At 40.9% G+C, this 143,446-nt stretch overlaps 4 protein-coding genes across 17 annotated transcripts; all 4 read left to right on the top strand.

Annotated features, from left to right (window-relative positions):
• The first annotated feature begins 4,646 nt into the window (after positions 1-4,646).
• On the top strand, positions 4,647-31,747 carry YBX3 (Y-box binding protein 3). Of its 2 annotated transcripts, XM_047866846.1 has the most exons (10): positions 4,647-5,154; positions 9,099-9,162; positions 10,214-10,247; positions 12,735-12,824; positions 14,602-14,724; positions 19,635-19,838; positions 25,897-25,994; positions 27,826-27,997; positions 29,187-29,286; positions 31,185-31,747. In XM_047866846.1, exons 1-9 carry the CDS (start codon positions 4,890-4,892, stop codon positions 29,250-29,252), a joined length of 1,116 nt encoding a protein of 371 aa, XP_047722802.1. In that variant the 5' UTR covers positions 4,647-4,889; the 3' UTR covers positions 29,253-29,286; positions 31,185-31,747. The 2 variants fall into 2 exon arrangements, with proteins under 2 accessions (XP_047722802.1, XP_047722803.1); XM_047866847.1 differs by lacking the exon at positions 19,635-19,838 and having other exon boundaries at positions 4,653-5,154.
• Positions 31,748-47,260: 15,513 nt separating this feature from the next.
• On the top strand, positions 47,261-94,169 carry STYK1 (serine/threonine/tyrosine kinase 1). Of its 7 annotated transcripts, XM_047865551.1 has the most exons (13): positions 47,445-47,565; positions 70,684-70,810; positions 70,905-71,063; positions 75,814-75,870; positions 77,626-77,770; positions 78,448-78,582; positions 80,973-81,239; positions 82,029-82,210; positions 84,770-84,853; positions 87,211-87,419; positions 89,219-89,259; positions 89,875-89,971; positions 92,458-94,169. In XM_047865551.1, the coding sequence occupies exons 5-13, from the start codon at positions 77,725-77,727 to the stop codon at positions 92,660-92,662; spliced, it is 1,266 nt and encodes a 421-aa protein (XP_047721507.1). In that variant the 5' UTR covers positions 47,445-47,565; positions 70,684-70,810; positions 70,905-71,063; positions 75,814-75,870; positions 77,626-77,724; the 3' UTR covers positions 92,663-94,169. The 7 variants fall into 7 exon arrangements, with proteins under 7 accessions (XP_047721510.1, XP_047721505.1, XP_047721508.1 ...); XM_047865552.1 differs by lacking the exon at positions 75,814-75,870 and having other exon boundaries at positions 47,444-47,565; XM_047865550.1 differs by lacking the exons at positions 70,684-70,810; positions 70,905-71,063 and having other exon boundaries at positions 47,468-47,565.
• A 6,412-nt stretch (positions 94,170-100,581) lies between these two features.
• On the top strand, positions 100,582-109,786 carry LOC125169811 (protein mago nashi homolog 2). 6 transcript variants are annotated; one of them, XM_047865559.1, is made up of 5 exons: positions 100,582-100,788; positions 104,332-104,390; positions 105,585-105,695; positions 107,662-107,744; positions 109,435-109,786. In XM_047865559.1, exons 1-5 carry the CDS (start codon positions 100,695-100,697, stop codon positions 109,532-109,534), a joined length of 447 nt encoding a protein of 148 aa, XP_047721515.1. In that variant the 5' UTR covers positions 100,582-100,694; the 3' UTR covers positions 109,535-109,786. The 6 variants fall into 6 exon arrangements, with proteins under 6 accessions (XP_047721515.1, XP_047721514.1, XP_047721519.1 ...); XM_047865558.1 differs by having other exon boundaries at positions 100,611-100,788; positions 104,288-104,390; XM_047865563.1 differs by lacking the exon at positions 100,582-100,788 and adding an exon at positions 101,574-101,642.
• A 12,639-nt stretch (positions 109,787-122,425) lies between these two features.
• Positions 122,426-140,335, top strand: LOC125169810 (killer cell lectin-like receptor 2). 2 transcript variants are annotated; one of them, XM_047865556.1, is made up of 8 exons: positions 122,426-122,472; positions 128,003-128,104; positions 129,732-129,848; positions 131,418-131,507; positions 132,670-132,876; positions 134,777-134,919; positions 137,306-137,412; positions 140,068-140,335. In XM_047865556.1, the coding sequence occupies exons 2-8, from the start codon at positions 128,008-128,010 to the stop codon at positions 140,225-140,227; spliced, it is 921 nt and encodes a 306-aa protein (XP_047721512.1). In that variant the 5' UTR covers positions 122,426-122,472; positions 128,003-128,007; the 3' UTR covers positions 140,228-140,335. The 2 variants fall into 2 exon arrangements, with proteins under 2 accessions (XP_047721512.1, XP_047721513.1); XM_047865557.1 differs by lacking the exon at positions 122,426-122,472 and adding an exon at positions 128,541-128,577 and having other exon boundaries at positions 128,032-128,104.
• The last annotated feature ends 3,111 nt before the right edge of the window (positions 140,336-143,446 follow it).

Below are 143,446 nucleotides of genomic sequence, written 5' to 3'. Positions count from 1 at the left end.
GGAGACAGCAGACAGCCCCTTGCAGGGCTTGAACTCACAAATTGTGAGATCATGACCTGAGCCAAAGTTGGATGATTAACCAACTGAGCCACCTGGGCACCCCCACCCTGAGTACTTTAACTGAGGCAAGTCCAAATTGAGAAGTGCTTTGAGTTTAAAATACACACCATAGTTTGAAGACAGTAACAAAGGGGGGGAAAAAGAGTAAAATAGAGAATTAATAATGTTATGTTGGTTAAATGTTGAAATAAAAATACATATTTTGGATATATCAGGTTAAGTAAAATGTATTAACATCAATCTAATGTTTCTTTTTACTTGCTTTTTTTGTGTGTGTGTGGCGGCCAGAAAACTTAAAAAATATACATGCCTCATATTTGGGGCTCAAATTATATTTCAGTGGTACAGTGCTGGTCTAGCCCAACAGCTCCTTGAATACAGGGGCCCTTGTGGTCTTGATTTGCACCCTATCTCCTAATGGGAACAGTCAGTAAATGTATGAAGGTATTAGTGAATGCCAAAGGGAGTCAGGGTATCTCCTCCCCTGGAAGGAGAACACTGCTGGAGACCAAGAAGAATCTTTGCTCTCAGAGAGCCTGGGTGACTCAGTTGGTTAAATGGCCAACTTCAGCTCAGGTCATGATTTCACCGTTCGTGGGTTTGAGCCCCGCATCGGGCTCTGTGCTGACAGATCGGAGCCTGGAGCCTGCTTCGGATTCTGTGTCTCCCTCGCTCTCTGCCCCTCCTCTGCTCATGTTGTGTTTCTCTCTGTCTCTCAAAAAATGAATAAAAATTAAAAAAAAAGAAGAATCTTTGCTCTCTGATTCATCTACTTTTTTATTCCAAACTGACCATTTCCCCCCCTCATCAGGTTTAGATGAGCACTTCACTGTTTTTCTGGTGTCAGATGTGCTAATATATCAATGCTTACATACTTTAAAGCTCTAGTTCCTTGAATGGCTTAAACTCTCCTTAATCTCCTTTAGTCAATTGATCGTATTTTCCTCCCTAGGGTGATATGCGGGATAGTCTCTTGGCAACCCAGCATTATTCTGAGCCTTTTCAAAGGCAGGAACTACATTTCCCAGAATTTCCTTCTCTGAATGGTTCCAGGTTGGAATCTGTCAATGAGACTAGTTCAAGATTTAGTTCAAGACTGAGAAGGCAGAAGAGAAGGATGCCACTGTTTTCCAAAGTTAGTTACAGGAAGATGCATGGACAGATGGAAGTTCAAAGCTGCTTACACCTAAACTTGAACTCCAGCATCTATGTTGCTGATTAAGACAGGTAGTACAGGTGGACACACTTTGAAGCTAATAAAGTCAAGACTGAAGGGCTCCTTTCTTGCATGGGCCCATTCTAAGATACTGAGGGTGGCTTTAGCAAATTCGCGTTCATTATTTTTTTCTTAAAGAGAGCTGTCTAAATTGCGTAAGCTTTACTTCTCCCCAAACCTGGCTGTAGCCTTGAATGGTTGAGCACCTCCTAGAGATCTTGTGACTCCAGTGACTTTGCAAGAGTTCCCAAGAATCACTGGCTTTCAGGCTGGATTCTGAGATCTTCAATGGAGCCTCTCGGATTTTCCCTCTCACCCCCCCAACCCTTCAGCCCTTCCGAAAGTTGTGGAAGTTCTAAGGCCCTTCATACTAGGAACAGAGTGGCTTTTATTTTCATGATCGAGACAGTCATTGCTTAAAAATGATTGCTGTCAACAATTAGATCACAATTCAGTTTTTGTTTGTTCCACTTATTCTCAAATTTAAAAAAAATGACATTTTCTTACAAAGGAAATGATAGTGAAAGAAATTATTTAACATCACATGAAAGAAAACCTTAGTGTAAACTTCATTTTGGTCAACACTGGAAACTCATAATGTAGCACTTTGTCATAGTGTGTGCTTAGAAAATATGTGCTAAGTAAGTATGGGAATTAACAAGTGAGTGAAGGAATGAAAGATTATGTGCATCTGAACCAAGCTGGTCTCTAGTTATGACTATTTAAAATTTTTTTAAAAGTTTTATTTTATTTTTGAGAGAGGGAGAGAGAGAGAGAGAGAGAGAGAGAGAGAATTCAAAGCAGGCTCCAGCTCTGAGCTGTCAGCACAGAGCCCGATGTGGGGATCGAACCCATGAGCCGCGAGATTATGACCTGAGCTGAAGTCAGACACTTAACTGACTGAGCCACCCCGCACCCCTCTCTAGTTATGATTATTAAAACAACATAGATCTTGTTTGTTCTAAATCATTCTCTCTAGATTTATTTAGCACAATACCAAGAATTACCAGCTGCTCACTGCTTTCCTTGGATGAAAATGATGAGCAGTTTTGGGAGCCATGCCCGCACAGAATTCTAGGAAATCCCAGGATGCATCTGTAAGTACGTATCCAATCTTCAGAGGTTGGAGACCATACCTGTTCATTAGGAATTATTTTCCAGGGGTGAATATACATATACAGGTTTCCCCTGCTATCAGAATGTAGAGTGTTTCTATGAAAGCAAAATGGCATAAACTGAAGACACAATTATCCTTTATTTATACGGAAAACTTTTTGAGCATTCCTAGACCCCAAAAACAGCCTCTCTTTGGCTTTTATGATACCTTAGGACACATCTTGCTAACAGATGCACAAAATAAATCAAGACAAAACGCAGATGCTCACAGAAACAATTCAAAGCTATGGCAACCTAATACCGAGATGTTGAGTACAGTTTTCAGGGAAGGAGCTTAGTAGGACCACTCTCCCTGCTTGGGGTGCATTCTGCCTCTTCAATGACTTGTGCAAAACAAGCGCTGAATACTATCTTTGCTTTTCACCTTCTTTCACGGAAGCGAAATCCTCTTTGGATTTCTTCCTGTTAGTGAAAACAGGTACTAATGTACGTCTTTCGTAGAAGGCAAATGGCTTAACATGAACCTTTGCGAGTTGGGGATACTTGCATATATTTTAAGAAAGGGCTTTCGGATGAATTAGATTGGAGTTTGAAGAGCTCAAGCCCTCTCATCTTTTTTCTTGCAATCCATTTCTACATGGTAAATGGCAGTGATAATCATTTTGTGGGGTAAGGACGTCAATGGCCAGTCTTCGCCAGAATAAGTCCTCCTTGTGACTTAAAGACTAGAGTCTTTAAAGTTAAGAAATACTTTAGTCATGCTTAGTATGTGACCAGGATTTTTTCAAACACGCGCACTAACAATACCGAATGCTACATACTGAAGTCAAACTAAAATATGAATCTAACATTTAGATGTTTGTAATTTTTAAAATATAGCAGTACATGGAAAAGTAAAAAATTCCATATTCTGCTATTTTTCTAAGAATTCATTTTCTTTAATATGTATTTTTTTTATGAATGGAGTAAGAAAGAAACAAGGCAGGGTATTTTCACAATTATGGATAATGCACGTGTTGATAGGTTTGGGAAAATTTGGTCTTTTTGTTTGTTTTCATTTAGTAAACATTCCCTGTGTTCTAGCTCTATTCTAGGCACTGTGTTAGCCCTCGGGGATACAATGGCGGATCATACTCGCCAGCAACCCTCTTGATGTAGCCACAAAACAGACAATTCCAGGGGGGAACCATTGGTAAATGATTCAGGAGATTAGGAACTGAAGAAAATGAGCTTTTGTTGGACTAGACATGAGAGTTACATAGGATAATCTCAACTACTTCCCAGAGTGCCTTTGAGAAACTCCCTCAAAGGAGGAAATGCACTCTGCATACCTAGTCCAAGTAAACTCCCTCAAGAAAGAGCAGTACTAGAATGTAGACCTAGGTGTGCCTGCATCCTATAGGCCCAGAACACGAAATACTCCTAAATTCCAAATAGGCGCTGGGTCCAGGTCATTGTCCCTCTGGCCGTGTGTTTAGCCTGATTCTCTAAAAGCCAGGGGGACTCCTCAAACTGGGAATATCGTTTATTGGCTGATCTGTTTCTCTGTACCTCTCATCCCTGAGACTAAGAGGGCTCAGTTGCTTAAGCTTTCGCCAGCTGAGAGATGCAATTGTAACAGACGGTAGGATGTGAATTTATTCAGTCTTCCCCAAGTAGAGTATTAAACACATTTCAGCGGCTCGTTACTTATCGCCATGAAATTGGGGTACGCTCTGATATGGACACCGATTCTCTGACGTTTGCACCTCAGTTTCCTCACCTGGGGATTGCAGGTGCAATTATCCCTAAGCTATTCTCCAGGGGTAAACGGCCAAGCAGAGTTTTTTTTGTTTCAGTTCTGTATTGTCGTGTCGTAAATAGTTCCTGGTGCTTCATAAACGTCGGACAAATACACAGCAAGGGCTTAAAAGCAAGGGTTCGGGGGACGAGAAGCGCCGCGAAACTTGGAAGCCGCGTTTTCCTTCGCGCAGGGGTCAGTTTCAGGCGTCAAGATGCTGCGGGGGCGGGGCCCCGCTGCCCGGCTCCAACAAAGGGCCGGCGGCGCGTGTTCCTCGGAAAAGTCCAGGCTGCCGTGCAAGGCGCGGAGTTAGCCTGGCTTTCCTGGACTCCTCGACTCGGCCCCTGCGCTCCCGTCCCGGGCGGATTGGTGCCTCGGAAAGGGCATCGGGCGCCTTTAAATGCTAATGAGAGTCGTGCCCAACTCCGAGGCCAACTTTCCCCACCCTCTTCCCTCCCCGGCCGGTGCGCCGCCTAGAAAAACTTGTGCGGGGCCATTTTTGGGGCAGTAAGATCGAGCGAGGAGCCCAAGAGCGAGCGCGCAGCCCGAGAGCTCGAGCCGCCTCCGCCGCGAGACCCCACCTCGGCCGCCGCCGCCTGCGCCGCGAGAGCCGCCACCGGCCTCCCAGAGAGCGAGCCCCGGCCGCCGCGACCTCCAGCCGCGCCAACCGCCGACCAACCGCCACCGAGGTGCCCGAGTGAGAGCAGAGGAGGCGGCATGAGCGAGGCGGGCGAGGCCACCACCACCACCTCCACCAGCACCACCCTCCCGCAGGCTCCGGCGGAGGCGGCCGCCGCGGCCCCCCAGGACCCCGCGCCCAAGAGCCCGGTGGGCAGCGGCGCGCCCCAGGCCGCGGCCCCGGCGCCCGCCGCCCTCGTCGCCGGAAACCCCGGTGGGGACGCGGCCCCCGCAGCCACGGGCACCGCGGCCCCCGCCTCTTCAGCCCCCGCCGGCAGTGAAGACGCGGAGAAAAAAGTTCTCGGTGAGTCAGGCCCCGGAGGGTGGGGACCGCTCCGAGTGGGGCGGGCGGCCGGGCACGTGCGGGCAGCGCCCGCCGCGTTTCCCACCGGGGGCGCCGGAGTGACAGCAGGGGGTCCCCAGCGCCCGGGGCCGCAGCCCGCCCGCCCTGTGGGGCTCCCGGGTGCGCGCGCGCCGCCCTGCGCTCCTCCCAGCCCGGTGCGCGCCCCTCCCGGTCCCGGGCCGGCGAGCTGGGGTCTTGAGTTTTGTCACCTTAGGCGCAGGCACTGTGGCACCTTCCCGTAGTGGGGGGGGGCTACCTCGGTCCAAAGAGGAAAGGAGCGGCGGTCTGGGAGCGAGGAGGCAGGGCAGGGATGGCCGTGGATGGAGGGGAGGGACAGACACGTGGGACGGGCACCGTGGAGCCCTCGCTGGGGATCGGGGGTGAGGGGAGGATTTCCCCCGGGGGGGGGCGGGGGAAGTGGGGGCCGGAGGACGGGCAGGGCAAGGTGGAAAGGCTTCTTGCTGAGAAGGCTCAGGTGTCTGTCCCTGACGCCCTTCCCACATGGGCACGGGAAAGACGCCATGCTTCTGTCGGCCACATGCCGGCGAAGGGGTGTTGCAATCCTCTCCGGGAAACTTGGGTCTCGGTCCCACGTCCTCCGCCCTCCCCGTGCCCACTGCTGCGCTCACCAATCGCTCACGCGTATTCTCCTTCCCGGACTGTGGGAACGCGCTCGGTGCAGCAGCTGAAAAAACTTGGTCGATAGCGTGGGTATGACGTTTGTTCAGAACACCCTTATCTTGGGACTTGTAACTTAGCAGAGCAGGTGGGAAGAGGTCTCGTTCAGGTTTGTGCGGGCAGAGCCTTCGAATGGTTTTCTGTGGTCCTTGTTGGCTTCGTCGTCTTGCTTCACCGTTTTCAGCCCTTCTGGAACGCCCTGTGAGGCCTTAAGCGGGTTTATGAAGCAGGTGGGTGGTGAAGAAACCCTCCAAAGGGTGCGTGTCTATGTCAGTCGCTCTTTTAAATAGGAAGGTTAAGAGATGGTGTCGGATGCTTCAGAGACATTTCCAGTGTTTGGGGCGGGGCGGATTTGATCTGTCTGAGCCTTGCCTGCCCAATTTCGTGGGAAGAAAAGCGAATAATGTGAAGAGCGTGTAATACAACAGTTCCATGTTCCCTACCTTGAGAGGCCGGTTTCCTTGTTTTTTTTTTTTTCCGGGGCTTTTTCTCAGTTGCTGGGGAGCGGCATGCTAAAACTAACCTGTGTAGGTTAAGAGAGAAACTTGCCCTCCTCACACTGACAGCCTGGAACCTGCTTGGGATTCTTTCTCTCTCCCTCTCTCTCTGCCCCTCCCCTGCGCGCACGCGCGCGCGCGCTCTCAGAAAAAAAAAAATAATAGTAATTTAAAAAAAACAAACAAAAAAACCCCACAACTTGCTCTTATTTTGCTGGACTAAAGGGGTACTTCAGTCTAGTCAGTATTCTGATTATTGTTTCCAACAAATGTTTCTGGGAGCACTTCTGTGCAGAGTGAGACAGCCTCCCGCTTTCCAAAGCAGAGTTAAGATATACTCTTAACGGTAACTTATTTTGTGGACAGGAACTTTTGCAGGTTTTCCCTTGATCCTTGTACCCTTCTGGATCTTAACTGAACTGCTGGATTTTAAACTAAAGCAGGCATCTTGAAAGATGAAAGGAACAGAGAAATTAATTCTCTTAACCACCAACTGCTATTAAGCCTCTCTCCCGCATCCCAGGTGATGAGTCTGGAGGTCTTGTATCTTTCTGCTGTAACTCCCAACTCTTAAAATGAAGGATGGCCTTCTACATGACATTTCAACACTGGCTGTCCCTGCCCAGAGTGTCCTGCCATCTCCTTCCCTCTGCCAGGCAAACACAAGGGTGCCTAAAATGTGCCAGGCACAGTGCTGACTGAAATGGAATTCTGGTTTTGGAGTCTTCATTTGAGTTCCTACAAACAGTCCTTAGCCTCAGTGGATAGCCATAGGCCGGAGAAAGTGGTTTCCCCGGGTGAAAGAAAACTTTCCTTCTGATAAACATTATGGAAGCCATATGGTCTTCCTCTGTCCCCCCTTCCTCCTTGTGTATGTGACGTGAGGGTATGGTTTTAAAGCAAGAAGTGTGCATGAATGTGTTTGACCCTGTGAAATTGTTGGGAGTGTTGGTGGAATTAGGAAAATTTAAAAACCTGCACTGAGGAGTCAAAATAGCCTTCAGCCTCGTTTGAAGTTAGACTTGAAAAGCAGTTTTCATCTTTTTTTGCTGTTCTGTTAGTGTTGCCTTTCTAATCAAGATTATTCCTTTAAAAGAGTTCCTGTCTTTATAGTGTCCTAGGTCATTAATTTTGGGGCAAATGACAGGAGGCACAAAAACTCTATCACTTGAAATAACTTAAAAGTGTGACATAAAAGCCTATGGTTTATCAAAAATGGGCTCCTCTGTGTACATTTAGATCTAAAACATAATTTTTTTTTCTTTCTTCCTTGACCTTCTAATTTCTAATTAAATGGTTTAAAACCGAACATTCCAAAGGTTCAGTCTCTTCGTTGGAAAGATCTTCCTCACTTGGAATTAGAGCTGGAGATTGCTCAGTCAGTGATGGGCTCTGAATGACTTTGGAGGCATAGATAGAGCTGGGGTTTTTTTTTCTTTCCTTTTTTTTTTTTTTCTTTTTACAAAGAGAGTGAAAATACTTCCTTAAGCATATCAGTATAGCAAAACTCAGAACTGGCTCTGTCCACAACAAAACGAGTCCTAATTACTAGTTTAGTCTTAAATTTGAAAACTGAATCCTCATTGTTTATCCTTGGAAGTTATAAAGTTTGTATGTCATAGAGAAGCAGCCCTAGTAACAGTTAATGCTGTTGCTTTCATTCTCTTCTAAGCGTTTTTTTTTTTTTGTTAGGTACTGTATTGTCAGATTTCCTGTTTCATTGAGTCTTGATAATCGCTTTATGCATTTCCTGAATTTAGACATAGGCATTTCCTAGAGGTTCTGAATTTGACATTCACAAGTGATTCAAAGGAGTCTTCTCAAATCATACTCGACGGCTGACATAAATATGAATGTACACGTACAAGTTCTAGGACCATCCTGTTCATTTAGATACCTTCTCTTCAATTCTGTTGAAGTCTGGCATGGTACAGAAAGGGCCCTACTCAGCGATGGAAAGTAGAGACATTCAAGTTAAAGAGGGAGATTTTGTAGAAACAAAAACAAAACCCAAAACACCCAAAAAAAGGATGAGTTAGTTTGACTCTCCCCAGCTGCAGGGAGCAGGGTAAACAATGAAACAGAAGCCCAAATTCATCACTATGGTTTGGAAAGGCCTGTTACCTCCTGTCTTGGGGTGGTGAGTACAGAACGGGTTGAGACAGCATCAGTTCTATTATTACTCTTGACTCCTCTGATAGGCCCCCATCTGGCGGCTGGACAAGCTACTTTACGTCTTTGTAGATTAGCTAGTAACAGGGAGCTACTATTTCACTTACTAAAGTTTGCCTAATCTCAAAGTGCAAAAGTGATGTGTTAGGGTCATTGGTACTTGACCTTGTTCGTCTGTCTACATTCTCATTTCATTAGACCCTTCTTTGGCACCGGCAAAACTTTTCCATGTGAAAACTTTAATCGTAAAGAACGTTGCTTGTTTTTTCCGTGATGTCTTTCAATTTGAGTTATTGCAGAAATGTATAGACTTTCCGACCACTCCTTATGACCGTACTGAAACGTTTAACGAGGAAGAAAGCTGTAGGCTCCTGGAAAGCATTTTCCTATGGTGTCTTCCCTTGCTCCATTTTCTTTTCCTAATATATTTTAGAATTAAGCCTTTAATGGTTTCCTCGGGTATGTTTAGGCTTTATATAATGCTATCAAGACCTTAGCGATATGAGCTTTATCTCTTTGTAGGTCAGATACTAATTTATCTGCTTAATCTTATTTTAGCCACCAAAGTCCTTGGCACTGTTAAATGGTTCAACGTCAGAAATGGATATGGATTCATAAATCGGTACGTGCTTGTATCTCCGTACATGTTTTAAATGCATGCTTGCTTTGTGGCACCAGCAGTTTATAGATCCTTGACCAGAGTTTTCAAATGGCTTGTGTAAGTTTTTTGTTCATTTTGTTTTCAGTTGATGGCTGGAGTAAGTTTTAAGATTTGTAAGCACTGTGACCATTCTCCTTTCTAAGCTAGTGGTTATTAAATATTAATTAAAATACACTTCCAGAGTATGGATAAATGACATGTTTTTAAACATCCAGTCATTAAAAGAAAATTGAAGGTGAGGGAGATAAAAGAGACATGGGAAGGGCTTTAGGACGATTGAGACCCTATCTGTAATTTCACAGATGGAGAAATGGAGTCTTAGACTGGTTAAGCAACTTTCCCAGGGTCACACAACTAGTGAGTAATTGAGCTAGATCTGTAACCCAGGTCTGGCCCAAGACCTGCGTAGAAAGTATAGTGTTTTCTTTAAACGACGGTAGCTTCTAACCCTATAGGAAGGAGAACGCAGCTGTGGACTGTTGGCAGTCTGGTGATGTTTTTACGTGATACAGTCATTCGCTTTGCCCCCCCCCCCCCCCCCCTTTAAAGATTCCTTAATTTCTTCCTTATCTGATTTGGTGGGGGGTGGGGTGAGTTAGGGGCAGGGTGGTGGGGAGGGTGCTGTTTTAGGTTTCAGTGTAAGGAGAGCCTAGTTCACAGCTGTGCCCTGTCCTTTTACTGTCTTGCTTTGCTTTTTACTGGGAAGGAAATCTCGGGCTCTGATTACATTCCACGTGATTTAGGAGGCGATGAGAGGGAAGGGATGTTTCTGTAGATTCCGTACACTTGGATCTAAGCACTGTGGTAATATGGAGGAGTATGACGGGGATCTTGCAGGTTTGGAAGTTTTTTACCAGGGACCGATTCTGGGCTTCTGAGTTAAGTTGAGGAGAAACAAAGATGTATGTTGCCTTTTTTGAGGTCTTGGGATCTAAACTCATAAAACATCTGTTCTTTTAAGTTTTTCCCCATATCTAGTACTTTCATTTGTGAACTTTTTGTCTTCTAACAGAAATGACACCAAAGAAGATGTGTTTGTACATCAGGTAAGAGGGATAATAAATGCTACATTTGCTGTGTGAAGAGATGGGTGTCTGTGATCTGCTCGTGTCCCTTTTCCAAGATGAAGTCCTGTAAACCATCATTCCACTCTAAACGCTTTGCACGGTTTTATTCTGGCAAGAGAGCACACTTGCACATTTTAAGATCGGCAGATAAACTCTTCTGTCCCATCATTTTAGCCTTTTATTTTTGCAGTCGAGCGAAGTAATACTCAGACCAGTTGCTAATCTTTAAAGCCTTTGACTCCTTAGCAGAACTCTGTTCCCGTGTTACCATCTTATTTTCCTGATTTTGTGGTTCCCCTTCCGTGTTTGGCTGGAACTGATGGTGGCTTTTGCCTGGGTGGGTGTTGGTTTAAAGCTCTTCTCCCCGAGTGGCTCTGACTTGAAGTAAATAGCGCAGCAAAGCAGATGGCTAGGGTGTGTGTGGCCAGGACATGAGAAAACTCCCCAATGCCCAGGGTAATCCTCACTCCTGTAAAAATGAGGCATGGTTAGCACATGTCCGGGTCAAAAGGTCCACATCCCTTTGGATTCGGAGATGTAGGAGATGGGTAAAATATGGGAACCATGGGCTTCTTGGCTACTGACGTCTTTGTCTTTCTTTGCATTCCTGGCCTAGGATGCTCTTTATTTCATTATGCAGCCTGGACGTGTTTTACAATACAGGTTAAAAGAAGAGATGCCTGCCCTCGTTGTTCTTTTTGTATATTTATTTAATTTCCAGCCAATTGTCTCAAGTCTGTGGGGAGCTTAGTGTGTAACAGGAAAATACAGAGTCAGGTACTAAGACCAGTGCCTACCTGCAGGGCTCTGTGAAGCAGCATCTGGTTTTCTTTGGTTTTGTTTCCTTCTGTTTTGGGTTGTGGGCGGATTGGGGTGGGAGTGGTGACTGGGGAGAGTACTATCTAAGAGTAAGCTCTCTATTGTGGTTTCTGCTGTTTACGTTTCTGCTTGACAGGATGTATTTCAGTTGTGCCTAGATAATTTGAGATTTGTTGTTGTTGTTGTTGAGACCCAGTGACCTTTAAAGTTAAAACAGACTGAAAGAAAGTGTTGCTTCTCATACCTAGAGGTTAATAGGTAGACCTTTGGGGTTAAGCAGTCTGTTTGACAGCTACATTATAGGGACCTCACAAGTTTGTGTCCTGGTGGCCAGCATCATTAGCCTGCAAGTCTATGACCTGATTCCAGCCCCCATGAGGTTGCGTGGTGAGTCACCTCCATGTGTTGAGGCCTGCCCCGTTGAACAGGAAAAAGGGAAGGAGCCGGCAGGGAGGGGCTGTTTTTGGAATGGCTGAATGTGCTAACTGCGAGCCGATATCCTGCCCTGAGCCGCCTTTCTTCCTCCGTGGGTGAGGTCTCTGTGGCATTGGCTCCTTTTTTTTCCCTCCTCCCTCCCACTCAGAGTAAGGGAAGGGCTGGATTACACATGCCTAATCGCTTTATAAAATAAGGTTGACCTAGTTCCATAGAAACTCAGAGCCCCTTTAACTATTTAGAGATACCAGCTAAAGAAATGGAAATTCTTTGCAGGAATTATTCTCCCCGCCACTGAGCCACTGACCGAAAAGGGGAGGCCTTTTCATACGCAGATACTGAGGTGCAGGTGTTTCATGCAGCAGAACATCTCCATTAAACTTTTAATGTATTATCACAGAATGTGTAGGGATGAGTGAGATACGAATGGTGTGATGGGGAAAGTATTGGATAAATATCATATGGATACAGTGCAGGGATATGGATTCACCCTGCCTACCCCCCCCCCCCCCCCCGCAGGCTGTATCTTTATGTCTTCAGCAAAATCCCTTACCAGCTTCATTGTTTTCCTTCTCCATAAAATGGAGGAAAGGGGAGAAGAGGCCAGATTATGATTATCAGTAATGTTTCGTTCCTGAGGTAATTTTGTGTGTTCCATTGGGTGTATTTATCCCCCCTGGCATTTTAAAATTCCTTTTCTCTAGTCTTCGTCATCCCTCCTCTCCTTCGCTCCTTTTAAAATTCTTTTTGAGATTCTCTTGTCTGTAGATAGTTTCTCCACCTAAAAAGAAAAATAAATAAATAAAATAAAAAATATATGTGTGTTAAGCAGGACTTCATGAAGGCATCCCCCCTTTCCCCTCACCCATAGAGGTACAGTCTAAATCTTGGGTGCCTAATAGCTTGAGGGAACTAACATTTCCAATTTCACGATCAGGCTGGAACGGAGGTGGGTACTAACTGCATATCCTGTTGAATCCACCTACCAAGATGAATTTCAAAGGATACCACAAATTAAGAAAACGCGGAACATAGTTTTGCCGTGTTTTTGTTCTGTTTTGTTTTGTTTTGTTTTTTATTACTGTTTTGAAGATCCAGGTGAGTGGAAGAGTAATTTCAAAAAGTAATAATGTATGCAGTAAACTTGGCGAGATGAAATCTGTGGCCAATATTGACATACTCTTCATTTAGAATTTTCTGTTCTCTTGACAGACTGCCATCAAGAAGAACAACCCACGGAAGTACCTGCGCAGTGTAGGAGATGGAGAAACTGTAGAGTTTGATGTGGTTGAGGGGGAGAAGGTGAGACTATCGTGGCTGGGTATCAAAGTGTGCTAGCACACGGTTTTCTTGCATAGTGAGTGGTCTCTCAGCCCCTTATGAATTAACCTTATTTTGGATTTTTGACAGAAGTGACTTTTAAGGAGAAAATTTTTGATTACTGAATACCACTATAAATGTTCTTTTTTTTTTTATAAATTTTTTTTTTCAACATTTATTTATTTTTGGGACAGAGAGAGACAGAGCATGAACGGGGGAGGGGCAGAGAGAGAGGGAGACACAGAATCGGAAACAGGCTCCAGGCTCTGAGCCATCAGCCCAGAGCCTGACGCGGGGCTCGAACTCACGGGCCGCGAGATCGTGACCTGGCTGAAGTCGGACGCTTAACCGACTGCGCCACCCAGGCGTCCCAAATGTTCTTTGATTATAAAAGGAGGTTGTAATTTCTCACTTGATAAATGATGAAGAGCCCTATTTAGTTATAGAGGGAGAAGCTAATTTTTCAAAAGTTAAAGGACGTATTTTATTTCGGTACCAAATGTATATTCCAATGTAGATTAAAATTTTATAGTATTTTTTTAATCCCTGCACCCAACATGGGGCTCCAACTCATGACCCTGAAATCAAGAGTCAAATGCTCCACAGACTGAGCCGGCCAGGTGCCCCATAACACTTATAATATTACAAATAGATAAAAAGTTGCTTTGGGGAAAAAGATATCTTTTTTTAAGTTTATTTATATATTTTGAAAGAGCACGAGTGGGGCGGGGTGGGGGGTGGGGGGAGAGACGGAGGGAATATCCCAAGCAGGCTCCACGATGAAAGTGCAGAAAGAGATCATGACCTGAGCCAAAATCAAGAGTCGGATGCTTAACCGATTGAGCCACCCAGGATCCACATTTATTTAATACAGAAACTTAAATGATTTCTTTACTAATGTGATCCCTCAGCTGTGTTGCAAACCTGGAGTTTCAAATCATCCACCAGCAAATGCTGACCTGTGATGATCTCTGTTATCCCATCCAACTCTTAAAATTTTGTATTGTCAGGTTAATTTCACCTTCATATGTTTTCAGAACTTGAGGTTTTACAAATAGATGTTGAATGTGAAATATATTCTTTTGAATCTCTTTTGTCTGATTTTTTTTTTTTTTTATGTTTTTGAAGCATTATTTTATCTGTTTGTCCGTAAGAGAATAAGAACGCTGAGTGTGTTTGAAGGATACTAAGATGGTCTAAAGCGGCACTACATTTGTGGAAACGATGTCTTACTCAATCCAGGACTCTTCTGTTCTGCCGAGATGGGAGAAGTTTCCCTCTCAATAGCTCAGTGCTGGACAGAGCCACTCGAGCCCATGAAGAGCTGTTCTCTTAGTGCCTCTTAGAATAATCTAGGTTTCAGCGTTGTTCTAGGAAGATAACATCTCATTTTTTTCCCATGGAGAAATATTCTTCCTGGTCTAGCATTACTTCTTTCACAATCGCATTACATTTACCGGTGTGTGTTCTTTAAAGAGGCACATACCGTTTTTGAAGTTAGCATAACCAAACAAGAAGGGAGAGTTTAGGTTGTGTGAGCAAAGAAACTACGTTTATAATCAGGACACCAAGCACCTTGCTGATCTTATTAAGACTTGGGTGTGTATTTGAGATCATGGTAGGAATTGTGGGTACGTTCTGCCAGCTTTAACATTCTGACTGTCCCAGGCTGGTTTTTTATGGGAGGCAGGGGTGAAAGGGGTTAGTTGAGTTAGCTTCTTTTGATTTTGAGGCCGTCTGTGTTTGTCTTCTTCCTCAGGGTGCAGAAGCAGCCAATGTGACTGGACCGGATGGCGTTCCCGTGGAAGGGAGCCGTTACGCTGCTGATCGGCGCCGTTACCGACGTGGCTACTATGGCAGACGCCGTGGGCCTCCCCGTAATGTATGTTGTCTCAGTGCCCGAAAAGAGTTCTCACATGTAAAATGAAGTATACATACCTGCAGCAGATAAATGTATCTCCTCCCGGAGGCACAGAACGATTTGGTTTGGGAAGGGAAATTTGTAGTGCCCAGAATTCATCCACAGCCACAGGTCTCTTTGGAAACTTGCCATTCAGAAGTTTATCCGTTTGTACGTATTTGGCTGCAAGTAACAGACAACTATCTTTTAAGAGGGAGGGCTTAATTAAGATAGGCCGTGCCAGGGTCGTCAAAAGGGCTTTCTCTTTATTTGGCTCTTTTATCTGGCCAGAACCTGGTCATGTGGCATTCACTGGCAAAGGGGAACGGGATTTCCATGATTGGCCCAAAGCGGTTCATCTCTTGGCACCAGCACTGTTGACCTCTAAGAAAAGAAGTGTTTGGTTGGCAAGGAGAATGGGGGATAGCTCAGGAATAGGCAAAAAACCCAGCACTGACCGCAGAAGTATTAATTTACCTCGATTAAGTAGCTGGTTTATTCAGCGTAGCATTTTCCCATTATTTTAAAGTAAGGAAGCAGTAAGTGATACTCCAGATGTTTAGTTCTCTAGATTGGTAACAATCCAGGCGAAAGGGTTTACAACCGGGTCTGTCTGGAGCTTACTTAGAAGGCTCAGTTTGAAGCACGCTCAAGGCACCCAAAAAGAATCCCATTCATTTGTGGTCATGAGGAGCCTGTTAAATTTGAGTCATTTTTTGAGGTTTCTAGAATTAGTACTTGGGATTGGCACTTACAGAATAAGACTCGAGATGCTTTGTGAGCCCTAGACTATGACTTTGCATATCATCTGAGGAAACCTTTTGAAAAATGTCACCAGAAAAGAAAGTCTGCAAAATGAGAATGATTTATTATGCTTTGATAGATTTATATCTTTCCACTTTAATGCTTTCCTTCTTCATTCTGTCATCTTCACACCCTGCCTAAGTTGATTTTTTTTAATGTTTGTTTATTTACTTTTGAGAGAGAGAGAGTGTGCGCACACATGCAAATGAGTCGGGGAGGGGCAGAGAGAGAGGGAGACAGAAATCCCAAGCAGGCTCCATCCTGTCAGGGAAGAACCTGACCCCGGGGCTCGATCTCATGAATTGTGAGATCATGATGTGAGCTGAAATCAAGAGTGGGATGTTTAACCGACTGAGCCACCCAGGCGCCCCCCCCCCCCCCCCCCCGCCCTCCAGATTGTTGTTTGTTTTTTTTTTTAATTTTTTTTCAACGTTTATTTATTTTGGGGACAGAGAGAGACAGAGCATGAACGGGGGAGGGGCAGAGAGAGAGGGAGACACAGAATCGGAAACAGGCTCCAGGCTCCGAGCCATCAGCCCAGAGCCTGACGCGGGGCTCGAACTCACGGACCGCGAGATCGTGACCTGGCTGAAGTCGGACGCTTAACCGACTGCGCCACCCAGGCGCCCCCAGATTGATTTTTTATCAGCTACCTGATGACCTCTTATTTTTCTTTCTGTATTTTTCTTTTTTTTAATTTTTTTATTTTACTGCTATTTTATTTTTATTCTTTTTAAGTTTCTATTTTGATTTCCGTTAGTTAACATAGGTGTTACATTAACATGTTTCAGGTGTATCATCTAGTAATCCAGCAGATGCATACATCACCCTGTGCTCATTGTGACAAGTGCCCTCCTTCATCCCCATCACCTATTTCACCCATCTTCCCATCCCCTCATCTAGTTTTGTATTTTTCATACCTGTGTTTTGCTTATCTTACTGATTTTTTTTTAAAGTTTATTTATTTTTGAGAGAGCACACACATGCGTGGGGACGGGGCAGAGGGAGAGAAAATCTTAAGCAGGCTCCACACTCAGTGAAGAGTCCAACGTGAGGAGTCCAAGGTGGGGCTGGATCCCACAACCCTGGGATCATGACCTGAACGGAGTTGGACGCTTAACCGACGAGCCATCCAGGTGCCCCCCTTATCCTGTTTGATTGTTTTTTGTTTTTTTTTTTAACATTTATTTATTTTTGAGACAGAGAGAGAGAGCATGAACAGGGAGGGTCAGAGAAAGAGGGAGACACAGAATCCGAAACAGGCTCCAGGCTCCGAGCTGTCAGCACAGAGCCTGACGCGGGGCTCGAACCCACAGACTGCGAGCTCATGACCTGAGCCGAAGTCGGACGCTTAACCGACTGAGCCACCCAGGCGCCCCTCCTGTTTGATTGTTAATAAAAACCTGTGCCGGAGGTGGCGAGTAGGAATGAGCTACTGTAGCATTTATTATATAGCATGTTAACTTTTCCAAGTTCATCAGATTCACAGAACTCTGGTTGTGATGGCAGTCGACCCTTGAATAACACGTGTTTGAATTGTGTGGGTCCACTGAGAGCAGGTGTTTTTTGGTAAATACAGTACGTGAATATAAATGTATTTTCCTTATGATTTTCTGAATAACATTGTCTTTTCTGGGGCTTAATTTGCTGTAAGAATACAGTGTATCCTACATGTAACATACAAAATAGGTGTTAATTGACTGTATGTTGTCAGTAGGCTTCCAGGAAACAGCAGGCTTTTAGTTGTTAGGTTTTGGGGGAGTTCGAACACATGGGTTTTTGACACCATTGGTGCCCCTAACCTTCTCGTTGTTCAAGGGGCAACTGGATTTTGATTATTACGTGAATTCAGAAGTAAAAGCGGTAGAAAAACGTTAGCAGTTTTTCCTTAAAGACTTTCCTCCTCAGCTGGAAATTGCAAAGTCCTGCGTGTGAAAGATACCTAGAAAGAAAACTTTCAAAATTCTGAAAGTACGTGTAAATGAAGGTTTTTTTTTTTTTTTTTTTTTTTTTTTATTGGGATGTCCTGACATCCTGACAGCTTATTGACTATCTCTCAAGAGCATGTTTGGCAAGGGTGGTGCCATTATTCCTATTTGGAAAGATAATTAATGAAAGATTTGGCTGTATAAAACTCAAAAAGATATAGAATAGGCTAAAAAGAAGAATAATGCAGTCTCAGACTTACTATTTTGGTGTATGATTTCTATGCTAATGTTTCTTTTTTACTTTTTTATGCTAATATGTGTTACGTAGTTGTAGATTGTAGCTGGTACAGGTTTTATGAAGTATACAATGGCTGGATTTTTCTGAAATTACTGGAGGCGATAGCTGAAACTTGCACCTTTTGGGAATTTAGTTGCCCGTGTGGCTGATTCTGGAGTGTTCTAAATCTTAAATACCCTCACCCCCAAAAGAAATGGGTCATTATTTTATTAGTTTTTAATTTATTCATTTTTGAAAACTCTAATTACTTCCCTTGACTGCCTTTTGTATTCGCATATCTATATCCTTTAGTGTAAGATTTGAAATAAATTCTTTGAGAGATGTTTGGCTATTTATGTTTTTATATAAAATATTAGTATGTGATATATAGTAGCTTAAATATAGGAAAAAATGTGGGGTCGGTAGTTTCCTTTGTTAATAAGGCCTATATTTAGAAACTGCCTGTATCTATTACTACTATAAAAGTGCCATTAAAACTTTATTCCAAAGCCTATAAAGAAAATCATGCTGTAAGTCAGTGGTTCTCAAACTGACTGGTTTTTGGACCCATTTGTATATTTAATTATTATCGATGATCCCAGAGGTTTTATGTGTGTTTATATCTGTTAGCAATTAGAGCAGACATTTAAGAGATATTTAATTGATTGTAAATAAGCTCATTACACATAAATATAAATAACATTTTTAATGAAAACTAGGCTTTTATTTTTATTTATTTTTTGATATTTTTAACGTTTATTTCTGAGAGAAAGAGAGCAGGGGAGGGGCAGAGAGAGGGACAGAGGATCTGAAGCAGCACAGCCCAATGCAGGGCTCAAACCCACGGACCGTGAGATCGTGACCTGTGCTCAAGTCAGACACTTAACCGACGGAGCCACCTAGGCGCCCCTGAAAACTAGGTTTTTAAATTGATTGAGAAGAGTAGTGTTGCTTCATATTTTTCCAGATCTCTACTAGGTTTAATAGAAGCCAGCTGGGCTTTCGTATCTCCTTCTGCATTCAGTCAGCTGAGAGGCTCTGTGTCCCTGTGGCTGTTTGGAGCCTCCATATACCCATGAGAGAATAAGAGTGGAAAGGGCAAATAGTATCCTTGCACCATTATGAGAATTGTTTGAACTGGGTACCCGCCCCCCGCCTCTGAAAGGTTTTTGGAGACCCCAGCCACACTTCGAGAACGGCTCTAGGAAGGTGGGACTCTTAGGACAAAACTGTTAACACCACACAATGGTTTTTTTCTTGCTTTGCCCTGACTCTGCCTCATTGGATGGCAGATGTTGGGAGACACACATTAGCTGGAGCTATTAAACTGTTAACAACCTTGTACATGTTTTCTTTGGTTGTTCAACTGATGATTCACCAATTCTTTTTTTGAGAGAGAGAGAGTGAGAGCATGCGTGGGGGAGAGAGAGACCAGAGGGGGAGGGAGGAAGGGAGGGAGAACGTGAGGCAGGCTCCACGCTCAGCACAGAGACTTACGTGGGGCTCAATATCAGGACTCTGGGATCATGACCTGAGCCAAAGTCAGGAGCAGGGCGCTCAACTGAGCCACCCAGACACCCTCCCCAGCCCCACCGTTATTCACCAATTCTAATGAGATGACTCGTCAATTCATTATAGATTGATTGCTTTTGCTTTTCTGCTTCTTGATATTTTATCTGCCCAGATCTACTTTAATCTTAATGTAGTTTATCCCAGGTAATCATACGATAACCTGGGTTAAATGCATTTTGTCCGTATAATTGAGGGGATTATTCCCTTTGGGGGAGATTTCGTTTTTCTTTGGTGATATTCATCCTGAGCAGTGTTCTTTGGTTCTGTCCTTGCTGAAACTTCTTCTGAATCTCTGTTTCTTTGCTTGCTAGTACGCTGGGGAGGAGGAGGAGGAAGGGAGCGGCAGCAGTGAAGGATTTGACCCCCCTGCCACTGACGGGCAGTTCTCTGGGGCCCGGAGTCAGCTGCGCCGCCCCCAGTATCGCCCTCAGTACCGGAGGCGGTTCCCGCCTTACCACGTGGGACAGACCTTTGACCGTCGCTCACGGGTCTTTCCCCATCCCAACAGAATGCAGGTAAAATTGCACCTGGGACTTTTCTTCAGCCGTCCTCACCCCTCCGTCCTTCCTCTTCCTCCTCCTCCTCCTCCAACACCAGCCGCCGGAAATCAGACCTTGCTTGTGGCTTCCTGATGCTCCAAAAGCTGTGAGGCAAGGCCTTTAGTCTGCTCTTTCGGAGCAGCCATTCTAGTGACATTTTCAAAAGCATAACCACAGGAGCCATGCCCGTAATTGGGCACCCTGGGGAACACGGGACAGTTTAAAGTAGAGAGACAGGTGGTTATGCGTTTTAAGACTTTGAACTCTGAAGTCAGCAGACTTGGATTTGAATCTTGTCTCTGCCAACTTGAGCCTGTGAGCTTTTGCAAAAACGGAGTTAATTCTCATCCATTGAACGGGCATAATAACGTGCCTCTTCCATGGGGTCATGGTGATTAAATCAAAGGCGAAGATATTTAGCTCGGTGTCTTAGGATAGAGGAAATCTATAGAGGTTTTAATTTGCATGAGATGGTGTTAGTAAGAAAAGCTATGTAGATGGGGATTGTTGATGAGTTGTTATTCTCCTTTTTTGCTGAAAAATACTGACGGAGCTATTGTGAACCTGACCTATAATCGATAAACATTGTAACAACTCTGCAGTTCCCCAAGAAACTTGGGAAACTTGGCATAGGACATGATTTTTTGTTACCACTAGCTATAACTTTTTCCTCTTAGTGTCCTTGGTTTTTGGTTTCTGTTTTTCCACGAAGTGTTTTGACTGAACATTATGTTCAGGCTGTTCTTTGCTACCCATCTCTTGTCCCATCATGCATGACTATGTTCTTTCTACATTGCTTCTTGTTATTTCTCTTCTACTCTTTAACAGCTGTCCCTGACGAATGTGCTAAAAATAACGAGTAGACTTGCATATATGGAGAGACTGGGTACATGGGGCATAGTAGGTTTCTTTAGGGCAGCACTCCGGGCTTCTAGGAAATGAGAACAGGAAGAGTCAGGGAGATTGTAATACACATTTATTTTTAGGGCATTAGTAGTGCTTTCCTGAAATAATCTTTCTTAGTATTTTGCACATCCGCACGTATCTTTTTTTGAGAACACGATTCTTTTCTATGTGGTTTAAAATGAAGTATATTTTACCTTAGGAATTGAAGGTTCAGAGCAAAGGGATTCTTCAGTGCGATGTAGAAGATCGTTTGCAGAAGCTGGTTGAAAACTAGTTTTGAAAAACATGTGCTTATTCTGATAATCACATGGAGTTGTTTTAACTTGAGCTGACTATCTTACCCATTCCATATATGAAATAAAAGCTGTCCTTAGATTCCTTCAGTATTTTTAGAATCTTTCTAATACATCCCATGCTTGGATGTTCAGACACTAAAGAAGTCTGCTTAAGGCAATCAAGAGCATCAAATGAAAATCCCTAAAACTCTCTTCCATAATAGCTAGGCTAATGGTTTAAAAGTATAGTGAGATCTCTAGGATGTTAAATGTTGAGGTCAAATAGAAAAGTCTTTGGAAACATTTTTTACTGTATAAAAACCGAAACTGACACAACAGGGGGAAGAAAATGATAATACACAGACCAATAGAATTTCCCTTCTGTACAAAGGACATGATATAGCATGATACATCAGTGACCACACGACTTCTGGTTTTTCAAAGATAACACCTATCTAGCTTAATTTGAATTTAATTTCCGCTTGGAAATTAAGTCGAATCGGTTACTGAACTAATAGCAACATTTTGCCGTCTCTGAGAAAAGAACTGTATGATAGAGAAAAGGGAGCATGAGTTATTTGGCACGGACGAAGTGGCAGACGTTCTCGTTCAGTCTTCCCTGTAGCTTTATGAAATTGGCAGTGCTTTCCATATTTTTGTTGGCGTTGTCACAAATGAAGAGATTTGCCTATTCTGAAAAATGGGCGACTTGTACCTAAGGTCCTGCGGCAGAAAGTTGTAGGACTGGATTCAAACTCAGCCTCTGCTAATGCTCTTCCCGTTCCACAGTTCTAGTAAACTCTAGCCCTTCACACATGCTAATTGCTTTTCCTGTCTGCTTTTTGTGGATCAAGGTTCCTGAGGAAGCAGCAGCTTGGCCTGTTCGGAGAACTAAAGGGAGGCTCCTGTGGTGACAGTGTGGGCGAGGCCGAGGGGGGTAGGACATGAGATTAGGGCGATGTCTTAGAGCAGATAGAGCATGTCTGGTAGACTGATAAGGACTGCTGACCTACTCCAAATGTGATGAGAAGCCAGTGAAGGGATCTCAACAGGGAAGACACATATTTAGGAGCCCATCGGACTATTTATGGAAGCTAGACCACAGGAGGCAGCAGTGGACGTGGGAGAGACCGGCTGCTATAATCCCTTGTGCGGAGATGGTCCTGCCGTGGATGAGAGTACTAGCAGTGGGGCTGTGCTCAGTGGTCACCTTCTGGCAATATTTTAAACCTAGACGTGACGGCATCTGATGATGGAGTGAATGTGTGGTGTGAGGCGTAAAAGATACCCCTGTGGTTTTTGATTTAAGCAAATAAGGGAAAACAATAAAGATTGGGTTTAGGGGAAAGGTGAAAACCATCTGGAGATCTTCCCTCCCCCTCTGCCCCCCCTCCCCCCCCCCGCGGCCCCCGCCCCCCCCCCCCCCCCCCCCGCCATGTTAAATTTTACCTCCAAGTGGAGATGTGAAGTAAGTAGGCAGAAAAATAAAACGCAGCCAAGAGGGAATATGCGGCTCGGGTTAGGAAGGTGTAATTTTAGATAAGGTGGCTACAAAGTCTTTGGGCTCATGTTTGAGAAGAGACCTGCGTGAAGCGAGGGAGCGAGTCTTTTAGGTCCTGGGAGAAGCCACGAATGGCCGAGGGAAGGGCAGGGACAGAGGCCGAAGGGAGCCTGAGGAGGGGAGACGGGACCAGGTGCGAGTTTGAAAGGTCTGGCGCAGGATGGGATGAACTCCAAAGTGGGTGTAGGTGGAACACTGATCCTAGGACTGAGTCCTGGGCACACCACCTTCCTCCAAGATGAGGAAGATGAAGAGTCTGGGATGATGAGAAGGAGCAGATAGGGAGACCATATTTCCAGAAGGAGATGCCGTGTCAAATACTGAGGAGGAGAGGAGGGAGTTAGACTGCGAGTGGATTCCTGTTGTTGGTAACTTGGGAGTTAGTGGTCCGGTAAGGGCAAAAGTCTGATTAGCATGAGTTCAAGAGAGGGAGAAGAGGTCTCCTATTCTCCTTTGAGGAGGTTTCTGTGGTGGTTAGTTAGTGGTGGTGGTTTTCCTTTCGTCTGTCTGTAAAGGAACTCAAATGGGGCAGTAGCTGGGAGGAGGCTATGGGGTCAGAGCAGGGTTTTTGTTTTTGTTTGATTTTGAGATGCAGTGAGTTCTCTCCTGGCCTCCCAAACCCTCTCTTCACCAACAACTTTGTGAAAGCCGTTATAGGTGGACAGATCAAGTATGCTCTACATGCACACACATATACCCACGTTTATATATGTGGAACTCATGCTGTGTGTGTACATATATGTATCTGTATATGTGTGTTCCTTATTTCTGTCTCCAGAAATGGCCTGAAATCAGTGACTCCTTAATAACATTGAGCATACCTGTCCTCCAGTGTTTTGTTTCTAAATACCATTCTCCAATAAAAAGAAGCTCTCTTGGAGAAGTGGCTGATTTCAGAGCTGGGCCAGAGAAAGTACAATATGAGCCCGGAACATCTTGTTGTGCCAAAACGCAAGAAAGTACTCAAAGAATGTTGGAGACATGTCAGAGGGACAGGAGCCAGTTTGAAAGGGTTCCCATTGGCCAGTAATGATAGTAACAGATTATAACTCATTGAATAAAATAGAAAACCATGAGTCTATGCAGATATAAATACATAAATGGATATATTGAGAACTTGATGAGGAATGAAACATTTACACACTCTGAACGTACTGCTCCAAATCCTCACTGATTACAAAGAGGAGAAGAGTAAACGTACAGCAGAGTAGGCTTGCCAGAGACTACCTTAACTACTTCTGAACTTGAACGTTGTCAGTAACGGCACAAATTGAAACCATCTGCCGCCCAACGGGATGCGACGCGAAGGGTGCGGTGTGACTTTTATGGCTTCCCTGCCAGATACACAGGAGCTAAATCATGAGGAAACACCAAACAACCCCCAAACTGAAGGATAGCGTATAAAATAACTGGCCTCTAATTTTTAACAGCGTCAAGGTCACGAAAGCCAAGGAAATGTCGAAGAACTGTTTCAGGCAAAGAGCTAAATTCAAGGCATGGTTCTGAATGGGTCTTGGCCATCAGGGACATTACTGGGACAACTGGTGATACTTGAACCGGGCCTGAGGATTAGATCTTGTACTTCCAACTGTTTTGTAAGTTTGTGATTATATTGTAAGAACTGCAAAAGATGGGTGCCCTTTCAGCATGTTTATGCACCTGGATGGAAATGATGGAGTAGAGAAGGGGGGAAAAGAATACAGTGAAGGGGAGGAGGGATAGAGAGTTTACGTGTTCTAGGAGGTGAGAGAGGGGTTGGCTTTGGATATGAGCATAGACCGCTTACCCAGGGTTAGGAGAGAGAAGAAAATGACAGCAAACACGTAGGTGGGTAGATTTGAGAGTGAAAGAATGTGGAAATCCTTTGCCGATGGCTTTTCTTTTCCTGGTGTAACATGGAGAAGTAAAGGGTGTTAGTGTTGAGAAAAAAAGGTTAAGATGTGGCTGTGTTACAAAGAATTTTGGAGATGTCTGGTGGGTTTTCTTGTTTGTTTTTAGTTGTCTTTTCCTTTGGAAGTTCCACAGTAAATTTTGTACCCCCAGTTTGAAAGAGGTTTATCATCAAGGAAGTATGATTTTATTTTTTAAAAGATTATAATTGAATGCAAAGAGATGGAAGGAAGCAGTCAGAAGCGAAGGTGTTAAGAGGTGTGGGAAAACGTTTAAATGTAGAAACCATTAATGGTTGAAGGGATACCCTGTTCATAGAATTAGTGGATCTGAGTTTGAAAGGGGGAAGAGATTCTCATTGCTCAAATGTAGCATATCATTCTCTTTCTTTCTTTCTTTTTTTTATTTAAAAAAAAATTTTTTTTTTTAACGTTTATTTATTTTTGAGACAGAGAGAGACAGAGCATGAACGGGGGAGGGGCAGAGAGAGAGGGAGACACAGAATCCCAAGCAGGCTCCAGGCTCTGAGCTGTCATCGCAGAGCGAGACGCAGGGCTCGAACCCACGAACCATGAGATCATGACCGAGGTCGGACGCCCGGCCGACTGAGCCACCCAGGCGCCCCCCCCCCCCCCCCCTTTTCTTAATGTTGTATTTATTTTTGAGACAGAGAGACAGAGCATGAGCAGGGGAGGGGCAGAGAGAGAGAGAGCGAGACACAGAATCCGAAGCAGCTCCAGGCTCTGAGACGTCAGCACGGAGCCTGATGCGGGGCTCGAACCCACAAACCGCGAGATCATGACCTGAGCCGAAGTCAGACGCTTAACTGACTGAGCCACCCAGGGGCCCCTCATTCTCTTTTCTTTTATAATAATGGGTCCTTTTTTCTTTTTTTTCATGGTAAGAGATGAATGAAACATTTCAAAGTGTTTAAATTAGTATTATCAAATAAGACTAAGAGCTCTGTGACACACAAAAGACTGTTGTAGTAGAAGTAAGTTTTTCTTTCCTATCATTCACAAAGATCTAAATCATTGAACAGTTCACTGTTAAAGTTCAGGGTTCTCAGCTTTATTATGAAGCATTTTACTTTTTACTTAAAAAAAAAAAAATCTGATGGGGCACCTGGGTGGTTCAGTCGTCTAAGTGTCCGACTTCGGCTCAGGTCATGGTCTCGTGGTTCGTGGGTTCGAGCCCTCTGACAGCTCAGAGCCTGGAGCCTGCTTCGGATTCTGTGCCTCCCTCATCCTCTGCCCCTCCCCCACTCGCTCTCTGTCTCTCTCAAAAATAAGGAAACATTAAAAAGAATTAAAAAAAAAAAATCTAAATGCAACTGTGTGCTCTGTGTCTCTTCTGTCTGGTAGTATGACATTGACTTTCGGCTCTGACTGCCTTCTTGTAGGCTGGTGAAATTGGAGAGATGAAGGAGGGAGTCCCAGAGGGAACACAACTTCAGGGACCGGTTCATCGAAACCCAACTTACCGCCCAAGGTACCGGAGGTATGTGACATTGCTCCCTAACAGCCAGTTGAAGGACTTGAGAGAGACAGCATAATGGATGAGACTGTTGGGGGCCTGTTGTATGGATCTATTATTGGAAGATCCATTGGAAGAAGTGGCTGCTTTGACTGGAGGTCTAAGGATTAGAGGGACTCTGCAGTGTGTTTTCCAACAGCCATGGGACATGTCCCCCCTATTTAACAAAATATTTTGGTATCCTTGTGCAAAACCATTGGTTTTTTTGGGTTAGCTGTGATACGGTATAGATGAATATTAATTTTTTTGTTCTATTGAATGAAACAAACAGAAAATTAACTGATGGGTTGTTGTTCAGTGGCCATGCCAGAGAAAGGAGGAAGTGAGTGCCAGCCAGCGTGTGGGGTACTGAATAGTCCCATCACCAAGGCAGTCTGGGGGTTAAGTCAGGCTACAGATCAAATTGTGTGTACGTTCCCACTTCGAAGTTAGTAGCTGTGTCTCCTTTGGGAGGTTCCTGGACTCTTAAGACTTACTTACCAGGTCTATAAAAATGGACATTAAGGAATATTTTACAGTTTTTAAAAGTACTAGCGAATCTAAGCTAACGGTACCTAGTATATATATAGTAAGCCCTCAGTAAATATTAGATACTGTTACTACACCACCAATGGTATTCATATTAGTGAAGGAGTAGGTTTTTGTGCTTCATGCCTTGTGAAAACTGAATTGAGCTCGACTCCCTCAGAACCTTTTAAAGCTCTTTATATCATAAGCCTTCCTATTCCTTTTCCTGGTCCTTGGTGTAAGTGAAGAAAGTAGACCTTCACTCCTGATCGATATTTATACCACCTGGAGGTTTGGCAACATGGGTTTATTGAAAGGAGAATATATTATTTTGGGAAAGGATTTATGCCAGTCTGTGTCCTTTTCCTCACAGGATTCATTCCAGTTGTAGACATAATGACTCTTAACGATTAAATACTAAGAACTTCCAAAATACGAGGTTTCACAGAAGTGCCTTAACAAAAACAGAAAGGAGACAGTGGTTCCATCCCGGTCAATCCCTGGCTGTGTGATCTTGGGAAAGTTACATTTGACTTTTTTCGACCTGTAAAAAGCAGCATTTCTCTACGGTCCATCCAAATACTTAACCTCTCAACACCTCTTGATTTTTCTCACTAGAAATCCAATGTACAGAATTAGAATTGAAATTAAATGTTTAACCCAAAAACATACCAGCACCGACTCTGGCACGAAGTAATGTGAGAGTTCCTTCCGTGTTTAATCCCTCCAGGCTCCGCTAAACTCAGTTCATGGAGGGCAGGTACCGGGAGCCACTCTTCTTTTATAATTTTACAATCTGTGCCTGTCAGGTGCCTGGCAGGACCATGGTATGTGTCCAGAGTGTGTTTATTCACTACAAATAGGTATTCAGATGAAGAGGGAAAATGGTGGAAAAATAGGCTTTTTTTCCACAAAATCTCTGCTCCATTTGCTGCAGTAGCCTGTGTATAATTCTTTTTCTTTTGTTTGTTTAATGTTTATTTTTGAAAGAAAAAGTGTGAGCGGGGGAGGGGCAGAGAGAGAGGGAGACACAGAATCCGAAGCAGGCTCCAGGCTCTGAGCCGGCAGCACAGAACCTGATATGGGGCTCGAACCCACGAACCGTGAGATCATGACCTGAGCCAAAATAGGGAGGCTTAACCGACTGAGCCACCCAGGCGCCCCAAGCCTGTGTATTCTAGCAATAAATACCGATCACTTGACTTCTTAACCTTCAAAAGTAAAGATGATTCTTGCGGCCCCCTGTCCTGTTGCACTGTTCTCTTTTCTTTTGCATTCTCTGCTCTAGAGGCCCTCCTCGCCCCCGACCTGCCCCAGCTGTTGGAGAGGCTGAAGATAAAGAGAACCAACAAGCGGCCAATGGTTCAAACCAGCCATCTGTTCGCCGTGGATACCGGCGCCCATACAACTACAGGCGTCGCCCCCGTCCTCCTAATGCTCCTTCACAAGATGGCAAAGAGGTAAATCCAACCAGCTGGAAGGGGATGTTGCCACATCATCCTTAATCACATCAAACTTTATTTAGTATTCCATCCTAAGTGTGGTTTGATAACCTGCCAACTGGCAATCACAGAACATTTTATGTTATCATTATATTACATATGTATTTATATTTACAAATCATATAAATGTCTACTATTTATATATTAAGGTAATATGCATGTAGCATTTATAGGTATTCTATTATATAATCTGTATATGAAGGATAATATAATATTTTTAATATTTTAGTTAAGATCTATGCATCTATATATTATGGAGAAAGAATGCCCTGTACATAACATAAACAAACATTTGAGTTCAACTAGTTATCATTCTCTGAAAGGATTATGCATACTAATGGAGATTCAGAATTAAAATGTTGAAGGCTCTCCGAACGTAGGACAGCATTTACAGAGAGGAAGCTCTCTCTAAGCAAGTATTAAAAGCAATTGTGTATCAGAGACTTTGTTGCGGAGAGTGGTGGTGTTTAGTTGCCATTTATTGGCCGCTCTTCTCTGATACTAAATTTTGACTCCCACTTAAGAATAGTTACTTTTAGGGGCGCCTGGGTGGCGCAGTCGGTTAAGCGTCCGACTTCAGCCAGGTCGCGATCTCGCAGTCTGTGAGTTCGAGCCCCGCGTCGGGCTCTGGGCGGACGGCTCAGAGCCTGGAGCCTGTTTCCGATTCTGTGCCTCCCTCTCTCTCTGCCCCTCCCCCGTTCGTGGTCTGTCTCTCTCTGTCCCAAAAATAAATAAACGTTGAAAAAAAAAAATTAAAAAAAAAAAAAAAAAAGAATAGTTACTTTTAGAATTTTTTTTTTTTTCAACGTTTATTTATTTTTTGGGACAGAGAGAGACAGAGCATGAACGGGGGAGGGGCAGAGAGAGAGGGAGACACAGAATAGGGAACAGGTTCCAGGCTCCGAGCCGTCAGCCCAGAGCCCGACGCGGGGCTCGAACTCCCGGACCGCGAGATCGTGACCTGGCTGAAGTCGGAGGCTTAACTGACTGCGCCACCCAGGCGCCCCAAGAATAGTTACTTTTGCAGAGTGATTTATCTTCGTAAGCAGGAAGATCCCAACTTTTGAGACCTTTTAGTCTTGAACTTTCCATTGTCATCCGGGTCGATTAATTTCCGGACTGTGGTTTTGTTTCGTGTCTTACTTAGACCAAGGCAGGCGAAGCGCCATCTGAGAACCCCGCTCCAGCCACCGAGCAGAGCAGTGCCGAGTAACACCAGGCTCCCCAGGCACCTTCACCATCAGCAGGTAAGAGCTCGGGCAGCCCGGGCCTTGAGTTGATTTTTTTTTTTTTTTTTAATGTTTATTCATTTTTGAGAGAGAGAATCAGCATGAGCGAGAGAAGGGGAGAGAAAGAGGCAGACACAGAATCCAAAGCAGGCTCCAGGCTCTGAGCTGTCTGCACAGAGCCTGGCACGGGCCTCGAACTCACGAGCCATGAGATCATGACCTGAGCTTAATGACGCGAGTCGGACGCTTAACCCACTGAGTCACCCAGGCGCCCCTGATATTTTAAGTATTGTTGATTTCAGTCTGAGCCAGTTCTGTGGTTCATCTGGATCAGCCGTCATCTCCTTTAGGACTCCGGAGAAAGAGCAGTTTTAGTGGTTAAATATGGGATTTGACCTTACTTTGCTAGGTTTTGGGGGGCATAAGCATTTGACAGTTATTGATGGTCATTTTTTTTCTCTATAGACATAATTTTTAATATTACTACCTCTTAACTTTTGAAAGTTTTACTTTTGTGACACCTAGTGGCGAGTTTGAACAGGAGACTGATCTACAGAATAAACTATTTTTTTCCTTCCCTTCTCCCTTTGATAACTAACATAATTGATTTTGAGGCCGTGCAGTATAATGAGTGAGAGCCAAGAGGTTTATGTACTCAGTGTGGGAGCCACTACTCATTTGCTGGGTGATACTGAGCAGTTTGTTTATTCTCTGCCCCAGCAATGTCTGCTGCTGGTAAAACAGGGATACCAACTAGACTTACTCACCAAGTGTTGTTGCAAAGATTTAGTGAGATCACATGTGTAAGGTGCTTAATCAGGGCGTGGTGAAGCATAACCTCCCCGTAAAGGTTAGCTTGTCTTTATTGATGTTTCCTGTGTTTCTGTTTTCTTGGTAAAGATCTTGGAAACTTTCAGTATAGAGGTAGAAATAGAACTAGACTGACCCAATTGTAGAGCCACTCCTAAAGGAATTTATAAGCCATAGTTGTTTTCTTTCTGGGTTTTTCACCTACTAACTCCTGGGGCTTAAATTTTTGAATATTTTTTGGTGGTTGTCCTTTGCATTAAATAAAAAATACGCTTTTAGTTAAAAGAGGCTGTAAAACTCACAGCCTTCCATCAGGTAGACATTTGCTGTGCTGGGAATATTCAGTTTTATCTCTAGGTTGTGTGGACAGTATCATAGAAATAAGCTCCCTATTTAAATTTGCTTGCATTAACTGACTTAGAATTACGTATCAGTCATTTGGCTATAACCTTCTACTTAGTAATGTTATTTCTGGGTATTGCTTCTAAGGTAATAATCCAAAGTACAGGGCAACAAATATCTGTACTATTTATAACTTGTCTAACGTTGGGAAGTGGCTCAGTGTTGGGTTTGTTCACGTTAGGAGATATTGTGCAACCACCAAAATAATTATGAAGAATTATGGATGCCATAGTATCATTTATTTGAAAAGGCGTCCTGATGGTAATTTTCTTTTATATAATTTTAAAAGAAATGTTGGAGAGAGAGAGAGTGCACATGAGCAGGGGAGGGGTGGAGAGAGAGGGTGAGAGAGAGAGAATCCCAAGCAGGCTCTGCGCTGTTAGCCTGATTCGGGGCTCAGTCTCATGAACTGTGACATCATGACCTGAGCCGGAGTCAAGAGTCAGATGCCTAACCGATTGAGCCCCTCAGACACCCGCTTTCATATAATTCTATAAAATTTTTACTGTGTACTGAATGTTCAGGTTTACACAAATGTTGTATTAAATGTGTAGGGTTACAGATCTGTAGATGCGAGAATGGATTATGTGTAGACCTTCTGAAATACTGTCTCCTGAATTACACGAAAAGCATACTTTTTGCCTTTTTATTCTTAAACTCTTGGTCATTTTGTCACTCTGAGTTTGGTTTCATATTTTCTCCAGGTGACCTAAGGAAATTAATGACCATTAGAAAAAGAAAGCACAGAGCAGACCGTGACCTTACCAACACCAAAGAGACATGCAAGCAATAACGTGGAAGAGTCATGACCAAGATGTGGACATTAGAACGTTTACTATTCTTTATGAAACAGACAACTATGAAAGGAAAATGTCAGCCAAGTTTCCTAGCCAGCTGAGATCCGGGAATGCCTGCACACAAGACGAGAGAGCAACCTCCCCAGTTTCAGCAACCACTAGGTTTATATTTTTTTTCCTGGTTTTTACTGTTTTGGTAATATAAATTGAAAGAAGAAATATTAATACCACATGGGGAGAACCCCAACCAAAGAAATCTGAAATATATAGTAAATGCTTTTTTTCCCCCTTTTCTGTTCATTTTGGATGCTGGTGCTAAACTTCCAAGTGTCGTGATTTAAAAAGAAATTTTATGCCCTTATTTATTTCTAGGATGAGGGGAGGATAACATTTTTGCTTTCTTACGTGACTTGCTAAAAATGTGCAGTATGGAGTTCCTCAAAAATAAAATTTTTACCCTTGAAAGGAAATGATGTATAATTGGAGTACGTTTTCCTGTCTTGGCATATGTTTTGTCTTCCCCCTGTTATGCCCAGAATTCATGATCCCCAAAGACCACTAGGGAGCCGAATCCGTTGCAAAAGCAAAAGAGCCTTTATTCGAGCTAGCTCCAGCTTAATCCCCTACCTGCACCGACGCAGTGGTGAGATACCGGGGAGAGAGAGCCAGTTTCAAAAGGGCAAAGGTTTTATTGGGGCCTAGGGGCAGTTGGTGAGGTAACAGCTGTGGCCTCAGCCGATTGGCTGGGGAAGGGTTGGAGTCCTGTTATGCAGGTCGCCGGGTGTGTTTTGATCAGGAAGTTTGAACGGGTGAGCGGGAGGTTACTCAAGGGGAGGAGGCGTGGTCTAGGTGAAGGACACAGAACAAGATGGAGTCGGCCGGCGTAGGCCCGCCCTTTCACCCCCGACTTGACTCATGTAATAGTAAACTCCGCCAAATGGAAAGGTGCGTTAGTGCCATTTGGTAAATGTAGGCAAATGAGCTTGAGATCGTGAGATTCCTCCTTGAATGTACAGCCGGGAATGAACAAGTTCACGTTGGGGTTTGGCAGTAGGCGTGCTTTGTTTGGTACTCTGTCTCTTGAATAATCTTCATTGAGGTGACCTGATGGCATTTAGGTTAACAGTTTTCTTTATATAAATGAAGGAATGGGTAGTTCTAACCTTGAACTCCCAGCCCGAGGTTTTCAACACCCAGCTGCTGTGTTGTATGTTTGTAGGTCTTTCAGAAGAGAGGAAGAGGGGCTCTTTCCAACCGCATTACAGATTTCTTCCCGCAGGGGAATATGGTGCCTTCAAGTTGAGAAATGTTACACTATGTCAATCAGTGCTATGCAATTACTTCTTAGATACACTGCACAAATTACGGATCCTTTACATCAGGTACATTTGGAGCCCCAGGTTTGTGCCAAGCACTATTCTAAGGGCTGGGAGGGAACAAACCAACAAGAGATTCTAATCTCCACGAGCTTGCATTTTAGCGATACAGGGAATAAACCAATACGTAAACATGAAATAGAATGTCAGGTGGCAATAAATAGTGTAAAAGAAAAAAGACACCAGAAAGGGATAAGGATTGGCGTAATTGCCGGAGGCACCTTTATTTTAAACGGGGAGGTCTCTAAATAATGAGAGAATATGAAAATGGTTTCGTGAGGTAGGAGAGCAGTAACCATTTGAATATCTAGGGAGAAGAATCCAGGCAGAGAGCAGATGTAAAGACCGCAGGGAGGGAGCATACTTTGGCCTGTTTCAGAAATGGCGAGTAAGGGGAAGTGGATAGTTCAAGAACCTTGGATTGCCTTGCAAGTTTAAAAAAAAAAAAAAGTTGGTAATAGACACAAAATGACAATATTCAAAGGTATAAGAAAGTATTTTATGGAAAAACATTATCCAAGTTCTGATTCCCTCAAGGCAATCAGGTAGTATTGTTTTTTTTTTTGTTTTTTTTTTCAACGTTTATTTATTTTTGGGACAGAGAGAGACAGAGCATGAACGGGGGAGGGGCAGAGAGAGAGGGAGACACAGAATCGGAAACAGGCTCCAGGCTCTGAGCCATCAGCCCAGAGCCTGACGCGGGGCTCGAACTCATGGGCCGCGAGATCGTGACCTGGCTGAAGTCGGACGCTTAACCGACTGCGCCACCCAGGCGCCCCTGTTTTTTTTTTTTAAATCTCTTTCCGATTTGTGTGTGTGTGTGTGTGTGTGATTGGCAAACTGATGCAAATTCAGGGAAGGGGGGAGGGCATCGTTTTTACTCTAACAACAACCATTAGGTAATGTCTTTTTAAAACCCTATGGGTAAGTTTACTGCCCAGCTGGTGCTGTTTTATACCTTTCCCCTCTGCTCCTGCTCATTTTAAACAATTTTATGATGGAGTCTTTCAAACATTTTTTAAATGTCTTAAAAAACACTACGCACTCCCTGGGTTGCCTGGGTGGCCCGGTCGGTGGAGCGTCCAACTTCGGCTCAGGTCACGATGTCACAGCTCGTGAGTTTGAGTCCCATGTCCGGCTCTGTGCTGACAGCTCAGAGCCTGGAGCCTGCTTAGGATTCTGTGTCTCCCTCTCTCTCTGCCGCTCCTCCGCTCATGCTCTGTCTCTCTCTGTCTCAAAAGTAAATAAGCATTCAAAACCAAAAAACACTCTGTACTTCCTGGCACTGAGATTTTTTTGCCCATCTGGTATCTTTACTGTTATTCCTTTATCAGTATAGGTAGAGTCCTCTCATTTGTACTGGCTATTCAACGCTTCAGTTATATAGCTATCCATAGTTTTGTCAGCCCTCTTACTGGATATTGAAGCTTTTTTTAAAATTGCAGTTATACTTTATCTCATAGTTCTAACATCCTTACCTCTAAACACTGTCGGTTTCCGGGTTACATTTATCCTATCGCTGGAGGGAAAAACAATAACAACGAATGCCGAAGAGTTGGAAAGTCTTCAGTAGTGGACATAAGTACGACCCTAAAACGCTGGTTGAAGGTACAGAAGAAAGAATACGAATTGGATGGGCCTGAAGTAGGTTTGTTTTGTTTTGTTTTTTGGTTTTTGTTCCTTTTACAGCAAGGGATCGGGGACTTGAATTGCTTTATCAAGAGACAGAGGCTATCTGGGTGAGAACATAGCCAGAGATTAACTAGAAGGCTATCATCCGGTGGTCACACATTAGCTGTAATTGGTATAAGGCTCATGAGTTTTGCATGTTTGATAGAACAGCACCTGTTGAGACAATCCTACACCCGAAATACTTGCATGCTTTTCATTTGCCGAGAGTGATGCTATCACAAATAGCTCAATTGACACGTTGTAAGGGGCTCCTGCATTTATTGCAAGGGTGCAATTTTTGAAAGTACTTTTGCTCTTAGTGGAATGGAAAAATGTATTTATACAGACTAATCCTTTGAGATTTTTGAATAAAGTTCATAAATCTCTAATAATGCTAAATAAAAAAGTTCTTTAAATCTTGGAGCCAATGCAGGTTGAAACTTGGGAGCTTGTACTTGGTTTCAGTTGAAAAGGGGAGAAGACAAAATCTCTTGACTTCAGAGGAGTGATTTTGTGTATTACGGCATGAGTGTCTTTTTTGTTTAATAGGAAAAATCTAGAAAGGAAATTGGCTGATATAAATCTCTGTAAGTTAGGTAATCTCATCCAGCAAAGGTAAGACTTCATCAGTTTCATCATTCTCTTAGGGTGAAAGCAATTCATCTGACAAATGAGCTCCAGAACCACCCAAATTTTCACTATTAATAGGGCCAGTAAACTGTAACGGGACTGAAATCCACACTGGGAATGTGATACATGTTGCTTACTTTGTTGATCCCTCCCTACCCTTCTGTGGTTTGGTGGGCAGTATTCTATTGAAAGGATTGTAGAATGGAGGCATTGTGATAAAAGAGAGGAGAAATCACTGCTTTGTTATTACCATAGTATCTTTCCTTTCCTGCACCGATCTCACTGTTTAATTCATAGAAGATTTCACACTGGTGGGGTTCGAAATGACTCCTGTGCCTCCCGGGTGTACGGGACACCACTGGTGAAAGTCCCTTTCATCAGTTGAGGCAGAGCTTCTGGAGCAGTAAAAATACTGGGAAAGTATGTGTGTGTGTGTGTGTGTGTGTGTGTGTGTGGGTGTGTGTGAAGAAATTCTTAAACTATTAAGAAATTCTTAAAACTATTTTCCAGAATGGCTGTTGCTGAATTGTGTCCCTCCCAAATTTATGTTCTACCCCCCAGTAGGGTTCTAACCCCAGTAGGGTTAAGTTCTAACCCCCCAGTAGCTCAGAGTGTAACCATATTTGGAGATGTGGCCTTTAAAGAGGTGATTAAGTTAAAATGAGGCCGTCAGGGTAGGGTCCAAAAGAACTGGTGCTCTTACAAAAAAAAGAGACACATAGGGTTTGCGGGCACAGAGGGATGACCACGTGAAGAGGCAGCAAGAGGGCAGCGGTCTGCAAGCCAACAGAGGCCTCCAGAGAAACCAAATCTGCTGGCACCTTGACCTTGGACTTCTACCTCCAGGAATGTGAGAAAATAAATTTTGCTTGTATAAGCCACTCCATCTGTGATACTTTCGTGCGGCAGCCTTTGCAAACTGATACCATTTTAATTTGCAGCAGCAATGTGTGAGCATTTCTCTACATCCTTGTCAGCATCTGGTGTTGTCCCTTTAAAAATTTTAACACTTCTATAGTACGTGTGTGGTGATATTCATTTTGGTTTTAACTTACATTTCCCTAATAGCTAATGATGTTGAACGTATTTTCGTTTGCCTGTTTGTTGTGTATTTATGCGCTGGGAAATGTCTCTTCATGTCTTTTATAAAATTTTTTATTGCACTTTATTTTGTTTTTGCTTAAACTGTCTAATTTTTTTTTTCAACGTTTTATTTATTTTTTGGGGGACAGAGAGAGACAGAGCATGAACGGGGGAGGGGCAGAGAGAGAGGGAGACACAGAATCGGAAACAGGCTCCAGGCTCTGAGCCATCAGCCCAGAGCCTGACGCGGGGCTCGAACTCACGGACCGCGAGATCGTGACCTGGCTGAAGTCGGACGCTTAACCGACTGCGCCACCCAGGCGCCCCTAAACTGTCTAAATTTTGAGAGTTCTTTATGTAATCGAGATATGAATCCTTTGTCAAATATCTGATTTGTAAATGATTTTCTCTCAGTTTGTGGCTGGTCTTTTCACCCTCCTTAACACCACATTTTGCAGAGCAAAAGGTTTTAATTCTGATGAATTCCAATTTATTATTTTTTCTTTAGGGATTATGGTTTTAGTGTGGTACGTAAGAACTCTTCACCTAGCCTAAGCCTTGAAGATTTTTTTTTTCCGTTTTCCTCTCAAGATAATTTTTGTATGAGATGTAAGATTTAGGGTGAGTTTTGATTTTTTTGCCTATGGATTTCCAATCATCCCAGAAACATTTCTTGAAAAGACTATTTTTATTTAATTGCACTGCTTTTATAACTTTGCTAAAACCTAGTTGACCTTACTCATGTGAGTTTAGTTCTGGTGTCTTTCTTCTGTTCCACTGGTCTAGTTTGTCTTTCCCTCCACCAACCACACATTGCCTTGAGTGCTGTAAATCTTACAATCAGGTAGAGTTCCTCCCACTTTATTCTTTTTTTCAAAATTATTTTAGCCATTCTAGTTTTTTTGCCTCTCCATGTACATTTTGGAATAATCTTATCTATTTCCACAAAAAGTCTTGCTGGGATTTTGATAAGAAATGTATTAAACCCATAGATCAATTTGAAGAGAATTGACATTGAGTCTTCTAATCCATGAACATGGTATGTATCTGTTTCTTCAGAGCTTTGATTTTTCATCAGTATTTTGGTTTTTAGCATAAAAAAAGAACATTCTTAGTGAATGTTCTATGGGCTTCTAAAAATAATTTTGTTATTTTTGGGTGGAGCATTCTATAAATGCCAACTAGATCCTGTTGATGGATGGTGTTAAGTTTTTCTGTATTTTTTGCACTGAGGGAACATCTGTCTGGGACCTGTGGCTTCTGCTCCATGAACATGATACTGCTGAGTTTGCGGGGAGACAAATCTGGGGCCCTTTAGTAACTGAGTTTGTCAAAAGACTTACGAGCCAGGCTGTGTGAAGTAAGGGCATGATCTTAGTACCTCTCCCTCTTTGAAACCTCCATTATGGATTCATTAGACCTGACTTAAACCTATCTTAACTCCTTCAAATGTTCAAGAAACTGGGTGGGACAAAACACAAGATAAAAATTTTGTGAAAAAACGTTAAGAAATTATAGTATCATTAACTTAAAAACTTTAAAGTTTCTTGCATAAGTGAATATGTTAAGTACCAACATTCTCATTGTTTTGGACCCTCACAATAATCCTGGCTAGTAGTTTTGTGTTTTTTGTTTTTTAAGTAGGCTCCATGCCTAGTGTGGGACTTGAACTCACAACCCTGAGATCAAGAGTCACATGTGCTACTGACTGAGCCATCCAAGAGTCCCCTGGAAACTTCTGTGGCTATTTAGTAAGGGCGTTGTGGATCTAGGTCACACAAATTTATTTATAAGGCTCAAACTCACAGAAATGGAGGCTACAGAGAGAAAAGCCTGGAAGTGAGTAGATGTAGGTTCAAGTCCAAAGCTGTCACAATCTTTAACCTCAGGCTACTCATCCAACATCGTGGTCTCAAGGTGTTTGCCTGAAAAGGAGTCGTATGGATCAGAGGTTTTCAACCGGTGGTCAGAGTGAGGTCATTTAAGAATTACCCTCGGGGCGTCTGGGTGGCTCAGTCGGTTAAGCGTCCGACTTCAGCTCAGGTCACAATCTCGCGGTCCGTGAGCTCGAGCCCCGCATCGGGCTCTGGGCTGATGGCTCAGAGCCTAGACCCTGCTTCCGATTCTGTGTTTCCCTCTCTCTCTGCCCCTCCCCCATTCATGCTCTGTCTCTCTCTGTCTCAAAAATAAATAAACGTTAAAAAAAAAAAAGAAGAATTATCCTCAGCCCTCCCTCCACTCAAATATGCCATTGTTCTTTGCGTGTTACTCTGTCAAGGTCACACCTAGGGATGGCACGAAAGAGTTGTATTTGACTGGCTGAGATTTGTAATCTATAGCTGTACGTAATTGAAGAACGAAGGCTCGTGGAGACAACAGTCAATGTAGAGTGTTCCCGGTGTGTGGGAACATTGTGCAGTAAGTATAACTCCAATAAGGGAGAGGCTGAGCAAGGATTAGACACCTTGCCTTCTCTGCTCACTTAGTGTCTCTTTAGAATACTGTGTTTAGATTGTAATATGAGAGCCTTTCTGACAAGTATAGTTTGAGGTAACCCTGAAGTCATTCAAAGGAAAACATACTAGTAAAGGTTAAAAATCACTGAAGTCGTTTTCTTTTTTCTTTTTTTTTTTTAATTTTTAAAAAAGTTTATTTACTTATTTGAGAGCAAGCGAGTGAGCAGGGGAGGGGAAGCGAGGGAGGGAGAGAGAGAACCCCAAGCAGACTCTGAGCTGACAACCCCTGACACGGGGCTCCATCGATGCAGGCTCAATCTCACGAACCATGAGATCATGACTTCAGCCAAGATCAAGAGTCAGACGCTTAACCGACTGAGCCACCCAGACGCCCCAAATTCCCTTGACGGAGCTGAACTTTTCAGGCCTTTCCTTTTTTGCTTCTCTGTTTAGTCTTTTCCTCCTCTTTCTTCTTACTCACTTTAGGAGTAAATTACTGCTCGTGCTGTGTGCAATTGCTAGTCATTCCCATCATCCCAAACAAGCAGCGATCTATGGATATTGAGATAGTGATTTAATTATAGCAGTACCATCTTCCTTTACATATATGACCCCAGTTCAAAGGTTGTAGATAAAACCCAGGAAGATTTTTCCAGTGCTTCGACTCTGCACTTCCCTTCCCGATCTCACTCCTCACAGTGCCCGTTTGTGTACTTCTCATGTAGAGTGTGCAGGTGGGGGGTGGGGGTGGGGTGGGGGGAGAGGGGTTCCCTGCCACAACGCTCAGGAATAAGTTCCCTGAAGTTCATGAACAGAAGACTCAGTGGTACAGTTTTTCTCATGATATTTTGCTAGTGATTCCAAGCAGAGTTATTTACATTTTAGATATACCATTGAGAGCAGTCATCTCTCTGTGCTTTTAATCATTCATTCTAATTAAAAAATCAATTTGAGGGGCACCTGGGTGGCTCAGTCGGTGAAGCCTCCGACTTGGGCTCAGGTCATGATCTCATGGTTCTTGGGCTCGAGCCCCGCTTGGCCTCTTTGCTGACAGCTCAGAGCCTGGAGCCTGCTTCAGACTCTGTCTCCTTCTCTCTGCCCCTCCCCCACTCCCACTGTCTCTCAAAAATAAATAAACATTAAAAAAAAATTTTAAAATCAGTTTGAATCCATTTTTTATTTTATTGTTTTCAAATTCTTTTTTATTTGAGAGAGAGAGAGAGAGAGAGAGAGAGAGAGACAGACTGACTGTGAGCGGGGAAGGGGCAGAGAGACAGAGGGAAAGAGAATCCCAAGCATGGAGCCTGATGTGGAGCTTAATCCCATGAACCGTGAGATCGTGACCTGAGCCAAAATCAAGAGTCAAATGTTTAACTGACTGAGCCACCCAGGCGCCCCTGAATCCATTTTTTAAAGTAAGCATATACCCTGATACATGTATATTTTTAGTATACAAACCCCATGTATGTACATATGAGTATCCACTCACAGCATGTGTTATAAAACAAAAAACAAAATTGCAAGATGAAATATTTTGCAACTATTTTATTAATGTAACAAACTTCTTACTAAAGTACTTTAATACTAATCAGTATAGTGATTTAAATGTTTCATTATTTGTAAATGTGTCTACTTAATCTACTTTTTTGTTCAGTTTAATTTGATAGTTGATTTCGACGGCTGTAACAGCAGAAAAGAATATACAGTTTCGAATGGAAGAAAGTATTCTGGCCCCGTCATACGTATTTTTTACTTCATCGACCAATTATTTAAATATTTTTGTTGAAATTTACATAACTTCCATTTCCCTTGTATCAAAATAGTTTATGTAAACCAGTTAGAAATTGTTACATAACTTCCAAAATAAATGGAAACCACTTAGGATAATTTGCAGAGTTTAGAAAATTCTTTTAAGTTGTATAATATGTAAATATGAGAGTATTCTATGTGAGACATTTTTTACTTCAGCAACAAAAACACCAGATGATGAATAGTGACATTTCCAAAAACCTATTTTGAACCCAGCAAAGGTTCTTTTCAAAGAAATTCCATTTTCACTCACCGTGAAGAATTTTACTCACTGTAAAAAATCACTTTCCCTTTGAAGATGTTCATTTTTTTTCTAAAACTATCTGCTAGGTAGCATATTCCTGCCAGTCACTTATCACAGAAAAGAATAAATTTAGGAGACCTGACTTTATGTAAAAAGAAAATAGTTAATATTTTATTTTATTTTTAAAGTTTATTTATTTTCAGATAGACATGCGCGTGCGTGCATGTGTGAGTGCAGGAGGGATGTGGGGGGGGGGGGGGGAGAGAATCCCAAGCAGGATCCATGCTCCCAGCAGAGTCCGATGTGGGGCTTGAACGCACGAACTGGGAGATCATGACCTGAGCAGAAATCAAGAGTTGGATGCTTAACCGACTGAGCCACCCCGGTGCCCCAGGAAAATGCATAAAATTTAAATGTGACAATTCTCTTAAGTACTTTGACAGTTGTTTAACACGAAGCACCTGGGTGGGACAATTTTTTTTTTTCTTTATTTTCCTTTTTTTAGTTTGGAATTTCCTTTTAAGTCTGGTTGACATCCAGTGTTGCCCTAGGTTCGGGTGTGCTTCACGGTGATTCAAGTTCTTTATGCCATGCTCACCCTAGGACAGTTTTAGGTATTAGTCCCCTTCTTATTTCAAAGTATTGCTCTGTTTATACCATTTAGTGGTTTGGGTTTTATAAAACAAACCACACTGATCCCACAGGCGGCATCATGTTAAACCCGCACGAACACATCCATCTTGCAAATGATCGACTCCGTTCTTTCATGCATAGCCCTTCTTTGCGTCGGGATGCCTCATCTTCCATATGCACTAACACGGACGCTGTGACACACAGACGCGGAGGGTGCCGTCATCGCTCTTCTATATGAAAACGGAGTGAATGTTAGTGAAAGCTGGCCTTCACGTGTTGCAGGATTAAAAACACAAGCAAATCTTGGTATTTTCCTCCTAACTGAGGTAGCTTTCACTAATGTAACCTCGGCACCCAGCGTTGTAAATCTGTGGTCTTCTACCTTTATTTCAAGACATACTATTCCCCATGTGGAGAACAGTGGCTCTGGAAAGTTGGAGGTGCAGAGAGATGTACTGTGGATCCCGCATGATGTACCAGTGACCACATATGCTCACGTCATCTGATCAAGGCGTATTTCCCCCTAGGTTCCGGCTAGCTGCTGTAACGACCGGTCTGAAATTTCAGTGGCTTGATAGATTACATTTTTTCCTTGCAGATGTGCTTGGGTGGGTGGCTCCCCTGGGCAGTTTTCCTCCCAGGGGCTCCTCAGGAATAGTCTCCTCCCATGCCATGGTGCTGTCATCTTTAATATGTGGTCTCAGCTTGTCCCACTGTCATCCAGCAGGTAGATGGGGAAGTGAGAGGACAAGTCTGTTTTGGATCATAAGGGAAACATCACTGATGCTTAGTCTATGGGCCAAGAGCTAATTACGTGGCTGTACCTAGATTTAAGAGGGCTGAGCAAGGCCTTAGAGGAAATGGGTTAGGTGAGCAGATCTGACCATAATCTCTGCCCCAATTCCAAAGCGTGATGTGTTAGGAGATGAATCTGGGCTTTAATCGTGGTCTGATTGACTATAAGATCTATGCTTTTCTCTTTATGCTACGTTGCCCTGCAAAGCAAAGGAAGGACCAACAAAAAAGACTAGTTGGTTCTTCGTGTTGCACTTGGTAGGGGCCTCGTCAGGTCCTCAGCTCTGCTCCCTCATAAACCTTCTACTTGGTAGCTCACCGAGCATTGTTTATTGCTGTGTTTACAAAATATGATTCGTTACAAATGACATTTTAATAATCTAAACCTAAAAACTTCCCTAGGCTTAGTGATATTTTTCTCCTCCCTATTCTAAGATGAATTACAATGATATATGACACAAAAAGATCAAATCAGTGAAACATTGACAAGAGAACGAGGTGAAGGACGAATGAGGTTCGAGTCAAAACTGAAGCAGAATTTAATACGTTAGCCATGAAATCATATACATAATAGGGCAGACAATGAATTTGGTTCTAAGATTTGTAGCAACTATGGTTCTAAGATGGAAACACAAATAGTTATAGGGTGCACTGAATCTATGAGAAGAATTAAATCATTTGCTTCAAAAACATGTACAACCACAATAAATATTCAAACCAGAAGAAAATATAACCCATGGAATGTTGGTTCATCCATTCATCTATTTCATGATGGATGAATACTTATCGAGTGACTACTATGTGTCAGATACTATTTTAGTTCTGGGGATACATCTGTGCAAAGAATAAAATTCTGGCCTTATGTAATTAAGGAAGAGAGATGATAAATAAATGATGTTTAAAAAAATTTTTTTTAACGTTTATTTATTTTTGAGACAGAGAGAGACAGAGCGTGAACGGGGGAGGGGCAGAGAGAGAGGGAGACACAGAATCGGAAACAGGCTCCAGGCTCTGAGCCATCAGCCCAGAGCCCGACGCGGGGCTCGAACTCCCGGACCGCGAGATCGTGACCTGGCTGAAGTCGGACGCTCAACCGACTGCGCCACCCAGGCGCCCCAATAAATGATGTTTTAGTACGTGTGGGGCTGCTAAGTCCTAAGAGGGGGAAATGGTAAGGGGGATAGAGGTACCAAGATGGAGTGCGTGGAATGGTCATGAAAGCCTTCACTGACCAGATGACATGTGAACAGAGAACCGAAGGAAGTGAGGTGATCAGCTGTGCAAAAATCTGGAACGTTCTAGAAGCAGTAAATGGCAAGGACACTGGTCTGGGAACATGTTTAGAGTTTTTGAAAGTAGGAAGCCGGGGAGGTGCAGTCAGAGAGGTACTGTGGATCTTGCATGATGTAACAGTAACAACATGTTCACATCATCTGATCAAGGCATATTTTCCCCTAGGTGATGCTGAACGCACTTGACAAATTTCACTGGTTGGTTTTTCTTTTTCTCTATTCTACTTAGACCACTGCATTGGTATAACATAAATGAGTCCTTAACAGGATTTGGGTTTCCTAATCTCAATGCATTTCTTAATCACTTCTTAGAGACTTTAGATATTTATATATATTTCAAAGTTGAGTTTTTTAATGTTTATTTTATTTTTGAGGGAGACAGAGTGCGAGTGGGGGAGGGGCAGAGAGCGAGGGAGACACGGAATCCGGAGCAGGCTCCAGGCTTCGAGCTGTCAGCACAGAGCCCGAAGTGGGGCTCAAACCCATGAATGGTGAGATCATGACCTGAGCAAAAGTCAGACGCTTGACTGAGCCACCCAGGTGCCCCTAAAGTTGAGTTTTATTATTAATTTTCAGGTATTTAAGTACAAGTATGTACTTAATAAAGCATTTAACTTGGAAAGAGATCTTGGTTCAGATCCTGACTCGGAAGCTGACTTTCTGTAACCATGGAGGAGCCACGATTACCGAGTCTCAATTACTCTACAGTAAAGAAATACACGTTCCGAGGCACCTGGGTGGCTCAGTCAGGTATGCGTCCGACTTTGGCTCAGGTCATGATCTCACTGTTCATGGGTTCGAGCCCCAAATTGGAATTCGTGCTGACAGTGCAGAGCCTGCTTGGGATCCTCTCTCTCTCTCTCTCTGCTCCTCCCTGACTCATGCTCTGTCTCTCAAAATAAATAAATAAACTAAATAAATAAATAAATAAACTAATAAATAAATAAATAAATAAACTAATAAATAAATAAATAAACTAAAAAAAAAAAAAAGAAATACGTGTTCTTCACAGTATCCATTTTCTCTGCCCCATAAAGCTGTTCTAGGGATCGAAGAAGATGATGAATCTCAAAGTATGTTGAGACTTGAGTTTAAGACCGTTACTTCATCTGATCTGCTTCCCCTATTCGATAAACCTGGGCCAGATATTTTGCTAGGGTCTAGATATAGTGATAAATTGTGGTGTCTGCTCTCAGGGAGAATATAGCCTAATAGAAGAAATAAAGAAACTTCTACCAATGAGAGGCACTCTGGGTGCTAAGAAGATGGAGAAGGACAGTCTGTGTAGGATAGGATTCGAAGTGAAGGTTGGGAACACTTCTCAGAGGTGAGCTGAATCCTAAAGAACCAGGAAGAACTGTTAGAAACGTTAGGAGAGGAAGGGCAGTGCAGGCATAGGGACCAGAGCGTGCAAATGATTGTGGGGCCAGAGGACGTAGTAGTTCTCATTTATTTTTTCTTATGGTAGGGAAAGGGAATGTGAACAGTATGACTGAAGGATATTGAGGCTGAGGAAGAAAGAAGGTGTTTATGGAGATGTGTAATCAGTAAGAGATTTCATTCTTCAATAGTGTCAAGATTCCAGATGGGAAGAGGTGTTCCATGGCAAAACTTGCTTGTTGGAGAAATCATTCTGGCAGAAATATGAAAGATGAGAGGGTGGTGAGGCTGAGGGATGGAGACTCGTTAGAAGACTTACAGAGATTCAGGCAAGAGAAGAGGGGGTGAACTCAGACAGTGGAAAAGGGGAAAGAGGAAAGATAGAGATGTATAGGTAGGACTGTCCTTGGTGCCATCTGTTGAGCTGGAATGGGGTAGAAAGAGTGATAAGCCTCAACGCAGCATTTCCCAGCTTAAAATTTGCACAGTTAAGTGGATTTGGTACTCTAAACTTGAAGCTTCTTAGAGAGACCGGTAGCTTTTTGGAAAATCATATCCAGAGAGTGTTATCAACTAATTGGGGTCAATCTTTAGAGAATTATTTAATGGCACATTTTAAAACCCTGTTCTTTTACTGTTATCAGTGAGGTACATAGAAAAAAAAAAATATATATATATATATATAATAAATATATATGCAGTCATCACAGAGCTCAATATATAAATATTTATAAACATATATATATTTCTATGTACCTCACTGATATATGTATATACATGTATATACATGTATATGTATATGATATATGTATACCTCACTGTATATATATGTATGTGTGTATATATATATATATATATATATTTTTTTTTTTTTTTTTTAAGTAGGCTATACACCCCACATAGAGCTTGAACTCACAACTCCAAGATCAAGAGTCGCACATTATACTGGCTCAGTAGCCAGCCACGGGGCTCTTGAGGTATGTAGAAATTTTTAAATATTTATTTATTTATTTATTTATTTAGAGGGCACAAGTGAGCTAGGGGCAGGGAGAGAGAGAGAGAGAGAGAGAGAGAGAGAGAGAGAGGCAGAGCTCACCTGAAGCGGGGCTCATGTATTTTTTCCTCGAAGCAGGGCTTGTGTTCACCTGGTGTGGGACTTGAACTCATGAACCACAGGATCATGATCTGAGTCAAAGTCAGATGCTTAACTGACTGAGCCACCCAAGCACCCCTCATTTTTTTTAAATCAACTTGTAGTTGACCATGTCTCAATAATACAGCCAGAAAAGTGTAAGTTGGAGATTTGATTCAGGATTATTTTTAACGTTTTGCATGAAGGGGACTGAAATAACATAAAATTTAAAACAACAATAACAACAACAAATGTACAACCCATCAGAGCTTGCACAAGTAGAGGTTAATAAAAATCTAGATTGTTATTAATACTATCAGATAATATTAGTTAATATTTATATAGTGCTCTTGATTTTTGAGTACTTTCAAGTGTATTTTCTTTCTTTCTTTCTTCTTTCTTCTTTCTTTCTTTCTTTCTTTCTTCTTTCTCTTTTTCTTTCTTTTGAGACAGAGACAGCATGAGCAAGGAAGGGCCAGAGAGAGGGAGACAGAGAATCCCAAGCAGGATCTGCAGTCAGCACAGAGCTCAACAGCTAGAACTCAGGAACCATGAGATCATGACCTGAGCCAAAATCAAGAGTCTGATGCTTAATCTACTGAGCCACCAAGGTGCCCCTCAAATATATTTTCTTTCTTTTTCTTTTTTTAATGTTTATTGATTTATGAGAGAGAGAGAGAGAGAGAGCAAGAGAGAGTGAGAGAATGTGATAAGGAGAGAGACAGAGAGAGAGGGAGACACAGAATCTGATGCAGGCTCCAAGGCTCTGAGCTGTCCGCACAGAGCCCGACCCCGGGCTCGAGCCCACAGACCGTGAGGTCATGACCTGAGCCAAAGTCGGACACCCAACCGACTGAGCCACCCAGGCGCCCCTCGAGAGCTCGCCTGCAGTAGAGAAGCCTCTAGAGAACTAAAGAACCTCAGTGTGTAAATTTATTGTACCCATATTACATTGCCCCTACCTTCTTTCTGTTCAGGTACCCCTTTCTGTTTGATATGCTATCGGTCCTCAACAAACTGGTCCCCTACTTCAGTTATCTGTGACCCGCGTTTCTTTACCAGAACTTGTATTAAGTGTTAGTATCCAATTTGGAATTACTTCAGCTGTGTATTTTCTTCAGTGTTTCCTGTGATTATAAATGCCACGTGGGCAGGTAATAGAACTACTACTGTTTATGCTACGTCCCTAGAAGAGAGCCCAGAATGTATTTAGACAGTATGTGCTAATGACCGATTACCTACTGACAGTTTTGTTTCCACTTATTCCTTCGCGATTTCCCAGCAAAAGCTTGAGGTGGAGATTATCCCAGGAGAGGACTCATCAAGCTCAAATTGTCCTCGAATCCGGACTATTGCAAGCACCGACGAAGGCTGCTGCTATGAGGTCGGACATGAGGTGGCGCTGTTGCGTTTTATCATGACTTTTTTTTTTTTTTTTTTTTTTACCTGGGCTGCCGTCTCCCTCACAACGGACCGTGTAGCGATCTCTAGAGGAGGAACACAGTAAGCAGAACAGCAGCAAGTGCAGCTTTTACAGCTTCGGCAGAGGTTTCCTGCTGGCTGGTGCGCGGTGAGTCCCGGAAACCTCAGTTGCCCGCTGACTTCCCCTTGTGGGGAGCCCGCCCCAACTCCATCCTTTGCGGGCGGCCACGCCCCACAGTGGGAAGGAGGGACTGAAAAGCATTTCCTTGAGGCTGGCACACCTTGTCACATCCAAACCGATCATTTTCTACCCCCCTGGCTGGGCCGGTTCCATCTGAGAGCAGAGTGGCCGGAGGAGGGACACGGTAGTGAACTGGGGTTCAGGGGTAGGGGGGGTGGGAGGTGGATAGCTTGGGCGTTTGGGAGGGAAAGGGGGGAGAAGGCCAAGAGTGGGAAGGTTGTGAGAGGCGGTTCGAATTTTATCTGAACGGGCAATGATCACCAGGTGAACGACCCTGTATTTCTTTGGAAGGAACATCTTGTGGATTTTGACTTTTATGTTTTTATGATTGTACGATGTGACATGCTGTTCCGTGTTGACCGGATTTTTGCTTTCTTCTGAATTTGTCTTCTCTTTTTCTGTGTCTCTTTCCCTTCTACCCACCTGTCAATGTCATCCCCATTTGTCTCCTTTTTCCCTTTCATTTCTTTTTTGAAAAAAGATTTTTTTTTAACATTTATTTATTATTGAGAGACAGAGAGACACAGAGCACGAGCAGGGAAGGGGTAGAGAAAGGGGGAGACACAGAATCCCAAGCAGGCTCCAGGCTCCGAGCTGTCAGCACAGCGCCCAACGCGGGGCTCGAACTCACCGACCGTGAGATTGTGATCTGAGCTGAAGTCCCTCGCTTAACTGACTGAGCCACCCAGGCGACCCTTTGGTTTCTGTGACTGTGGCGTCTTTCTGTTAGGAATCCCCATGCCATCTGAGTTTCTCAGACATTTCAGACCAAGCTTTCTTCCTGCTACTTAGCGAGAACCATCAGTGGTTGTGGGAATCAAGCACCAGAGCTCCTGTAATGTGCAGCTCACACACACACACAGTGAAATGCACCTGGAAATGGTGACTTCGACCTGATTGACCCTCCTCAGTACTCCTAACACTCAGCGAGGGGCCATCTGGGTCTCTCAGTGAGACATGGGGAGATACCATTGATCCTTGAACATCCTGGGTTTGAGTTAGGTGGGTCCACATATGCATGGATTTTTTCAATAAGTACAGTACAGTACTGTAAATGTGTTTTCTCTTCCTTACGATTTTCTTAATGGTGCTTTCTTTTCTTTAGCTGACTTCATTCTAAGAATCCAGCGTATAATACGTGTGATATGCAAAATATCATACGCATACAGTGTTGCTCGATTGTTTATGTTATTGGTAAGGTCAACTGTAGGCTATTAGTAGTTAAGTTTTGGGGGAGTCAGAAGTTTTACCCCTGTTTTCTGCTGCACAGGGGATCGGTGTCGCTAAACCCTGTGTTGTTCAAGGGTCAACTCTACGGGCATACTTTGGAGATATTGTGGGTTTGCCTTCAGACCACTGCATTAAAGTGGAATTAATATTGGAATGAAGTGAGTCAGATGAAATTTTTGGTTTTCCAGTGCAAACAAAAGTTATGTTTAGTCTGTACTGTAGCCTGTTAAGTGTGTAATATGTCTACAAAAGCCATGTGTATACCTTAATTAAAAATTCTTTCTTTCTTTCTTTCTTTCTTTCTTTCTTTCTTTCTTTCAAAATGTTGATTTATTTTTGAGAGACAGAGACAGAGTGTGAGCAGGAGAGGGGCAGAGAGAGAGGAAGACACAGAATCTGAAGCAGGTGCCAGGCTTTGAGCTGTCAGCACAGAACCTGACACGGGGCTCGAACTTAACAAACCGTGAAATCATGACCTGAGCTGAAGTTGGACCCTTAACTGAGTGAGCCACCCAGGCGCCCCCCAAATACTTTTTTTTTCTAAAAAAAGCTGTCATCTGAGCCTTCAGAAAGTCATAATCCCTGATGGCAGACCACTATAACAAATACAATAATAATAAAAAAGTTTGAAATATTGTGAGAATTAGCCAAAATGTGACCCAGAGACACGAAATGAGCAAGTGTTCTTGAAAAAAAAAATGCAAAGTTGCTACAAACCTGCCATTTGTAACAAAACAAAACAAAACAACCTGCAATACCCGTGAAGCACAATAAAACAAAATGCTTTAGGACCACACGCCTGTGTTGCTTCCGTGAAAATCATACACTCTTTCTTTAGTGCCTTCATTGCTATTAGCTTGCTAGGGCTGCTCTAACAAAGGGCCACAAATCGAGTGGCTTAAGCAACAGAAATGTATTGTCTCACAGTTCTGGAGGCTGAAAGTCTAAAATCAACAGCCATGTTGCTTCTCTCTGAGCGCTGGGAGGGAAGGATCTATTCCAGACCCTTTGCTTTGGCTTGTAGATGGCTGTCTTTATGTTGGTATGGCATTCTCCCTGCATATGAGTCTGTCTTCAAATTTCTTTCTTTTTATTTATTTATGTATTTATAATGTTTATTTTGAGAGCATGTGTGCATAATTGCAAGTGGGGGAGGGGCAGAGAGAGGGAGAAAGAGAGTCCCAAGAAGGTTCCGAGCCACCTTTTGAGACAAAGAGAGGGAGAGAGACAATCCCAAGCAGGCTCTGTGCTGTTAGTGGAGAGCCCAAGGCAGGGCTTGAACCCACAAACCGTGAGATCATGACCTGAGCCAAAACCAAGAGACCAACGCTCAACCGAGCCACCCAGGTGTCTCCAAATTTCCCCCTTTTTAAAGGACATTGGTCATATTGGATTAGCGCCCACTTTAATAACCTCCTTTTATGTCTCTATTCCCTCTGTTAAAGACTATTTCCAAGTAAGGTCACGATCTGCGGGACCGGAAGCTAGGACTTCAGTGTATGAACTTTGGGGTGGCACACTTCGATCTGTAACAGTTCCTTGTTCTTTCATTATGTACATACACAGAGTGAGTTGAGTGTCGCACAGAGAGTTTTGTGATTCTACGGCTCTGTTTTATTTATTTTTTAAATTTTTTTAGTGTTTATTTCTGAGAGAGAGACAGAGCATGAATGGGGGAGGGTCAGAGAGAGAGGGAGACACAGAATCTGAAGCAGGCTCCAGGCTCTGAGCTGTCAGCACAGAGCCTGATGCGGGGCTCGAACTCACAGACTGTGAGATCAGGACCTGAGCCGAAGTCTGAAGCTCAACTGACTGAGCCACCCAGGCGCCCCACTACGGCTCTGTTTTAAACTGAGGGTGTTAGTTTCCTATTGCTGCGGGAACAAATCATCCCACATTTGGTGGCTTAAACCAACGCAGGTTTTTCTCTTCCAGTTCTGGAAGTCAGAAGTCCAAAAGGGGTTTGCATGCCTTCTGGAGGCTCTAGGAGAGAATCCCTTTGCTTGCCTTTTTTTCAGCTTCTAGAGACTGCTTGCCTTCCTTGGCTCAGGACTCTCTTCCTCTATCTTCAAAGCCACATCAAGTGTTTCTCACAGTTCATTTGCTGGCAGTGACACCTGTGTCCTCTTCTTCCGTATTCAGGGTATTTATGATTACATCAGACTCACGGGCTAATCTAGAATAGTCTCCTCATTTTAAGGTCAGTGGGTTAATTCCACCTGCAATCTTCATTTCCTTTTGCTATTTTAACACTATTAAAAACTAACATATTCGGGGCACCTGGGTGGCTCAGTTGGTTAAGCATCCGACTTTGGCTCAGGTCATGATCTTGCCGTTCCCGAGTTTGAGCCCCCCCATCAGGCTCCGTGCTGACAGCTCAGAGCCTGGAGCCTGTTTCAGATTCTGTGTCTCCCTATCTCACTCTGCCCTTCCCCCACTCACTCTTTGTCTCTCTCTCAAAAATAAATAAACATTAAAAAATTAAAAAAAAGAAACGAATATATTCAAAGTTCTGGAGATTTGGACATAGATGTGTTTGAGGGGCCACTGACAGCCACACTGAGCTTTGAATAACTGGGTTTTCTTTATTGGGTTTATTGTCCTGTTTTCACTCTGAAGGATCAGTGTTTTGCTTGCTATGTGTAGCAAGGAACTTTATATCCCTTTTATAAGAGAAAACCAGCATCCTGTCTAGTGATAGAGCTAAAAATGTGTTCCCATTGAGCAGAAACCTGGGTAGCATGATGCTTCTATCGAATACTATTAAAAACGACTTCCCATCCCTTGCACTTTCAGCATTACAGCTTAATTCTTTATACCCAATTAATTTGTATACGTTATTTTTTCATAAAAATGTCTTTCTAGGGGCGCGTGGGTGGCTCCAGGCGGTTAAGCGTCCGACTCTTGGTTTCAGCTCAGGCTATGATCTCACAGTTCGTGGGTTCAAGCCCCTCCCTGGGCTCCACGCTCACAGTGCAGAGTCTGCTTGGGATTCTCTCTCTGCCTTTTTCTCTGCCCCTCCCCTGCTCTGTCTCTCTGCCTCTCAAAATAAGTAAATAAATAAACTTAAAAATAATTTCTTTCAGATCCAATGTTATTTTTATAGGTGAATTTAGCTGTGTACTTATCGAACAGCCGTATGAATTTTGACATGTGGGCAGACGCTGCTTTAGGCACAAGGGACATAGCAATGCAGAAAGGAGCTGGGGTCCTTAAATTCTTGTTGTTGTGAAGGTGTCCCTCTCACTTCCTTCTCGTCCTTCCCCCCCCAGTCTCAATTCCCCACCACATCCCTGGCTTTAGATGTGGCTACTGCTCTGTGCCTACGTCTGGGCTGTACTAACGAAGGACCTAAGGAAGGAAATTGGCATGCCCTCGAGGAAACTACCAGCTGTTTGGGAAGAAGCAGATAATAATAAGCAAGAATAAGTGCACACATACCAAAAAAAAAAAAAAAAAAAAAAAAAAAAAAGCGCTTGCACAGACATCAGCGTAGACCGGAATGAGTCCTGTCCTGAGTCCAGGGACCTGAAATCTGGTTCAAGTGCTTGCACCCTTTTTGCGAGCAAAGAACAAGGGACTTACTTCAGTGTCCTTCATTATTATTATTATTATTTTGTTATTATTATTGTTATTATTTCCTCTCTTAACAAATGAAGGGTTGAGGTAGACTGGGAAACCTCCGGGGATTCTTCCTAGGCTTAAAACAAAATGAGTCTTTTATTTTTGAATTTCTCACAGTTTCTCTGAGTTTCCGAAGCAGAATAATAATGAGGGGACAGGTTCGAATTCAGCTGGGGAGATGGTCACCTCTGGGCCAGAAAGGAAACTGGGGATGGGGTGCAGGGGTTTCTATCCATCCCTTGACTTCAGCCTCCTTTCCTGAAGGTACTCTTACCCGTTCAGCTCAGGTGGCCTTCACTACTTTTCTCCTGTCTACAAGGCCAGCTGAATTGGGCGGTGCAGATTCCTGCCGCCTCATGTTGTGAATGCCATTTCCTAAGGGTGAGTTTTCAGGGAACAGAAGGATCTCCCTAGGCTCGTGCCTCCTTTAACCCTCACCAGTCTCTGTTGTGGCCCGACTTCTAAGAATCGTCGCCACCCACAAGTCAGCCAACCATCAAGTCAATACAGCTAATTCTCAAAAATGGCCATGATCAAATCAACTTGAAGACAGTGATTGCATGTTTCAAACCTGCACTTTTAAGATTTTTATGAACTAAATTACTGGCAAGAATTATAAATGAGAAAGGAAACCTGTTTTAATTTTCCTTCTGTTACAGCCTCAGCCATAGTAAACTGCCCCATCAGTATATATTGTAGAGCAGTGGTTTTCAATGTTGGCAGGTAACAAAATAGAAATATGGTGCTATTTCCAGAATACTGATCTAAATTAAAATTATGACATGTATATAATTCTAGGCTCTGTCAGAAATCTACTAAGAACAAATTGTAGCAGATGCTGTAGGGTAAGAAAAAAAAGTATGTTTCAAACTGAACATTGTGGCCATAGGTAAATTTCAATAATACACATTTACACAAAATACACAATACACAATTACATTTACACAAAATACACAATACACAATTACACAAAATACACAATAATACACAAATAATACTCGTATTTTAAGCCAATTAGCTTTCTAGAGAAATCTTCCAAATTATTAGCTTGTGTCTCATCAGTTTTTTTTGTTTTGTTTTTTTAGTGTTTATTTATTTTTGACACAGAGAGAGAGAGAGAGAGAGACAGAGCATGAGCAGGAGAGGGGCAGAGAGAGGAGGAGACACAGAATCTGAAGCAGGCTCCAGGCTCTGAGCTGTCGGCACAGAGCCCAATGCAGGGCTCGAACTCACAGACCGTGAGATCATGACCCGAGCTGAAGCCAGACGCTCAACCGACTGAGCCACCCAGGTGCCCCATTGTCTCATCAGTTTTGAGTGATTTAGCCAAATGCACTGTATTGTTGGGTAAATGCAGAGTTTTGTGTTGAACAACTCTAGGAGACACCATTTATTTTCTATTCATATTATGCTATCAACTCAATGTTGAAAAACATCTGCCAAAGACGATAATTTGGAGTTTGGAGAAATTGATCCACAGCTCTTCTTTTCTGACAGAACTCTTTATCCAAGCCACCCCCAGTTTGTGTCCTTTGGGTCAACTTCTCCAAAGTCCCTCTTACGTCAGATGGGGCTGGCTTGCCTAAGTCCAGGCCTCAATCTAGTGCTCCTTCTGGCCAGTTAGAGACTAAAGAAGCAGGAAAGGACTTGATTTATCTGAGTAGTAGAAGTGACAGGCTTGCTTCTGGTTCAAGGAAGGAGGAGGAGGCGCAAGAGAATGCCAAATATTTACCTCCATTACCTTGTTTTCCATCAGATTCATAATCAGATTCCGCAAATCCAGCCAGTCTGGTCTGAAGCTGTCCTGCATCCTACCTCTGTGGTCCTTCCTCGTAGGTCTCCATGCCCGATTCCTTTAGCGTTGCTGGGGGCTGATCATTAAGTGTGAGTCAAAATGGATTCTGGCAGAGGAAGAAGAAAGAAGCAGAGTATCCCCTAAAATATTCGTAAAGCCCGGAAGTGCCAACAATTAAAAACACAGCCAGAATGTGAAGTCTCGAGTCTTCAACCTGGGGCATGCATGGGGTAGAGATTTCCAGAGGCTCATCCAGACACATAAAGAGCCCACAGACCTGGCAGGCAGAAGAAACTATGAAAGCGTACGCACATTATGAATTGTACAAACTGGGATCTTTTTCCTTACCCTCATCCCTCCAAACCCCAACTGGAAAAAAGGGGGATCAAATATCCAGCCAGCCTTATGAAGGGTGGAAAATTGTAGGGAAGGAGCACTAGGTGGAGATTCAAGACACGTAAGAGTAGTCTTAGCCTGAGTGTTAACTGGCTGTTGGAAGATACCTCAGTCTGTGCCTGAGTTTGCTCATCCATAAGTTATAGAGGTGAGGTTTTTTTTTGTTGTTGTTGAGTTCAAACAGCTCTTCCGGTTGTTTAGGATTCTGTGGCATTGGTGGAGCACGTGTTGCATTTCAGAGTGTGCTTGTCAGGCAGAATAAGCAATGGAAGGCAGGTTGCTGTTTTCATTGTTTCTGTAGCAGCGAGTATGGCCCAGAGGAAACAGCAGTGGTTACTTAACTTGCAGCATGGGGATAAAATGGCTTTTGGGGGGCGCCTGGGTGGCTCAGTGGGTTAAGCGTCCAACTGCAGCTCAGGTCATGATCTCACACTCCGTGAGTTCGAGCCCCGCGTCGGGCTCTGTGCTAACAACTGGGAGCCTGGAGCCTGCTTCAGATTCTGTCTCCTCCTCTCTCTGCCCTTCCCCTGCTCATGCTGTGTCTCTCTCGGTCTCAAAAATAAATAAAAACATTAAAAAAATGGCTTTTTGATATTGAGAGTCGAAATTGTTGTATCTTCATCCCTTCTTGAAGCCCAGCCATCTCTGCTACCACCAAGTGACCTTGATTTCACTCCTTGTCCTTGTCCTCACCCACATTCCACTCTTAGGATGAGTTAATAATGGATTCATGATGAAGGGGTTTCATATCCGATTAGGTCTCTGATTTATCTTCTGACCCTAGGCGAGTCCCCTTTTCACTCAGACCTTAGTTTCCACATAATGGAGTTGCTAAGGGAGCCATGGATTATTCTGAACTGGTTTTCTATTATAAAAATGAAGATGGGGCACCTGGCACTTAACTCACTTGGTTAAGCGTCCAACTTCAGCTCAGGTCATGATTTCGCGGTTTGTGGGTTTGAGCCCCATGTCTGGCTCTGTGCTGACAGCTCGGAGCCTGGAGCCCGCTTCAGATTCTGTGTCTCCCTCTCTCTCTGCCCCTCCCCTGATCACGCTCTGTCTCTCCCTCTGTCAAAAATAAATAAACATCGGAGCGCCTGGGTGGCTCAGTCGGTTGAGTGTCCGACTTCGGCTCAGGTCATGATCTCACAGTTTGTGGGTTCGAGCCCCGCATCAGGCTCTGTGCTGACCGCTTGCTCAGAGCCTGGAGCCTGCTTCAGATTCTGTGTCTCCTACTCTCTCTGCCCCTCCCCCGTTCACGCTTTGTCTCACTGTTTCTCAAAAATAAATACATGTAAAAAAAAAATTAAAAAAAAAAAAACATCAAAAAAAAAAAATGAAGATGGGGCACCTGGGTGGCTCAGTTGGGTAGGTGTCTGACTCTTGATTTTGGCTTAGGTTATGATCTCATGGTTTGTCAGTTCGAGCCTCGTGTCGGGCTCTGCACAGACGGAATGGAGCCTGCATGGGATTTGCTCTCCATTTCTCTCTCTGCCCCTCCCCCACTTGTGTGTTCTCTCTCTCTCAGAATGAATAAATAAACTCTAAAATCTATCTATCTATCAATATATATAGATATATATCTACATAACTATATAACTATATAACTATATATAACTATATATCTATATAACTATATAACTATATCTATCTATCGATATATATAGATATATGTCTATATAACTATATAACTATCTATATAACTATATAACTATAGATATAACTATATCTATATAACTATCTATAGATAGTTATCTATCTATCGATATATATCGATATATAGATATATATCGATATATATAGATAGATATATATAGTTATATAGATATATATAGAGATATATATATATCGATCTATCGATATCTATCGATCTATATATATAGATATATATCCTATAGATCGATATATATCTATATATATAGATCGATAGATATCGATAGATCGATATATATATATATCTCTATATATATCTATATAACTATATCTATCTATCGATATCTATCTATCTATATATATCTATATATATAGATCGATAGATATCGATAGATCTATATATATATCGATCTATATATATATCGATAGATAGATAACTTTGAGAAATATACCAATTCTATAGGATTGGGAAAAAAGAAATATTAATAAGCCAAATGTGACTTTATAACTATCTGTAAAGCATCACTTCTTCAGCACATCACATTTATCTTTCCAAGTCTGCTCTCCTTGGGCTGATATTGAAATTGATTTTTTTTAATTCACTGAGTTAGCACTGACCACGGAATGGAGGCAAGCTGACTTCAAAACCAAAGTATGAGCTTACGTTATCTACAAACAGATGGGCAATAAAGATTTGATAAGTATCAGCAAGGTTGCAGGTTGTGGGTTTATAGGTATTCAAAAACTATGTGAGATAAGTCACTCACCAAAAGGAGTTGAACGCTGGGCTAGAACTCTCTGTGCTAGATGGAGGTCCTTATAGTTTTACATGTGAGTTACGGGATTTAATGGTGGTATTAGGGACTGCTCCTTTGCACCTCTCATTTAAGCTCAATCGATAATATTTTGGGTGCCCAGGGAACAGTGTTCTCCATAGGTTTGATGTGCAGAAGCATTTATGGATAGGAATTTAGAGATGTGACTCTGGGTACCAGAGTTTTACCAAATTCATGGCAATGTGAGGAATCAGATGAACTCGGGCCCGTCAAAGAAAATAAACTGGGTGCTGATGCTAAGAACTACAAAATGTGCTCTATAGTGCGTGCCTTTATCCAAACATGAGAAGGATCAGAAGTGGCCTTTTAGTAAGCTATGGTACCATGTGTAAATAGCATGTCTGGCCAGCCTGTAGCAGGCATGTCTTGTCCAACCTGTTCTAGAATGGACCTTCTCAGAGACAGAGCATTCTGTGACATTGCTGAATCATACACAAATTCCGGTTTAACCTTTAGAGGCCATGGAACTGTATGTCATCATCAACAACAAATGAGACTTGCACACTGAAAACTACAAAATATCATTGAAAAAATTAAAGAGGATCTAAGAAGACTTAATATCGTTAAGATGGTATACCCTCTCAATTGATCTGTACAGTCAATGTAATCTCTACCCCAATTTTTTTTTTTTACAGAAATGGCCAAGCTGATTCTAAAATGCACATCGTAACATGAGTGTCTTAAAATATCCAAAACAGTCAAAAAGAGATCAAAGATGGAGGAGTCATGTCTAATGATTTAAAAACTCACTAAGTTTTTTTTTTTTTAATTTTTAATGTTTATTTACTTTTGAGAGACAGAGCATGAACAGGGGAGGGGCAGAGAGAGAGGGAGACACAGAATCCAAAACAAGCTCCAGGCTCCGAGCTGTCAGCACAGAGCCCCACGCGGGGCTCGAGTTCGCAAACCGTGTGATCACGACTTGAGCCCTAGTCAGATGCTTAACTGACTGAGCCACCCAGGTGCCCCTAAAAACTCACTAAGTTTTAAAACTAAGTAATTAAGACTGTGTACTATTGGCATAAAGATAGACATATAGACCAATGGAACAGAATTGAGGGTCCTGAAACAAACTCATACCTATGGCCATTTGATTTTCTTTTTTATTAAAAAAAATTTTTTTAATTATTTTTCTTTATTTTTGAGAGGCAGAGAGAGACACAGCGTGTGTGGGGGATGGGAAGAGAGAGAGGGAGACACAGAATCCAAAGCAGTTCCAGGCCCTGAGCTGTCAGCACAGAGCCCAATGCGGGGCCTGAACTCATGAACCATGAGATCATGACCAGAGCCAAAGCCGGACGCTCAACCGACTGAGCCACCCAGCCGCCCCGGCCATTTGATTTTCTATACAGTGCCAACACAATTCATTGTGCAGACGCACTGGATATTAACATGCAAAAGAATGAAATTGATTGCCTACTTCACAACATTTGCAGAAATTAACTCAAAATAGGTCAAAGATCTAAATGTAAGATCTAAACTCATTATTCAGCCATAAAAATGAATGAAGTACTGATTTATGCTACAACATGGATGGGATGGTTAATTTTTAAAAAAAAAATTGTAATGTTTTTATTTATTTTTGAGAGAGAGAGAGAGAGAGACAGAGACAGAGCAAGCAGAGGAGGGGCAGAGAGAGAGAGGGAGACACAGAATCCGAAGCAGGCTCCAGGCTCCGAGCTGTCAGCACAGAGCTGATGTGGGGCCTGAACTCATGAGCTGTGAGATCATGACCTGAGCCGAAGCTGGATGCTTAACTGACTGAGCCAGCCAGGTGCCCCAGGATGGTTAATTTTATGTGTCAGTTTGACTGGGCTGAGGAATGCCCAGATGATGAGGAAACATGATTTCTGGGTATCTCTGTGAGGATGTTTCTGGAAAAGATTAACATTTGAATCAGTGGACTGAGTAAAGAAGATCTGCCCTCGCCAGTGTGGGTGGACATCATCCAACCTGCTGAGGGCTTGAGGAAAGCAAAAAGATGGAGGAAGGGTGAATTTTCTCTCTCTTGAGATGGGACACCCATCTTCTCCTGCCCTCCACCATCGGAACTCCTGGTTCTCCAGCCCTTGGGCTCTAGGACTTACGCCCATGGTCCCCCGCTCTCAGGCCTTCAGCCTCACACTGAATTGTACTACCAGCTTTCCTGATTTTCCAGCTTGCAGACAGCAGGTTGGGGGACTTCTCGGCCTCTGTAATCTCATGAGCTAATTCCCATAATAAATGTCCTCCTATATATTTGTCTATATATCTACATCTTTATATCTTATTCGTTCAGTTTCTCTAGAGAACCCTGATTAATACAATGGGTGATCTTAAATGCATGCTAAGTGAAAGAAACCAGACACAAAGCTACAGATTGTATGATTCAATTCGTATGAAATGTTCAAAATAGGTAAATCCAGAGACAGAAAATAGGTGATTGCCAGGCGCTGGGGAGAGTGGGCATTGGGGAGTGACTACTATTGGTACAGATTTCTTGGAGGGGATGATGAAAATATTCTAAAATTAGATAGCAGTGATGGTTGTACGATTTTGTGACTATAAAAACCACTGATAATACACTTTAAACATTTTTTTTTTCAACGTTTATTTATTTTTGGGACAGAGAGAGACAGAGCATGAACGGGGGAGGGGCAGAGAGAGAGAGGGAGACACAGAATCGGAAACAGGCTCCAGGCTCTGAGCCATCAGCCCAGAGCCTGAAGCAGGGCTCGAACTCACGGACCTCGAGATCGTGACCTGGCTGAAGTCGGACGCTTAACCGACTGCGCCACCCAGGCGCCCCAACCACTGATAATACACTTTAAAAAGGGTGAGTTCTTGGGGCCCCTGGGTGGCTCAGTCGGTTAAGTCATGATCTCACGGTTCCTGAGTTGGAACCCCACATCGGGCTCTGTGCTGGCAGCTCAGAGCTTGGAGCCTGCTTTGGATTCTGTGACTCCCCCTCTCTGCCCCTCCCCTGCTCACACTCTGTCTCTCAAAAATTAAACGTGAAAACAAATGTTTTAAAAGGGTGAATTCTCTGGTATGTGAATTATATCTCAGTCAAAAAGAAAGCAATATTGACGGTAATTCTAATTTTGAAAAAAAAAAAAAAAAGAAAAGAAAAAGGAAAGAAAAGGAAAGAGAAGAAAAGAAAAAAAAAAGGTTTTCAAGAATCTGCTAGGAAGATGATATAATGTCAGAAAATAGATTCCAAAGCCATACAACCTGGGAGTTCCAAATCCCTGTTACTAGCTGAGTGGTCCAGAGCAAGTTACTTTACGTCTCTGTGACCCAGAGGTCATTGGTGCCATTGTAACTATATGCCTACTAGGCTGTAATGGGAAGCAAAAACCAGTATGAAGGAAGCTGTGCTGCATGTAGGTGACGGTTAAAGAGGGGCAGAGCAGGGCAGGGTCCAAAGCAGATTGCTTCATTGGTTTATTGTCTGAACTCTGCTCCAGGCTGACTCACGGAAAGACACTGGGTGTAGTGGAAAAGGAGGAAGAGATAATATGGATCCAAGATACCATATCTATATTTAACCTTTCCTGGCCCTGGAAAAGATCCAAAACTATGTTAGGAGAGACACATAGAGGAGGGCACCAGAGCAAGGGATGATGAAAAGTCTTGGATAAATTTTTTGTTGCTCAGTTAAAATAAATATTAGACAGAAATGTTGAGGGTTTTCCTCTGGTTTCAGACAATAAACTTAAGATTTTGTTCTCTCGTCCTGTCTCTACTGGGACCTTGCTTCATCTTTCAATTCAAAATGAGATCAGACAGGGGCACTTGGGTGGCTCAGTCAGTTAAGTATCTGACTCTTGATTTCGGCTCAGGTCATGAGCTCATGGTTTGTGAGTTCAAGCCCCACATTGGGCTCTGTGCAGAAAGCATGGAGCCTGCCTGGGATTCTCTCTCTGTCTCTCTCTGTCCCTCTCCTGCTCATGCACTCTCTCTCTCTCAAAATAAGTAAATAACCATTTAACAACAACAAAAAAAGATCAAACAAATCTTTAAAGTTCATGTCACTGCCACATTTTTATTCCCAGGACAGATCAAGAAGCTAGGACAGTGGCAGGTGTTTGTAGCAAGATTCACATTCCTTTGTTTTTTTAATTAATTAATTAATTAATTAATCAAAGTTTTATTTAATTGTAGTTAGTTAACATATTTGCAATATTGGTTTCAGGAGTAAAATTCAGTGATTCATCACTTAAATACAACACCCAGTGTTCATCATAACAAGAGCCCTCCCTAATACCCATCACCCATCTAGCCCATCCCCCTCCCACCTCCCTCCATTGACCCTCAGTTTGTTCCCTATCTTTAAGAGTCTCTTATCGTGTCTCTCTCTCTCTCTTTCCTCCTCCCATGTGTTCATCTGTTTTGTTTCCTAAACTCTACATATGAATAAAATCATATGGTTATTTGTCTTTCTCTGATTTATTTCGCTTAGCATAATACATCTAGCTCCATCCACGTTATTGCAAATGGCAAGATTTCATTCTTTTTGACCACATCCCTTTGTTTTAAACTGCTTTCTGCATCTTTGTAAGATGCACTTCCCATTCATGACTTTTCTTTAGATCTCACTCTTTCTGTCAGCATATAGCAAAGAAGGACTATATTACATAGCCATTTTGAGGGAATGATAGAAAGGTGTCACATTTCTTACTTAAAAAAAAATAGAGAAAACTCTGTTTTTGACCTTTCCTCTGGTTTTACACTTCTGAATTCTCTTCTTTTTGTGAGTATATGTTATATATCCTTGGTTTCATCATCGTTTTCCTTTCTTGGATACTAAATAAATAATTATAATGCCTTGTATTTTTACTCTATACATTTCATGGTGTTTTACATACAAACCTCAGACCAAGACATGTTAATTAGCTTGCTTAAGGTCACACACAAGATGATGCTAACCCAGTGTCATAACTGAGATCTCACATCTCCTTTGCCTGTATTAGGAGAGGATTCTTTCTTTTCATTCTACATTTCTCCTAGAACTTTCCATTGAGAAATAATCTAGGTGAGGAAAATATAACCAATTCCAGGGCAGAAGGCAGCTGAAGCCAACGTGAAGATCAGTGCTGGGACCTCATTATACTGGAGTCCATGCTAGTGTAGAAATAGTGTTATTTAAAGTTCATTTGGTCACAGGGTTTTCTCCAAAGTGCATCTCATATCTGCATTAATCTCTGTCTTCCTCAAAATCACTGGTGTTGATATATGAGAGGAGAAAGAGTATGATTAGCAAATGATAGAGCAATAAGTAAGTAGAACTGGCTTGAAATTCTCTGAAATACCAAAGCCTTAACACCAGCTTAACAGATCTCCAAATCATTTACTATGGAAATGCTTTAATGGTGGGAAGCAAGGTACATCAGAAAAGAGGGCAGTGGACTTGTGGGGGCAGGGGAGAGAGAGAACATGATAATACGACCTTGGATTTCTGAATTCCGTCAATTTCTTTTATTCTAAGACTTTAAAGTCTTGTCCTATGTTTTATCTTATTTGTCTTGCCAGAATGTCTGATTAGGCAGTTCAAGGATTATGATCCATTACTTTATGGATCAGGAATTAAAACCCAGAGATGTGATAAAACCTGCTCCAAATGATAAAGACAGAAAGGGAGAGAGAAGCAGAGATAATGTTAAGATATGGCTGCCAATTTAGAACTGTATTAAACTAGATCCTGATGAATTTTATTTTTTATTTTTATTTTTTTAATTTATTTTTATTTATTTTTATTTTTTTTATTTTTTTTATTTTATTTATTTATTTTTTTTAAATTTTTTTTTTTCAACGTTTATTTATTTTTGGGACAGAGAGAGACAGAGCATGAACGGGGGAGGGGCAGAGAGAGAGGGAGACACAGAATCGGAAACAGGCTCCAGGCTCTGAGCCATCAGCCCAGAGCCCGACGCGGGGCTCGAACTCACGGACCGCGAGATCGTGACCTGGCTGAAGTCGGACGCTCAACCGACTGCGCCACCCAGGCGCCCCTATTTTTATTTTTTTTTAACGTTGATTTATTTTTGAGACAGAGAGAGACACAGCATGAGCGGGGGAGGGTCAGAGAGACAGGGAGACACAGAATCTGAAACAGGTTCCAGGCTCTGAGCCATCAGCACAGAGCCTGACGCGGGGCTCGAACTCACAGACCGCGAGATCATGACCTGAGCCAAAGCCGGACTCTCAACCGACTGAGCCACCCAGGCGCCCCAATCCTGATGAATTTTAAATCTGCTTATATCACTTTACCTATGAACATAAGAAAAACCCCTTTATTAAAAACTTTCATGAATGTAAAATTGATATATTTATTCTATTGTGTAGCTGTATAAAAATTTGGCAGCCCTCTTTGCATTAGAGCTTTCCAGAGAAATAGAGCCTACAGGATGTTTGTGTGTCTATGTATGTATGTATATGTATGTATGTATGCCTATATGTATCTATGTATCATCTATTGAGATCTAGTTTGAAGAATAGATCTGAGCCTGGATGGCTCAGTTGGCTAAGCATCCGACTCTTGATTTTGGCTCAGGTCATGATCTCACGGTTTGTGAGATTGAGCCCTGTGTTGGCCTCTGCACCGGCAGTGCAGGGTCTGCTTGGGATTCTCTCTCTCTCTCTCTCTCTCTGCCCCTCCACTGTTTGTTCTCTCTCTTTCAAAATAAATAAATAAACATTAACAAAAATTAAGAATCTGTGGATAGTTGGGAAGTCCAAAGTCTTCAAGGTAGACCAGCAAGCTGGAGACCCAGTGAAGTGATGCAGTTTAAGTCCAAAGGCAGTGTGCTGGCATAATTTCCTCTTCTGGGGAGGTCAGTCCTTTTCTATTAAGACCTTCAACTGATTAGATGGGCCATACGCACATTATGGAGGGTAATGTGCTTTCTTCAAAGTTCCCTGACTTAATTGTTAATCTCATTTTAAAAATACCTTCACAGAAATATCTAGAATAACGTTTGATCAATTATCTGGGTACCATGGCCTAGCCAAGTTGACACATAAAATTACCCATCACACACCTCTTCATAAAAATTTAATTTTATTTCTACTTTTAATTTTAATACAATTTGCATAATTGTATAATTATAATAGTAATTTAAAAATAATAATCATTATTTATTAATAATTATTATTAATAAATAATAATAACAATCAATTATTATAATTATTAAATAAAATTATAATTTTTTTTTGCATGTTCAGAAACATCTTCCATTAAAAAAATCCTTTTATGGGGTGCCTGGTTGGCTCAGTCAGTGGAGCCTGCAACTCTTGGTCTCAGGGTTGTGAGTTTGAGCCCCATGTTGGGTGTAGAGATTACTTAAAAATAATATCTCTTAAAAAATCCTTTTATAATTGAGTCTTAGGAGAGAAATTACTGGGTCAAAATTATGAACGTCATTCAGACTCTCTTCTTACATTGCCAAATTCGTTTCCATAATGTAGAAATTTAGATTCCCTGTTAATGTGTAAGAGTGGGCTTTTTAAAATAGGGTTCTTCAGAACATCAGAATTCTCTTTCTTTTTTTTTTCTTAAATGGAAATACAAAAATTTCACATCTTGGTTTTACTTGAATGTATATTATATAATTACTAGTTAAATTGAACATCTTTAATCTTAACATCACCCTTCTCCCATATTTGTTGAACACTTTTATTTGATGTATTGGTTTTCTTTTGATTTCACTGTTTTTTTTAAATTTTTAATTTTTATTTTTTAATTTTAATTTTAATTTTTTTTTGAGAGAGAGATAAAGAGAGAGAGAGCCTGTGTGAACAGGGAAGGGGGGCAGAGGAAGAGAGAGAGAGAATCCTAAGCAGGCTTCACACTCAGTGTGGAGGTTGACACAGAGCTCGATCCCATGATCGGGATCATAAGCTGAGCCAAAATCAAGAGTCAGACGCTTAACCGACTGAGCTACCCAGGTGCCCCATGTTTTTCACTTTTCATGACCATTTATTAATTGTCATCTTATTAATTTTCTTACTATAGTTACTAAGTTATATAGAATTTCTGTTTTTATGCATTGATCCTTTCTTTGTGGTTTTACTTTTTCTGTTGGAAGGATTCTTCTATTTATTTATTTACTTGATATTTGTTTATTTACCTTATGCATTTGTATCTCTTTTGTTATTTATTATTTATTTTTATTTTTATTTATTTATTTTTTTTTTTTTTTAAATTTTTTTTTTAACGTTTATTTATTTTTGAGACAGAGAGAGACAGAGCATGAACGGGGGAGGGTCAGAGAGAGGGAGACACAGAATCTGAAACAGGCTGCAGGCTCTGAGCTGTCAGCACAGAGCTCGACGCGGGGCTCGAACTCACAGACCACGAGCTCATGACCTGGGCTGAAGTCGGCTGCTTAACCGACTGAGCCACCCAGGCGCCCCTATTTTTATTTTTAAATTTACATCTAAGTTACTTAGCATTTAATGCAGTAATCATTTCAGGAGTAGATTCCAGTGATTCATCCCCTACGTGTAACACCCAGTGCTCATCCCAGCAATGGGATGGGCCCCTTGCTCATTTAGCCATCCTCCCATCCACAACCCCTCCAACAACCCTCAGTTTGCTCTCTATATTTAAGATATTTAAGAGTCTCGTATGTTTTGCCCCCTCCCTCTTTTTACATTATGTTTGCTTCCCTTTCCCTACATTCACCTGTTTCGTATCTTAAATTCCACATTTAAGTGAAGTCATATATTTGTCTTTCTGTAATTCCGCTTAGCATAATACCCTCTAGTTCCATCCACGTAGTTGCAAATGGCAAGATTTCATTCTTTTTGATTGCTGAGTAATACTCCATTGCATATATATACCACATCTTCTTTATCCATTCATCTGTCAGTGGACACTTGGGCTCTTTCCATATTTTGGCTATTGTTGATAGTGTTGCTATAAACATGGGGGTGCATGTGTCACTTCAAAACAGCATACCTGTATCCCTTGGGTAGATACCTAGTAGTGCAATTGCTGGGTCGTAGGGTAGTTCTATTTTTAATTTTTTGAGGAAACTCCATACTGTCTTCCAGAGTGGCTGAACCAGTTTGCATTCCCACCAGCAGTGCAAAAGGGTTCCTGTTTCTTCACATCCTCGCCAACATCTGTTGTCGTCTGAGCTGTTAATTTTAGCCATTCTGACTGGCGTGAGTTGGTATGTTATTGTGGTTTTGATTTGTACAGGAATCTTTTCTTTTAATCTTACCTAGTCCTCACCAATCCCATATAACGTACAATGTTAGTTTTTTGTTTCTTAAAACATATAATCATTTGTCCAACTAAAATTTATTTTTGCACAGGAATGAAGCAAGGATCTAAATTATTATTGCCAAGCAAGTAACCATAATATGCATATGATGCATAATCCACATAATGACAATCAATCTCAACAGTTCGCAACCTGGCTGTAATTCAGTGTCTCCTGGGAAGCAGTCCCTTTTTTCAGTGCTGATAAGTGAAATCATACTTATGGGATACATAAACATCATAATTTCTTCTAAGGTAGGGAGTGAACCCCACATGGGCATTTTTTAGAAAGCTCCCTACAAGAGGCTAATGTGTAGCCAGGTTTGAGAATCTGCTTGTTCTATTTCATGCTGACTTCTTTATATTAAATCCCTAAATATGTCATTTATTTCTGGGATATTTATGTGCTCCATTAAGCTTACTCTCTATTTTTGAGTGTCGCTGTGTAGGTTAGTGTGTGCGTTAGGCTTTGTAACATATTCAGGCCTAGAATATGCTTCTTGCCTCAAATCTTGTTTTGTTTTTGGAATGAGAGATTAATGCATGTTGGGATATCACTAGTTCTTATCCTCATCTTGCAGGAGCCCTAAGTTTGCAAAATAAAAACAAAAACAAAAACAACTGTAACAAGCCCTTATTGAACTTCTCAACTTACTTACACATCTTAGAAAAGCTACCTAAACTTTCTCCCCATCCTCATTTTCTGTTTATTCTCTGGACTACCCCCCTCTCTAGCTCCGCTACTGTTTACTCTTTCTAGGACCATGAGTGATCTCCGTTCTGCCTCTATCCATTGGGCCACTTCTCTGAGAGAGTGATTTGAGATAAACTAACTAGGTTTTGGAGGTAAATTCTAGGTAAAGGTCGACAGTTCGGTGATACATTCACATGTAGGTGAGCGTAAGCAACTTGGGTTTATAGTGTGGCGAGCAGAACAGTAGGGGCAAGAGGTCCAGGGGCACGTGGGTGGGCGTGAAGCAGAGTATGGACGGGGTGATGGCCATTATTCAGGTGCAAGGCCATCAGGGTATCTATCAGGAGGGGGGTGGCTTTCCATTTGTAGTAGGACATCAGTAACCAGACTATACTGTGCAGTTCTTATCTCATGAAAGAGGATTGATTTAGGCAGAGAGGACAGTGAGGGCCTATCCACTTGTGAGACATTCAGGATAGGACTCCAGACTTGAGAGTACTTGGGTACTCAGCATGAGTACCTGGACAACCTTACGAGAAATGAGCGACCTGTCTTCTCAAACTAAGGAGGGCGGCAAGAAGGATAGGGAGAAGGAGCCCAGACTATTGATCTCCTTACCGCCTCCATCCGGATTAGTTCAGGAATTTTACCCAAGACTGGGTAAAAATGTAGCCAGCAGATAGGTGGTGTCAATGGAAGCAGCTAGAAGGCGTTGAGACAGTTAGGGACAGAAGGTGAATTAATTAACTAATTAATAATATACCACCATGTAGCATTCTGTTTTATACCTTAGTTTCCAGCATTGTGCTCTTGATCCGTCTTGTTTAAATCTCCCGTCCTCAACATGACTGTCAAATTCAGAGACCTCTTAGCAGGTGTAATACTTAGACTGTCCAATCGTACATAGTTGCCGTATGAAGTTTTAACACCCACGTTCCTTTATGATTAACTTCCTCTTCGCACACAGGACTACGTGGAGTTAGATCTACCAATATTATAAATATCTTGACAATAGGGGTTTTGTTTTGTTATCTGGAGTTATGTACGCTTACCTGATTGGTACAGCTATGTGACTACCTCCCAACTTGGGAGACAGGTGAAGAAGGGAAGGAGGAGGAAGGGAAGCACTACTTTATATTGATTGTCAGTAATGGGCCCAGCACTATGCTAGGTATTATACGTAAATTATCCTGGAGAGCTTTCCACAGTCTCGGGAGAGAGACATCATTGTCTCCGCTGACAGATGGCCAAACGGAGGCTCAGAAGGTTAGAATGACTTATACACAGTCTGGAAGAATGTTGGACCTGAGATCCAAATAGAAGTCTGACTCCAAATCTCCTTCTCTTGCCACTTCCCCGGAGGAAAGTACAGGCAGGGCAGGGATAGGAAGGAAGCTTGTGAGCTTCTGGGGCTGCTGGGATATGGGTAGAAAGAGGCAGGTCTGCAGGACCTTCAGAATTTGAGAGGCAAGGTCGTCTCACTGGTTGAGGGGACTTGCTCATTGCCCTGCCCCCTTTTCTGGTGTGACTCATTCCTTGCTGCTGTCTGTGGTTCTTCACTGCCCTCAGGAGAGAAACAGGTGTCCCGCTCCCTGAACTAGGAAGGGAAGGCATGGCAAAGTCAGGTGTCGTGCCTCTGGACGCTTGATGGATCACCTATCAAACCGGAACTGGCACCTCTGTTATCATAACACCAGCTCAGTGCTGATTCCATCTTTCCCAGCTTCCAGACTGCTCAGCTCTGAGGCACACGGAGCCACTCTTAAGGAGGGACTCTGCTGTTTGCTCCTTGCTGCGCAGAATGAGGTTCCCGGGGGCATCGTTTTCATCTCGCCAGGCGTTTGTGGTTGTGTACCTGGGATTACCTTCTCTGTGCAGGATCTTTACAGGGACCCGCCCTGTGTGACACAGCACTTCACACATTTCCTGCTTGTGACATCCCCTGTCCATTGTCTCTCTGCCTGCCCGGGTCCGGGACTCATTTATCAGAGTATGAGACAGCGTGTGTACGTGTGTGTGCGCGCGTGTGCACGTATGTGTGTTCCCGCCATCTTTCGCAGAATGCCTACCTTCTGTCCCTTTTCAGTGTGGCTCTCCCGTCTGCCAGAGGGCAATGTGCTAGAATGGGTGGGAAGAGTGGTAGAACAGGGTGGAGCTCCTCACTTACAGGGGAAACTGCTAAGACTTCTCAAGTTCCAGAAGTCCCCCCACTGCCCCTGAATGAGAAGTCTAGCAGAATGAATAGCAGAGAGGGGGACTGATCTTTGGAAATGCACTGTGACTGACCACAGCAGCGGCGAAGTGTTTGAGAGAAGCCCCAGGGAGGCGTCTCCTCTGGCGTGTCCAACGGGTAGGAGAAAGGAGATGCAGATAGAAAAGAGGCAATTCTGCGTTTAGAGGGGGGTGGTAGTTGTGTGTCCTTGGCTTTTCCCTTATTGAGAACCCTTTTTCGTGGCGCTTGGGTGCCTCAGTCAGTTAAACGACTGACTTCGACTCAGGTCATCTTCTTTGGGTCAGTGGGTTCTAGCCCCACATCGGGCTCTGTGCTGACAGCTCAGAGCCTGGAGCCTGCTTCGGATTCTGTGCCTTCCTCTCTCTGCCCCTCCCCCCCCCCTCTCAAAAATGAATAAACACTAAAAAAAATAAAAATAAAAAAAAAGAGAACCCTTATTCTGGGCTGGGGAAATTGTTGATTGGTAATCTCGGGAAGAGAAAACAATCAGCGAGATAATGTCTAATTTGGGATATATCATTTCTGGGTTTTTGAGGTTTGCCTGTGGTAGATGGAGAATTATGGAATCGAGAACGTGAAAAACAGAATGATAATTATAATAAAAATAAAATGTATTGAATTTGGGCGACACCTCAAAGGACCTAAAATTAATCTCTGCAATCATATTAAAAACCTCATGGGGTGGGTAGTGTTACTGCGATTCTTACTTAGATGTTAAGGGGCCTGTCTGTCTTGCAATCACAGTACTCCTCTCCAAAGGAAATTTTTTGGGAGCTTCCGGGATACAAATTAGGCTTCTTCATCTCTACTGGGTCGTACACATGTTTTAGGAATTTCTGCAGACACGTTAAAATAAGGAAGACTGGGACGCCTGGGTGGCTCAGTCAGGTGAGCATCTGACTTCGGCTCAGGTCATGATCTCACATCGGCCCACATCGGGCTTGCTGCTGTCAGCTCAGAGCCCACTTCGGATACTCTGTCCCCCTCTTTCAGTCCCTCCCCCGCTTGTGCTCTCTCAAAAATAAATAAAACATTAAAAAAAAAATAAGAAGAAAAGCTGATAACACCCAGTCTCCTTATTACAAGACCTTTGTTTAAATAAGGTCAGGATTCCCAAGCACCATGGGAGCCTCTCTTCTAATGCTTTCAAAAAAAATTTTTTTTTAACGTTTTATTTATTTTTGAGACAGAGAGAGACAGAGCATGAATGGGGGAGGGGCAGAGAGAGAGGGAGACACAGAATCGGAAACAGGCTCCAGGCTCTGAGCCATCAGCCCAGAGCCCGACGCGGGGCTCGGACTCACGGACCGCGAGACGTGACCTGGCTGAAGTCGGACGCTTAACCGACTGCGCCACCCAGGCACCCCTCTTCTAATGCTTTCAAAGTGCATTTCAAGCCCTGGGTCTCTAGGAAGGTGGGGGAGGGGGAGGATCAGAACAATCACAACCCTTCAGTATCTGAGGAGAGCAGGAGGACAACGGATTCCCTCTGGGTGACCTCCCCTTCTCTGTGCCTCATCCACCCTAGGAGATATCACCCGGCAGAAGGCAAGTTGTCTACACTAGTCAAATCCTCTGGATCGAAAGAGGCTCACCTCTCCAGTGTGCCTTTGCCTGTACTCCTTGTCCTCTGGCAAGTGTGCTTCAGGAGAAAGGTGGGGCCTTGGGTGTTGCATGGTGCTCCCAATTCTCAGGCCAGTTCCCTGTCTCCTGGGAGTTCTAACTCCTTCTGGACCTTCATGCTCACAGGGAGAGATCGCCAGTCCTGGAAACTAGACCCTTTCCCTCAAAAAGGGATTTAGGATGGAGATCAAATCCAGAAGAATGAACAGACAAAGAAAATGATCCAAGATTCCATAATCTGGGGAGTACTGGGGGAAAGTTTCTGATTCTACCTTTATCTTCTGGGTAAGTTTGAAGACAGACATGCAGTCATTGTCTGTGGCCCTCTAAGACCTTGGAGCACACACTTAACAGGCAGATTCTCCTCCCCTGTGCTTTCCAAATTCTGTTGCATTTGTTGGTGAAGTTTGGTTTCTGCATTACGGTTTCTATGATTCTTTTGGATTCGGACATAATTTCTTCTTCCATGTGAGTGACAAGTACAGATGTGCAGTAAAGTGGTTTAAGGAATATTGGGTTTGTAATTAAAAGACTGGGGCATGACACCTTGCTGTGGCATTTGCTTGCTTTTTTTTTTTTTTTTAACCTGGGCTTATTCAGAATTGAATCTTTTTGAATGTTTTAATGTTTATTCATTTTTGAGAGAGACGGAGACAGAGTGTGCGCGGGGAAGAGGCCGAGAGAGAGGGTGACTCCAGGCTCTGAGAATCGGAAGCAGGCTCCAGGCTCTGAGCTGTCAGTCAGCACAGAGCCCAACGTGGGGCCCAAATTTGTGAACTGCGAGATTATGGCCTGAGCCAAAGTCAGACACTTAATCAGCTGGACCATCCAGGTGCCCCCCAAATTTAACCTTTTCGGACCTCAGTTTCCCCGTTGTGTGAAAGTGCCTAGCATCACACCTGGCACATTATAGTTGCTCGACATATGTTTATTGGAGCTGAAAATAGGAAGGACGGCTTGCTGTTCAGAATGTTAAAGACTAATTTTGGAATCCTGTAGATAGATCTGAGCAATTCTTTTCGATCTCATTTCCAATTTAACACGTTCATTCCATTAAATGGTGTTTCGTTTTGTTTGTTTTGCTAGGACATCTCATGGATGAGGAAGAAGGGGGAGGGGAAGAGGGGGGTGAGCTGGAAGGCAAACTGCCTCAGTCTGGGGGCTGCTACCTCTGTATATTTTACTCTCCTTACCCAAAGCCTTTGGGTCCTCTGCCCCAAGGTCCATAGCTATTAATAACTCCCTTACCCAGTGTGGCATTCATCTGGGTGGGTGGGTCACTTGTCTTTATAAAAACAACATGGCTGGCAGATCCATTTGTGTTGATACACAGGTGGTAAGGTTGAGGGTGGAGGCTGGTGTAACGTTTAACCATATCTTACAGGAAAGGGACCAGATGTTATACGGAGATCAGTCAAGTGATTTCTCACAACACTTAGGCAGTTGGAGTGCGGGAGAATGAATCTAATTTTGAAAGTTCTGTTTGTACCCACTCATCAACCGATAGACATTTAGGTTCTTTCCATGTTTGGCTATTGGTGAAAGTGCTGCTGTAGGCATTGGGGTGCAAGTGTGGTTTATACACACAATGGAATACTACTTGGCAATGAGAAAGAATGAAATCTGGCCTTTTGTAGCAACGTGGATGGAACTGGAGAGTGTTATGCTAAGTGAAATAAGTCAGACAGAGAAAGACAGATACCATATGTTTTCACTCATCTGTGCATCCTGAGAAACTTAACAGAAGACCATGGGGGAGGGCAAGGAAAAAAAAGTTAGAGAGGGAGGGAGCCAAACCATAAAAGACTCTTAAAAACTGAGAATAAACTGAAGGTTGATGGGGGGTGGGAGGGAGGGAAAAGTGGGTGATGGGCATTGAGGAGGGCACCTGTTGGGATGAGCACTGGGTGTTGTATGGAAACCAAGCTGCCAATAAGTTTCATATTCAAAAAATAAATAAATAAAATAATAATCATAAACAAATAAAGTTCTATTTGTAGATGTATTTTGGTAAGATGAGTTTCTTCTGGACACCCATGAGTAAATTGCTGATCATATCTGGGAGACTGTTGTGCTCACTGGACAGAAGTGTGGCTTGCGGGGGTTGCACTATTCTTGGAAATAGAACTGTCTTTGTGTGTAATGAAACAGACAGAGAGGGGACGTGGTGTTATGCTTGCATCGTGCCTATGCATGAGGGTTTGGAGAGTTTACGTTAAATAGTTAGCTTAATTTCAGTTATAGTCATTCGACTCCAGACTCTAATCGTGCGAAGATTTGAGCTGCACTGTACTCCCCATTTCATACTCCTTTGTATTTCTTTCTTCATTGTGCTGTTTCCTCCTCTCGGTTCTCAGTTCAAGAAGGGAGCTACACTTTTCAATATGCCAACAGAAAGAAGCGACTGAGAAGAGAGAAAGTAAAGAATGATAACCACAAGTGAGGCAATAATATTGTTTTAATGAGAGGCCTGTCTGAGGGGATTTGGCATTGTAGATATAGGTATGTGAAAGCTATAGGCAGCCTATGTACGTATGTTCCAGCCACCGAATAGAATGATCAGAATAAACAATTTCACAACTTTTCTAGATCCTTGATTCCAGTGGCTTGAATATAGTAAAACCTAGTGATACATGGTACCAAGGAGAGAACTGTGGGGTAATGTTTTATATGCGTGAGGATTTTACAGTCTAGGTAAGGAGAAGAAGCAGTAGCCAGTATTATTTTTTTCTTTTTGAAGATTTTTTAAAATTTATTTTGAGAGAGAGAGAGTGAGCAGGGGAGGGACAGAGGGAGAGGCAGAGAGGAAATCTGAGGCAGGCTCCATGCTGCCAGCGTGGAGCCCAATGCGGGGCTTGAACTCATGAACTGTGAGATCATGGCCTGAGCCGAAACCAAGAGTTGGACACTTAACTGATTAAGCCACCCAGGCGCCCCTTGAAGATTTAATTTTTAAGTAATCTCTACACCCAGCATGGAGCTTGAACTCACAACCCCAAGATTAGAAGCCGCACACTCTACCGACTGAGCCAGCCAGGCGCCCCTATATATTTTTTCTTAACACAGTCAGAAAATGGTCTAGATATAATAGAAGGGAATAGAGTATTCGTCATATTGTACAGAAATGTTGGTCAAGAACATTCTTCTAATACATAGGTTAGAAGCTAACCAATAGGAAAAGTCATCCTAGAAGGTTTGGGCACCAAGGCATGTGTTTTCTCACGTTGACACACTGGGCAGGCAGAGTCGTGTGGTAATTGAATATAAACTGCAGAGAAGAGAGTGATGTAGAGAGGAATATTGTCACTACGGGCAAATATGAGCATTTTCTGATATAAATGCTTTGGTGGGCTCTAAGTGGTAAGGTAAGTGTAGGCTTCCATGCATATGTGGGTAGGTATGGTTGGGTGTGTATACCTTAAAAATTCTAGACTCATGTGGTATGTTCCATATGTCTCTAGCCAAACTGTAATAATTGGAAAGAGCTTATCATACAAAAACTATCTACTGAGTGGGCCTCACCATAGCCCTATACATTTGTTTCCTTGCTCCAGCATCCGATCACATTGGGCTTCTAGTTGTTAATAAACCTAGCTTCTTTAAAGAGTCCATGCACAGGGGCGCCTGGGTGGCTCAGTCGGTCAAGCGGCCGACTTCGGTCGAGATCAGGTCATGATCTCACGGTCCGTGAGTTCGAGCCCCGAGTTGGGCTCTGTGCGGACAGCTCAGAGCCTGGATCCTGTTTCGGATTCTGTGTCTCCCTCTCTCCGACCCTCCCCCGTTCATGCTCTGTCTCTCTCTGTCTCAAAAATAAATAAATGTTAAGAACATTTTTTTTAAAGTATCCATGCGCAAATAAAATTACACACAAATAAACCTTGTTCAGGAAATGTAATAGGTCATATTGTATCCAAATGACCACACTGTGCCCTGTAATAAGTGTGATACGTAGGTGCCAGGGTCTAGGCGTGGATTTGAGTCATTGGGTGTGGGTATGTTTGACCACGTGTCTGTAGTTGAGTCTGGCCCACCATGAGCAGTTCTAAGTGAGGATACATGTGCACACAGGCCTTCCTTTACATTTCTTCCTTCAGTATGTATTAGTGGGTGCGTGGTTTGGCTTCTGGGCAGAGCTCGCAAGTTGGGGCTGGCTGCTGACTGACTTTTTCTTACTGGTACTGTGGTTAAGAGGGATTATGTTCACAGAACATTCCCCAGAGAGCCAAACTCGTTTAACTGGCTGCTCCCTGGATGAACACAATTACATCTGATAATGCCCTGAAAGGGAAGTAAGAGGAAAGGAAAACAAGAATGAGAATGGCAGTGAGAAATTTTCAAACGGCTTTTGAATTCACCTGACTGAGCCAGTGTTTTATTATTTAAGATCTCCTTCTCCACCTTCTCGAGGCTCTCTGATTCTGGCCCCATCCCAGGGCTTTTCCTTCCATGGGGTCTTGTGGCGTTGTGGAAACGTTCTCAACCACCTTTCACCTTGCCTTTTTGGCTTATAACCAAATGAGATGGATGTTGTTATCTTATAATTCATTGGCTGATAGATCCCTTTTTAGGCACAAGCCCACAGATAAGCAGGTGCCTCTCCTCTGTGCTATTTTCTTCCTGGCTACTCCCCTGTTTGCACGGGCTTTTGTCAACAAACCACACACCTGTCTTTCTTCTGGGTGGTAAGAAAACTGTTTAACTCTCATCTCCCCATAAAGAAGAGTGAAAAGGGGGTGTGGCTGGAACTGGAAGGTCTCTTTGTATGTGTTTCTGGCACTAAGTGACTCTGCCTCCGTAAGTCACATTGTGGTTATTAGGACCAACAATAAAGCACAACAGACAATGTGTAGTAAAAGACCACCTAATATGGTGAATAGCACATATGTACAATATAGTATAATATTATATAAGCTACAGCTCTGATTCGTAAAGTTTTACCTCGTTATCAAATCACTGCAAAACTAGATCATAAACTTAGGATCACCTAGACAGTGAAAAAAAAAAACAAACAAAAACACCACTGTTTTTTTTCCAGGTCAGTCAGCATTGACTAGAACCAGGGAAGACTCTTGTTAACCAAGGGCGAAATAAGGTTTGTAGATGGATATGAAAGAGTGGTAACCACCAGTTCTCTTCAGAAAGAAAGAACCAAGTTTTTGGAGGTGTAATTTCAAATATATGCTGATGATATAGAATTAAAAGTGATGTACATAAAGCATCTGTGGCCCAATAAGCAAGAAACTAAGAACTACCGTTTGCTTGGAGGAGAATTGGGACTGGGATAAATGGAGAATGATGGGGTGGGAGAAAGATATTTATGGTATATCACTTTACCTTATTATTTTATATATATATAAAATATACCTTATTACCTTATTATTTTATATAAAATAAAGGTAAAAATATATAAATATAAATTAAGGTAAAATATAAAATAAAATAAGGTAACATAAAATATAAAATAAGGTAAAATACCTTACTATTTTATATATACATATATATGTGTGTGTGTGTATATATATATATATATATATATATATATATAGTTTTAGAAAGAGAAAGAAGATGGCTTGGTTGCAATAATCCCTTTAATCTATCTACTTGTTAGAATGAATGCCTGTGTCTGTCTATATATAATGGGCAGGGGAAGGTCCAATTAAAAAATAAGTAATACCCAGAAAAAAATTAAACCTGCTTAGGATTTTTAAAAAAAAATTTTTTTTTCAACGTTTTTTATTTATTTTGGGACAGAGAGAGACAGAGCATGAACAGGGGAGGGGCAGAGAGAGAGGGAGACACAGAATCGGAAACAGGCTCCAGGCTCCAAGCCATCAGCCCAGATGCGAGCCCCTGATGCGGGGCTCGAACTCACGGACCGCGAGATCGTGACCTGGCTGAAGTCCGACGCTTAACCGACTGCGCCACCCAGGTGCCCCATACCTGCTTAGGATTTTTTTTTTTTTTTAATTTTTTTTTTTTCAACGTTTATTTATTTTTGGGACAGAGAGAGACAGAGCATGAACGGAGGAGGGGCAGAGAGAGAGGGAGACACAGAATTGGAAACAGGCTCCAGGCTCTGAGCCACCAGCCCAGAGCCCGACGCGGGGCTCGAACTCACGGACCGCGAGATCGGGACCTGGCTGAAGTCGGACGCTTAACCGACTGCGCCACCCAGGCGCCCCTTTTTTTTTTTTTTTTTTTTTTAATTTTTTTTTTTTTTTGCTTAGGATTTTTAAAAAAAATGTTTATTTATTTATTTTGAGAGAGAGAGCGAGAAAGAGAGAGTGGGGGGGGGAGAGAGAGAGAAGAGAAGAGAAGGGAAGGGAAGGGAAGGGAAGGGAAGGGAAGGGAAGAGAAGAGAATCCCAAACAGGCTCTGCACTGTCAGCACAGAGCCTAACGTAGGGCTCCATCCCACAAACTGTGAGATCATGACCTGAGCCAAAATCAAGAGTTGGATGCTTAACCAACTGAGCCACCCAGGAACCCCGAACCTGCTTAGGATCATAGGGTAGGTAGATCATTCCCACATTGCCTGTGGACCACAATTGCTCAGACAGGTACTATGGACTCAAGCATTGGAGCAGCGGTCTTGGGTAGAAGGGAAGCCTTTGAAATAATTTGAGAAATAATGGCATGAAAGGATGAAGCCAGATCAGGGCTATACTTCCTCTATAATAGAAAAAAGGAAAAATGCCAGGAAAAAATAAAGTTCTTCACACTTGTGTATCAGGCAGATGGATAAGATGAATGGATGACTCAGAAAGTTCCAGGTAGTCATGTACTTAATACCTAATGATCTATAGAGGTGTCTTAAAACTGTCTATGCTCCATTTAATGTTTTTTAGAACAACTCAGTCCTTGGGAATTCTTCTCAGTGGTGCCCTGTGCATTCTCTGAGGGCCAAGCATAGAAGTGGACAGCTGTGTGGCTGAGATGAGAGGGTCATGACACGAATGCTATTGGAATGCAGTCTCAGTGACAAGCTGTGTGGTAAGGACAAACACCACAGATGCCTATCTTCTGATTCTAGGATGACAGAGACTAAGGTCTGCACAGATTCTAGAAGGAGGATGAGATGACTTCTAGTAGAAATGAAGACGGTGTTGATAAAGGAATGGGCACACAGGAGGTCATTTTCTTTTTTATTTAATGCTTATTTACTTATTTTGAAAGAGAGAGAGAGAGAGAGAGAGTGCTCGAGCTGGGGAGGGGCAGAGAGAGAGGGAGAGAGAGAATCCCAAGCAGGCTCTGCACTGTCAGCACACAGCCTGATGCAGGGCTCAGTCCCATGGATCATGAGATCATGACCTGAGCCAGAATCAAGATTTGGATACTTAACTGATTGAGCCACCCAGGTGCCCAGGTCATTGTCTTTGAAGAGGGGGGCAAGTGCCAGAGATCCAGATGTTGCATCCTTAACCCCAGCAGGAAAAATGGAAGATGAGGCACAGAGCACACTTGATAGGCTGAGAAGCAGGGACACTGGGGTCTCTGATTAGAGAGCTGCTCCCTGTAGTGGTTCCACTGTATGCAAGTAGAGGGGGAGAAGGAAGAGATGATCGTTTCATGTATGAGGAGCTGAGAACGGGTGGATAGGGGAAGCTGAGTGAATATCAGATTGGGGTTCTTTTTCAATCTCTTCTTTTCCTGCTTGATTTTCTATCCAGTTGTCCGGGAGCAGCAGTATGAGATCATCATCATCCCAACCATTCTGGTGGGCACTTTCCTCATCCTTCTTGCGGTCATCCTGTGGCTTTTTATCAGAGGGCAAAGAGCTCAACAACAGTCTCCTGGACTCCGAGGTAAAACTCAAAGTGGGGCTGGGGAGAGGCTCAAGGAAGATGGAGATTACAGAAAGTAAGACCCAAGTGTCAGTGAGCCCACGTCTATAAGGTGAGGTCCCTGCTGTGGGAGAGGAGGTCTGGGGCCCCTCTTGTGGAGTTGAATGGAGGTGAGCTCTTCTCTAGGAAGTCATGAGTAGAAACTCATTATGTGCTTGGTAGTTGAAACTACAATAGGCAAGAGAAGCTTCATGTGGCCTGTTTCTGTCTTCTTTTCCTACTGCACTATCAACTATTTGGCCATGTGAGTATCTACATATTGGGAAGGAAGATTAGTAGGTAAAGCCCAAGGCCTTGTTACCAGCCTTGAAGGATGACATTTTACTCTGTAATACGTCCCAGCCCTGCTCTGTGCTCCTGGACTCTGTGATGAAGAGGGGTAGCCTTCATAGCAGTCTCTGAAGTGTTAAGTAGGAGATGATGTCCTGTCCTGAAGCATATAATGCAAGAGATTTAGCTCACATGAAACTAAGGGTGAAAAGAAGTGATCAGAAACTGTATAGTGGCTGGTCCTCAATCCCTCTCTACATTTTATCCCCACTGTCTTTGAATTCACTTACAGAAAAACTTCTCAAAGGAGTTGTCTAAACTCATTCTGATGACTTCTACTTGTCACATTCTCCGAAGCTTTTATCCCCACCACTCTGCCAAAACACTTATTTCCAAGATCACCACTGACAGCTATATTGAGTCCTCATCGTGGCCTGTCAAAAGCATTTGACACAGTTTTGTACCTCCTCCTTCTCGAAACACTTCATTTTTCCTTTTAAATCTACAGTCACTTCCTAAACGATCTCATTTTCAGTCTTATGGATTCAAACACTTTCTCTGATCTGAGTCTAGTCCCCCTTGAACTCCAGATTCCTATATTAAACCACCAATTTTGTAGTTTGGATCCGATGCACATCTTTGTAATATGCCCAGAACAAAGGCCCTGCAATTCTCTCACAAATGTCCTCCCCCAATCATCTTTTCTACTAGTAAATGGCAAGCCCTGTCTTCTATGTGTTCAGTCTAAAATCTTGAAGATTTCCTTGACTCGTCTCTCTCTTGCATTCCATGTCCAATCTGTTAGCAAATCCTGTCAACTCTATCTTCAGAATAAACCGAGGCAGCTCTCACCTCTCGTAGATCCTTGTAATACACGCCTAACTGGATTCTCTACTACCACTATCCCTTTATGGTCTGTTCTCCACAGGACAGCAGAATTATTCTTTTAAGGCCTAAGTCAGTCCTGGCCATTCTCTCCTTGAAACAAAATAGAATGTTTTTTCTTTTTAGAATTAGAAAAGCCAAAATTCTTTCAATAACCTTCCATGACTTGGGCACTCTCTGGCCTTGTCTCATATAATTCTCCAGTTATCCCATATGGTTCCAGCTGTACTAACTTCATTTCTCTTCCTTAAATATGTCAGGCATGCTTCTTTCCTGATGCCTTTGCTCTTCCTGTTCCCTCTGTCTAGAATATCCTTCCCAATACAAGTATGGTTTGCTCTTTAGTTGCTTCCAGGCGTTTCTCAAATGTCATCTTATCAGAAATCCCTTTCCTGACCTTCAAATGTAAAATAGCATCATTGGTGTTTCTGATTCTGCTATTTTCCTTCATAACACTCATCACCTGGTTTGTTATTATCTGCTTCCTTTCTCCTACCATTAGAGGGTAATCGTAAGAATCTGGACTTTGCCTATTTGCAACACCTAGAACAATGCCTGGCACACAACATGTGATATTTGTCGAATAGATGGAATGAATGAATGGAGATTTAATGAGAAGAATGAATTTCTCGTTTCCAATGGAGAAAAGTTGACTAAGAAAAGGGGAAAATACCAGAAGATTTTTTTTTTTTTTTTTGACTGAGGCTATAGGAAATAGGCAATAATTAACTTTGGGAACATCTTAAGGGAGGAAGAATAACCATGGCTTGGAGTTGAGGAGTTATCCATACCATCCTCTCCACCTTTAAAAGCCATTGATCGACTTAATCAATAGCCCCTACTGGTAGCTACCGCTACCTTTAAGTACCTGGAGGTAGAGTACCTATTCAGGAACTTCCTTAATTGTCTCCATACTAGACTTATACTGAACTATAATCCTGAGAGAGACAGAAAGGAAATGTCATTGCCACTTTCCAGAGATCCATCTTGAGTTGTCTTAGAAGTAATGGGGTTATTATAAATATTCTAGAAAGATTGGTATTGATGCTGGTTCACAGAGAAGACTCAGAAGTTATCCTCACATTGGGCAGAGAGAAAATTGCTAAAGGGACTTCCTTGCCAGTTTGTTCCAGGTTCTGTTCTCCTGGAGTCCCTGGGGTAGGGAACCGGTGGTTGGTATCATCTTTTTGTTCTAGGCATTGCCCCTGTGCCTCCATCTAGGGGCTTAAGCTTGGAGGCAGCAGGTCATGGAGGAAGCGTGTTTGTGCCACTTAAAGAGACATCGGTGGAAAGCCTCCTACAAACCATGACTCATGCTCTGGCTAAGCTGCAAGTGCCCCGGGAGCAATTCTGTGATTCTCTGGAGCAGATCCACAGTGGTAGTTATGGAGCCATCTATCGAACCAAGATGTACACTGGGGACCCTGCTAAGCCAAAGAGTGTTGTCATCAAGGCTTTGAAAGGTAAAAGAAGTGTTTGACTTCCTTTCCCCTTTTTCACGTTTCCACTGCGAGCCCTCAACAGTGAATGCTGACAAGCTTGCCGACATGAAGACTAATCAACAGATAGCTGGGATCACCATTGTGTGCAGAATAAGAAGGGAATAGAAAGTGAAAACTTGAGGCCGAAATGTTTTCTTTAGGGACCCTCCCTAGCTCAAGCTTGCCTATTGAGGCTGCTAGAAGTCAGTTTTTCATATGGATATTACTTGCATGAGGATTTTGAAGTTGTTCCTTCTTTTTCTGCACTATCACTTTCCCTAATACTGTTTTCTTCCCTTCCTTCTTCCTCCCTCCCTCCTTTCCTTCCTCCTCCCTCCCTTCCTTCCTTCCTTCCTTCCTTCCTTCCTTCCTTCCTTCTTTCCTTCCTTCTTTTCTTCCTCCCTCCCTCTTTCCCTTTTTTTTTTTTTCTTTCATATGGGCCAGTAATAGGGGATAGATACAACAGAACAAGGATAGGATAAACAAGAATACTAATCAAAGGCCTAGGCAGTGATCATATTTGAATGTGAACACTTGTCTATTTAGGCACATGAAAGCCTATCCAGTTCTAAAACCTATGATTCTCTGTTAGCTTTGACAAAAAAGCAGTGACATTGAGGATTATCTTCTAATTAGTTCCCTATTTACTTTTTGTCTATACTTACTCTCCTTTGGAGCTTTGCCATCTGAGGTTGCTTCCTCCCTCATACCTCCCATTTTATTGGTAATGTTCTGATTGCTTACTTCCCATCGCTCTCCTGTCCTCCACAGAACCAGCTGGGCTCTATGAGGTGCAGGATTTCTTAGGGCGAATCCAATTCTATCAGTACTTGGGGAAGCACAAGAACCTGGTACAGCTGGAAGGCTGCTGCACAGAAGGGCTGCCGCTCTATATGGTGTTGGAGGATGTGGCCCAAGGAGACCTGCTCAGCTTTCTCTGGACCTGCCGGCGGGTAAGCGGTAGCGTAGAGGTGTTAGGAAGGAAAGGCTTGACTTGACTGATTAGCTGTTCACATGTCAATTAGCCTGGCAAATGACGAAGCAGAGAGACATTATAGTAACACAACAATGACTGAGTATCACCATCCAATAGAACTTTTTATGATGATAGAAATGTTCTAAATCTGCTCTGTCCAAAATGGTAGCCATGCGGCTATGGAGCACTTGCAATGTGGCTGATGTGACTGAGAAACTGAATTGCTAATTTTATTTAATTTTAAATAATAAACTTTTAAATAGCCACATGTGGCTAATGGCTACCAGATTGGGCAGTGCAGATTAGAATATGAACTCTATGCTTTGCATCGTACTAGCTGTGTGACTTTGGGCAGGCCACCTCTCTGAGCCTGAATTTTCTGAATCTGTAAAATGGGGACAAAAATAAATTATTATGAAAATTAACAGAAATTATGCATGCAAAAACTCGTTAGTACTTCTTGTAGTTTTGTTGCTGTTAGTCTTAAGTGTGTCTTCTATTCCGTAACATTGCTCTAGTATGCCAGGGTGGATGAGGCGAAATCAGCTTGAAAGGTTTTGTACTTTAAATTCTTATTAAAAAAAATTTAAATGTTCAGAAATTTCCAGGCTAAAATGCAAGTTCTTTTCCTTACAGTTTTCCTACTTCTCTATATATTCGTCTTTCTGAAGTGCTGCATTTTCCTAGTTAGTTCCTCACTTACCAATGGACAAGTTCAATATTAATCAAGCCTCCTCAATAGACTGATTATTTTACTACTAATTGTGTATGATAAAGGGACCCTGTTTTCATCCAAACGAGGTACAAACAGGATGATGTGCAAGTCTTTAGGCGTTTAAATCTTTTTAAGAGGTTATCCATCTGTAACTTGTTCTCTGCTCTAACCTCACTAGCTTCTATTTTCAAAACAATTATGCTTCTCTATTTTAGACCATTGGAACATGCTTTCCTCATTACACCAAACTTCTCCCTTCTCTTTTTTGCATAGTCATTGTCCACTCATCCTTCAGATCTTTTCTTGTCGCCATCATGTGCTATTTTCCATGACTTTCATGGTGCATATATTTATGCATGATTATTTGATTATGATTCACACGTGTTTGTCACATTGTAAGATCCGGAAGGCAGCAGATATGTTTATTTTGCTCCCTCTTGTGTTCTGAGGTCCTAAGATGGAACATGGCACATATTAGGCATTCAATGATGATGTGTTGGATTAATGTGCTTAATTTTCGCTCTCTCTGACACACACACACACACACACACACACACACACACACATACACAAACTATCCCAGGAAAATTTTTGCTTTATCCAGGGGATAGTCTTATATATTTGTATTTCTTACCTGCTATTCTATTCTTCCTTCATTCTGTGATTCATCTACATTCTGTATTGTTTTTCCAGGCCAGTAAATCATTGTACTTCTCTGCATATCTGAGAATCTCTGATATTAGCCTCTCCTTGAATCTTAGTCCCTATGTTTTTGTATCTTTTCTTTTGCCTTGATACTTGCATTTAAGAACTCTGCTTATTAAATTCAACACCCCCAAAATAAATAATCCAGTAAGAAATGGGCAGAAGACACAAACAGACATTTTTCCAAAGACATACTAATGGCTAACAGACACATGAAAAGATGCTCAACACCACTCACCAACAGGAAAATACAAATAAAAGAAGCCCATGAGATACCACCTCATGCCTGTCAGAATGACTAAAATTAACAACACAGGAAACAACAGATGTTGGCAAGGATGTGGAGAAAGGGGAACTCTCTTACACTGTTGGTGGGAATGCAAACTGATGCAGCCACTCTGGAAAACAGTGTGGAGATTCCTCAAAAAGTTAAAACTAGAACTACCCTACAATCCAGCCATTGCACTACTAGGTATTTACCCAAAGGATACAAAAGTACTGATTCAAAGGGGCATATGCACCCCAATGTTTAGAGTAGCACTATCAACAATAGCCAAACTATGGAGAGAGGCCAAATGTCCATTGACTGGTGAATGGATAAAGAAGATGTGGTGTGTACAAAGAAATATTACTCAGTCATCAAAAGGAATGAAATCTTGCCACTTGCAATGATGTGGATGGAGCTTGAGCATATTATGCTAAATGAAATAAGTCAGTCGGAGAAAGACAAATACCATATGATTTCACTCATATGTGGAATTTAAGAAACAAAACAGATGAACATAGGGGAAGGGGGAAAAAAGAGAGGGAAGCAAACCATAAAAGCTTCTTAACTATAGAGAACAAACTGAGGGTTGCTGCGGTGGGGCGGTGGGGGGGCACGATGGGCTTGATGGGTGATGGGTATTAAGGAGGGCACTTGTGATGAGCACTGGTGTAATATGTGGGTGATGAATTACTGAATTCTGTACCTGAAACCAATATTGCCCTATGTGTTAACCAACTAGACTTTAAATAAAAACTTAAAAAAAGAGAATATCTCTGCCTCTCTTTTTTTTTTTTTTTCAAATCTGTTCACGTCATTCTGATATAATGCTTTTATCTTTGTCTGTTTAGGATGTGATGACCATGGATGGCCTTCTCTATGATCTCACAGAAAAACAAGTATATCACATCGGAAGGCAGGTCCTCCAGGCTTTGGTAAGGCTGGGCAAAATGACCACAGATAGTATGGATGTTTCTTGTTAGCCTGGTATTTGAAATCATATTTCTAATATTTATATTTCCAAATGGGGTATACATTATAGAGAAAATCAAATGGAAGTTAGGGGGCAGAAACCTAAGCACTGATAAATTGTTTTCACTTCTTTCTTTATGAAATTATTTAGATAATATACTACAAGATGGTAATTCTGGGAAGAAAGTAGTCAAATTAGGGTTTGTAGAAGGAACAGGACAGGTTTTAAAAGGTTTCTCAGTCTTGGGGCACCTGGGTAGCTCAGTTGGTTGAACTTCCTACTTTGGCTCAGGTCGTGATCTCGCGGTTGGTGGGTCTGAGCCCCGCATCGGGTTCTGTGCTGACAGCTCAGAGCCTGGAGACTGCTTGGGATTCTGTGTGTGTGTGTCTCTCTCTCTGTCCCTCCCCCGCTCATGTTCTGTCTCTGTGTCTCAAAAATAAAATAGACATTACAAGGGTTTCTCAATCTTAAAGGTCAAAACTCAGGGCCAAGAGTTAGATGCTTTATACTCTTACTTTCTCATATATACTAACATGAAGAGATATAAAATGGCAAATAATGAGCAAGTTGGGAGGAGACACAGGAAGAGAAACCAAATGGGTGAAAGGCTGCAGAGCCACAAGGAAGTGTACAATTTTGTACGTGAAAAACAAGAAAGACTAGTTCAGGACACGTTTGGTTGGAGACTTGTTTTGATACCAAATGTGATAGGAAATATATAAACTTCAAAAAGAACAAGGAATAGTGGGAGAGAAGATATCAGAAGGGGCAACAGTGAGATCATTCCTTCATTTTAAACCAACTTAGATAAAGAGGTAAGAGAAATAAAGCAAGATTAAAGGGAAAAAAAAAATGTACCTTTGTCAGGATTAACCAGGAAGTTTAGATGACAATTTCTATGAAGTTACTTAGATAATAGTGTTTAACATTAGCATTTGGTATAGAAAATCAGGGTCTGTGAGGCTACTAGTTTAAGTGTTTGGTATATCTTGCCTCCTTGAGATGTGAAATGTACCAGGGATATAAATGGAATCTGGGAAAGCTTAGAAAAGAAGGGGTGAGGTGCGAAAGAGCAGTAGTCTATATGTATAAATGAATATTGTCTACAGCATTTGGAAGGCCTAATTGGTATGTCCCCTTGATAAAGTCTGGGTGTCAGAATACAGCCTACCTTGTATTCTGAGCCACAACTGTGGTGGTGCCCCACAGGGATGCGTTGACCAGGTTACCAGGTTCAAGATTACCAGTTACAAGGCAATAGCATACTATCTTTTTTCTTAATTTTAACAACCACAAAGTCACGACATTTCTTTAATTCTTTAATAATTTCTTTGCTTTAAAACTTCACCTCAGGGGGACAGAAAACTGCCAGTCACTGGTTCCTTCATCATCAAGGACTGGAAATGACCATCTTACCCTCTCACTTTTTTTTTTTTTTTCATTTCATTCTTGTTTAGCAGTCATAGACCTCAATCTCGAGCTTTTTGGTCATGTATAGATTTTCAGCTTCTTATCCCTTGAATAGCCTGATGTTGGGGGGAAAGGATTTCAGCAAATCAGCATCATCCAGGTGCAATGGTTTTTAAATGCTTTGTTGGCTGTGCTAGAATCATTGTGACACTTCATAAAAATAAAGATTACCAGGTTCCTCTTCCTAGATTTTGGTTAAGTACAGCTGGTGTGGAAAGTGTATGCTTTTCAAAAGCTCTCAGGCAATTAATTCTTATCTGCAGCCTGGCTTGAGAATTATTAGTAGAATTTGTGGTACTTCCTATGAATTAGAATACCTCGTTCTGGTTACTACCACTCAAAGCGGTGTGGCTTTACGTAATCATTTAGATTTATCGCAAAGGTATTTCCCTAACTCACCTTAGTTATTTTAGGGACAAAATGAGACGATATAAAGCTCTGTGTAAATTCATTAGTATGGCACTCAATTTCACTGTGTATATATTACCTTGTTTGGGTGATTGCTGCTAGAAACTTGAAACCGGCTTCCTTTTCTGATAGCTAGCTGGGTCCTATCTGAGAGGAATGTAAAATCAGGCAGGAGTTAGAGCTTGACTCAGAGCGGGTGATCATACTTTCCAAACCTTATTAAAGCTATCCGGGTTATTTGTTCAGTTTGGCAATCCTAAACACAGTGCAAAAATGTGCGATTCATTAGAGTGCCTTGGAAGTGATATGTCGTTATCAGTGAGGCTTGTTCAGAGTTGAAAATGTCCTTGTCTTTTTGAGGATTCCTAGGACTGTTTCTCCTTGTCTGTGACTCGAGCCATGACCTCAGACAGCTGATCCGTCTTTATCTTATGCTGACAGGAATTTCTCCAGGATAAGCATCTGTTCCATGGGGATGTGGCAGCCAGGAATATCCTGATCCAATGTGATCTTACTGCTAAGCTCTGTGGATTGGGCCTGGCTTATGAAGTCCATGCCCGAGGGGCCATCCCAGCTACTTACCCCATACCTCGCAAGTGGCTCGCCCCAGAACGGCTTCTGCTGAGACCAGCTGGCATCAGAGGAGATGTGTACGGTTTGTTCCTGCCTTTTGGACTTCTTCCCTTCTTTTTTCTCTATTTATTTTGGGGAGATAGAGAGAGAGATTGAGCGTGATGGGGTGAGGGGCAGAGAGAGAGAGGGAGAGAGAATCCCAAGCGGTCTCCCTGCTGTCAGTGCAGAGCCTGATGCAGGGCTTGATCTCTCTAACCGCGAGATCATGACCGGAGCTGAAATCAAGTCAGAGCCACCCAGGTGTCCCAGAATTCTTCCCTTCTTGACCTAGGTGTCCTCCAGTCCCTGACCATGACTGTGTCTATTGTCAGTTATGTCTACATGTGAAATCTCTATTTAGAAGTCAGACAGACTCTCAAGGGGAAATGTGTGTTTTGTGACAGAGCTCATATTGGGCATCTAGCTACAGTCCTTTTTAGTGTCTTTTAAAGTATGACTCCTGTATTAAGTTAGCAGCCATAATTAGGAAAGAGAAAAGAAAAATGAAAAGATTATTCATACCAATATCCAAGGATTTAATCTAGTAGAGTCCCCTTTATCTGAAGGAGGTAGGTCCGCTTAATCAAAAGCTGTTAAACTAGGAATTATTAAAATAAAAAGAAATATACATACTTCAAATAATTTATTTTGGCTTAAAACATATAAATATGTGTGTATTGATTGGTCTTTTAGGGGAGGGCCAAGGCTTTTTCTATGAGGATGGACCTCCTAAATGAAGTTATACATTGTATTTCTTGTGTAAAAGCATGCATAATACATTGTTTTTGAGTTTTTGCGTGAGATGGTTCTGAGTGAGAAACTTGAAAAAAATGGTGAAGCAATTTGACTGCAGACACTGATTATTATTTTTTCCAATTTTCCTCTGTTGGCTCTCCCACACAATTGGACAACACTTTCTTTTTAGCAGCTTATTTTTGTAGAATACTTTCAAAGCATCCAACCTAGTTTTCAGGAGCTAATGCATTTTTTTTTGCATTGATATTTAATTGATTACATAATTACATTGATACATATGATGGCATAAACAGTATTGTAAAGAATCATGATTGGTTTTTGGTAACCGGACAATTCAGCCGCTTGGAGAAGCACAGAGAGGTAATATAGAATATCTTACTAGCCTGAATGTTGTGAGCAGCAGAAAAAATGTAGAGCATCAGTTAATACGGTGAGCCAATCAAAAGACTTCCACTGCTGCTTCACTCACATCTGCTTTTCAATAGGGGTCTGGGAGTAGTAAGTTTAACTGGGAAATATTGCTTGTTTAATGATGATGTTATAGAATAGTGAAATATACATCTCTCAAATCATATTGCTCTGGCAAATATCTATTCCCATTATGTGTAACGCTTGCTCTGTTAATGTGTTTCCTAGGTTTGGGCAGTTAGAGCTATTGAGGAAATAGTAGATAAATGATTAAAGCCTCACTGGGATTTGTGCTAAGAATCAAGGTTAGAATTTCAGCAGGAAGAAATGGAAAGGATGAAAAGGATGCACAGGGTCATTTCTTTTTGTTTGCGTAGATGTGTTTGTGTGTTTCCATAAATACACACACAGTGTAGCAAATAATAATAAACATCCATTAATGTGAAATGTAGAAGAAAGGAGACATAAAGGCAGTCCACAAAGAGATTAGACTTGAAGGGGATTGAGCAGCAGTGCTTTCTAATTACTTTGCTTATGTTATCAGACGCCCTCAATTTCCCCTTCATTGTCTTCTTTATAGGGTTCTTATTTGAAGACCTCTGAGAGTTGAAATGAGCTCTCTTTAGGAAAGGCAGAAATAGAAACTAAATAAATGGCTTTGTTTCTTTCACAGCTGGTCCTTTGGGATCCTGCTTTATGAGATGGTGACTCTAGGTAAGGAGGGTCCCTGAAGTAGTATGTACCTGGATGCAAATATCCAAGTATGTTTCTTTGAGTGGGGGGTGACATATTCTATGAGGAGAGGTTTCCCTACAATCTCAGGTTTGAACTGGGCTGACATGAAATCCCCCTCATCCTTTTAGTTTTTTTTTTTTTTTTTTTTTTTTTGCTTTCTTTTCCTTAACACTTTACCAATTCCAAAGCACATTTTAAAGTCCAAAGAATAATTCCAAGGGTGATTTTGTATAAACATAAATGTATTGTCCTGAGATGTATTAATCCATTTGATTGAGAAAATGCAGTATTTTCCTGTGCTTGGGGAGTAGAGGGCACGTCTCATTTCTCACTTTGCTTTGTTACTTTTGTAAAGGCTCAACATTATCCTAAATTTTCAGGTTTTTTCCTCCCAATCACCTTTTCTACCCCCCAGACTCTCTAAGCTGTGTCCTTACTTGATCACCAGGGAACACTTATATTGTCTCTAGTATTTTCCCTTTGGCTCCACCTTTTGCAGGCAATTAGCCCCGGTGCATGAAGAGTCATGTTATAGTTGGTATTCTAGAGGACCTAAGGTCCCCTTGCTGCTCTCCTTTTTTTCCATGCCAACAGGGGCACCGCCATATCCCGAAGTTCCTCCAACCAGCATCCTGCAGCATCTCCAAAGAAGGAAAATTATGAAGAAACCAAGTAGTTGCACGCATACCATGTAAGTGGCTTTTAGGACCTACTCTCCTCTCATTACAATGCCTTTTTGATCCCCGTCGATCTTGCCCTTCTAAAGTGGCTCAGATGATCCCTATCTGTCCTTTATGTGCAAATATACAGCCTTAGACATACCTATGCGGTAAAATACACCTGCTCATATATCATATATATTTACATATGTGTATATGTGTGTGTATATCTGTGTACACACACATACACTGAGCAACTACTGAGAACTATATGAGGGTTCTAAGCAGATAAAGTTCAGCTCTTTCAGAACCTTCTAAAATAGGTAAGGAGGGGACCAAATCCAACACAAATATAGTAGTGTTTTGTCTGTCTAAATGTATCAGTCAGAGACTACCAGCCTCAGTTCTAATATGGCTGCCATAAAATCCATTCCCCTAGAGTTACTCACTGGCTCTCATTACCATTTAACTTTGAAAAACTATGGACTATCTATTTTTTTCCAATTCTGATCAAATTAGAAGTCAACCAGAAGAAGGAGGGTAGGAAGAAATTAGAAAGATGGGAGGAATAGCCAATAATGTCAGCAGAAAGGGACAGCTGGTGAGCCAATGCAGAGGCAGAAAATGGAAAAATTAAAAATTACACACAGAGTTTCAAAACCAATGAAGTACAAAAAGGTCTTGCTAAAGAATATAAGGAAAGGTTAAAATATTTATAAGAAGTCAGGGGAGAATATATTAATATGCATTTCTTATAAAATTATTGGTATTTATAAATTTTTCAGCGTTGAAAGGGTAAATTTCCATCACCTGAGTTTCACATAAATGAACAGTGACTGTATCAAGCAGATTATAAGTGTTAAATATCATAACTATATACACATACACACACACTCACACACATGCATATATATAGTATAATAATACTGCTTGGATACACTGGAATGATTGTTGAAAGCTTTCTTGTTGGCTTTTTTAATGTGTAAAAAGCTGTCCTTTATATTGGGGGGGGGAGACACTGAACCAATAAAGTATCTGATCTTCAAGAATTTAGTATTTGGATGAGGAGATATCTAAAAGCAATATGAAAATCAACATAAAATGGGAGGCCATATAAAAGAATGATGAAAAGTTCAGACTCAAGTCATAGAGTCAAAAAGACACATGTTCACTCCCAGTCCTGCTACTTTACTGGACATTGTTGACTTTTCTTGAAATAGGTGTAATGATAATCCTACCTCAATGTTATTGTGAGGCTAAAATAAAATAATGCATGTTAAGTTCCACTACCATGCCTTATAAAATAAATAAGTTCTTGCTAAATGTTATCAGTGTTATTAAATTGGCATCTTTTACACTGTACTACAGTAAGGAGTATGGGAGACGCAGTGTGGGCTGAGGTTTTTAAGGGAAGGTTGCACAGAAGAATTGAGACCTAAAACAAACCTGCAGGAAATGACGATCATAGAGAGGGTATTTGAGGAATTGGGCATAGCACCAGCAAAGACAGAGTTGGGTGTTAAAAACCACATCTAAGGCATTGCAAGACACTGACTTAGCTGGAGGAGAGGGTTCAGTTAGGCAAGGTCTCTGAGGCAGAGAAGCTAGCAGGGAGGATGTCGGCTTTACATGGAAGCCACTGTAGGTTCTTGAGAGGGATGAGACATGAAAAAAGTGTCTGATAACAGACATTATTCATTCTTTGTAAACTGGGCTGAAGAGAAGACAGCTTAAGTACTTTTATCTAGATTAAGGCAATTTCCTGGAGAAGCTAAATAATAAAAGAGGGAAATGGCCTGGGTTAATGAAAGGAAATATCTAATTAACTAGATTACTCAAAATAATATGAATCATATTATTCTTCTTATTGTATTCTTCTTCTTCCATTTCTTATTTTCCTGGCTTAGTGTAGCTTTTACTGGGAGACACCCTATAGCCATGGCCTGTCATGCTACAAGTTAGTAACATCTAAAGATGAGAAACACTTAACTTGTGAGAGTTTTTGGTAATAGAATGAAAACAACTGCTTTGTCATACCGATTCTAGTTTGAGAAATCCTCAGTCATTCCTACTATAATTTTTTTTTTTTGGAGTTTACTTCTTTATTTTGAGAGACAGAGCAAGCAGGGGAGGGGCAGAGAGAGAGGGAGAGAGAGAGAATCCCAAGCAGGCTCCGCATGGTCAGCGTGGAGCCTGATGCAGGGCTCCAACCCACGAACCGCAAGATCATCACCTGAGCAGAAACCCAAGAGTCAGACGGTTAACCGACTGAGCCCCCCAGATGCCCCCAGTCATTCCTATTATAAAAAGGGCCCTGATGAGAAGATGATGTTAAGAGATTTAGTATTAGGAAAAGAAAGGAATATTATTCCCTGGAAAGAATATAAGAGGACAATGAGAAGTAGATTGAAGAGTCGCGGGGTGGTTGTTGTTGTTGTTGTTAAGTTTTACTGGAAGAGATGTGTTCCTCAAATATTTGCCTTGTCAAGGAAGTCGGTTTCTCTTGCTCCCCTTTCAGGTACAATCTTATGAAGTCTTGCTGGCGCTGGAGTGAGGAGAGCCGCCCTTCACTCAAAGAGCTACACTCACGCCTCGAAACTGCCGCTCGATCTGCCAATGACAAGGCTGTGTTGCAAGTGCCCGAGCTGGTGGTGCCTGAGCTGTATGCAGCTGTCGCAGGTATCAGCCTGGAGAGCCTCTCCTACAGCTACAGCATCCTTTGAAGATCCTCGGGCACGAAACATTGACTGGTGATCACATCCTATTGAAAAGAACTCCTCCAAGAACAGAAAATAGCTTTCTAGCGGGACATAAAGGGAGAAATAGGACCTTCCCCTACACATCTCCCTGGATACCTGAAGTGATGCGAGATGAGGCTCTCCACACCGTCTACCATGGAGACTGAGGAGAACAGTTTCATCTCTGCTGTCTCAGTCCTGAAGATCCAGGGTAGACGGTGGTGGATAGTAGCATTGCAAAGAAGGGCTTGGAAATCTCCAGTGTTTGTCTGGCATTGCACTCATAAGCTGGCCCTCCCACCACAGGCTGGTTTCCTCTTGAAGCATGCCTCTACCTAACTTATTACAGGGCCCAGAGAAGTTGCAGTCAGCTGAGGGAATAGAAAGCTGACAAAGAAGTTGATGAGAAAGAGAATTAAAAGGAGTATAGATGTGGACCAAGGTCATCCTTCAAAGAGGTGGTGGAGGAAGGAGATAAAATTCTTCAATCCTGGTCCATCCTTGCGGGACTGGAGGAGGACCAGGAAGGCAAACTTGTGAGCTTCCCTTTGGGTACAGATAGGAGAAAGATGGTCTCCTTTTATCTACTTATGAGACAAGTGAACTCTGCTGGAAATACTTTTAACTAGAAGCTGGAGGGTCCTTTCATGATTAAGAACATTCAACATCTATTGTTCATCAGACTAGCTTCCTGGTCCCCGTAAGACTAGGGAAACTGAGCCTACAGTGTCCATTAGGCTGACAATGAATATACAGTTGACCTTTGAACAATATAGGTTTGAAATGTGTGGGTTCCCTTACACATGGATTTTTTTTCTTGATAAATGCAGTGCCATACTGTAAATGTATTTTCTCTTCCTTATGATTTTAACATTTTCTTTTTTTCTAGTTTATTTATTGTAAGATTACAGTGTATAATACATAGAACATACGAAATATGTGTTGATTGACCATTTATGTTTTTGGTAAGGCTTCTGGTCAACTGTAGGCTATTACTAGTGAAGTTTTGGAGTCCAAAGTTATATACAGATTTTTGACTGTGCAGGTGTCGGCGCACTTAATCCCTGTGTTGTTCAAGGGTCACCTGTACTATGTATTTAATAAGTAGGAAATGTGAATGCTTAGTAGTCCAGAAGGTCTTTAAAAGGGTTAGAAAACGATGTCATCTGAGACAGAAGGATGGTAGTTTCTGATTTTCAATCATTCACTGATGTACTGTGAAACTTCGTTAAATTAATATTTATTGGGTAAAAATAGGATTTTCTAGTATATAGCTGCCAAAATCTCTATAATAGGGAGCATGAAAGTAAATAAATGGAAATTAATGTCAACAGAAAAATTCAAGAGATAATCTACATTGCCAGAACACTGATTCCTCACGTGTAAATGGGGATAATACCTACCTCACAGGGTTGTTGTGAGGACTGAATGAGAATATATATATTTGGACAATATTTGGCACATATGTGCTCAATAAATGGTAGTTTCATTATTTTTTCCCTTCCTACTCATATCTATTTCATTTAAAATCTGCTGTAGCCAAAAGGAGAACCTCAGTCTGCCAGTAATACTGCAAGGCAGGACATGCTTAAAGATGGTATGATACAGGGACGCCTGGGTGGCTTAGCTGGTTAAGCGTCTGACTTCAGCTCAGGTCGTGATCTCACGGTTTGTGGGTTCGGGTCCCGCATTGGCCTCTGTGCTGACAGCTCAGAGCCTGAAGCCTGCTTCAGACTCTGTGTCTCCCTCTTTCTCTCCCTCTCCCTCGCTCACACTCTGTCTCTCTCTGTCTTTCAAATAAATAAATAAATGTTAAAACCATTTTTTTAAACAAGTCTCACATGACTAAAATAACGAGGTCATCATTTTTGTGTGAGCTTCTGGATGATGATAGCCGCCTCCTACTGTTTAAAAATACTTAAAATATCATGATGATGACAATTTATCTGAACAAGTTATCTGTGATTTTAAAGAATATTCTGGGTGCTCTGGAGGGACATCTAAGGCTGCCATAGGACACATAGCTAGAAAATTTTGTAGAAGTTGGAATCCTGATGGAGTCATGATGCGTCATTCAACTGAATAATGATTCTTGCATCTGTAGGAATACCACAATGATTCCTCAGGATTTAAATGGGTGTTAAGCTGCAATAGGGAGAAGGGAGATAGAGTGGCGTGGCACAAAATGATAAAGTCCTATGGAATCTCGTTGTTTCTTGCCTGTTCACATAAGTCTAATTTACAAAATGCTTATGTATTTATGCAAATATTTTTAAAAAGGTGAGTGTTCGGGCCAACTGTGCCAGGCATTGTTCTAGACGTTGGATAAAACAAACAGAGGGCTTTTGATTACAGTCTGGAAAGAGACTGTGTGTATATATTTGTGTAGGTATAATGATAAATTATGGTTAAGCGCTATGAGAAAAAAGTATAGGATAGTAGAATGAGATGTAAAAATGAGGGCCTCCCTGAAGAGGTGGTATTTAAACCCAGACAAAAAGTGAGGAGAGGAACCATCCAGGAGAGGGACTGTATGTGCGAAAACTCTGGGGCAAGGAAAAAAAAAAAAAGCATAATTTATTTGAGGAACTGCAAATAGGCAAGTGGATGGGGACATACTGAAGTTAGGAGAAAAGTGGTGCATAATTAATGGGAGAGCTGCTCTTTCAAACTGCATGTTAAAATGTGTTCTGGTAGGAGGGAAATCAGCAATCAGATGATCGCTATTTAAAATTTGATCCATAATTTTGTTTGTTTTTCTGGATACACGTTTGGAAAACTGGATACAGTAATTGTTCATTCTAGGAAAACTGGGTCTTTTCCTCACTTGGCCAGGCTCCTTCCAAAAGGAGGATTATATTTCTGGCATTTCGACTGGTCAGACAGTCATGGTATTTCCGAGCTAATGAATGGAAAAGAGAATTAAAATAATCTACCATTCAATTATGTTGAATCTGGGATAGCCTTTGTATTATTGTTTTGATTCCCTCCCTCCCTTGATCCCGTTTTCCCAATTTATGCTTTATTGTTCAAAACAGCCTCTAACACAGCCAGGAACTGAGCGAACATCCACCTGGATACAGTGTCGAATTAGAAGTTGAAAATGTAGTTTAACTTAGAATAGTCTGAACCAGTAGTTTCAAATCATGCTCAGGCAGAACACTAGTGTTTTTCATGGTAGATTTAGATATTTTGTTATTAAAATGGAATAATTTCTTCACCATTTTTAAAGAAAAAGTAAGCTAATGGACAGAATCTTCTTAATCTTAACCTCGCTATAATAATTTTTATTAAATTTTTGCTTTACCATATCTCATTTGAACAAATAAATAGGGCAAGTACAATGGAAAACTGGGGATTTTTAAGTGTAGCTTAATTTAGAGACTGTTTTTACTTGTTTTGAAAATAAGGGTTAGTGGTCGTGCTTTGTGTTAGAAGCATATAATATTGTCATACACTGGAAAAAATTATTAGTTTGAATGATGGAATTAAATATATCATCATGTCATAATAATGTAGCAATAGCACTCACCATATATGAACATATCTGAGAAACAATGATGTGAAAATTTTGGTATTTCTGCAGGATAGTGTTTCTCTTACTAAAAAAGCAATACCACTGAGTGATTAAAACGACATTATGTTAAAATTCCATAGAGAAGGATTATAGAAGAGAGAAGAGAAAGGTGGGTGGATGGAATAAAGGCTGAAATAGACCATCTCATTCTGACATTAAAAAAAAACCTTTAAATTATCTTAGACTGCTGTTTTAGATTATATAATATTCTTGATTTATTACTCTGGTCCATTTAATGGAAGGAGATAGTCCTGGAAGCTTTTGTTCTGTAAATACAAAAGTAAACTATTCAAAAGCTACTGATTAAGAAAAGAAAAAAGAAAAGAAAGGAAAGGAAGAGAAGAGAAAAGAGAGGAGAAGAGAGGAGAGCAGTCGAGAGGAAAAGAAAGAAAAGAACAACAAAAAATCTGTGCTCTCTAGTGTTTATCTCACGAAATTCATAACATATTTCCGAAAATTATAAGTAGGAATAACTTGATAACTTTAAATAGTGAGGCAAAAGGCAAAAGAAGTGTGAGGATAAAGCAGATTTGAGAGACCAAAAAAAGAAAGAGTTTTAGATGCAGGGAAAATCAGAACGTTTAAAAAAGACTAAATTAACACTTAAGAAATAACCATCTCTGACCATAGCCCTCTGACTTGATTCATTACCATGAAGCTGAAAACAATAAACTTAAAATTCATTATTTTATCAATGAATATTGTGTATTTGACTAAATCATGAAGCCTTATTTTCAACTGGAGTTGGAAATGTGTATTTCTTAACTGCTTCAGAAGGGTCTTTTAAAGCTAACCACAGATAGGTTACATTAGCGAAGACAGAAATAATTCTTTACTTGGCTTCATTTAGGCAGCCCTAAACATTTATTTTCATAAATGAACTGTGGTGATACTAGTAAGTATGCTCTAATTTGAAGCCTACAGCAACTGGGATTCAGATTTATCAATGTTTGCAAAATATTTTCACTATTTCCAGCCCAACTAAAAGTGTATGAAATGGTTCTTATATAACTTCACTGTCCAACATGGTAGCCAATAGACGCATGTGGCTATTTCAGTATTATTTTAAATTCATATCCATGAAACCTTTAAAAAGAAAAAAAATCACTCCCTATTCTCACTAGCCACATTTCAAGTGCTCACAAGCCATTCAGAACATTTCCACATCTCCGTCATATACCATCCAAGAAGACCACTTTGCAATGCTTATCATGATACAAGAGAGAATGATACAAGAGATTACTTTTTCATATATAAAGGATTAAGTGAATATATTTTCACATTTCACCTTAAAAACCGACAGGGGTTAGAAAGGATTAGTCTTTAGCGCAGAAGTCTTTTTAGGGGATTAAAAACAGTAATTGGCCTACAGATAAAGATCTTACTACCGCATTCCACATGCACTATTGGCATAGTCATAGTTCTGGAACCGGTAGCTCTCTTACGTAAGCATGAAGATGAACATTGGCATGTGAGCCAAAAATCTGATGAATATGTACTGGGGAATCTAAATATATTGAATGAGGCTCCCGGCACAACAAACAAACAAACAAACAAACAAACAAACAAACAACCCAAATGGATTATTGCCTATATTTTCAGAGATACTATGGAATACGTGGTCAGATTTCTATGGGTTATTCTTGTAGTAAGTACTGTGACCAACTGATCTCGGTTTGCCTGGGTCTTTGCAGGCTTTACAACTGAAAAGTCCCACATCGCAGGAAACTCCTTAGTCCTGGGCAAACCAAAACAGTTAGTTACCTTAGTGCTAAGGGATAGTGCTTTATGTCTCTTGTATATTTTCCATAATGGCAGCAAATAATAGGAACTGAATAACTTTTCTATATTAACATTTATACAATGGTTAATATAGATTTCTACATTGACAGTTATATAAGTGTTAATATAGACTCAACATAATCTGGCCCAGTCTGCCTTTCTAGTCATTCCACTTTTATGAACTTTATGTTCTTTTTTTTTTGTTTTTAATTTTTTTTAATAATTTTTTTTAACGTTTATTTATTTTTGAGACAGAGACAGAGCATGAATGGGGGAGGGGCAGAGAGAGAGGGAGACACAGAATCAGAAGCAGGCTCCAGGCTGAGGCATCAGCCCAGAGCCCGATGCGGGGCTCGAACTCATGGACCGTGAGATCGGGACCTGAGCTGAAGTCGGACGCTTAACCGACTGAGCCACCCAGGCGCCCCTGAACTTTATGTTCTAACTATAGTGAAGTGTTTGGCTTTCCAGAATCACGCACTTTCATACCACTGTGCCTTTGTTCAGGCTATTTTCTGCCCTGAATGCTTTCCCTCCCTTTGACCATACACTGAACTTACCCAACAAGGTCCAATTCAGATCGTACATCTACACAGCCTTCCTTGATACTTCCCTTTCTTCAATTTCTCCTATTCCCCAATAAAGTGGCTTGCTTCTTCTGCTGTACTACCAGCATTTAAAAATTTGCTTTCTTTTCTTTCTTTTTTTTTTTTTTTACAACTGATAAGTTATTAAAAAAATTGATTTAAGCATCTTCAGTGGTGAGTTCACCCTCAACTCTTGGCTCAATACTCTTGGAAGTAATCTTGTTTAACAATCTCAAAAGGACTGTGCAAATCAATGAGTCACTTGTAGATCCTCATCTGAAAATGATCCTGAGTCTTAGAACCTTCACCACAAGGAGTTTTTCTTGTGGTGAATCTAGCAGGCATCTGAACTGGTCCTTTCACTTTGAGATTCTTTCCCTTTGCATCTCTGATCAAGTCAGCATATACCTTCTCCAAAGATTTTAAGTTGTGTCTGGTTATAATAATTCTAATTCAGTGAATTGCCACGTCTGGTTCCACGGGTGTCTTTATGGTGTCTTTAAAAGCCATGGCTGTGGTGTGGCTTCTTCATGACTGGTTCCTTGGAGAGAGCTAACAGCAGTGAGCTGGGAACAGGAGCGGGCAAGTCCAAAGCTCCTTTGTAGCTGCGACTGTATCTTCCTCAAAAGAGCTAAAAATATTCTTGTAATATTTGCTTCCTTGTGCTAATATCTGACTACATGTTTGCTTTCTTTTCTAGACCAAACTTCTAAACGGCTCTATCATTATTACCAGTGTCTGTCCATTTCTGGCACATAAGAAATGCCTGTATGTTTTTATAAATTAAAAAAAGTTATTGTTTATTTTTGAGAGAGAGAGAGAGAGAAGACAAGTGGGTGAGGGACAGACAGAAAGGGAGACACAGAATCTGAAACAGGCTCCAGGCTCTGAGCTGTCAGCACAGAGCCCGACGTGGGGCTCGAACTCATGAACCGTGAGATCATGACCTGAGCCGAAGTCCGATGCTTAACCCACTGAGCCACGCAGGCACCCTTGTTTTTATAAATTTTAAAGCTTATTATATATGTATTATCTCATTTGATCTTCTCAACAAAGATTGACAAAGTTGATCATAGGATATTCAGTTGGTGAACAAACAGGTGTGGACAGTGACTAAGCAACCAAGGTTAGTAGAGCATAAGTGATGGGAATGAATCGCAGGTCTTCTGACTGCCACTCTTTATTTTAAATACTGCTGAGGGTTAAAGGTCACCCAGCAGAATTACTCGGTTGGTAAAAACAGGGTGATCAATAATATTTTAAAAGTAGACTCCGTAAACGTTCCCCTTGTCTTTCCACCTCCTTCAAAACCCATTCCACACTGGAGCATTCTTTCCCCTCCCCAATGTAATTCTTTTCTGGTAAGAAACGTGGGCTAAACCATGTGATCTTCAGGCAAATTGCCAAAACTCCACAGGCTACTAAAGATTAACCCTTGCTGAATGGTACACGTTTTACTATTAAAAGGAACTCTTTTATACCGTGACTTCAGGGATCTTTAGTTTCAATGTGTCTTTCAAATTTCATACCTCTTGTTTGATAGGCTTCTAGCTGTCAGCTAGCTAGCAACCGTGGTGCAAAGGGGGAAATCTCCGGTTAGGAATCTAACTGCAGGAAAGGGTTGTAGTCCAGGTCAACCATTCGGATTCCGGCTTTATCTTTCCTCACTCCACCAGTGAAAGGCGAATTCATGCCACACCCCCCTCCTGAGGGCAGGGTGCCGCGAGAATTAGAGACCCGAAAAGTAAAAGCGACTTGCACACCTGAATTCTCAGCCTATAAAAAAATACTATGACATTTTCACACTTCTGTGTTTTGCTTGTAGCACACGATCTACTTAATTTTGCAAAAAAAAAAAAAAAAAATGTTCTTCCAACCTTGCGAAACCAAGTTCAGGTCTCCCCAGCGCCTCCGAGTCTCTCCCGGGAGAACCCGCCTTCCCGCTTTCCTCCGGTCACCGGGGACCAGAAAGGCACGCCCGCCGCGACGCTTTTACCCTGGGCGATGACGTCACTACCAGGCGCCGGGCGGCACGTCGGCCAGGCCTCGGGCGGGCTTCAGGGGGACGAAAATGGCTATGGCCAGCGATTTCTACCTGCGCTACTACGTAGGGCACAAGGGCAAGTTTGGACACGAGTTCCTGGAATTCGAGTTTCGGCCAGACGGTGAGCAGGGGAGCGGCGCCGCCGCCGAGTGCGCTGCGCGGCTGGGGGAAGCGGAGCGCGGAGGACGCGGAGGGGGCGGGGTGGGCTGAGCCGTCCGCGGTGGGCTGGCGAGCCTGCGGTGGGGGCTGGGGCCACTAGAGCCGAAATACACACGAACGAAAGTCTATCCGAGGCGTACATTGGTTCCGTGAAGAAAAGACAATTGATCGGTGTAAATTAATTCAGAAAAATCGAACCCTGCCAGATACCGAAAACTTGGGGGTAAGCAGAATCCTGCATCCAGCGCACCGGAAGGGACCTGAAAAGGCATCTCGTGTGCTTGACGTCATACCTGAACATTTTGAAGAACATCCCATCGTGCCGGGGTCCAAGGGATGCTGAAGGTCTTCCGGTGACCAGTTAATTTTCGGACTCCCCATTCAACCATTGTATTCATTCAGGCCCTGCCTCTCAAGCCACGTGTGTAGGAAAAGGACCTGCTCAGAAGAGGGGAGCTCTTCAGTGTAGAAAAATGAATGTAATGATGTGTTTAGGGTGCTTAAATACAGTTGTTTGCCATAGGATGCGTTAAGAATACACAAGAGGGGAATGGTGAGGGCTACGTGTAGGAGGCGTCAAGGAAAGCTTCCTAGAGAAGGTAACAGTTGAAATTGCAGCTGGTGCGCAGGGCTACAGGAGCACTTGTCTCCCGGGTTCCCAAACAGACCAAATCGGAGGCTCGTTGACAAATCCAAAGGTAGAGAATCTACTGATGGTGAAACAAGAAAGTTTATTTCAGAGAGGCCAGCACCGGAAGACAGCGGACTAGCTTCTCAAAGACGTCTCTAAAATGCAAAAAATACTTCCAGGTTTATGTAAGGAAAACGTGGGGCAAAGGTGGGTGGGTTCTGTGCCGGTGGACCTTGAATTTTAAATTGATCATTGCCTTGGATTTCAATCCCAGGTGAGGTCTTGATGGCTCGGGGCAGTCCTTGTTGCTTGAGGGGGTAGTTTTTGTTCCCGTTAGGAGATACTTTGCCCTTAGGGTCTTCTGCAGGAGCCGAGAGACAAGCTGGAAGGAGGAACCTAACTAAAAAGTTTGAGATCCCAATGGAGGCAGCCGGAGCCCTCTTTCAAGATGAGTTTTTTTTTGTTGTTGTTTGGTTTTTTTTTTAGTTTTTTAACATTTATTTATTTTTGAGAGAGACAACGAGAGAAAGACAGGGGATGAGTAGGGGAGGGGCAGAGAGAGAGGGAGACACAGAATCCGAAGCCGGCTCCAGGCTGTGAGCTGTCAGCACAGAGCCCCATGCGGGTCTTGAACCCACAAACTGAGAGATCATGACCTGAGCGGAAGTCGGAAGCTTAACTGATGGAGCCACCCAGGAGCCCCAAATGAGTCTTTAAATGAGAATAGGATGTTCTGGGCCTGTGAGGGAGAAAACCATTCAGACTGCTGAAAACAGCATGGGCAAAGGGTGAACGGTCTGCTGCCTGCTGCCGTGTAGGTGCAACATAGTCTATCTTTTGACAGCTCCGATTCTCTCTAAAGAGAAGTGTTACTGTATACTGAACTCTCCTGGCAACCTGGGCAGTCCACCCGCCTAGGCTTTCCTTCTTTGAATGCGTGTTATGTGCTGGGCAACAAGTAAATACAAAAATTGAGGATACAGTAATGAATAAGACTCTTTAATTTCCATGAAGGAGTTACGTCTTGGTGGGCGACACAGACATGAAACTAGCCATAAAACAGCGTGGATATTAAGTGGTGCGATATGTTTTGGCAAAGTTCTGTGGGAGTGAAAGAGTCGAGAAGGGGCGCGTGGGTCGGTTAAGTGACTTGATCACAGCTTAGGTCTTGATCTCAGGGTCGTGTGAGTTTAAACCCCGTGTTGGGCTTTGTGCTGGGCATGGAGCCTACTTTAAAAAAAAAAAAAAAAGAAAAAGTAGAGAAGCCTCGTATATTAGGAAAGAGGAAGAGAATCAGACGTTGAAGGAAGAACTCAAGGTAACTACAGCCATGCAATTTAGAAACTGTAATCACTTTATTCTCCCTTGTTCTCCCCACGTCTCTTCTCAATTTAGCTAAGGAGCCAAATTTACCTGAATGTTCCATCTATTCTTTTTTTAGGTGATAATCTTCTTAGTGTCTTTGCCTGTGAACAGCTTTCAGCTTGCCTATATCCTGTTTAGCCAGTCACGTAAATTAAGCAGTCTGATATTATCAGGGAAATCTCATGCCAGGACGGTGGTTCTCATCCAGTAACCTGCCATCACACCATTCCACATACTTCCTTCAGTAGTGAGGGGATCACCTCATTAGGGTAACATCAGAGATCAGGACCATATTACATCTGTCCCTGAGCAACTGACTACAGCCATAAGGAGAAGCATGCATCAAGGAGTACAAAAGTCAACGATGGATTAAAATTAACTATAGGTCAGCTAACAAACTGGCCTACGTTTTATCTAGAAGCGTTACATAGCATATGCATCCTAGTGACAGTGCTAAAATATTAGCATTGCCATATTGTATAGAGAACATTTTGGAGTAGTAGGGAAAGTGTGAGTATTGGAAGAAGGTGGATCCAGATCCGAATCTTTGTGTCCCTGGGCAAGTGACTGAACTCTGTTTTCTCAACCATGAATAGATGAAGCACCGATTAGATTAAATGCTCTGGGTAAATCACTTAGGACCAATGAAGACATAAAACATAGGCTTTAAAAGAAATGTTAGTTCCTTTTTCAGATTCCCTGTCTAGTTCATGATAATAGCTTAAGCAAATGAGCCTTAAAAGTAACTCTCCTAAAGGGCGTCTGGGTGCCTCAGTTGGTTAAGTGTCGGACCCTTGATCTGGGTTCAGGTCATGATCTCGTGGTTCATGGGACTGAGTCCACATTGGGCTCTGTGCTATCAGCTTGGGATTCTCTCTCTTGGCCCCTCCCCAGCTTGTGCTCCCCCGCCCCCAATAAATAAATAAACTTTAAAAAAAGGCCCTCCAATTATATTGAAGGCATGAAATATTTATTTATTTATTTATTGAAAAAAAATTTTTTAACGTTTATTTATTTTTAAGAGAGAGAGAGAGAGAGACAGAGCATGAGTGGGGTCGGGGCAGAGAGAGAGGGAGACACAGAATCTGAAGCAGGCTCCTGGCTCCACGCTGTCAGCACAGAGCCCGACGCGGGGCTCGAACTCATGAACCATGAGATCATGACCTGAGCTGAAGAAGTCGGATGCTTAACTGACAGAGCCGCCCAGGTGCCCCAAAGTCATGAAATATTTAAAAATTATGTTGAATACTTAAAAATTCTGTTGAAGGTATGGAGTATTTGAAAATGACTAGCTTCAGCTTTAGCTTTTTTTTTTTTTTTTTACCAGCAAATACAGATCTGGCATTGATCTTATGCTAAAAAGGCAGAAACTATTAATAAAAAAAGTGGTAGTATAAAATGGTCTTTACCTTCAAAATTGCTTACAGTGTCATTTCTTTCTTTCTTTCTTTTTTTTTTTTTTTAGCAGTTTTTGCTGTTATAGATTGAATTTTTTTCCACTCCCCACAGGAAAGCTTAGATATGCCAACAACAGCAATTACAAAAATGATGTCATGATCAGAAAGGAGGTAAGTTCTTTTTGAATGTCTAATTTTTTACATTTAGACCATTTTCTTCAGATCTTTTTTGAATTTACAAAACTACATCTAAGGCTATATTACTATAAAGAAGCCACTTTATAGATTGAAAAGGGATTCTATTTAAATTAGATATAACTGTAGCATGTGTAACATCAAAAGAAGCAATCTGAATATATTAAATTGTAGACCCACCTTTGAACATATGATTTAGTTCATTTTGTCTTTATGTCACTTTCACTATTTAAAACTAATTGATAGTCAGGGGCGCCTGGGTGGCGCAGTCGGTTAAGCCTCCGACTTCAGCCAGGTCACGATCTCGCGGTCTGTGAGTTCGAGCCCCGCGTCGGGCTCTGGGCTGATGGCTCGGAGCCTGGAGCCTGTTTCCGATTCTGTGTCTCCCTCTCTCTCTGCCCCTCCCCCGTTCATGCTCTGTCTCTCTCTGTCCCAAAAAATAAATAAACGTTGAAAAAATAAATAAACGTTGAAAAAATAAATAAATAAAAATAAAACTAATTGATAGTCAATATTTAAACACAGTATGCATTTTATTTTTTTTTAAGTTTTTATTCATTTATTGGATAGAGAGAGAGAGAGTGAGAGAGAGAAAGAAACCAAGCAGAGGAGGAGCAGAGAGAGAGGGGGAGAAAGAGGATCCAAAGCGGGCTCTGCCCTAGCAGCAGAGAGCCTGGTGCGGGGTTCAAACTCATGAACTCCTGAGATCATGACCTGAGCTACCCAGGTGCTAAACACAGTGTGAATTTAAATACAAGGCTCAAAAGTTAGGGATAAGAAAAAGTTCAGAACAGTAGCTGTGATGTTTACTTGTATTTGCCTCTGTTCACCTTATAGATTTTCCCTTATCACCATTAACCACTCAGGTAATTGAGTCCCATGTTAAGAAGTCCAGAATCCAGGGTTTTAAAAGGAGGCTAGTGTAAATTACCTTTTTTTTTTTTTTTTTTTTTAAATTTGGAGACAAATGTATATTCAAGGAAAGGGCAAGAGAATGAAGAAGCATCCTATGGATGAGTGATTCTCTCTCACCTTGTAATTTTGGAATCAGCATTCGATTCTTCCCTGGTACTCCCTTTGAATATTTAGTGTCTGTAACATTGTATGATTATTTCATTCTGAGTTGGGGGAAGAAATAGACATGAAATTTTTACTGGAACTTATTTTCAGGCTTATGTACACAAGAGTGTAATGGAAGAACTGAAGAGAATCATTGACGACAGTGAAATTACAAAAGAAGATGATGCTTTGTGGCCTCCCCCTGACAGAGTTGGCCGACAGGTTGGTGTTTAGTGGTTCTTTAAATGCATACGTCTTAAAAGTTGGTAATATAATTCATTGTTACGTTTCTCCTTATTTATCTAGAATAGACCATTGGTTCTTTGGTTTTCCATTTAGTAGGCACCCGGTAAATCCTGTTTAATTTTGTTTCACTTAGGCTCATTTCCTGTGCTACCTCTGAGTAGTAAAGGAGTCAAGATTTAGGTCAAGATTTAGACCTCTTTCTGACCAGTCCTCTCTCTAGCCCCCCCAGTTAAAGCTATGATGTTTTCACGCTGTTATGAATAATTTCTATTGTGTATTACTTCTATTAGGAATAAGTACACTGTTTGTTAAATTCAAGACAGGATTCTTATTGACTGTAAAATTTACTTTCTTCATTTTTATAACTCTGAGAACCCTTGTTTGCATCCTTATGCCCAGGAGAGGGATTTGATTGGTGTCTTTGTTCGAACTGACCATTGCTTTTGCCTCATATTCCCTTTAGAGTAATTAATGTTTCTCAGAGGGCTTGTGAAGAACTTTGAAGGTTTCATTTCACTCTGTAAAAAGATAGTTTGATTGGGTCTTTTCAACTCTTGAAGACATGAGATACAATTCCTGGAGGAAGAAGCACTTAATTTCACTTTTTTATGTTCCTAAGAATTATACTTTATGTCACCTTCTTTGATTTTATATTACTTTCTTCTAGAAGAAAATGTGGAGAAATTGAATAGATGCTGACATTCTATAGCAGTCACTTAGCTCTTCTGTTTAAAGAAACATTATTTAGGAAAGCAAAGGTAATAGTTAACAGTATTTATTTTATGCATTGAAAAACACTTTTAAAAAATAAATTTAAATCTCAGTTTGCTTTATGCAATGGGTACATTTGTACTAAAAAACAGACAACGGCAGTAAACCTTTTATCTCTTTTAGACTCTGGGAGAACCCAGCATTTTATGTACCCACTCGATGATGTGCTTATGTTTTGGTTAGTGGGGAGGGTTAAGCATGTTCCAGAGATCATCCATTGGATCTTTAAGTCAAAGATTTTATGATTGATTGAGAGCCTTAGGTAATTCTCCATATTGTGTGTGCCATAAACTGTGTGTAATTAGGTCTTTTGATCAGACATATAGCTGAGATTGTCTTTAATGGCATTTGTTATTTAACCTGATATATCACTACAGACATAGCCTCTTAATCATTGGTTTTAGATTTGCAGATAAAATATAGAGAAAAACTTATCCAGTAATTATGGCACACTGAGAATGTCTACAGTATGTTGTATTTGTTTTAGTAGTGCTTAATTTTAAATGTTTTGTGAAGTCAAACAAGTGTGAGTCTTTCAGTGTTAACAGCCCAGGATTCAAATATGAGTACTATCACTTATTAGTGGTTGTAAATGTTGATGTTTTTCCCTATGCTTTATGAATCTTGTATTTTGCATTTGTCAAATACCCTGATAAGGGTATTTTAGGGATTACAGAGTATGTTTTAAAGTCCCTAGCAGCAGGGCCTCATACACAGTAGATCCCAAAGTGGTGCTGTTAATACTGTGCATTTCTGGTAGAATGGTTGAGTGTGCTTATATTTATTGATTAAAAACAGGTTTTTACCCATATTATTATTTTTACAACATTGTGCTTCAAAGTTATTTCTTTAGTTTTTACGGACATAAGAAATGTTCATGTGTCATTCATATTTATAGTGTTTTCTTTATGAGATCTCTGGAAAGCAGTTCTTGGTTGATCCTAATATTGGGGACTCCTGAGCATTCGATGAGGTTTTTATTTTACAGACATAGTTTATGTCTAACAGGTCAAGTTCCTTTTCCTTTTTCTTTTCTTTTTTTTTTTTTTTTCCTCCTCTATGACTGCTAGAAAACTCGCAGCTACAATTGGGACCTCTAGGTAACAAGAATACAGACGCTTCTGAGATGGAGTTTTATATTAACTACATGAATCTATTTTGTTTTTTTCAGGAACTTGAAATTGTAATTGGAGATGAACACATTTCTTTTACCACATCAAAAATAGGTTCTCTTATTGATGTAAATCAGTCAAAGTGAGTATGTTAAAGTATTTTGACTAAATTGACGTAATTAATTAGAGAGGCTCATTTTAGAACAGTAGCCAGTTTTCTAAGATTATTTTGGTGGCATCCTATCAGTTTATTATGCAGATGTAATTCTAACTTTTATGTCATTAAAGACTTGCTGTCAAAGTGGTTAGCAGCGTATTTTTGTGATTATCAAAAGAATGTTAATCTGACAACTGCGTTGTAATAGCTATTTTTGGTAAAAATCTGGGTATCTTTTTACAGAGTTTAAAAGAAATCCTTATTGGATTATATCATTCATTATCACATCATCCTCATCTTTGAATTTAATATTTGAAAGAATTTGAAAAAAGTCATTGTAACTTACGGATGGTTTTAGCTTCCTCTGTCTTTCCAAGTTTGTTTCCTCTGGGCCTTTGTAGGACATACTGTTGTTTTTGTCTGAAAAATTTCTCTACTTGGAGTTACTTTTCTCTCTTTACCCCTCAAAATGTTTTCTTAGTATTTTGTCCTATCACCCTAAATTGTAATAACTTATTTATTTGCTTTTCTGGCTTGAATATAAACTCCATGAGAACCTTGCTCTTTCTCCAAAGTTAACACAGTGCCTGGCACAGGATAGGTGCTTGGTAAATATATGTTAGAGGAAAGGAGAAAGGAATGAATGTATAGTAACTATTAGATACAATAAAGACCGACCAGATACTTTTAAACTATCACATTTATTTCCCCACAGTGGTGAGGATGTGGCTGGCATTCATATCCTAAGTGGGATTTTAAATTGGTACAGTGTTTTTTGGAAAGCAGTTTGATAATTGTGCATCAAAAGGTGCTAGCATTTTAAATTCATCTTTGACTTAGTAATTCCATTTCTGAGCATCTATTTTAGGGAAATACTGTAAATAATGAAAATGCTTTATTAGTCATAAAAATGGTCATTGGAGTCTTACTTATAATTGGGGAAAAATCCAACTGTTTAACAAAAAGAGAATTGTTAATTAGAAATCATTTGCGAATTATTTTTCATGTAATGGAAAACAACGTTAAAAAGGGTACAAGGAACAGGGGTCCCTGGGTGGCTTATTCGGTTAAGCATCTGACTTTGGCTCAGGTCATGATCTCCCGGCTCATGAACTGAGGCCCCAAATCGGGCCCTGTGCTGACAGCTCAGAGCCTGGAGCCTGCTTCAGATTGTGTCTCCCTCTCTCTGCCACTCCCTCACTCGCATTCTGCTTCTCTCTCTCTCTCTCTCTCTCTCAAAAATAAACATTTAAAAAATTTTTTTAATCAAAAAGGGCCAGGGAATGCTTTTAGTTATGAAAATAGAGAAATGCCAAAATATTCATAGTTTTTCTGTAAGGAGTGACATTAAATTTATAGTATTATGAGTATTATTTTTTCTATCTTTATAATTATATCTGCTTTATACATTTTTGCTATGTATAGTTCTTACTTTGATAAGAAAATAAATACTTGAGTATGAAATGAATACTGGTGAATAAAATTTATATTTTTTGTAGAAAAGATAGAGAAAGGAAATGAAAATTATTCAGTATGTTCATTTTAGTTGCCGCAAATCCTTCCTTTCTCCTGGATTCCTTGGTTTTGTTTTTTATTTTGTTTTAGGAATTAACTTACAAAATTATATGTTTCATTTTAGGAACAAAAAAGTAACTTATACCTTTTTAAATTTTAGGGATCCTGAAGGCCTTCGAGTATTTTACTACTTGGTACAGGACCTGAAATGTTTAGTTTTTAGTCTTATTGGATTACATTTCAAGATTAAACCAATCTAAGTTGTATGTTTTTTTAAAAGCTGTTTTTATATTTAATTAAGGGATGGGTTTGTCACTTACAATATTGGGATTTTTATAAATGTGAAACTCTTGTTTTGTATGCCCACTGAAAATAAGAAAATACATAAACAGGCTTAATGGTTCTTCTCACTTGGGTCCAAGTGGTTTAGATAGTCCTCACACGTATTAAATTCTGTAAATGAAAGCAACTTTTTGTTGAGATTTTGCTCCAATAAAACATATCAAAGCCTGCATGGAGAGTGGTTTTTTGTTTGTTTGTTTGTTTTGTTTTTGTTCTTTTTTCCAGAAGGGTACGTCTTTTTATTCACTTTAAGATCATAAAGAATTGTTATGGTAGGACATCCTATGGCAGAAGTTCTTTCATGCAGCCAGAGTTTCATCCGTTAAAGGCAATTACGTGTTACCTTTATTACTTCCATACCTAATGGGACTTAATTTTTTGGTGCCTATAGAAGTTGTTTACAGAAGGTTCTGGATTTTTTACATTTATCACCAACCCCCCAGGAATTATTAAAATTTAAATATTTTTGGTATAATCAATAATGCCTAAAGGGTTACAAGAGTAAAGTCAGCACCCCAAGTTAAACACATCTTTTATTCTGCCCTTATTCCTTATTTTCACAGTAAATTTTATAAATAAGATATTTCACAATATATTTGTGTTTCTGTAGGAACTAAATGAGTTCTCAGCATGACAAATTATTAAAAATTTAGGCTTTTACACGCACATGTGTGTGTGTATTTTAATTTCTAATGACCATAGTTGCCACTCGTGATTTTCAGTTCCCTTCAACGTCTTTCTGATAGACTTGGTCTTTCATTATTTCTCTTAGTAAGCATGCCCCTGGTATTGTTCTTTCTCTATCTGAACCCCCACTTTTTAAAGGGGGCAGTCCTTGCAGTGACGATTCACTTGCCCCGGGACAGTGAGGATGACCTTATTGGGAAGAATTAGTCTCTGAAGGTGTGCAGTACTCCTGAGCTACATTATCTAAAGAGGTTCTGGCCAGTAAACTTATTTGAGATAATGGCGATGTCCTTTATCTGTAGTTCAGCAAAGTAACCACCAGCTATGTGTAGTTCAGCAAAGTAACCACCAGCTATGTGTAGCAACTAGTACCTGAGATGTGGCTAGAATAACTGAATTTATAGTCCTATTTAATTAAAAACATTTTTTAAATTTTATTACGAAAAATTTCAAGCATACGAAATGTTAAAAAAATTGTAAAATGAACACCCATATGTCAAATCTAGATTCTATATATATATATTTTTTTTTTACTGAAGTAAGGCTTATAAATCCTGTCCTGTTGATTTTTGACTTAAAAATGGAATAACTAGTATAATTGGTGTCAACAAATAACTTTTCTTAGTGCTATTTAGTTTTGGTTAAATTTTATTTATTTATTTATTTATTTATTTATTTATTTATTTATTTATTTATTATTGTCAAGTTAGCTAACATACAGTGCATACAGTGTGCTCTTGGCTTCGGGAGTAGATTCCCATGATTCATCACTTACATAAAACACCCAGTGCTCATCCCAATGAGTGCCCTCCTCAATGCCCATCACCCATTTTATCCATCCCCCTGTTCTCCCACTCCCTTCAACCCTCAGTTTTTTCTCTGTGATTAAAAGTCTCTTATGGTTTCCCTCCCTTTCTGTTTGTATCTATCTATCTATCTATCTATCTATCTATCTATCTATCTATCTATATTTTTTTATTTCTCAACATCCACATATAAGTAAAAACATGATATCTGTCTTTCATGGACTGGCTTCTTTCACTTAGCATAATATTTTACAGTTCCATCCGTGTTGTTGCGAATGGCAAGATTTCATTCTTTTTCATTGCTGAATAGTATTCCATTGTGTGTGTGTATGTGTGTGTGTGTGTGTGTTTGTGTGTGTGTATACCTATCTTTATCCATTCATCATTTGATGGACATTTGGGCTCTTTCCATAATTTGGCTATTGTTGATACCATTGCTATAAACATTGGAGTACATGTGCCCCTATAAATCAGCATTCCCTAATCCTTTGGATAAATTCCTAGTAGTGCTATTGCTGGGTCATAGGGTAATTCACATTTTAATTTTTGGAGGAATCTCCACACTGATTTCCAGAGTGCCTGCACCAGTTTGCATTCCCGCCAACAGGACAAGAGGGTTCCCCTTTCTCCACATCCTCACCAGCATCTGTTGTTTCCTGAGTTGTTCATTTTAGCCACTCTGACCGGTGTGAGGTGGTATCTCACTGTGGTTTTGATTTGTATTTCCCTATGACGAGCAAAGTTGAGCATCTTTTCATGTGTCTGTTAGCCATTTGGAGGTTCTCTTTGGAAAAAATGTCTATTCATGTCTTCTGCCCATTTCTTCACTGGATTATTTGTTTTTTGGGTGTTGAGTTTAGTAAGTTCTTTATAGATTTTGGATACTAACCCTTTTTAAAAACTTTTTTTAATGTTCATCTTTATTTTTGAGACAGAGAGCACAAACAGGGGAGAGGCAGAGAGAGAGGGAGACACAGAATCAGAAGCAGGCTCCAGGCTCCGCGCTGTCAGCACAGAACCAGACGCGGGGCTCGAACTCGTCAACTGGGAGATCATGACCCGAGCCGAAGTCGGACGCTCAACTGACTGAGCCACCCAGGCGCCCCTGGATACTAACCCTTTATCTGATATGTCTTTTGCAAATATCTTCTCCCATTCTGTCAGTTACCTTTTAGTTTTGTTGATTGTTTCCTTTATAGGGCAAAAGCTTTTTATTATGATGAGGTCCGGTAGTTCATTTTTGCTTTTCCTTTGGAGAACATATCAAGTAAGAAGTTGCTGCGGCCGAGGCAAAAGAGGTTGTTGCCTGTTTTCTCTTCTAGGATTTTGATGATTTCCTGTTTTGTGTTTCAGTCTTTTATCCATTTTGAATTTATTTTTGTGTATGGTGTAAGAAAGTAGTCCAGTGTTCTTCTGCATATTGTTGTCCAGTTCTCCCAGCACCATTTGCCAAAGAGACTGTCTTTTTTCATTGGATACTCTTTGCTGTTTGTTGAAGATTAGTTGGCCATACATTTGTGGGTCCACTTCTGGGTTCTTTATTCTATTCCATTGGGCTGTGTGTCTGTTTTTGTGCCAATACCATACTGTCTTGATGATTACAGCTTTGTAGTAGAGGCTAACGTCCAGGATCGTGATGCTTTTGTTTTCTTTTCCAACATTACTTTGGCTATTTGGGGTCTTTTGTGGTTCCATATAAATTTTAAGATTGTTTGTTCTAGCTTTGAGAAGAATACTGATGCAATTTTGATTGGGATTGCACTGAATGTGTAGATTGCTTTGGGTAGTGCGGACATTTTAACAATATTTGTTCTTCCAATCCATGAGCATGGAATGTTTTTCCATTTCTTTGTGTTTTCAATTGCTTTCATAAGCTTTCTATAGTTTCCAGTGTACAGATCTTTTACCTCTTTGTTTAGGTTTATTCCTAAGCATCTTATGGTTCTTAGTGCAATTGTCGATTCCCTGATACCTCTGTTGCTTCATTCTTGTTGAATAAAAATGCAACCGATATCTCTACATTGATTTTATATCCTGCAACTTTGTTGAATTCATGTATCCGTTTTAGCAGTTTTTTGGTGGAGACTTTCTGGTTTTCCATGTAGAGTATTATGTTGTCTGTGAAGAATGAAAGTGTGACTTCTTTGCCAATATGGATGCCTTTTATTTCATTTTGTTGTCTGATTGCTGAGGTTAGGACTTCCAACACTATGTTATACAACAGTGGTGAGTGGATATCCCTGTCATTTCCTGATCTCAAGGGGAAAGCTCTCAGTTTTTCCCCTTTGAGGATGATATCAGCTGTGGACCTTTCATATATGGCTTTTATGATGTTAAGGTATGTTCCTTCTATCCTGACTTTCTTGAGGGTTTTTATTAAGAAAGGATGCTGTATTTTGTCACATGCTTTCTCTGCATCTATTGGCTGTATCATATGGTTCTTACCCTTTCTTCTACCCTTTCTTCTATTGATTTGTGAATATTGAACCAGTCCTGTAGCTCAGGAATGAATCCCACTTGATCATGGTAAATAATTCTTTTAATATACTGTTGAATTTGATTTGCTAGTATCTTGTTGGGAATTTTTGCATCCATGTTCATCAGGGATATTGGCCTGTAATTCTCCTTTTTAGTGGGGTCTTTGATTTGGGTATAAAGGTAATGCTGGCTTCATATAATGAGTCTGGAAGTTTTCCTTCTGTTTCTATTTTTTTGGAACAGCATGAGAAGAATATGTACCATGTGTGGTTTAAATGTTTAGTAGAATTCCCCTGGGAAGGCATCTAGCCCAGGACTCTTAAATGTTGGGAGATTTTTGATAACCAGTTCAATTTCTTCACTGGTTGTGGGTCTGTTCAAGTTTTCTATTTCTTCCTATTTGAGTTTTGGTAGCGTGTGAATGTCTAGGAAGTTGTCCATTTCTTCTAGGTTATCCAGTCTGTTGGCATATAATTTTTCATAGTATTCTCTAATAATTGTTTGTATTTCTGTGGTATTGGTTGTAATCTCTCCTCTTTCATTCGTGATTTTATCTATTTAGGTCCTCTCTCTTTTCTTTTTGACAGGTCTGGCTGGGGGTTTATTGATTTTGTTTATTTTTTCAAAAAACCAGCTCTTAAATTCATTGATAGGTTCTACTGTTTTTTGTTTGTTTGTTTGTTTGTTTGTTTTTGGATTCTATATTGTTTATTTCTGCTCTAATCCTTATTATTTCTCTTCTTCTGCTGGCTTTGGGGTTTCTTTGCTGCTCTGTTTCTAGTTCCTGTAGGTGTGAGGTTAGATTCTGTATTTGGGATTTTTCTTGCTTTTTGAGATAGGTCTGATTTATGATGTATTTTCCTTTTAGGATTGCCTTTGCTGCATGCCAAAGGGTTTGGACTGTCATGTTTTCATTTTTATTTGCTTCCATATATTTTTAAAGTTCTTTAATTTCCTGATTGACCCATTCATTCCTTAGTAGGATATTTTCTTTCTTTCTTTCTTTCTTTCTTTCTTTCTTATTTTTTAAATTTATTTTTTTTAATTTACATCCAAATTAACATATAGTGCAACAATGATTTCAAGAGTAGATTCCTTAATGCCCCTTACCCATTTAGCCCATCCCCCCTCCCACAACCCCTCCAGTAACCCTCTGTTTGTTCTCCATATTTAAGAGTCTCTTATGTTTTTTCCCCCTCCCTGTTTTTATATTATTTTTGTTTCCCTTCCCTTATGTTTATCTGTTTTGTCTCTTAAAGTCCTCACATGAGTGAAGTCCTATGATATTTGTCTTTCTCCGACTAATTTGGCTTAGCATAATACCCTCTGCTTCCATCCATGTAGTTGCAAATGGCAAGATTTCATTCTTTTTGATTGCCGAGTAATACTCCATTGTGTGTGTGTGTGTGTGTGTGTGTGTGTGTGTGTGTGTGTATATATATATGTATATATATATATATATATATATATATATATATATACCACATCTTCTCTATCCATTCACCCATTGATGGACATTTGGGCTCTTTCCATACTTTGGCTACTGTTGATAGTGCTGCTATAAACATGGGGGTGCGTGTGTCCCTTTGAAAACAACACACCTGTATCCTGTGGATAAATGCCTAGTAGTGCAATTGCTGGGTTGTAGGGTAGTTCTATTTTTAGTTTTGTGAGGAACCTCCATACTGTTTTCCAGAGTGGCTGCACCAGTTTGCATTCCCACCAGCAGTGCAAAAGAGATTCTCTTTCTCCGCATCCTCGCCAACATCTGTTGTTGCCTGAGTTGTTAATGTTAGCCATTCTGACAGGTGTAAGGTGGTGTCTCATTGTGGTTTTGATTTGCATTTCCCTGATGATGATGCTGGTGATGCTGAGCATTTTTTCATGTGTCATCCCTGGTGATGCTGAGCATTTTTTCATGTGTCAGTTGGCCATTTGGATGTCTTCCTTGGAGAAATGTTTATTCTTGTCTTCTGCCCATTTCTTCACTGGACTATTTGTTTTTTTGGTGTTGAGTTTGATAAGTTCTTTATAGATTTTGGATCCTAACCCTTTATCTGATATGTCCTTTGCAAATATCTTCTCCCATTCTGTCGGTTGCCTTTTAGTTTTACTGATTATTTCCTTCGCTGTGCAGAAGCTTTTTATTTTGATGAGATCCCAGTAGTTCATTTTTGCTTTTGTTTCCCTTGCCTCCAGAGACGATGTAAGTTGTTGTAAGATTAAGAAGTTGCTGTGGCCATGATGAGAGGTTTTGCCTGATTTCTCCTTGAGGATTTTGATGGCTTCCTGTCTTACATTTAGGTCTTTCATCCATTTTGTGTTTGTTTTTATGTATGGTGTAAGAAAGTGGTCCAGGTTCATTCTTCTGCATGTCGCTGTCCAGTTTTCCTGGCACCACTTGCTGAAGAGACTGTCTTTACTCCATTGGTTATTCTTTCCTGCTTTGTCAAAGATTAGTTGGTGTCATCTGCGAAGAGTGAAAGTTTGACCTCCTCCTGGCCAATTTTGATGCCTTTTATTTCTTTGTGTTGTCTGATTGCAGAGGCCACGACTTCCAATACTATGTTGAATAACAGTGGTGAGAGTGGACATCCCTGTCTTGTTCCTGACCTTAGGGGGAAAGCTCTCAGTTTTTCCCCATTGAGGATGATATTAGCGTTGGGTCATTCATATATAGCTTTTATGATCTCGAGGTATGATCCTTCTATCCCTACTTTCTTGAGGGTTTTTTATCAAGAAAGAATGCTGTATTTTGTCAAATGCTTTCTCTGTATATATTGAGAGGATCATGTGGTTCTTGTCATTTCTTTTATTGATGTGATGAATCATGTTAATTGTTTTGTGGATATTGAACCAGCCCTGCATCCCAAGTATAAATCCCACTTGGTCATGGTGGATAATTTTTTTAATGTATTGTTCGATACGGTTGGCTAATATCTTGTTGAGGATTTTTGCATCCATGTTCATCAGGGAAATTGGTCTATAGTTCTCCTTTTTAGTGGGGTCTCTGTCTGGTTTTGGAATCAAGGTAATGCTGGCTTCATAGAAAGAGTTTGGAAGTTTTCCTCCCATTTCTATTTTTTGGAACAGTTTCAAGAGAATAGGTGTTAACTCTTCCTTAAATGTTTGTAGAATTCCCTTGGAAAGCCATCTGGCTCTGGACTCTTGTTTTTTGGGAAATTTTTAATTACTAATTCAATTTCTTTTTTGGTTATGGGTCTGTTCAAATTTTCTATTTCTTCCTGTTTCAGTTTTGGTAGTATATATGTTTCTAGGATTTTGTCCATTTCTTCCAGATTACCCATTTTATTGGCATATAGTTGTTCATAATATTCTCTTATTATTGTTTTTATTTCTGTTGTGTTGGTTGTGATCTCTCCTCTTTCATTTTTGATTTTCTTTATTTGGGTCCATTCCTTTTTCTTTTTGATCAAACTGGCTAGTGGTTTATCAATTTTGTTAATTCTTTTAAAGAACAAGCTTCTGGTTTCATTGATCTGTTCTAACGTTTTTTTGGTTTCTATAGCATTAATTTCTGCTCTAATATTTATTATTTCCTGTCTTCTGCTGGTTTGGGGTTTTATTTGCTGTTATGTTTCCAGCTCTTTAAGCATAAGGTTAGGCTGTGTATCTGAGCTCTTCCTTCTTTAGGAAGGCCTGGATTACTAAATACTTTTCTCTTATGACCTTCTTTGCTGCATCCCAGAGGTTTTGGGTTGTGGTGTTATCATTTTCATTGGCTTCCATATACTTTTTAATTTCCTCTTTAACTTCTTGGTTAGCCCATTTATTCTTTAGTGTGATGTTCTTTAGGTTCCAAGTATTTGTTACCTTTCCAAATTTTTTCTTGTGGTTGATTTCAAGTTTCATAGCGTTGTGGTCTGAAAATATGCATGGTATGATCCCGACCTTTTTGTACTTGCTGAGGGCTGATTTGTGTCCCAGTATGTGGTCTATTCTGGAGAACATTCCATGTGCACTGGAGAAGAATGTATATTCTGCTGCTTTAGGATGAAATGTTCTGAATATATCTTAATTCCATCTGGTCCAGTATGTCATTCAAAGTCTTTGTTTCCTTGTTGATTTTTTGATTAGATGATCTGTCCATTGCTGTGAGTGGGTGTTGAAGACTCCTACTATTATGGTATTACTATCGATGAGTTTCTCTATGTGATTAATTGATTTATATATTTGGGTGCTCTCACATTTGGTGCATAAATGTTTATAATTTTTAGGTCTTCTTTGTGGCTAGACCCCTTAATTATTTTTTTTATTTTTTATTATTTTATTATTTTTTATTTTTTAAATTTTACATCCAAATTAGTTAGCATATAGTGCAACAATGATTTCAGGAGTAGATTCCTTAATACCCCTTACCTATTTAGCCCATCCCCCCTCCCACAACCCCTCCAGCAACCCTCAGTTTGTTCTTCATATTTCTGAGACTCCTCTATTTTGTCTCCCTCCCTGTTTTTATATTATTTTTGTTTCCCTTCTCTTATGTTCATCTGTTTTGTCTTAAAGTTGTCATATGAGTGAAGTCATATGATTTTTGTCTTTCTCTGACTGACTAATTTCACTTAGCATAATACCCTCCGGTTCCATCCACGTAGTTGCAAATGGCAAGATTTCATTCTTTTTGATTGCCGAGTAATACTCCATTGTACATATATATCACATCTTCTTTATCCATCCATCCATTGATAGACATTTGAGCTCTTTCCATACTTTGGCTATTGTTGATAGTGCTGGTAAAAACATGGGAGTGCATGTTAGACCCCTTAATTATGATATAATGCCCTTCTTCATCTTTTGATTGAGTAGGATCTTCTTTAACCTCCATGTACTTGGAGGCTTTCCAAATTTTTTCTTGTGGTTGATTTCAAGTTTCAAAGCATTGTGATCTGAAAATATGCATGGGATGGCTCAGTCCTTTTATATTCGCTGAGGGTTGTTTTGTGACTCAGTATGTGATCTTTTTTGGAGAATGTTCAACATGCATTCGAGAAGAATGTGTATTCTGCTTCTTTTCAATGAAAAGATCTGAATATACCTGTTAAGTCCATCTGGTCCAGTGTATTATTTAGAGCCATTGTTTCCTTAGTGATATTCTGCCTAGATGATCTTTCCATTGTTGTAAGTGGAGTATTAAAGTCCCCTACAATCACGATATTGTTGTCTATACATTTATTTATGTTTATGATTACTTGATTCGTATATTTGGGGGTTATTATGTTTGGGGCATAAACATTTATAATTGTTAGCTCTTTTTGATGGATAGACCCCTTAATTATGATATAATGCTCTTCTTCATCTCTTGTTATAGTCTTTGTTTTAAAATCTAGTTTGTTTGATAATAAGTATGCCTACTCTAGCTTTCTTTTGACATCCTGTAGCGTGATAGTTGTCCATCCCCTCACATTCAATCTGCAGGTGTCCTCAGGTATAAAATGAGTGTCTTGTAGGAAGCATAGAGATGTGTCTTGTTTTTTTATCCATTCTGATATCCTATGTCCTTTGATTGGGGCATTTAGTCCATTTACATTTAGAGTGATTATTGAAAGATATGGGTTTAGTTTCATTGTTAGTAGGTTTTGTGCTTGTGATGTTGTCTCTGGTCCTTTGTAGGTTTTGCTGCTTTTCACTCATAGAGTCCCCTTCAGGATGTCCTGCAGGGCTGGTTTAGTGGTCATGAACTCTTCAGTTTTTGTTTGTCTGGGAAAGCCTTTATCTCTCCTTCTATTCTAAATGACAGCCTTGCTGGAAAAAGGATTTTTGGCTGCATATTTTTCCTAGTCAGCACACTGAATATTTCCTACCACTCCCTCTGGCCTGCAAGTTTCAGTGGACAGGTCTGCTACTACCCTTATGTGTCTACCCTTGTAGGTTAAGGTCTGATTGTCCCTAGCTGCTTATCAGAATTTCCATCTTTGTATTTTCTCAATTTCACTATGATATGTCATGGTGTTGATCTGTTTTTGTTGATTCTGAAGGGAGTTCTCTGTGCCTCCTGGATTTGGATTCCTGTTTCTTCCCCAGATTAGGGATGTTCTCAGCTATAATTTGGTGAAATAAACCTTCTGCCCCTTTCTTCCTCTTATGGAACTCCTATGATATGAATATTATTTTGTTTCATTGAATCACTTAGGTCTCTGATTCTCCCCTGTGGTCTATTAATTTCCTTTCTCACCTTTTCTCAGCTTCTTCCTTTTCCATAATTTTATCTTCTATTTCACCTATTCTCTCCTCTGCTTCTTCCATCCTTGCTGTCACTGCGTCTAGTTTATTTTGCATCTCATTTACAACATTTCCTAATTCATCGTGACTATTTCTTAGGTCCTTGATCTCTGCAGCAGTATATTCTCTGCTGTCTTCTATGCTTTTTTCAAGCCCAGCTATTAGTCTTATGGGTACTATTCTACATTCTTGATCAGATATGTCATTTCTATCTGTTTTGAGCAATTCTCTGGCTGTCATTTCTTCTTGGAATTTCTGTTGAGAAGAATTCTTCCCTTTCATCATTTTGGCTAGTTTTCTGTCCTTTACATGTTTTAATAGCTTGTTATGTGTCCTGCACTTGTGAGTACTACTATATTAAAAAGGACTGTCCAGGGTCTGGCACTTCAGGAAATGTTTTTGGAGTGTGTTATGTGCACTCCGTTGTTGTGCCTTGGCTGCTGTATCTCACTACTTCTAGTGGTATATTGGACCGTCCACCAGGTATGCTTTGATTTTTCATTGAAGCAACCCTGGAAAGGAGGACAAGGTGGGGGGAAGAAACCTTATTGCAAACTAAGAGATAAATGATTAGGGTGGATAGAGAGAGCAGTCAGAGAATCAAATAATTTATAGGGCTTAATCCAGAAAGAGATGAAAATAAAGAAGAAGGAGATACAGAAAAGGTGTAAAAAGAATATGGCAAAAGGTCTGATTACACAAACAACCAGACCAAGAAAGAAAAAGAGAGAGAGAGAGAGAGAGAGAAAAAGAAAAGAAAAAAAAATATGCATAATAAGAATCGACTAAAAATCAAATCGGAAACTGTAAGTCTGAATCCATGGGAGGAAGAAAAAAATTAGGAGAGCAGAAAGATAAGGCAGGGAAAAAGAAGAAAGAAAAAGAAGAAAAAAAATAATTAAGAAAAGAAAGAAGAAAACAACAACAACAACAATAACAAAAACAGACTCACATACAAAACCACAGGACAGTTGTCCGGTGGTGCCTTGGACCCCGTGGCTGTGCTCGTCTGGAGGAGGGCCCTACTGGTTCCGTGAGTGTCAATCTCACTCCTGGAGAAAAGCCATTGCTAGCCTCGGAGGGGTGAGGTTTGGTGTTGGTGGGTCCTGCCGCCACTGGGTGCCCCCTGCACTGGGTGCCGCTATCTCGTTCCCTTAAGCCCCACTGTGTTGGTGACGGGAAGGAAAATGGTGACACCCTAGTCCTCCCCCTGCACTAGGTGTCTCGAAACACACTGTTCAGGCAGCGCTCCCTGAGCAGCATGGGCGGGAGCAGACCAGGTTTGTCCGGCTCCCCAGTCTCCCTGCATCCCGGGCACTCTACTGGGATTCAAAACTCGGTGGCTTAAAGGATCCCACTCTGCACGGACCCAGAATAGCACTACTCTGCCCGGTGGACAACGGGCCTCTGGCTGGCGCCTGCAGAGTCTTTTGTTCTTGAAGCATTAGTAAACCCTCTTCTCACAGCACTGTATGGAGGGGACAGCTTTCTTGCAGTGCACCCCCAGAGCATTACCAAGCGGGGGGCCGGCTCTCCTCCCCACCAGGTGCACGCAGGGCAGCCCGCAGGCAGTGGCTCTGGTCCGGAGATAGTCCTGCAACCCTGAAATCTCCGATCTTCACTCCTGGGCTGCTTGCAAAGTAGAAACTGTCTCTCATCTCTCTTTGTATTCTTGTTTTCTGGACCGTGGTCCAGAAAGGTTTCTCTCTTGTCCAAATACAATCCTACACTTCCATAGCCTCTTTCTGCTCCTTTTGTTTCTCCACCGACGGGGTTACCCCCCCTCTTCCTTGCCTCCGCAGCCACCCGATTGGTCTCTCCCAATTCACAAACACGCACCTCTGAACTGCCAAGCTTTTCTCTAGCTCCTGGAGAGGTTTCTGTCGGACTGCAGCCTGGATTCCTAGAATTCCAAGTGATCTCAATACTGCCGAGTTTGAGGGAGGGGGGAAGTTCTGGTATCCCTCTTGTTGACTCCTCCCTCTTGATTAAATTTAGGTAGCCAGTGTCTCTTGTGGCTGTCCTTTGGACAGTGTAGCTCTAAAGCACGTCTTGGTAGCCTGTTTGCCGTGGAGTACCGTCTGGTCTTTCGCACTGCATGAACACGCATGAACACGAATGGCCATCCTCTTCAGGTTTGCCCTGGAACGTCTCCTGATCTCCACGGTGCAAGACTATACTGTCATCACCTGCTGGTCTCTTACGAAAATAAGCATATCTTCTTAAGTTGTAGACCTTGGTGGATATGCAATGTAAAGTCATGTTATAATTTTCTTACACTTAGACGTCAGTCTCCAGGAGGAAGGGAAAAACAAATTGCTCTTTTAACCTTCTGTAGGGCCACAATTTTTGGTTGCTCCTTGAGAGAATCTTTATTCTGAGTCTCCTGAGGAAGACATTGACTGAAATGATGAAGATTGAGGGAGTTGGGAGAAATAGTCCTTAGATAAAAAAAGCCTCTAATGTATTAACTCTGTTTTCATTCTCTGACTTCCCTCTAGCGCTGACTCACTTGTTATGCTCTGTCTCCACTATCTACTGTGTTTCTCATATTCAAACCAAGACTGGAGGATAGGTCATTAGGATAAATACTTTGTATTGTTTCTGGCTTTCACGCACCCTGTTTGAACTGGCTCTCCTTGATGGTAAGTTGCTAGCGGACAAGGATCACTAAAAACTAAACTGTGTGCTAATTTTATGTGAAACTAGATTGTTATAGCACTCAGGTCAGCAGATACATGTTCCCTTTCCCCTCTCCCCGTAAAAAAGACACCTCTTACAATAATCAAAGTCATTTCCCAAGTATTGGTTCTGTGCCCCGTCCCTCCTTTTGTTCGTTTTTGGGATGGAGTGTCACCACCCAGCACCTAGCACAGTCTTTTCCATAGAGTAGGTGCTTTGTAAAAGTTGATTGAGCTTGTCTTTTGTACTTCCTGCCTTCAGATTATGTGTCTTTGTAACTTAGTCTGGGGTGGAAGAGACTCATTTCTGTCACTGTGCAAACCTTCCAACTGCCATGAATTTTGCATACACACATACCTCTGCCACAGAGCTGTATATTCAAATTCCTCGGAACAGGATGTGTCTTTTGGATGTGGTCCCACTGCGATTCTAATTTTCTCATGTATGGTCCAAGTAGAGCACTTTAACTTTGTTCAGCCAAGGAATAGATAAATGGCTCCACAAAAAGGACCGGCGAGAATTCTTTATTTTGAGTTTCTAGGTTTTGCATCTCTGCTTCTTACAGTTAAGAGTACATGCGGATACTTCATCGATGTCAGACTGAGTTTATTCATGTGGACATTTTTAATGTAAATGAGAGCTGAGATTATTTTGTGTATCCATCATTAGACCATTTTGTTTGAGACCTGTGAACATGGGTTGTGCTGTAAGTTCAACCAGCGATCCCTGTGATTTTTTTTTTAAAGGTTTTTTTGGGGGGAGCAATTTTCGGTTCACAGCCAAATGAGAGGAAGGTACAGAGATTTCCCATATACTCTAGCTGCACACATGCACAGCCTTCTCTGTTATCAGCATCTCTCAGCAGAGTGGCACATTTGTTATATTTGATGAGTCTCCACTGACACATCATAACCGCCTAAAACCCATAGTTTGTTTACGTTAGGGTTCACTCTTGGCAGTGTGCGTTCTCTGAGTTTGGGCAAATGTATAATGACCATATATCCATCATTCTAGTCTCAGAGCTAGTATTTTCACCACCCTAAAATTCCCCTGGGCTCTATTCTATTTCTCCCTACTCTCATTCCCTGGCAACTGCTACTCTTTGTATTGTCTCCATAGTTTTATCTTTTCCATAGTGTCATAGTTGGAATCAGACAATATGTAGCCTTTTCAGATTGACTTCTTTTACTTGGTAATACACATTTGAGTTTCCTTTATGTCTTTTCATGGCTTGATAGTTCATTTCTTACTAAGTTTCCTTCGTGTCTTTTCATGGCTTGATAGCTCATTTCTTGGCGCTGAATATTCCATTGCTTGGATGGACCACGGTTTATCCTTTTATCTAGTGAAGCACCTCTCAGTTGCTTCCAAGTTTTGGCAATTGTGAATAAGGCTCCTATACACATCTATGGGCAGTTTTAATAGTTGGCTTCTTAGCATTGTATGGTAATGAGCTAGAATAGAAAATCCACAGAATTTAATAAAAATAAAGAACAAAGGTAAATGAATGGTTTGAGGGTGAGCTTAGAGTCTGAACTGTGTGATATAGTGGAGGGAACACCAATTCAAACATCTAACTTCTTAATTATGCCACTACTTTGCAGAGCTATTTTTCCTTCAACCCATGAACGGACTTTATCCTTTAGTGACACAGAGCCCAAATAGCAACCTGAAATCCTTTTTTTTTCTTTTCTCATAATTTTTTCATGCTTACTTATTTCCTGAGACGGTCTTCTCATTTAGGTATTTAGAAATTGGAGGAAGGATGGGTACTGTTTGATTGACTGCTGGAAGGCAATTGGGCCAATATCAAAGATTTTGACTCTAGAGTGTTAGAACAGTTTTTATTGTAAAGACAAGAAGGACAAATGAGGTACTAGTTAGGGGAACAGGAACCTTCAAATGAAGTCTTTTGAGTTTTTACAACAAGAGCCAGGAGTCACTCAGTGTCATGAAGTTTAGGCATTAAGTTTAACAACCGTGGAGGTGGGAATCTTGGCTAGGTGAGTTCCACTTCTCAGGAGAGGGAGGAAGACCATCTTTTTGTAGGAGCTAGTGTTTATGCTAGACATACTTCATGTTCAAGAGGAGGAACAGCATGCTGCTGTGAAATGATAAGCCGCTGAGGTTTGACAGTGTGACCAGAAAGCTGGAAGGTATGACTAGAAGCCGTGATCTAAGCTCCTAGCTGACAAAGTGAATATTGTCAGTAGGGGTTGAGGTAAGTTGTGTGGTTTCCCAAATGGAAAAAGGCTTTGCAGCCAAGCAGCCAGGAAGTAAGTAAACAAATGCTTTGTATATACATATGTTTTATGTATTATGTGTCTTTTGAGCAAAAGTGAATTCAGAAGACCTCTCACTGGCTTCTCTCTAAAATGGAAAAATCTAGATTTTATAGTCAATTCCTCTTAACTCGAACCCCCTTGCTCATCAAGCGCACATGTAGGCATTGTATCTCTTGTCTGTGCTGCAGTTACGATAACGGACCAGACAGACGTGGTAGTCACAGAGTTTATGTAGAGAAGACAGACAGGTATGGAAGTGCAAAAAGGTAATCTGCAGCTGTCTAGGCTCCATCGTGAGAACTCTCCACCCTTTCATCAGCTATAAGGATGTAAATCAAAACAGAATAAAGGCTCAGCATTACTAGTGTCTCCACAGGGACAGGAAAATATAAATAGCTAGATCTGAGGGCACAGAATGGTTTTTCTAGGGCAGTAGTAGGATGCCGCCCACGTTTTTCCAGTACTAATGTGCCTGCCCGCCCCTTCCCACCTCCTTTCTTCGGAGCGTCTACACTCCAAAGCTCACATGTTAGGACAGAGAAACTAGCTCAGCCTGTCAGGACTTCTGGATCGCAGTTCTGGCTTTTCTGCTATTTATAGAACCTTGGGAGAGAGAGGGAAAAAATGACTATTTATTTTGAAGTCTGAGAAATCCTATCTGTAGTGCTAATCTCACTGAAGTCTTCCAAGTCTATCAAGTGAGTGATATTCTCATAGAACATGGGAGGAAACTGGCTTGAAGATCGCAAGTGACTGGTTCACATTTTTGCAGCTAGAAAGGATTTGAACCTTGGACCTCAAATAATAATATTTGACATGTAATGAGTGCCTACTGCGTGTTTACCAGGTCTGGTTGGCACTTGATAGACCCGGTCTCACTTAACTCTCATAACAACCTGAGAAGGCAAATATTCTCACTATCTTACTATGATGAGCCCGGCGTTTTATAGAAGGGTAGTGACTTGCCCCACATCTCACAGGGAAGCTGTGCTGGTATTTCAAGCCACATCTGCCTGCTTCCAGAATTCATGCTTTGTAGCATGAGGTTTGTTGCAAATCCAAGCCCTTCTGAATCCATATTCTGTCTGTGCTTTGTATTCAGTCAGGCCTGATTTTAAACATGGGTCAAGACTTAGCAAGAACGTGGGTGTCGGCAAGTCAATTAACTTCTTAACGTTAGTTTCTTCATTCGTAAAATGGAGACAGTAATAAACAGCTCTCAGCATTGGAAGGTTTTGATATGGTTGGATGTACAGTGGGTCCTCCAATAAATGATAGTGTCTCTCTCTGCCACCTTTTTGATGACCATGAATACTTCTCCCACCCCTGCTCCCAATGTTCTCTCAGCAGAACTGGTTTTGTTTGTTTATTTATTTATTTATTTATTTTTGGTGCTAGGATAGAAGGCTAAGATCTTTCTCTGTTTGGAGATGAACAAAGTCGAACCAGGAGTGGGGTAAAGACAAGAAAATGTCCAGCAGCATGTATTCTTGAAGTGTCCAGAACCTACCCATGCAACTTTGCTTTGTCTTATTGAATTAAATTAGTCTCTGGGAGGTATTTCAGCTGAGTGCCTGCACGTGATGACAAGTGGTGATTCAGATATTCAGGACCGCTTTGGGGACAGACGTGGGGCCAAACACCGGCAACATAACCTAGACACGGTGGTCCTAGCGGTCAGAACAGTCAGTAGCTGTGTTTGTAAAGTAGCATGGAAGTGAGGTGGGCAGCATGAGCAAACTGAAGAATGAGAGATCCTTCTAAAGGACAATGCTTTGGTTGTGGCTCGACGTGGTGAGGGAAAAAAAGAATAAGCAAGGAATTTGGTCAGAGTCGGGTGAAATAAGGGTGAGTTGTCTCTGCATAACCAATTTCTGTTTCTCATCCCACCTCACTCCTCTCTGCCACACCCCACGTTAACCATAATCATGTGATGTGAAGGGCAACGTCAGTTGGTTTCATAGAGCTGTATGTCAGAAGACTGACAAGGACTGTATTACATGACAATGAACTTCAGGGAGATTTGGGTGTATTCTGGTAAGGTCTGACTCATAGAAACAGTTGCAGAGATGAATTTCCTTTAGCTGGAAGGTTGAAGATCTTCACGAAGTAAGGTTCACGCACAAAACTTGAGTGGAGGAATACTTCAATAGTATCTCTTCTCAAAAGATCAAATGTGAGCATTTTCTCACACACTAGTGATGTACAAATGGGAGCAACTTCACTGGAAGGGATTTGGCAATATGTATCAAAGTTCTTTAACATATCGATCCCATAATTTTATGTTTAAACATTTTTCCTAAGACAGTATTCAAAAATAAGGCCAAATATTTTTTTTTTTTAATTTTTTTTTCAACGTTTATTTATTTGTGGGACAGAGAGAGACAAAGCATGAACGGGGGAGGGGCAGAGAGAGAGGGAGACACAGAATTGGAAACAGGCTCCAGGCTCCGAGCCATCAGCCCAGAGCCTGACGCGGGGCTCGAACCCACGGACCGCGAGATCGTGACCGGGCTGAAGTCGGACGCTTAACCAACTGTGCCACCCAGGCGCCCCAAGGCCAAATATTTTTTATGTTAGCAAAAAACATGGAAACCACCCAGATGCCCAACCGTAGGGGATTGCCTGAATAAATTGTGATATAATCTGTCTGGGTAATGACTATATATGGTTTTTAAAATCACATTGTAGATGAATATTTTTTAAATGAGGAAACATTTATTAGGAAATAATCAAAAACATCATGTATGGAACGATTCCAACTTTGATAATAAACCCAGTGTGTGGATAGAAAAACTAGAAGAATATACGTCAAAATTTTTGTAGCGGAATCATGGACATGTAAAAACAATTTCTAAAATACATTTATCTGTAGTACACATAAATGGAGAAAAGAAATAATACATTTTTTTCAAATAGCAACATGGAAGACAAAGTTTCTAACAGGCTATTTAAGAGTTAAAGAATTTAGTTACTTAGAATTTAGAACAAAACTGTGTTCATTTATGTGTTCAGTCCTCAAATAATTGATTTTGACTGTTATTTTGCAAAGAGTTCGAAGTGGTTGGTTAGTTGAAATGGAGGAAGATATACCTCAACATCAGCCTTTTGATATAATTTCCTTTCACCACTTTGGTCAAGAGGAGGGGCACTAATTTTTGTGTGAGCACCATTCAAAGACAATTCATTTCTGCCTTCTGTCTTATAGTCCTGATGCACACAAGGGATCCAGGATTGGAAAGGCCAGCTTCTTCCACCGCATTTCTGGATCAGTGTTCTCCACCTGCATCACTGCCTGGCATAGACACAGGTAACATTTGCTTTTGCTTTCTCATATCTTTGTTATCTGCGTATCCTACTAGTCCCACTTATAAAGAAAAAATTCTCAGGAAAAAAGATGCTGGGGATATGGCATTTTATTACAAGTGGCTTGGCATGGATACGGGATTGCTAGAAAAGAATTTTCTAATGATCACATCAGAACTGCATGAACTCTAAAGGATGTGAAAACTACTACAGCATTCATGGGAAGCTATTTTCTTTTTCTCAATATGCGGCGTGTTTTGCTTTATGTTGAGTTACTTACATACTATCCATCTTAAAGGACTGAATAAGTGAAAACACTCCTGTTCCTTAGGAAATTAGGGAAAATGTGAAGAAGTTAGAAAATTTTAGAAATTAATTAAAAAATTGAAAAAAGATATAGTTACATGTGCAATTTGTTTTCCACGTTTTCTGCTCCTTAGATATCATCTCTTCACACTGATTAATATAAGAACCAAGGTAAATTTTAGACGTTTACTATTTAATAATTTCTTGTTATATTGATATTAATTTAGATCAAATCCTTTATGGATATTAACTAATGACTGCCTATTGACAAATTTTATTTTCACAGAGGCTTCTGTGGCAACATCATACACTAGAAAATTATTTCTAAAATTCAAATATACATGGAATCATTTGGGATTAAAAATACAGGAGTCTTGGCTCCAACTAAGAGATTTTTTTAATCGTTATTTTTTAACTAATTTATTTTTGTTTTGAGAGAGAGATCACGTGCAAGTGGGGGAGTGGGGCAGAGAGAGAGAGAGAGAGAGAGAGAGGGAGAGAGAGAGAGAGGGAGAGAATCTTAAGTAGGCTCGATACTCAAAACAGAGCCCGACATGGGGCTACCTGGGATTATGACATGAGCCAAAATCAAGAATCGAATGCTCAACCAACTGAGCCACCCAGGCACCCCTAAGAGATTTTTATTCCACACACCTTGCATGGGGCACTGGAATCAGATTGTTGAGCAATCTGTGATGTTAACCCTTAATAATTCTTTTGCAGATGGTTTATGGGATGTATTTTGGGAAACACTCTAGTCGAGTCATGTCATAACTGAAAAGAATGCAAGAACTTTGTAATATTTATATATAGATCTGAATGTGTATATTAAGGCTTTTTAAGGCAAGATACTTATAGTTTTTCAGAACTTCAGAAACAGAATTTTTGTTTTTTGAATTGATAGTTTTAAAACGGTCTCAGTAATTTACAATGGTGCCTCAAATTTGCCCAACATTTGTATATGTACATTGAACATTTGGAGTTAAATTGGCTGGGTGAATATGAATCAGCCTATTCAGTGTATTAGTAGATTAAAAAAAAACACCTTTCTGTGTTTCTAATCATGGCAATAATCACTAGAAGTATAAATGAGTTTAACAGAAATATTGAAAGGTTTTCGCTTTCCTATATATATCAGGCTCAGTCCACATGCTTTGTGCACTTGAAGGAGTTAAACACACCTCCCCTTATACATACAGATACACACACACACCTCTAGGTATGTTTCTTGTATATTTCTATAGACTGACACTGTAATTTTTCTTTGGAAAGAAATCATCCTGTTGTGAGGTTTTAATGCAAAACAGTTTCCCTTCTTCCTGTAGAGATGAGCGATCAGAAAGTGATTTATTCCACCCTGAGATTTCTTCAGTCTCCTTCAGAGTCACAAAATAGAATAAGGCCAGGTAGGACCCAAAGGCCTGGGAAAACTGATGACAAAGGTACGTGTCTTAAGCATCTCTTTCAAACTTTGACGTTTGAAAAAAAGTTCCTGTCTGTCCTTCAGGTTCTCAAATGGTGATAGGAAACGATAATGGCGTAGGTAGCAGAGCAAGTCTTTTTTTTTTTTTTTTTAAGTTTGTGAGATGGAGAAATTGATGAATTCTTTTAGATTCATAAAGCCAATAAAATGTTTTTATTCAAATTTCTGATCAAGAGGAATTTTTGAGGCCATTAAAAGTGAAGGACAGATTACAGTCTCAAGAAAACACTGCATTTCCTAGAGAAATAAAGGTCTTAGAGACTGCTTGAAAAATGACAATATTTGTTAGAAACAATGTTTTTATTCAGATAGAAGGTGTTTTAGGTGTCTTAAATATTTACCAAACCTTAATGGCAATGAAGAAACAGAAGGAGCATTCATTTTTTTTTCTGTTCTCTTTTCTGTTCTACCTTCAAATATTGTCATGAGCTCTAAAGTGAGAATGACTTTTACTGTTTTAATTTAGTGACAGAGATACAGTTTTCAGATCAAAGACCTCAAAAATAGGAGGCTAAATATAATATTGTCTAGGGAAAAATAGAATTGATGAAAAAGAAAGGAAATTTGATTTCTAGAAATTAAAAAAAATTTTTTTTAATGTTTATTTATTTTTGAGAGAGAGAGACAGACAGAATGTGAGCAGAAGAGGGGTAGAGAGAGGGAGACACAGAATCCGAAGCAGGCTCCAGGCCCTGAGCTGTCAGCACAGAGCCCGATGCGGGGCTGGAACTCACAAACTGTGAGATCATGACCTGAGCTGAAGTCGGACGCTCAACCAACTGAGCCACCCAGGCGCCCCTATTTCTAGAAACTCGTTTAAGGATAGATCCCAATCACCTTTCCAGCTTCAGAATTGTTGGCTACCAATTCCTCAAGAATATTGACTGCTTTTTTGTTCCTCTTCATGATTAGTTGGGATCACAGGAAAGAGTATACAATGTCCGTGTGGATTCTTATAAATATGTATTATGTCTATTGCCTTCTGTGCTTCTTTTTGAAAACTTGGTTAGATTTTTTTAAATTGAGGGATAGTTGACATGCAATGTACCTTAGTTTCAAGTACACAGCATAGTCATTGGACAGCTCTCTATTTAGTAAGGGAAGTACTTTTAAAATCCTATTGGACTGTTCTTATGTGTAATATTTCTACAGTGGGTGTATATCAGTCAGAAGTCTGAGACCTTATTTTTATTTTTCATAAAAGGGGAGAGGGGCAGAGAGAGAAAGAGAGAGAATCTCAAGCAGGCTCCTTGCTGAGCCTGACACAGGGCTGGATTCCATGACACTGGGATCATGACCTGAGCCAAAATCAAGAATCAGATGCTCAACCGACTGAGCCACCCAGGCACCCCAGAAATCTGAGACTTTAAAACTGTAATTATTAGGTTATGAATTTAAATCAATTGGTATGATATATTTTTGTAAAAATTTTAGGGAAGATTGTCTCTTTGTTTCAAATGGTATCCCAGGCTAAGGTTAGTAGGAGCCATGCTCTGCCCCTGATAATTATCTTTCTTTTTATTTAAAGAGTTTTCAGTGCCCTGGCATCTCATTGCAGTGATTCTTGGGATCCTCTGTTTACTACTATCGGTGACAGTTGCAGTGTTGGGGACAAAGAGTGAGTAATTGAAATATATCCTTCAAGCCTGAGTAATAGCAGGGAACGCTAATTGTGCAAATATTAATTGTGCTCCATTAATTGTTCCCCGACTCCCATCAGGGAATGTCCCAGGTGGCTCTTTCTGGGTGATTTTTTCCATAGACATGTCACAGTGCTATTTTCATGTTACTTACCTATTCCAGTGACTCTGTGGTTCAGTGAGTTGTCTTACTGTGTATAGTACACGATAACATTCCTCCAGTTACAGGACTTAGTCATATTCTGACTTCTGAGTTTAGATCACTGTGATTCTTAAACATTCTTCAAGAAATAGCCGTTCAGAAGAAATTATGACTTTCTTGTGATTTTTTTTAAGTATTTAATGAAGATATAGTTTAGTGGAAAGAGTGATTCTGTACATGGACATTAGATGATCTTGAATACAACTTTTTAAATGTTTTTTTAGTTTATTTATTTATTTTGAGAGAGACAGAGACAGCGTGAGTGGGGGAGGGGCAGGGAGAGAGGGAGAGAGTGAATCCCAAGCAGGCTCCGAGCTGCCAATGCAGAGCCCCGCATGGGTCTTGAACCCAGGAAACTGCAAGATCATGACCTGAGGCCAAAACAAAGAGTCAGATGCTTAACTAGTTGAGCCACCCAGGTGCCCCTTAAATTCAACTGTTATCTTTTATTTGAATTTCTTGACATTTCTCGAGAAAATTACTAATATGTTACACTCAGATAAATGTACATATTTAAATCTTTCTCTCTTTTCTTCTGTGGATATTCTATCTCCTCCAATAACAATGATGCTATTTCCTTATGTGTCTCAGCACAGTTTTTCATGCTCAGATGTGTTGTTAAAAGTTGATTGACTGATTTTTACCTTGCTACCTATTTATAAATGATGCACTAACTTTTAAAAAGAAACAAAACCGAATTATAAGGTGTTACCATCATAATTTTATTTATTTATTCTACACTCAGGTTACTAACAGTGTGAAATTTGGTGGTTCCATTTCTATGGTTAGTTTATTGAGGTGTTACTTTCTAAATGTCAAATTACTCATTTAAAGTAATGAAATGGGTTGGTTATCAAAGTGAGACTTTTCTTTGTCTTACATTTTAACAGTTAAGCCATATGAGTACTTTTATATTATATCTATGCTATTAATTTTAGTTTTTCAGTATATTCAAGAAAACCATCAGCAGAGGGAAAATATAAGAAATTTGAGTCAAGAGTACCAAATTGTGCAAAATGACAGCTACTTCAAGGAGCAACTTTTGACAAATAAGATTTTGGAATGTAACAGTCGTGAAAATGAAAGTCTTCAGCAGAAAATGAAGCAGGATTTTATAGAAAGGACATGCCAGAGAAAAAATATAGGTATGGAGGGAAGGGAAGATTGCATGATTTTCTTTTATTTCTTCCCCTCCCAGAAGGTTTGAGGCTAAATAGACAGGTTTGCGATCTATGCTAGTGGTCTAGGTTTACCAGGCAACTTTTTATTTCTACTTCTGAGATGTAAAAGAGTGTTCGGGTTTGCCTGTATCAAATATGAGACTGAGACTCCAGGAGCCATTTGGATTAGTAGGGCTCTATATTTCCCCCAAACTCAATGACAAGCCCTGCATTTCTACTGCTCCCAGAAGGTAAAATCGTGTGTCAGCTTCCCTGAAAACTTGGATCATTTTGGACCTGTGGGCAAATTAGGCACTCCGCTTTGTTGCTGACATGAAATATGGAGGCTATAAGTAAAAATGTACTTCGGCTAAAATGGGCATAATGCCTTTCATTTGGATGCTCTTGGAAAGATGATTGTGTGCGTGTGTTCCCATTCTGCCTTGAGTTGAGATATTTGGCCTGTATGCTCTCTGCAGTGCTCCTGCAAGTTTTGCCTAAGTGTTGATGTTTGTGCAACTCGGTGTGATAATACCATTAAAAACATCCAAGAGATAAGAATATTAAATCTCACATAATAAACTCTGTTATCATGTATAATGGTGGAATGAACTGACCTGGTTAATTAACAACTATTAAATATTTGTTTAGGATTTGGAGTTTACAAAGATTTTGCATATTTAATATCATTTCAATATGGTAGGTTGTAGGAATTTATCTTCTCTGTTATTAAAGAATCAATGCTATTTCAAAAATTTGATACATTATAAACTATATGAGGAAAAGAAAAAAATCCCAAAGAATGTTTCTTTTATTTAGAAGACATTCCAGAATCTTTTTATTTTTTTAAAAATTTTATTATTATTATTATTTAATGTTTATTTATTTTTGAGACAGAGGGAGACAGAGCGTGAGTGGGGGAGGGGCAGAGAGAGAGGGAGACACAGAATCCGAAACAGGCTCCGGGCTCCGAGCTGTCAGCACAGAGCCAGATGCGGGGCTCAAACCCACGAACCATGAGATTATGACCTGAGCCGAAGTCGGACGCTTAACCGACTGAGCCACCCAGGCGCCCCCAGAATCTGTTTAAAAACTTACTTTTATTGTTTTAAAAACAGCTTTCTTGAGGTATTATTAACATGCAAAAGTTGCACATATTTACTGTATATCATTTGACAAGTTTGGACATATGCATATATCTGTAAAATCATCCATAATCAGGGTAATAGACATATCCATTACCTCCAAAAGTTTTCTCATGTCTCTCTTTTTGGGAGTGGGTAAGAACACACAAGATTCACCCTTTTAACAAGTTTTTCAGTGCACACTTCAGTATTGTTAACCAAAGGCATTTTGTTGTACCACAGATCTTTAGAACTTAATCATCTTGCATAACTGAAACTGTATACCCATTGAACAAAAAACTCCTTACTTCCCCCTCCTGTAGCCACTGGAAACCACCTTCCACTTTCTGTTTCTCTGAATTTGACTATTTTTTGTATCTCATATAAGTGGAATCATGGGGTATTTGTACTTCTGTGATTGGCTTATTTCATTGAGCATAATATCCTCAAGGTTAATCCATGCTGTTGCCTATACAAGATTTCCTTTTTCTAAAGGCTGAAGAGTATTCTATTGATTGTATATATCGCATTTTCTTTATCCATTCATCCATTGAGGGACACTTAAGGTTGTTTTCATATCTTGGCTGTCGTGAATAGTGCTGCAAGGAATATGAGAGCTATCTCTTTGCATTCCAGAATCTTGATGAACGTAATATTGTCATTATTGATGATACTAAGATTTTACTTAGTTATGGAGGGCTGATAAATATATGGCTCTGCTTAATGGAATAGCAGGTGATGTTTCACCTTATATGTTGCAGGCAAACTCTATGAAAGCCACTGGTCCTGTTGTGGAATAAAGTGTTACTATTTTATTCCTGAATATAAAAACTGGAAGGGATGTAAACAGACATGCCAAAGCTATAATTCATTTCTTCTGAAGATAAATGATCAAGATGAACTGGTAACATGGACTGTTACATTCACTTTTATTTTCTTGCACCAGGTCTCTTACCCCTGGACCCAAGATGATGAGGATGTGGCAATTCAGACAGAGGGACCTTCAGTTATCCTCTGGGTTGTATCTATTGAGTGAGCACAAGTTGTGTAGTTAAGAAGGTTAAGGGTTCTGGAAAACCCTGCCTACTGATGGGCATATATGATGCTGCCACTTACTAAGCATTCCTATATTATCTATTCATGATGACCATTAATATTTCCAAAATGGAAAACCCCCTTGAAGATTCACTTTGGAGTTTTGCATTCATTTCCTTTTCTAAGGCATCTTCAGAACAGCTCACTGAAAAGCATGGCTCTCCTTCAATGGAGCTCTTAACACTTTGGTATTTGCAGCCTGGAAGCAGTGGTTATTTATCCTTCTAAGGTGGCAACTAAGAACCTGGAGGCAATCTGATCCAGTAGGTACTATTAGGAATCTAGGAGCCAGACTGCTTGGTATCAGGCAAAATCCAGGTCTGCCACTTTCTAACTAAGTGACCTTGGGTGAATTACTTAGCGTCTGGGTCTCAGTTTTTCCAGCTGCAAAATGGAGATAATAATGAGTAACGTAAAAGTGATAACAGTTTTACGAATTAGCCTAATGGTGATTTTCATTGCATCTGTACATAACATTTATTTGATCAATATTCTAATATATCGTATCGATGTATATATTTTTAAAATGAATTGTAAAAAGAGAAAATAAAGTGACAATATCAAAATTGTCTTTTAAATTAATTACCAATAGAAACTATCCACATACACAGAATGTTTTTTACTGAGAAATGTTTTCAAAGATCAGTCTGAAACGTCTACTTATCACTTAGAGAAACAACACAAAATTTATATGCAAATCTAATAGATGTTTTAAATCACAACATAAAAAAAATTATGATATGAAGTCATAAAATTATTTTTGTTTGTTGCAGTAAAACCCACTTAAATTTAAACCTATATTTTAAAATACACTCATTGCCATGTAATATTCCATTGTGTATATAAACCACAATTTCTTTATCCATTCATCAGTTGATGGACATTTAGGCTCTTTCCATAATTTGGCTATTGTTGAGAGTGCTGCTATGAACATTGTTAAAAACTGAGAACAAACTGAGGGTTGATGGGGGGTGGGAGGGAGGAGAGGGTGGGTGATGGGTATTGAGGAGGGCACCTTTTGGGATGAGCACTGGGTGTTGTATGGAAACCAATTTGTCAATAAATTTCAGAAAAAAAAAAAAAAAAAAAAAAGGAAAAAAAAAAATACACTCACACATTTGATCAGACATTATATGTCACTTTGATATATTACATTTTTTGACATAGCAAATATTTCCAAATACTACCCCTTTTCCCTTCACCCTTTCTAACTACTAAACTATAGCAAGCCTTTCTCAGCTCTGATGCACAACTTCTTATATATACTTCTTATTTTAATAAATTTGTTTTGAAAATTCCTTTCTTCATCTAAGAATATGTAATGATCACTGTCAGTATCCTTAAATATTTTTCTGGAGCATGATTTTGAGTAGTTTCATAGTGTCATAAATTATTTAACAAGTCTATTGTTAGATACTTAAATTTACATTTTTTTCGTGTTTTAAATAATTCATGAGACTGGCAGCCATTTTTGTTTTTTATTCTATTAAAAAAATTTTTTTTAAAGGAGTGCTCCATTTTTTTTTTTTAATTTTTAAGTTTACTTATTTATTTGAGAGACACAGACACAGCGTGAGTGGGGAAGGGGCAGAGAGGGACAGAGAGAATCCCAAGCAGGCTCGGAGACTGATGCGGGGCTTGAACTCATGAAACCACAAGATCATGACTTGAGCTGAAACCGACAGTCAGATGCTTAACTGACTTGACTGAGCCACCCATGCACCCCAGGAGTTCTCCATTTAATTTTAATTTTAATTTTAATTTTAATTTTAATTTTAATTTTGAGAGAGAGAGAGAGAGCATGAGCAGGGGAGGAGCAGAGAGGGAGGGAGGGAGAGAGAATCTTAAGCAGGCCCCATGCCCAGCATGGAGCCCAACTTGGGGCTCAATCTTATGACAGTGAGATCATGACCTGAACTGAAATCAAGAGTTGGATGCTTAACTGACTGAACCACCCAGGAACCCCTTGGCAGCCATTTTTAATACTAAGTAAATAATCTATGATAAAAAATTACTTCAGAAGATAAAAGCACAGGGATGGACAGGAAGAGAGGGTTTTCTAGGAAGTAGAGATGAAGGATGGTATGGAACATAGCAGAGTGCCAGCCATAGAAATAGCTGGGACCTTTATCTGGTTTTTTCATTTATCTAACCGATGGGAGCTAGTCACATGATATGTTTTGTTTCCTTTACAGACCTTCATTCAAACCCAAACTTATTGGAATTACTACTGGATTGGATTATCATATAATGGAGGAGAAAGAAAATGGAAATGGATTGACAGTGACCCACTTTTGGGGATGTAAGTCTCTGGAATGAATGCATTCAAACTCCAACATTGGTGTTGGAATCAGGATGTATCTGTATCTAAAAAGAATCTTGTCTTGTTTCCCACAGTTTTCCCACAGAGGTCATTGGTAAGAACAAGTAGAATGATTAAGAAAATGTTTTAGGAAGTATAATTAAAAAGGAAGGGAAATGTCATGCAGATTATTAACAAAATTATGATCCTAGGCACATGCTCAGACGTATGTGTTATGAGGCACACAAAATAAACCAAAATTATAAAGTACCTCATTCTGACTGAATTATAGTGATCCCTCCCACAATGACAGATGAGTATTTTGAGGATACCCCAAATTCATCTGACACACCTTTGTAGATGGTCCCTGAGTTATAATGGTTTGACTTATAATTTTTCTACTTTACAATAATGTGAAAGCAATATGCAGTAGAATTTGTACTTTGAATATTTCATATGACCTTTTTCTGGGCTGGTGATGTGCAGTATGATCTCTTGTGATGCTGGGAGCTGCGGCTCTCAGTCAGCCACGTGATCCCAGTCAGCCACGTGATCACAAGATCACCAACCCGGACACTTACAACCATCCTGTACCCATCCAACCATTCTGGTTTTCACTTTCACTATCGGATTCAACAAATCACTGGAGATACTCAACACTTGAGTATAAAATAGGCTTTGTGTTAGATGGTTTTGCCTAACTAAAGGCTAACATCGGTGTTCTGATCATATTTAAGGCATGCTAGGCTAACCTAGCAGGTTAGGTGTATTAAATGCATTTTTGACTTAGGATATTTTCGATACGTGTGAAATATTATCATATCATATGATCTGTATATTGTTATATTATTTATAGACATAAATATACATTAGTATACACACAAACATGCATACATATACCTTCACTATGGTTTTATTTTGAATTTGTTTCTTTATGCAAGTAAGTGAGTAAGTAAGTGATCTCTATACGCAATTGGGGCTCAACCTCATGGCCCTGGTTGCATACTTTTCCAACAGAGTCAGCTAGGCACCCTTAAAGTTTTATTTTGAAGTGCAGTGTTTTGTAAATGCTTGGGTTTATATTTAGTTATAATCTTCTTTTAAATTGCTCAATGACTTTTAAAAAATCTTAACTGTTACACTTTTGATTTCTAGGGATTCTGTTTTAAGTTTTCAAATCTTGCTAGTTACTCATATTTTCAAACTGTCTTTTGAAAGGTATCAAACATAGTTGTTTATATTTGGTATCCGATAATTCTAACATTTGAAGTCTGTGGGTCTACTCTATTGTTTCTGCTTGCTTTTGTTCATGGTGTCATTTCCTTTGTAGTGTTTAGTGATTTTTGTTTTTCTTTTTGAGCTGCTGTGGAAATTATTTGGGGACTGAGATGAAGGTTGCTTTTTCAAGGAATAATTAGCTGTTTTTGGATACCTTGGGGTATGGTGTATCTGGGTCACTTTTAATTCTAAATTTAGGTCCTACAAGTAGTGTGATTTTGGGCTGCAAACTTACAAGAGATGTCATGAAGGAGATTACTTCAATATAGTCATAGTGAGTACACTTCTAGGCAAAGACCTCAGAAGCATAGAACAGAAAGGCTCATGGGCCAAATTAAGATGCCTAAATTGTACAGTTAATCAAATCAATTTAAAACAAATTGCACTATGCAAGGGGAAAGAAATGGGATAGCTTTTCACAGTGGGCTGGAATGGGATCAATTGTCAAACTCAGGATAGGGTGCCAGCGGGTAAAAGGATCACTCGAATCCTGGTTTAAGTAATCTTCATATGGCCTGATTCTTCTGCATACCGCTTTCCTGATAATGGTGTGGTTTCTAGGACATCACTTGAGTTTTGACAAAGAGGGCCCACCAAACAGAAGGTTCTATGGCCAGCATACACATTTTCTCTATTGGGGAGAGGCAGGAACACGTAAGCCCGGCCACAACTGCAGCTTTTCAGTGAACCTGCTGAGCAGGTATGGATTTTATTTGGGTTTTTTAGGCAGAGGGCCAGTATGCATGTCATCAGTGGGAGGTGAGTTTAAGACCTCATGGATGTTGAGTATCTCTGTTCATAGTGTATATTTTGAGTGAGACATTTAGTGCTGCTTTGTTCTTTCTTCCTTTCCTATGCTCTATTTACTGTATATATACCTGACATGTCTCCAAGGTTACTGATTTACTTATCCATATATATTTAATACATCTTATGCTTTCTGCCCATGCCTCACAAGATAGTTTCATTTATCTTCCTTCCTTCCTTCCTTCTTTCTTTCTTTCTTTCTTTCTTTCTTTCTTTCTTTCTTTCTTTCTTTTCTTTCTGTAAGAGATTTGGATATTCAAATACATAGAAAATACAAATTATATGAGGGATGGAAAGCAGGCTTACTGTATCGTGACTCCATAGCAATATTGCAAGGTAATTTTGCCTTCTAACAAAAATTCCCAGTGTAAAATAAAATGAGAGATTATTATGGGATCAAAAGGTTGATATTCTGTTTAATAGGCTAAGACCAAAAGAAAATCTTTTACTGATGAAGTTATAATATTTCCATTTTCTAGATATTTAGGCAATGGACTTAAAAAATTATAATTTATGTTATTGTCAGCTTCAGAATTAAACAGCTGAGCGTGTATGCTTTCTGTTCTACAGGCACTATGCATTCATGAATATTTCTGGGAGAGGACAATGTGCATTTTTATCTTCAACAAGAATAACAAATGCTGAGTGCTCTCAGATGTACAATTGTATCTGTGAGAAGACAATTGGTGATATTTTCTTTCCCTGCTTCAATAATTATAAGAAAAGATGAGATAGAATTTTGTAATTTTTTTTGTTTGTTGCTGTGATAATTTGTGATTATTTACAAACTAATGTTTTTGATAGCAGGACTTAGTTTACTGTGGAAACGGAGATGAGTTAGAGAAGGAAGAAAATGTTCTTTTTGGACTATGATTTAAGAAATCAGATACCTGATCTTTTCTTGAGGAAGAGGGCAAGATTTTGTCTTTGGAGAGCAATTTCCCCTCTCTTTAATAGCCCTGAGAAATTCTCTCCTTCTATTTCCCTGAAGCAATTAGACATCTCTGATAGTCTAGTCTTTTCCTTATTAATAGGCTGGGTCTTTTAGGCTATTAAAGGCTGGGTCTTTCCTTATTAATAGGTTGAATCATTTAAATAGCCTTGGCTTTGAGGGATGGCACGATTAAGAACTAAAAAATAGTTATCTAGCCTCCCCTCTCCCATCTAGATAATCACCTCTCATTAAAATGTTTTTCTTTTGCTATAATTTTATACTTCCTGAATAGTTGAAACAACAGTATAGAAACTCTCATGGGGCACCTGGGTGGCTGAGTTGGTTAAGCATCCGACCTTGGCTCAGGTCATGATCTCGTGGTTTGTGAGTTTGAGCCCGGCGTCAGGCTCTGTGCTGACAGCTCAGAGCCTGGAGCCTGCTTCAGATTCTGTATCTCCCTCTCTCTCTCTCTCTCTCTGCCCCTCTCCTGCTCACACTCTGTCTTTCTCTTTCTCAAAAATAAGTAAACATTAAAAAAATGAAAAAAAGCCCTTTCATATAGTCTTTTCACATTTACCATTTGTTAATATTTTGTTCTATCTGTACTTTATAGTCCTTCTCTCTCTCCCCTCCCCCCACCCTGCTCACCTGTTTGATAATAAATCGGGGTCATTATGTCCCTTTCCTAAATGTTTTATTAGAAGTGTACTTTGTCTTGTATAACCAGAGTAAAATTATCAAAACCAAGAAATTTAGCATTGACAGAGTACTGTGTTTTCATCTATAACCCATATTCAAATTTGTCAACTATCCTGATTATATCATTTATAGTCATTTTTCCTGCACGTTTCAGGGTCATATGATACATTTAGTTGTGATGTATCTTTTTGTTTTTCTTTTTTTTTTTACATTTTATTTTAGAGAGAGAGAGAGAGAGAGAGCGTGAGAGGGGGAGAGCGAGAGGGAGAGAGAGCAGGCTCCATGCTCAGTGCTGAGCCCAATGCAAGACGATCTCACAACCCTGGAATCATGACCTGAGCCAAAATCAAGAGTCAGTTGCTTAACTGACTGAACCCCCCTGTCAGGTGCCCCAGTTGTGATGTTTCTTTACTCTGGGAGAATTCCTCAGGGTTCTTTGTTTTCCTTGACCTTGACATTTTAAAATACAGCTTTATTGAGTTATCCTTTCATGCAATAAAACGCACCCATTTTGTCATGAGGTCAGTGGGTTTTTAACAAATGTATACATCTCTTAAACACCATCGGGTCAAGACATAGAACATTGAACATTTCTATCACCTGCAAAAGTTCCTTTCTTCCCTCTCACTACCCACTGGTTCCCAGACAACCAGTTACACATTCTGTCACTAAAGGATTAGTTTTGACTGTGAGAGAATTTCATAATCATGTACTCTTTCATGTATCAGTAGTTCATTCTTTTTTTTTTTTCTGAATAGTATTCCATTGTACCAATGTACCAGAGTTTATTCACCCACCTATGGATATTTGATGTAGTTCCTATTTTTGTCTATTACGAATAAACCTGTCATGAATACTTTTGTATAAGTTTCTGTGTGGACATGTGTTTTCATTTTTTTTTTTAAGTTTTTTAATTCATTTTGAGAGAGAGAGAGAGAGAGAAAGAGAGAGAGAGCATCTGCACGTACTAGTGGGAGGGAGGCAGAGAGAGGAGAGAGAGCATCCTAAGCTGTGCTTACAGCACAGAGTCTGAGGTAGGGCTCCATCTCATGAACCATGAGATTATGACCTGATCTGAAATGAACAGTCTGACGTTCAATCTACTGAGCCACCCAGGTGCCCTCCTCCCCCCTTTTAAGTTCATTTATTTATTTTGAGATTTTTAAAAAAATTTTAAGTGTTTGTTTATTTTTGGGACAGAGACAGAGACAGAGTGTGAGCAGGGAGAGAGAGGGAGACACAGATTCTGAAGCAGGCTCCAGTCTCTGAGCTGTCAGCACAGAGCCCGATGTGGGGCTCGAACTCACAAACCATGAGATCATGACCTGAGCTGAAGTCAGACGCTCAACCAACTGAGCCACCCAGGCACCCCAATTTTGAGATCATTTTTTTAAATTATTAAATACCTAGGAGTTTGATATTTGAGTCCTATGGTAAGTGCATGTTTAATTTCATAAGAAACTTCTAGTTTGTTTTCCAGTGGTTGCAACATTTTACTTTCCCAGTAGCAACATATGAGAGTCCCAGTTGCTCCAGATCATTGCCAGTACTTGATACTATAAGTCTTTTAAAATTTAGCCATTATGGGGCGCCTGGGTGGCTCAGTCGGTTGGGCGTCCGACTTCAGCTCAGGTCACGATCTCGCGGTCCCTGAGTTCGAGCCCTGCGTCGGGCTCTGGGCTGATGGCTCAGAGCTTGGAGCCTGTTTCCAATTCTGTATCTCCTTCTCTCTCTGCCCTTCCCCTATTCATGCTCTGTCTCTCTCTGTCCCCAAAATAAATAAACATTAAAAAATAAAATAAAATTTAGCCATTATGGTAGATGTGTAATGGTATCTCACTGTATTTTTTAATTTGCATTTCCCTGAAGACTAATAACATTGAGCATCTTCTCATGTGTTTTTTGGCCATTTGTAGATCTTTTGTGAAGTGTCTGTTTAGTTTTTAGCCCATTGACGTGTCCGTTAAGTCTTGTTTTAAGTTGGAGTTATGAGTGTTCTTTATGTAATTTGTATACAGATTACTTGTTAGATATATGTATTGCAATACTTTCTCTCAGTCTGTCTTCTCTTTTCATTTTCTTTTTTTAAAATGTTTATTTTTGAGAGAGAGAGAGAGAGACAGAATGCGAGTGGGGGAGGGGCAGAGAGAGAGAGAGAGAGAGAGAGAGAGAGAGAAGGGGACACAATCTAAAGCAGGCTCCAGGCTCTGAGCTGTCAGCACAGAGCCTGATGTGGGGACGAACCCACAAACCGTGAGATCTTGACCTGAGCCGAAGTGGGATGCTCAACCGACTGAGCCACCCAGGGGCCCCTCT

This window comes from Prionailurus viverrinus, chromosome B4 (genome assembly GCF_022837055.1).
Source record: "Prionailurus viverrinus isolate Anna chromosome B4, UM_Priviv_1.0, whole genome shotgun sequence".
NCBI lineage: Eukaryota > Metazoa > Chordata > Mammalia > Carnivora > Felidae > Prionailurus > Prionailurus viverrinus.
The sequence above is the reverse complement of the archived record's forward strand: the minus strand, read 5'-3'. Positions and strand labels throughout refer to the sequence as shown.

Bases quoted from the DNA above. Each gene is read 5' to 3' on its own strand.
- YBX3 (XM_047866846.1), top strand. From the start codon at position 4,890: ATGAGCGAGGCGGGCGAGGCCACCACCACCACCTCCACCAGCACCACC. The intron at 9,163-10,213 runs GTACGTGCTTGT...GTCTTCTAACAG, and splicing joins GGATATGGATTCATAAATCG to AAATGACACCAAAGAAGATG. The intron at 25,995-27,825 runs GTATGTGACATT...TCTCTGCTCTAG, and splicing joins TACCGCCCAAGGTACCGGAG to AGGCCCTCCTCGCCCCCGAC.
- STYK1 (XM_047865554.1), top strand. From the start codon at position 77,725: ATGACACGAATGCTATTGGAATGCAGTCTCAGTGACAAGCTGTGTG. The intron at 87,420-89,218 runs GTACGGTTTGTT...TTTCTTTCACAG, and splicing joins GCTGGCATCAGAGGAGATGT to CTGGTCCTTTGGGATCCTGC. The intron at 89,972-92,457 runs GTAAGTGGCTTT...CTCCCCTTTCAG, and splicing joins AGTAGTTGCACGCATACCAT to GTACAATCTTATGAAGTCTT.
- LOC125169811 (XM_047865558.1), top strand. From the start codon at position 100,628: ATGACGTCACTACCAGGCGCCGGGCGGCACGTCGGCCAGGCCTCGGGC. The intron at 100,789-104,287 runs GTGAGCAGGGGA...TTTTTTTTTTAG, and splicing joins ATTCGAGTTTCGGCCAGACG to CAGTTTTTGCTGTTATAGAT. The intron at 105,696-107,661 runs GTTGGTGTTTAG...TGTTTTTTTCAG, and splicing joins CTGACAGAGTTGGCCGACAG to GAACTTGAAATTGTAATTGG.
- LOC125169810 (XM_047865556.1), top strand. From the start codon at position 128,008: ATGCACACAAGGGATCCAGGATTGGAAAGGCCAGCTTCTTCCACCGCA. The intron at 131,508-132,669 runs GTGAGTAATTGA...TATTAATTTTAG, and splicing joins TGCAGTGTTGGGGACAAAGA to TTTTTCAGTATATTCAAGAA. The intron at 137,413-140,067 runs GTAAGTCTCTGG...TCTGTTCTACAG, and splicing joins AGTGACCCACTTTTGGGGAT to GCACTATGCATTCATGAATA.